The sequence below is a fragment of the Malania oleifera genome, chromosome 4, assembly GCF_029873635.1.
Source record: "Malania oleifera isolate guangnan ecotype guangnan chromosome 4, ASM2987363v1, whole genome shotgun sequence".
NCBI lineage: Eukaryota > Viridiplantae > Streptophyta > Magnoliopsida > Santalales > Ximeniaceae > Malania > Malania oleifera.
The window spans coordinates 22,525,181-22,669,359 of record NC_080420.1 but is presented as its reverse complement, the minus strand read 5'-3'; positions in this window follow the sequence as shown (position 1 = coordinate 22,669,359).

The following is a 144,179-nucleotide window of genomic DNA, read 5'->3' as shown; positions in this document are numbered from 1 at the left end:
GGGAGCGAGGACGGACTCTGGGTGAGCTTAAAGGAGAGAGAGCTACGTAAGAGAGTGAGAGTAGAGAGAGAGAGAGAGTCCCAAAAGTTAATTTAGATCAGAGAGAGAGAGAGAGAGAGAGAGAGAGAGAGAGAGAGAGAGAGAGAGAGAGAGAGAGAAATTTTAAGTTATAAAATAAAAGCTAGCTTAGCACTTAGAAAACCATTGACGGTTTGGCTATTTCCCTCTTTTTCTTTTCCTTTTCTTTATTTCTATTTTCTTTTATTTATTTTATTTTCTTTTCTGGGTTCAAGTCCCTATAATCTTCCCCCTTATAAAAATTTCGTCCTCGAAATTTTCTTACAATTATTGATCTCATCCCCTCGAACTTCCTTTAGATGATAACCTAGCTCTACTGAAGAGTCGGTAGCCACCCACATAGCGGTTCCACCTCAAATTTTTTAACTACCCTCACATATGGTGGAAGAATACCGTGGTTACAATAACAGTCCTTGGGAGAGTACAAGTAGTCAAGAAAAATCTTCCTAAGGCACTCAGAACACAACTTTGAATGTAAAGACTTTCTTCCATTAATACTTACCTAGACCACCTAAAGAAAACACATTATATTCACAACCGAACCCTTACCTGATAGTTTACTTACCTGTTTAACGTCTGACCTCATCGAATAACTGTGTCTACTTTCGGTGTATTTCTTCTTTCAGTTCCCAAGAAGCTTCCTCAATTTCATGATTCTGCCACAACACTTTCACTGATGATATTTTTTTAGTACGCAGTTCCTGCACCTTTCGATCTAGAGTCTATATTGGCACTTCCTAATATGATAAGGTATCTCCAACTTTCAAGAATTCATAGCTTATTACGTGCAAAGGATCTAGAATGTCCTTTCTCAACATCGACACGTGAAAGACACCACTTTGTATGCAACTGGGGGGGTAACACCACTTCGTATGCAACTGGACCTATTCTCTCCAGAATTTTGAACAACCTAATGTACCTAGGGCTCAGCTTACCCTTCTTCCAAAACCTCATAAGTCCTTTCATCGGAGCAATCCTTGGAACTATTCTATCCCCTACCTCAAACTCTAGCTCCTGTTGGTGAGTATCAGCATAACTCTTCTCCAACTCTGAGCTATCCTAATCCTATCCCTGATGAGTTTGATTTTCTCGGAAGTTCGCTATATGAGTTCTAGCCTTAAGACCTATCGTTCACCAACCTCATCCCGATACAGTGGAGATCGGCACCTGCGACCATACAATGCTTCATATGATGCCATCTCGATACTAGCTTGATAGCTGTTATTGTTGGTGAATTCCACCAGTGGAAAAAACTGGATCCAACTCCCTCTGAAATCTAGCACATAAGCCTGTAGCATATCCTTTAAAATATGAATCGTTCGCTTCGACTGCCCATTAGTCTGTGGGTGAAATGTCATACTGAAATTTAGTTGACATCCCAAGGATTCCTGCAAACTCTTCCAAAACTGAGAAGTGAACTGTGGATCTTGATCTGAAACAATGGACACAGGTACGCCGTGAAGTTGAACTATCTCCTGCACATAAAGTTTTTCTAGCTTATTCACAGAGTAACTAACTCTGATTAGAACAAAATGCGTAGTTTTTGTCAGATGATCCAAAACTACCCAGATGGCATTTTGTCAAGGTAATGCTGACGGTAACCTTGTTACGAAGTCCATAGAGATATGTAACAACCTGCTAAATTAATTAAGATTTTTTTATACTAAATACTACGAAAATTTACACTGCTCTGATACCTTCTAATTTAAATCTAACACTCAACCTAAGCAGTAGGAAGCTGAATATGTAGAATATAACCTCACCAAAATATACATATACTACTATTCCCAACCCCATAATACTCACTCTACTGACAAGGCAACACTATAGCCCCTCTACTTGCGAGCCTGATTTGCTTGCCTAATTGGATCACCTGAAAAGTATCAATTTATTGGGATGAGACGACGCTCAGTAAGACGAAATATGCTATTTCTAGTGTGTGGCAAGTGAGTTAAATGCTAGTAGAGTCTGACTTAGAAAATACCATAAATAACAAAGCTGAGTCAAACCTGTAAACCTGTTGCAATATAAACCATACCTATGTTGCTTAACATAAACAAATTTTCCTGTATATATATTCATAATACTTCTAATATCTATAGATATGACTATTTTTGAAAATCTAATCATACACATATATAATAACTGAAAAGATTCCATGGATGGATAACTGAAAGTCATGATTTAACCCCTCATGACAGGGTTGTGCGGCCCGTAGGCGAGACCGAACCTAGCTGGCCGACCAAGGTAAGTCAACTGAACTCCGACAGTTAAATCGACCCCCTCAACCCACGATCAACTTCTGAATACCACAATCTGAGTAGTAGTTGCACTCTGAACTAAATATAGCTACGGTGTCGTGCTTCTGTAACTGAACTAAACTAATATTCGGGTTTTGATAACATATAATACATGATAATATACTGTTTAACGTAAATAGATTGATAGCATTTTCTGTAATAACATAAATACAAACGTACATACGGCCTTGCACAGATTTCTTTGGTATCTACGACCTTGCGCCAGACATTTCATAAATACGGTCTTACACCGAAATCATGCATAATACACGGCTTTGCGCCGACTATCAATCACGGCCTTGCGCTGAATATTTCATGCATATCATTCTGAATAAATAATTCATTTATCATGTATTTCAAAAACCATAATGTACTGCATTATTTCATAATCTCTAAAATCATGCTTTATTCGTAAAATTGCCATAGCACAACACTTTTTCATGTAAAATAATATTCATGCCACATGATGCTGAATACACCATACATTCCATTCTAAAATCATATTTTATGACATTTCATACTAATATATATACATTTCAACATAATAACAGTATTTTCCCAAATATGCATTTTTACCAATCTTCTTATATATATATTATACATGCTTCCTGAAAATAAATTTGCTGCTAAATAATAATATAATTTGCATAGAAAATAACTGCTTTAGTTTATTCTTTTACCCGATTCCTACTACAATCCCTTACTATGACGGGTCCTACACCCGTAGGGTTCCCCACTCAACACCCTGAAAACATCATTTACCAAAACAAAATGTCATTATTTCTTCGACTACTACATTCTCTATAACTGTTGGAAAGCCAAATATTAAATAACGAGCCTTACCCTGAATTTGGGATGAAATCCAACTTTGTCCCACCAACGATCCACTATGGAAGACTTGGAGAGAACTTTCCTAGAAGTGCTCTGGTGGCCTCAGATTGTCGATCCGGCAAAAAACGGGGCCAGAATCAAAGAGAGAAAAGGGAAGAACCGTGGAGGAGAGAGAGAGAGAAAGAGAGAGAAGGTTTCGCTGATAATTCTGCATAAAATCCGAGTTTAAGACTATTTGTATTTGGGGCTTCGTCGACAAGCCACGTCACCTCGTCGACGAGGTCAGAAAGGAGGTTCATTGACGAATACCTTCTCCTTGTCGATGAAATTCAGAACCTGAAAAAGTAGTCTCTCGGTATTTTCTCATCGACGAAACGTGCCTTCGTCAACGAAATCCTCTATACCCTGGTTGACAAGTCCCTTGTATTTGTCGACGAGGCCCAAATTAAATTCCTTGGGTTATTACATTCTCCCTCCCCCCCCCCTTATAAAAATTTTGTCCTCGAAATTTACTTATCCATATGTTTCCTCATCCTGTAAGATAAACGGTTTACTTATTTTATTACCTACCCTCACTTATAGCGGAGGAACACTGTGGTTACATTTAAAATCTAAGAGATTACATATATAAAATAAAATAAAATAAAATTCTCTCAAAACTAAAAGACCATTCATAACTAAACTATTACATGTACCTGCAAAAGAAATACTACATATTTACTTATATTTTCCTAGTTACATCTGAATTTCTTGGAACAATTGTGAGTATTTCTATTTGATCTGTTCCTCGAGCTCCCAAGAAGCCTCTTCTACTGCGTGATTCCTCCATTGAACCTTTACCAGAGGAATCTTCTTATTACGCAATTCCTGTTCTTTTCTATCTAGGATTTGTACTGGAGCTTCCTCGTATGCTAAAGCATCACTGAGTTCCAATTCTGTGTAGCTGATATTATGGGAAGGATATGGGACGTATTTCCTTAACATAGAAACATGAAATAAGTCGTGAATCCTGAATACAGATGGTGGTATAGCTAACCGATAGGCAACTGACCCAATTTTCTCGAGTATCTCAAATGGGCCAATGAACCTAGGGCTAAACTTACCCTTCTTTCCAAACCTTATGATTCCTTTCAGTGGTGCTATCTTTAGAAATACATGGTTTCCCACCTCAAATTTCAATTCCCGATGGCAAATGTCTGCGTAGCTTTTCTGTCAACTCTGTGCTGCACTGATTCTATCTTGAATAAGTCAAACTTTATCATATAATTGCTATACTATCTCTGGCCCCAAAACTCGCCTCTCACCTAGCTCACTCCAGTATAAAAGAGAGCGACACCTCCTACCATAAAGCACTTCATAAGGTGTCATGCCTATACTAGCCTGATAGCTGTTATTGTAGGCAAATTCAACTAATGACAAATATTGAGTCCAGCTACCCCCAAAATACAACACACACACTCGCAACATATCCTCAAGCACCTGGATTGTTCTCTCTATCTGACCATCTTTATGAGGATGGAAAGCGGTGCTGAATGCCAACTGAGTCCCCAAAGCCTTCAGCAAGCTCCTCCAGAACTGCAACGTAAAACGTGGATCACAGTCTGAGACTATGGATATTGACACTCTATGGGGTTGAACAATCTCCTATATATAAATTTATGCTAATCTGTTCATAGGGTAGCTAACCTTAATGGGTAGAAAATGTGTCGTCTTTGTCAGCCTGTCAATAATCACCTAAATGACATTCTGACTATGCGGCGTCGGCGGTAGCCCAGTAACAAAATTCATGGATACGTGGTCCCACTTCCATTCAAGAATGAAAAGTGGCTACAACTGTCTTGCTAGCCTCTACTGTTCAGCCTTAACCTACTGGCACGTCAAGCACTGCTATACAAATTTTGCAATCTCCCTCTTCATGCCACTCTACCAGAAATACTCCCACAGATCCCTACATATTTTCATACTGCCAGGAAGAACAGTGTATAGAGATCTGTGAGCCTCTTCTAGAATTATTATTCTAATGCTATCATCTCTAGGTACGTACAATCTAGTGCGAAATCTCAAAGCCCTAACATAAAAAATGCTGAATTCCTCTCCTTGACCATCCTATATTCTGGCTATCACTTCTGTTAATTTTGGATCATCCCCCTAAGTAGCTTTAATCCTTTCATATAATATAGGCTGTACAACCAGACTAACAATATATGCCTGAGGATTATCTTCTACAAATTCCACACTAGGCCTTTCCAAGTCCATATGAAGCGGGTGCTAAATTTCTACTGCTAATTGCACTGTATCCTCTGATTTACGGCTCAATGCATCAACCACCACATTTGCTTTACCTGGGTGGTAACTAATAGTGTAATCGTAATCGTGAGTAGGGTAGTTCTTTTCATATTATTTCAACTTCCTAGAAGCATATGACACCACCCTACCATGATGCATCAGTACACAACCAAGCCCTTTCAAAGATGCGTCGCTGTAAATTACATAACCATCACCTCCTAATGGAATCGTCAGCACTGGTGTAGTGACGAGCTGTTGCTTTAATTCCTAAAAACTCTACTCGCATTCTTCATCCCACACAAATCTAGCATTCTTCCTGGCAAACGTATAAGAGGTCCTGATAAGGTTGAAAACCCCTCAATGAATCGACGATAATAACCTGCCAAACCCAAGAAACTTTTGACTTCCTGTACATTTCTCGGCCTGGCCTAATTTACTACTGCGTCAATCTTGCTGGGATCCACTAAAATATCATCTTTTGAAATCACATGGCCCGAAAATGCAACATTCTCAAGCCAGAACTCACACTTACTAAACTTGGCATAGAGCTCTTTCTCCCTGAGCATCTACAGCACCTGCAAGAACCCGAACCGTGAAATAAAGGTTTAATTAAATAAGAAAGGGGTAAAAAGGTAATTAAATAGGCTTCGTCAACAAAGCCAAAGTTCATCAACGAAGGCCTCACATTTCTCGTCGAAGAGGAGCAGGTGTTGGCCAACGAGGAGAAGCCGAGAAGTATTGTGAAGTGCGATGAATTTCAGGGCTCGTCGATGAGGAGAAGTCGAGGGATTTCGGAAAACCAAAAATCCCAGTCTCGTCTACGAGGCCATGGTCTCATTGATGAGAAAACTATAAGGTCTCGTCAACGAGGACGCAATTCGTCGATGAGAAGTGGCCAGGTCAAAGGGCTATAAATAGATATTTTCATTACTTCTCAGCTAAGAAATCTCATTTTCTCTCTCTATGTCTTTAGAAACTCTTTCTACTCTCCATCTCTCTAGATTTCTTCACTATTCATCATCTGATTTGATGATCCGAAGTTACCACGAGGATCGTCGAAGGATTCTTTACAAGTTCTACGGATCGGATTTTCGGTTTAGCCATTTTCGGGTTTTGGTGCAAAATTAAGGTAAGACTCAGTTTTCAATTCTGATCTGATAGTTTTGTAGAGAACAATGTTGTAAGTAATTTCTGTACTAGGATTTGTAGGTTTTGGAACTCGGTTCGCTGTTTAGGAACCTTAGAGTTCAGGATTTGCCATTTGGGGGAAAGGTAAGGGGAATTATGTTTATATCGGTTATTTTTGAAATTGAACTCGGTGGAACTGTGGTCCACAGTCCTGTATGTGTTTTGGATACTCATTTGGGGGGATTTAACAAGGAAAACTATGGGTTTTTCATAATTACAATTTTAGGAAAAGGGGGTGACGGGTTGCATCCCTGGTTTTGTTGAAAACCAAATGTATATGTCGATTTATACTGTGTTATAGGGATGGTCAAGCCTTGACTTGTTTTAAACTGTATATGTTTGGAAAACCATGATTTTAGATTACCAAATGGGTGTGGTTTGTTTGGTTATATGAGCATGCATGTTTATGTTGTGTTTGGTTGAAATGTGAGTAGAAACGTGGTTCCAAATTTGTTCCAGCTACTGAGAGTGTCCGACTCTATATCCGAGGGCGTGAGCCTATCTTGGCTGATCACTGAAGGGTGTGGATCTACCAATTAGCACTGATACAATGCCATGGGAGTCCAGGATTAGCCATGTGCTAGTGGCACCGTGTTCGCGGGTTGGCTACAGGCCAACGCCGTATGTTGCGGATCGGTTTCAGGCTGAAGGGTACGACAACACCAGGATTTTTGATCATGTGTGTGTGCGCGTATGCACTATTGTGAAATTAGTACTGGAGCTACATTTAACTGCATGTATGTTGAATCATGATAACACTCAAATGTCACACACCGATATAACCTATATTCTTCCTTACTAAGAGGTGTCTCACCCCTGTTGTACGTACATTTTTTTTAGGTCCTTCGAGTAACCGAAATTAGCATCCTTGTGTTGGGAGCATAGTCGTTGGGGTATTGCGGGTAGCCCTTGGGTAAGTGCCAGGACTTGTGTTTTGTGGATTGTCATTTTGAGACATGTTGGGCACCCGGTTGTACGTTGTATGATGGAGCCTTGTTTCTGCTCTTGTATATACTTTGGTATAGTATCATGCTTGTACAGAAAGACCTTTTTTCGCTTATTCTGTTGTGTTTGGATGTGTATAAGGTGCCTAGGAACCCCACGGGGTCGGACCCTCATCCTTTGTACTGTATCTTTGGATGTTTTATTTGATACAAGGATAGGTTAGGTTACATTTTCACCTCTGGGTCCCATTTCTGGCTTTGGGGCATGAAAGCTTGGTATCAGAGCTAACCACGTTGTTAGGTCTTGTAGACTTGGTTAGGCTTAGCTATAAGTACATACCAGAGTATAGGATGTTGGATGTGGGTAGTGTTGGTTGAGGGTTGTTCTGTTGCTAGACGGGGATTTGTCAGTGGTATTCTGTGTTTTTCCTAGAATGACGATTCCAGTAAAAGCAGGGTAGACCATTGATGACTTTCGTGTCAGTGTGGTAGGATAGACCTGAACCTGGTAGGGAGTAGTTAACATGATTGGGGATAGATAATTATGTTAACTGTATATGTTGTAGGGATACTAATAAATTCCTATTGTGTTTCAGAATGGAGCCCAAGGATAATGACCTGGGAAGTGGCTCTGAGGAGACTGCGAGTGATGAGTCTCCATCTATGCCTTAAGGTTTGATGAGGCAGGTTTTGCGAAAGATTGGGTGGAGTGTGAGGAGATGCAAACTGTAATAACCCGAAAAATAATGGTATTTAAATAATAAAGAGAATGGGAAATGGAAATAGAAAGAGAAAGAGGCAGTAGGCTTCATCAATGAACGCCAATGAATGCTTCGCGTTCGTTGACGAAATTGCATTTTGAAGGCAATAACTCGAAAGATTTTTACACAGGGCCTCGTTAATGAAGCCATGCCTCGTCGATGAGAAGATACCATAAGGGGTTTTTGGGACAGTCTGAAATTTGTTGAAGAGGGAGGAAGTTCTTCAATGAAATTATTAAAGGACTCGTCGATGAGGTGACGTGTCTCATCGAAGAATCCGGCTTTATAAATAGTGAAAACCTAGATTTTTCAGCATAATTCTGGCGCAAAAGGGGCTTTCTCTCTCTAAACACGCCACTCCCTCCTTCTCTCTTCGATTTCGGGTCCGTTTTATGCCGGATCGACGATCTGAAGCCACCACGACGCTCCTGGCAAAGTTCTCTGCAAGTCTGCTAGAGCTAATCGTTGGTGGAGTTGCTTTGGATTTCATCCCAATCTCAAGGTAAGAAATTTTATTATATATTTGTCCTTCCCTCAGTCATAAAAAATACAATACATGAAGAAAGACTAATGTTTTGTTTTGAGGGATGTGGTTTTCAGGGTGTTGAGTGGAGAATCCTGTGGGTATAGGGCTAGAGTACAGTAGGGACTTTTCAAGGATAAGGTAAGGGAAATATGCTATGTTAGGAATTTTTATAATGTTTTCAAAGATTTTTCACATATGTATATACCATCTTATTACCTAATTTTACAGAATGTGAGCTTTAAATGCTTGTGTGGCCTGAGCAAATATTTACGTGATAAAGAACTGATATAGTTTTTATAGTATATCATATTATACTGATTACACACATATAGACAGTATATTACAGATATTTATCCAGAGTAGTATATTACAGTTTTACTCAGATCAGTATGTTATAGTTTTATACAGATCAATATATCATATATATTTATCCAGCATAGTATATTACAACTTAATACGGAACAGTATATATAGTGTTTATAGTATGCCATGTTTCCTATTACCATAACATAAAGAGTATATAGACAGAGTATATAGACAGATATACAGAGATACCATCAAGATGCTACATATACAGTATACAGAGATTACAGTATTTGCAGTACAGAAAGATATCATTATGGTAATTTTGGAAATATGATGAAAACAATAAAAGAGTATATATATATAGTATTAGATCCCTGAGGAATGATTATAGACAGATACAGATAAAGAATATAGAGCACGGTACCGTTGCTAGATACAGATAGAGTGCAACCACATATCTCAAATAGTGTGTGGGTACCATCAATCGTGCTCGGAGAGTATGCAGCTCCCCAGTTCGCTAGGTGGAGGGGGCCGGTTTGACAAGGTAGTAGCCAGTCCCGAGCCTAGGAGTGGATGCAGTTTGGCCGGGCTAAGGTAGTGTAGAGTATAGTGACTTATTTGGAGGGCCGACCAGATTAAATCCCGTCTATGGGCCGTACAACCATGTCATGAGGGGTCAAATCATGACATACAAAGTTCCAGGGATAAAGCACAGTTATGTATATGTATACAGTTTTATAGTATATGATGAGTATAGTATGATATTGCAGTATGAAAAGTAGAAAATACAGATGAAACAGTTATATTTTAAATTGCGAAAAGAAATATATGCTCTACAGATTTACTATTGTATTATAGTTCAGTTTTTATTTAAACAATATTCCTAACTTAGTTGTCACACACTAGTAATAGCATATTTCCACTTACTGAGCGTCGACTCACCCCATGACTTTAACATTTTTCAGGTGAACCAGCTAGGCGAGCAGATCAAGCTCCTAGATAGAGAGTTTATTGATTACCTTGGTTTAGAGGGTAAGTTTGTGCAGAGTTTTTTATTTTGGGACAGATATTTTTGGACAGAGATGTATTATGTAGTTATGGTTTAGAAATACAGATTCCTGGTATTGTATGATGTGTATGGATGTATGGATTATGTTTCCACTGCATAGGTATGATTTTATATTTAGATTTTCCCCGGTGCCTTCCGAGGCTCGAGTTTCATAGCAGGGGGTATCGGAGTAGTTCATATATATATATATACACATACATATATAAAGAGGTCATTACACGAAAGCTCTCCTATAGCTGTGGGGTGCACATTAAGAGATTCACACGCATGCATCCTCCGACGTTCTTTGGGGGAGATGACCCAACGATAGCAGAGGACTGGGTGGAAAAGACTGAGAGGATCTTGGAGGTCCTGCACTAAATGAATAGGCAGTGAGTCCTCTATGCTACCTTCCAGTTATCTAGGGAGGCGGGTCGATGGTGGACTTGTAGTAACCCGAAGAATAATAGTATTTAATAATAATAATAATAATAATAATAATAATAATAAGAGGGAAGAAAATAGATACATAAATAGAAGGAGGCCGTAGACTTCGTTGACGACATCGCATTTTGGGGATAATTTTAATTTTAGGAAACTGCTAGGATTCGTTGATGACGTTGCATTTTGGGGATAATTTTAATTTTAGGAAATTGCTAGGACTCGTTGACGAATACAGGGGTTCGTCGACGAGTGTAGAAGAAAATTCATCTTTGAATACAGGGCTTCGTTGATGAGAAAATACCGAGAGACGGTTTTTGGCTGCTCTGAATTTCGTCGACGAATACAGGGTCTCATCGAGGAATTTAATGAAGGACTCGTGGACAAATCTGGCCCTATAAATAGCTAAAAATTGGATTTTTGAGCATATTTCTATCCTCTCTCTCCCTACGTCACTCTCTCCCTTCTCTCTTCGTTCCCAGCCTAGCCAGTCGCTGGATCAACGATCTGAAGCTGCCACGATGCTCCTGGCAAAGTTCTCTACAAGTTTGCCAGAGCAAATTGTTGGGAAATTGAAGTTGGATTTCATCCCAAATTCAGGGTAAGACCTTTTAGCCCATTTTTGGCCTTATGGTAGTTATAAGAAATGATGTAGGCGATGAAATACTGAAATTAAGTTCTGGCAAATATTGTTTTCAGGGTGTTTTGTAGGAGGCCCTGCGGGTGTTAGGCTAGTATTTCATAGGGGCTTTCTAATAGTCAAGTAAGGAAAATATGCTATGTTAGGTATTTTTTTTAAGATGTTATACAGTTTATTTAATGATAAAAATTATGTATTACAGTATCGTGTGACTTTTGAATATGAATATAGTACGAATATAAGCTTTACGATATTTCAGTATCCTGATTTTACGATATTTTAGTACCATGATTTTATGGATTTTAATACCATGATTTTATGGATCTCAGTACCATGATTACATGAATATCAGTATTATGATTATGCAGTTTCAGTGTTATGATTATACAGTTCTCAGTATTATGACATATGAATTACAGTACAATTATGCAGCATCATAATTATTTCAGTACTTCAGAATCATGGTAAATCAGATATATATATATATATATATATATATAGAAATATATTATATGATATCAGACCCTGTTGGACTTGCAGCTACAGAGCACGGTACCTTTGCTATAGTTACTATGTTATTTTATGAGTGCAACCACCTATTTAGATAATACGTGGTAAGGTCATTCACCTAGGCCCTTGAAGAGGTTAAGCTCCCCATCTAGATATGGGCTGAGGTGAGCAGATCAACTTATAGAGTATAGTGATTTATTCCTAGTTGGCCTGCCAGGATAAATCCAGCCTACGGGCCGCACAACCCTATCATGAGGGGGTAAGTCATGACACACAGATAGCCACAGAGAACATTTTCAGTTATTAGTACGTATGCATAGATTTGCAAAAACAGGGAACATACTTATACTAGAAGTATTTTAAATAATAAACTCCAATACTGTCATGTTAAGCAATATGGACAGGGGTGGTGAATTTTATTACTTATACCGTACTTACATATTCAGTTATACATATTTACATGAAAACAGATTCCATGATATATAGTAGCTCATTTGCCATCACTAGTAATAGCATATTTCTTACTGGGCGTTGGCTCATCCCAGTGTTGAATTATTCTTTCAGGTGATCCAAGTAGGCGAGCAGATCATGCTCGCAGGTAGAGGGGCTTTAGTGGTGCCCTATCAGAGAGTGAGTGCATTTTTTGGAATGATTTTGTATACCCTAGCTAGTTGAGGGTGCTTTGGGAACAGAGATATGTGTGTATTTTTTAGAAACATGTAACACTCTGGTATTGTGTGGTATGTTGTTGTATATATATTTACATATGGATATGTTTATTCAGTTTTTGCTTCTTGCTACTTAGGTATATGATTGGGTTTTCCCCGATATCGTATCAGAGCATGTAGAATGTTATAGTATAAAAATAAAAATAAAAAACCCAATTTATTAAGCAAGTCGTTACAAGATTGCAGTGAATCTGCTGGAGGAGTAGAGGGGTGGTCCTGAGGAGATGTCGTGGAGCCGTTTCAAGGAGGTTTTCTTTGATAGATACTTTTAGGCTTCAGTACGTGATGCGAAGGTGGATGAGACTTAGGAAAGTATGACGGTGTAGGGGTATGCGGCTCGGTATATAGAGCTATCCCAGTTTACGCCGTGTTTGATCTCAACCGAGTATAAGAAGACTCAGAGATTCGAGAAGGGCTTGAGGAAAGATATCGACAGATTGGTGGGTATGCTTCAAATCCGTGAGTTCTCAGTTTTGGTGGATAAAGCCATGGTGATTTAGACTGGTATCCGAGAGGATGAGGTGGATTAGGAATCGAGGAAGAGGACAGTACCTTCTGGTTCTCGGTTAGGATCTCGTCAGGGATCGCGGAAGAAGAGGAACAAGGGTTTGGGTAACCTTCAGAATACCGAGTGCCAGGGTTCTCAGGGGAGCCAGACTAGTGGTCGTTGTACCAAATGCCACAGATGGCACGAGGGTGAGTGCCGGTCATTTGGGGGTAACTTCTACAACTGTGGCCTGTTAGGTCACATGTTTCGCGATTGTCACGTACTGAAGCGAGATGTGCCTGCATCCAATGTGAACCGAGGGAGCAATCAAATACCTCAAGGAACCGTTTAGGCGAATATAGCTCCGGCCAGAGTATACTCTTTTACTCCAGCGGACGCTAAGCATGCGGGGAACGTAGTGACAAGTACCTTATTATTGCTTTCAAATAAAGCTTCTGTTTTGTTTAATTCGGGTGCAACCCATTCGTTTATATCTGTGAGTTTTGTTGGACGGTGTGGGGTTAATACCCAAGTCATGAATGAGGTGTTATCTGTTACTACACCATCTAGGAGTATATCATTATGTAGGAAGATGTTGGAAGACTACCCAGTGGTAATTCAGGGGAAGTCACTAATGACGAATCTTGTAGTATATGACATGTCGGGGTTCGATGTCATTCTGGGGATGGATTGATTGTTCTCTAGTTATGTTGTAATTGACTTTCGTAGGAAGGTAGTAGTGTTCAGACCTCCTGGGGACCAGGAGTATGAGTTTATAGGATCGTGTGTGCATTTGACGCCACAGATTCTATCGGCATTACAAGCAAGGAGGTTACTTTTGGATGGGTGTTAGGGGTACCTAGCTCGTGTAAAGGAACCACCACGGGATGAGTTGAGACTCAACGAAATTCAAGTAGTCAGTAAGTTCCCGAATGTGTTTCCAGATGATTTAACCGGTTTACCTTTGGATCGTGAGGTGGAGTTTGCGGTAGAATTGCTGCCTGGTAAGGCGTTGATCTCTAAAGCTCCGTACCGGATGGGTCTAACAAAACTTTGAGAGTTGAAGGAGTAGTTGCATGAATTACTGGACAGGGGATTCATTCGACCTAGTGTTACGCCCTGGGGAACTCCAGTATTGTTTTTGAAGAAGAAGGATAGGTCGATGTGGATGTGCATTGATTACCGTGAGATTAATAAGGTAACTATGAAGAATCGCTATCCTTTACCTCGTATAGATGATCTCTTTGACCAATTGTAGGGGATGCGGGTCCTTTTGAAGATTGACTGCGGTCAGAATATCATGAGGTGAGGGTCAGATCTGAGGATGTTGTGAAGATGGCTTTTTGAACCAGATATGGCAACTACGAGTTCTTAGTTATGCCTTTTGGGTTGAAGAATGCTCCGGCAGTATTTATGGATCTTATGAATAGGTTTTCCATGAGTACCTAGACCGGTTCGTGGTGGTATTCATTGACGATATTTTGCTATACTCGAGGAGTTCAAAAGAGCACGATAATCATCTGAGGTTAGTATTACAGATTCTATGGGAGAAGAAGCTGTATGCTAAACTGAAGAAGTGTGAATTCTAGTTGGATCAGGTGGCGTTCTTAAGCCATGTGGTGACTGGTGATGGTTGAAATTAGGAATAGCTTCCCAAGAGGGGGGATGAATTGGATTCTAAAAATTTCTTTTGATTCCTTTTAAAATACCTTAAACTTCTTTTATTTATTTTAACCAATTCTTGACTTGTTTTTTAATTCCTTAATCAATCAAGAACTTAGTTCTTTTATCCAATCAATTAAACACAATCTTCAAACCAAACAATCAATTTAGTTCTTTTATTCAATCAATTAAACACAATCTTCAAACCAAACAATCAATTTATTTGCTAAGTACAAGTTAAACAACAAACAACCAAACCAAGATATAAAGTATTCAGCAATTTGGTAATACAAGATCTGGAGATAGTTTGTTTGTTTATATAAGCCCTGTGATTATGAATTATAATTTATGCTTATTGAAGTAAATTCCTGTATAAATAAATCCAATCACTCTTTCCAAATATTTAGAATTCAAATAAACTCTTGGTAAATTTATCTTTGGGGTGTTAACCAAGTAACGTACTCCCGTATGGTTTCCGCAAGATATGGTGTAACCAACGTACTCCCTTTTGGTTTCCGCAACCCAAATCAAAATTAATCTTTAAGTTTACTTGATTTCCAAATATGCGTAGTATGTATAATTTAGATATTTAGATCATCCACACAGTTGTATATGAATTGAAAATAAAGAATACGGAAAGAGAGAGTGAGATGGAGATTTTTACGAGGTTCGGCTTATACCCAGCCTACGTCCTCTCCTTTGGAAAACCACCAAATAATTCACTAAACTTGTTCTGTTGACGGGTGGAACAAAACCAATTACAACATTCCTTGGTTAAGGCTAGAGCCTGCCTTCTCCAAACGATATTCCCTCGTTCGGTCACTCCTTACATAGGCTAGAGTCCGCCTCTCTAAGCAATATCCCCTTGCTTAGCCAATGATCCAAACACCTTGGAACGTCAATGAACTACAAGAAACACAAGATAAAATCTGCGTACAAGTATACTCTCTCAAAGAGCAAGTTAATTTAATTTTAGCACTATATACTTCAATGTAAAATATCAATAGGAAATAGAATGAAGCTCAAGTATAGAATTCACCAATATCCTTCTTAGAAGAGGATTAGTAGTAGGAATTCAAAGGAAGAAGGATCAGCACTTCAGAGTTCTCAGCAAAAGAATTTTTCAATGAGTGAGCAAGAGAACTTAGAAAGAACAAGAGTACTTTCAGCTTCTCAAAACAGATTTTTCAATTCTTGGGTTTATTTTGTTTTGCAAAACCATGTATTTATAGGCTTTCAAACTTGCAAAAGTTTCCTTAAATAATTTCCCTATTTATTAGAATATTTAAGGTTCAAACGGCTATAATTTAAAACATTAGAATTTTAAAAATTTGCCTGTTGAATAGTGTTTAAATGTCTGATAGCAGTGACCCCATTTCAGTATTGTAGCCATAATGTTTTCTGTATAACTCCAAATTAAGTGTTCTTGGTGTCAAAAGAAATCTAAGAGAAAAGCCTACAACTTTCATGTTTACTACTCTTTAAAATAATGAGTGTTCGATAGAGAAAAATTCACCTCAATGCAGCTATATAAAAACTGACAGCATTTGGGAAAAACTCTTTTTGGTGCTCTTTATTCCAAAAATGATTCTAACCTTTTTAAAATAATTTTTGACCTTATAAAAATATTATTCAGGTATTTTAAAAAGTATCTAGGTCTAAGAAATTAACCTAAGAGTTTCAATATATTTCAAACGATATTTTAAACATTAAAGCACTTACATAAGACTTCTAAAATATTAACATTCTAAGTTCTTGAGTCTTCATGCTTTGTCCTTAGATTGAATCCATATTTTCTTCAAGCTTCCATATTCTTTAAGCTTTCTTACTTTGCCTTTCTTTGGATCTTTTGACTTTAATATGCCTTGACTTTCAACAACTTATTCATGTCCTCATGTTCTTTAACAAGTAATTCATGTCTTGGCTCATTTAAGCTTCATTTGATCCTTGTGAGAACTTTGACCTTGCTTCCATCATATTTGATCCTTATGGGCACTTTGACCTTACTTTTACATATATGAACCCTGAAATATCATTACTCACACAAATACATTAAATTTCACTTATTTGTTAGCATCAAAACAAGATAATAAGATTTTAAGCCTTGTATGGCCAACAATGGTATCTCAGTTGATCCTAGCATGATCGAAGCCATGGTCGACTGGGTGAGGTCAAAGAATGTGTAAAAGGTTTAGAGTTTTCTTAGACTAGCGGGTTACTATCGTCGGTTTGTGGAAGGTTTCTTTAAATTGTCTAGGTCTCTGACTCAAATGACCAAGAAGGGAGTGCAGTTTGAATGGACCAATGATTACAAGCAGTGCTTTCAAAATTTGAAGCACTGGCTGGTTACTGCTCCATTTTTTACCATTCTTTCAAAGGTTGGCAGGTTTGTGATTTATAGCTACGCGCCTTTGAAAGGTCTGGGATGTGTTCTTGTGCAACAGGGTAAGGTAGTAGCATAGACTTCTCGACAATTGAAAGAATATGAGAAGAATTACCCTACGCATGATCTAGAGCTGGTTGTTGTTGTATATGCATTGAAGATCTGGCGACACTACTTGTATGGTGTGTAATTTGAGATCTTTACTAACCACAAAAGCCTGAGGTATTTCTTCACGCCGAAGGTGGCTTGAGTTTAACAAAGATTACGATTGCCCCATCAGTTATCTCCCCGGGAAAAACTAATGTAGTGGCTGATGCGTTGAGTCGTAAGTCGGAACCTATGGCTGTATCTGCAATTGTAGCTCAGCATCACATTAGACAAGATTTGGAGAGCTCAGGTATAGAGTTGGTGTGTGGTGATCATTAGACTTTCCTTGCTAGTTTGGTGGTCCAGCCGACTTTGTTTGAGCGTATAAAAGCCGTGCAGGCTAACGATGTAGAGTTGGCAAAGGTTATGGAAAAGGTACATCAGGGACTGACTATAGAGTTTAACAACTCTGAAGGAGGTGTATTGAGGTTTGGGACCAGGCTATGTGTTCCGAACAATGATGAGATCAAAAGGATGATTCTGGAGGAAGTGCATTGTTCATTATATATGGTACATCCTGGTAGTACGGAGATGTATCGTGACTTGCATGAAACCTTCTGGTGGTATGGTATGAAGAGGTAGATTGCTCAGTTTGTGTAGCAGTGTTTGACATGTCAACAGGTGAAAGCTGAACATCAGAGGCTGGCGGGGCTATTGCAGCCTTTGCCTATTCCGGTGTGAAAATAGGAGCATATTTCCATGGACTTTGTGACCGGATTGCCACCAGCACTTCACGAGCAGAATGCTATCTAGGTGATCATGGATAAGTTGACAAAATTTGCTCATTTCATACCGATGAAGGTTGGCTACCCTTTGAGTAGGCTAGCGGACCTGTACGTGTAGGAGATAGTTCGAATGCACGAAGTACCGGTATCCATTGTGTCAGATTGAGACCCAAGGTTTACTTCTTGATTCTAGACGAGCTTGCAGGAAACGTTGGGGACGAAGCTTACTTTCAGTACAGCGTTCCACCCCCAGACTGATGGACAGTCGGAAAGGATGATACAGATCTTGGAAGATATGTTGTGAGCTTATGTGTTAAACTTTGGTGGTAGCTGGATACAGTTTATGCCACTAGTAGAGTTCGCTTATAATAACAGCTTCCAGGCTAGTATCGGGATGGCACTGTTTGAGGCTTTGTATGGTCAGAGGTGTCGATCTCCTTTATGTTGGGATGAGGTTGGTGAACATCGGATGTTAGGACCTGAACTTGTGCAGCAGGTGTCTGAGAAGGTGGGTTTGATCCGGAAGAGGATTAAATTAGCTCAAAGTCAACAGAAGAGTTACGCAAATGTTCGCCGCTGTGAGTTAGAGTTCGAGGTGGGGGGTAGGGTATTTCTGCGTATCGCTTCGATGAAAGGGGTGATGAGATTTGAGAGGAAGGGCAAGTTGAGCCTAAGGTACATTGGACCATTCGAGATTCTTGAGCGAGTGGGTTCGGTAGCCTACAGGATTGCACTACCCCCAACACACTCGAGGGTCCATGATGTGTTTCACGCGTCTATGTTGAGGAGATACATGCTGGATCCATCACATGTTTTCAGTTATGATAATTTGGAAATTGGGGATAATTTAGCGTATGAAGAGATACCTATTCAGGTTCTAGACCATAAAGTTTAGAAGCTTCGTACTAAAGAGATACTGTTAGTGAAGGTATTGTGGCAAAACCACGAGGTTGAGGAAGCTTCTTGCGAACAGGAAACGGAAATACGCCAGAAGTATCCACAGTTGTTTTGAGTACGTGTATGTCATCCTGCTTTGGGTTGGGATAACTAATTTGTCTTGGGATTCTATGTACTTGTGAACTCCTATGACATGATGTGTATGTAACCACGGTATTCCTCTGCCATAAGTGAGGGTATGTATGTATATATGTGTTATGATGCGGCTACGTTGTAGTAGTCACCAGTTTCTTTCTAGAATTGTGTGTATGCATTCAGTTGTATGAATGAGTTCATGAATGAGAGATCGCAAATTTCGAGAACAAAATTTTTGTAAGGAGGGGAGATTGTAAGAACCCGAATCGTGAAATAGGGGTATAATTAAATAAGAGAGGGGTAAGATAATTAAACAAGCTTCGTCGACGAAGTCAGAGTTCATCAACGAAGGCCTCACATTTCTCGTTGACGAGGAGCAGGAGTTCGTTGACGTGGAGAAGCCGAGAAGTATTGTGAAGTGGGACGACTTTCAGGGCTCGTCCACGAGGAGAAGCCGAGGGATTTCGAAAAATCAGAAATCCCAGGTTCGTCAACAAGGTCATGGTCTTGTCGATGAGGACGCAATTCTTCAATGAGAAGTGGCGGGGTCAAAGGGCTATAAATAGATATTTTCATTACTTTTTAGTTAAGAAATCTCATTTTCTATCTCTATCTCTCTAGAAACTCTTCCTACTCTCCATCTCTCTAGATTTCTTCACCGTTCATAATATGATTTGACGATTCGAAGTTACCACGAGAATCGTGGAAGGATTCTCTACAAGTTCTACGGATCGGATTTTCGGCTCGGCCATTTTTGGGTTGGTGTAAAATTGAGGTAAGACTCGGTTTTCAATTCTGATATGGTAGTTTTGTAGAGAATAGTGTTGTAAGTACTTTCGATACTTGGATTTGTAGGTTTTGGAACTTGGTTCGTTGTTTAGGAGCCTTAGAGTTTGGGATTTTCCATTCGGGGGAAAGGTAAGGGGAATTATGTTTATATCGGTTATTTTTGAAATCGGACTCAGTGGAACTATGGTCCATGGTTCTGTGTGTGTTTTGGCTACTCATTTGGAGGGATCTAAAGGGGAAAACTATGGGTTTTTCATGATTACAGTTTTGGGAAAAGAGGGCAACGAACTACATCCCTAGTTTTGTTAAAATCCAAATGTATATGTTGATTTATACTTTGTTATAGGGATGGTCGTGCCTTGGCTTGTTTTAAACTATATATGTTTGGAAAACCATGATTTTAGATTACCAAATGGGTGTGGTTTGTTTGGTTATATGAGCATGCATGTTTATGTTGTGTTTGGTTGAAATGCGAGTAGGAATGTAGTTCCGAATTTGTTCCAGGTACTGAGAGTGTCCGGCTCTATATCCGAGGTCATACAAAATCACTTGCCATAGGTTGGCAAAGTGTGTGACTCTATATCCGAAGGCGTGAGCCTATCCCGACTAATCACCGAAGGGTGTGGATCCACCATTTAGCGCCGGTATGATGCCATGGGAGTCTGGGACTAGCCAAGTGCCGGTGGCACCATGTTCGTGGGTTGGCTACGGGCCAACACCATATGTCGCGGGTCGAAGAGCGTGACGACACCGGGATTGCTGATCATGTGTGTGTGCGTGTATGCACTGTTGTGAAATTAGTACTGGTACTGCATGCATGTTGCATCATGATAACACTCAAATACCACACACCGATATAACATGTATTCTTCTTTACTGAGAGGTGTCTCACCCCTATTGTACGTACATATATTTCAGGTCCTTCGAGTAACCGAAACTAGCATCCTTGTGTCGGGAGCGTAGTGGCTAGGATACTACGGGTAGCGCTTGGGTAAGGGCTAGGATTTGTGTTCTGTGGGTTGCTGTTTTGAGACATGTTGGGAACTCGGTTGTACGTTGTATGATAGTGCCTTGTTTCTACTTTTGTATGGACTATGGTATGGTACCATGCTTGTATAGGGCTTGGGAGCTGGGACCTGATCTGGTAGACCTGGGCATACACATGCCATGTGTTCGGGTCTCCCACAATGACAACAAGTATCTCACCCTGCCCGGCCCTCCCCCAAGTGACGTCTCCCGCATGTCTAGCATACCGAGAAGGTCTGCACCCCCTGATTCTCATGAGGTCCTGTCGTCTGCCTCTGATCTCCCCTATCACGGCCACCTCTCCATGGTCCTCTGCTGGAGCCAACCTGAAAACCCTGAGGCGCAAGCCTCTTCCTTTAACTCTGAGCTGCTATACCTCTCTATATACCACTCTCGATAATCACAGCTCTGTTTACAACCTCCATAAATGTCTGAGCCCTGAAACCAATCACCTGCTTAAACAAATTCTACATCAGACCCTCTTTAAACTTCCTTCCCTTTTTCTCTTCATCTGGTGCTAAATGAGGAGCAAAACGTGACAACTCAATAAATCGAGCTGTATACTGAGATACAGTCATCTGCCCCTGTATGCATAAACTCTGTTGCCTTTGCTCTTCGAACGATAGCGGGAAAATATCGCTCGCAGAACAGCTCCTTGAATAGATCCCATGTCACCAGCATTGGAACTGGCCTGTACTCCTCAATCAATCGCGCTGACCTCCACCAGTGCTTCACTTCCCTTGTCATTTTAAACGTTGCCAATACGACCTTCTGTTCATCCATACATAGAAGCACAACCAACATCTCTTCAATGTCCTTGAACCAATTTTCAACTATAATCGGGTCTTCACCTCTAGAAAAAAATGGAGGTTTCATCCGCATAAACTGCTCAATCATGCAGCTATGCTCCCCTGAGCCTTTAGCCATTTCAACCATCACCTGCTGGGTGACGCTACGCAGTACGACATCAGTATCTCCACCTCCTATGCTAGAAGGTCCTGGCCTATCTTCCCCAGCATTCGTGCCACTGCTTACTAGATCCATCCTGAAAAAACAAGGAACACACTTTAAGAATCTTATCTCCTATACAAACCTAATCTATCCCATTTAAATTGAATCTTATATTCATAATTAACTACCTTCCCTGATCTTAATTCAAAATCCAACTCTGCAACATAGAAACATGACTCGATGATTGTTTACTATGGTTTTCCTGAAATCATCACCCCAGAAAAAACACAGAAACCACCAGGAAAATCCTGTACCGAGATTACAAAATAAACCTCAAATTCTTTCCTATACTCTGGTATTGTTTTCGCTGCACTCTAAAGTCTATAGAACCTAGCAACCTAGGCTCTAATATCAAACTGTAATAACCTACTAAATTAATTAAAACTTTTTTTATACTAAATACTATGAAAATTTACACTACTCTGATACCTTCTGATTTAAATCTAACCATCAACCTAAGCAGTAAGAAGTTGAATATGTAGAACATAACCACACCAAAATATACATATACTACTATTCCCAACCCCATAATACTCACTTTATTGATAGGGTAGCACTGTAGCCCCTCTACCTGCTCACTGATTTGCTCACCTAACTAGATCACTTGAAAATTTTCAATTTATTGGGATGAGACGACGCTTAGTAAGATGAAATATGCTACTGCTAGTGTGTGGCAAGTGAGCTAAATGCTAGTAGAGTTTGACTTAGAAAATACCATAAATAACAAAGTTGAGTCAAACTTGTAAACCTGTTGCAATATAAACTATACCTATGTTGCTTAACATAAACTAATTTTCCTGTATATATATTCATAATACTGTAATATCTATAGATATGACTATTTTATAAAAATCTGATCATACACATATATAATAACTGAAAAGATTCACTGGATGGATAACTACAAGTCATGATTTAACCCCTCATGACAGGGTTATGCGGCCCGTAGGCGGGACCTAATCTGGCTGGCCGATCAGGATAAGTCAATTGAACTTCGACAGTTAGATCGGCCCCCTCAACCCATATATGATGGGGAGCCTATCCACAACATAGGCACGATCGATTTTTGAATACCACATACTATCGGAGTAGTGGTTGCACTCTGAACTAAATATAGCTACGGTACTGTCCTCCTGTAACTGAACTAAGCTAATATCCGAGTTCTGATAACATATAATACATGATAATATACTGTTTAACATAAATAGATCGATAGCATTTTCTGTAATAACATAAATACATACGTACATATGTCCTTGCACCTATTTCTTTGGTATCTACGGCCTTGTGCCGAACATTTCATAAATACAGCCTTGTGCTGAAATCATACATAATACACGGTCTTGCGCCGGCTATCAATCATGGCTTTGCGCCGAATATTTCAAACATATCATTCTGAATAAATAATTCATTAATCATGTATTTCAAAAACCATAACGTACTGCATTATTTCATAATCTCTAAAATCATACTTTGTTCGTAAAATTGCCATAACACAACACTTTTTCATGTAAAATAATATTCATGCCACACGATGCTGAATAAACCATACACTCCATTCTAAAATCATATTTTCTGGCATTTCATACTAATATATATACATTTCAACATAATAATAGTATTTTCCCAAATATGCATTTTTACTAACCTTCTCATATATATTATACATGCTTCCTGAAAATAAATTTGCTGATAAATAATAATATAATTTGCATAGAAAATAACTACTTTAATTTATTCCCTTACCTAATTCCTGCTACAATCCCCTACTGTGACGGGTCCTACATCCACGGGGTTCCCCACTTAACACCCTAAAAATATCATTTACCAAAACAAAATATCATTATTTCTTTGACTATTACATTTCCTACAACTGCTGGAAAGTCAAATATTAAATAATAGGCCTTACTCTAAATTTGGGATGAAATCCAACTTTGTCCCACCAATGATCCACTCTGGCAAACTTGGAGAGAATTTTCCCAGGAGCGTCGTGATGGCCTCAGATCATCGATCTAGCAAAAAACAGGGCCGAAATTTAAGTGAGAAGAGGGAAGAATCGTGGAGGATAGAGAGAGAGAGAGAGAGAGAGAGAGAGAAGGTTTCATTGATAATGCTGCATAAATTTTGAGTTTAATACTATTTATACTTTGGGTTTCGTCGACGAGCCACGTCACCTCATTGACGAGGTCAAGAAGGAGGTTCATCGATGAATACCTTCTCTTCGTCGACAAAATTCAGAACCTGGAAAAGCAGTCTCTTGGTATTTCCTTGTCAACAAAATGTGCCTTCGTCGACAAGATCCTCTGTACCCTCATTGATGAGTCCCCTGTATTTGTCAAAGAGGCCCTGATTAAATTCCTTGGGTTATTACAAGATATGCTCCCACTTCCACTCGGGAATGTGAAGTGGTTGCACTAGTCCTTCTAGTCTTTGATATTCTGCTTTCACTTGCGAACATATCAGACACTGTTCCACAAATAGAGCAATCTCTCTCTTCGTGTTGCTCCACCAGAAGGATTCTCGTAAATATCTATACATCTTTGTGCTCCCTGTATGTATGATATAAAGGGAGCGATGAGCCTCTTCCCCAATTTCCCTTTTTATCTCTGCATCATTAGGTACACATAGTCTAGCGTGAAATCTTAGAACTCCTACATCGGAAATATTAAACTCTATTTATTGCCCACCCCGTACTTTCTCTACAATTTTTACCAACTCTGCATCTCTCATCTAAGCGACTTTAATCCTTCCCTACAAGGTTGGCTAGACTACCAAACTTGAAATAAACACCAGATGGTTCCCTGCTACCAATTCCACACCAACCCTCTTCAGGTCCATCCTGATATGATGTATTTAAAAAATCAGTCCAATCATTGTAAAAATTCGCCACAACTTCCCTATTTTGTACATGGTCATTCCAAATGTATCAACTTCAAAATGTTTAAACTAAGAGAATCTTGGAAAAATACTTGGAAACTAACCTAGCTGATGAGTCGGACCTCTTAAACTCCAAAGTGGAATGATCTATGTCTGGCCAATTCGGAACCAGGATTGTTCTTAACATAGTAGATGAAAAAGAGGGAAGAGCTATCATTGATATAATAGTGAATATTAGTTCAAAAGATTCTCTAAATTTAAACTTTTTGAAGTTCATACCTTTTGGAAAGACCGTGTACAGACTAGGGAAGATGTGGTGAAATTCTGCAATGATTGGACTAGTTTTTGAAATTCAATAGAGTTTGAGAGATCTTTTGAAGTTGTTCATCACAGTAAAAAGGGATGGGATGCACAAAATTAAGAAATAGCTTCGTTCAAATATTTATGGGTGGGTTGCTCGTGAAGATGATTACAAATTCGGAAGGGCCAATAGGAGACTATCTTTGTAGTAGTCCACAAATAAGAACAGTTGATGATATTGTCCAAGAAGCAAAACAGTGTATATAGAAATTGATTACGCGCTTAAACTGCATAATTAGGTGTTTTAATTTGTGCATTGAGACCTATATTTTTAATTAAATACCTAATTACTCTCAATATTTTAACAAGATGTCCTATTTATAATAATTGGGTTTCATTGAGCAATTTATGAATTTTTGGCATTTTTTTTTACTGTAGGGAAATTATTGGAAGCTAAAACTGGCATCGTTTCGTAATTTGCATCTAAAGTTTTTGTCTAAGCTCTGACCGAGACGATTAAAATTCAGGAGAACGCTTAGGGGGTAATTTACGAGTTTCATGTTTCGAACTTCAAGAGATACGTGCTCTACGATTATCAAAAGTGGGCATACTCTTTGGGAAAGAAAAACAAGAAACAAGAAGAAAAAAAAAAGAGAAAAAAAATTAAAAAAAAAAAAGTTTTGATTTGACCCGGCCATGCAGCTGGGTCTTTGTGGGTGTACGCAAGTAGGGGTCACTCCCTTTTCCTATAAATCTCTTTTCTTTTCTTCAATCAAGTAGCCCGCACCTCCTCTCCTTCTCTCTTACTTTCATCTCCTTCTTTCCCTTCTCCTTCCCTTCTCCTTTGTTCTTCCTTCTCTCAGACACAGCCCCCAACTCCCCTTCTTCCTTTCCCTTCTCTTCCCTTTCTCCTTCCCTTCCTACTGTTAACCGAAGCTTCTCCTTCTCTTTTCCCTCTTTCTCCAGCTCTCACTTTCTCCCTTACTCCCCATACTCCCCTGCTGCTCCTCCTTCTTCTCTATTTGCTACTGCCGTGGAAGCTCCCAGCCATGTGCCACTGCTACTGCTTCATACTCCTGGCTCCCTACAACCGTGTTCCACCACTACTGCAACTGCTGCTATGCTAAAGGAGGACGCCCACTCGCTGCTCCATCCTCATTGCTTTGCTGTGTGCTACTCCTGAAGTCATGAATATCCTCACAACTTGCTCCCCTCCTCTCAACTGCTGTTGCCTATGGCCGAGAGTACTACTCCAGCAAAGAAGAACTGTTGGTGCTGCTCCAGCCACTGTCCATCGCCGACTAGTCTCCATGGCCAGCCACCTGCTACCCGATAATTCTCTCTCTCTCTCTCTCTCTCTCTCTCTCTCTCTCTCTCTCTCTCTCTCTCTCTCTCTCTCTCTCTCCTTCTCTTTCTCCTTCTCTTTCTCTTCCTTTATTTCTTCTTTCTTCTCTTTTTTTTAGTTTTTTTTTTCTTGCTTTTAATTGATTGAATAATTTTATTTTTTGGGTGGAATTTTATTTAAAGTTTTAATTTTTGAAGCTTGCTTGGGTGTTATGTTTATTTAAAGTTTTAATTTCTAAAGTTTGTTTGGGTGCTATTATTTAAATTAGTTATTTTTTTCTTCTTATAAATTAATATTAGCATTAGATTTAAATTTGTTTACTTGTGTTAATTTTTAATCGATTAGAGTTCGGTTTAGTTTATTAAAAAAAAATTTTAAAAAGAAAAAAATCTTCTTAAGATTTAAATTTTGTTTGAGTTTGATTTAGTTTAAAATTATTAAAGTCCGATTTTTTTCATGTTCCATTTATGGTTTAGTTCTTGAAGTCTCAGATTTCTGTTTCAGTTCTTGATTGCATTTAAATTAGTGTTATTCAAAATTGTGATTAGTTGCATTCTCACTTTTGCATGCTTTAATTAAGTAGGAAAGTTCGCACGTCTAGTTTTTATTCCGAAGGTCACCCGTGTTTCAATTCTTGTTTGGTTCAGAATATTAGATGTAAGATTTTCATTTTTTGTTATTAAATTTAGTGCATGTTGGGGTTTAGAGTTTATATTGCATATTTATTTAATTTGTCAAAAGAAAATCCCAAACAATCCAAAAAACCCGAATCTGAACTGTGTTCAGTGTCTTTTTGTTTCTTATTTTCTGATTGGAATTACGCAAAATTTGAGATTAAACTGCATTTCCTGAGGAGACGATTTAGCCTTTGGGCTGAATACTGCACGACAGAACTCCTATACTTGGGATATCTTCTGAACTGCTCTTTTTTAGAGTGAGTCAAGTTTTTGGTACCGTTGCTAGGGAGTGCTAGTTTTAATTTCAAATTTTGTGTTTTTCTAATTATTTTTTATTTTTCATTAATTAAAAAACATTAAAAACATTAAAAAATTTTGAAAATTTTGAAAAAATCTAATCATGCTTGTTTGTTTCTATGTTAGTCGATTTCTGCTACATTGATGTTTGATGCCCTAGGTCCAAGATAACTCAAATAGACTGTCTAAAATTTCACCTAGCACCAGTAGAGATACACAAAGCACGTAATCTGACTGTTCTCATGTTAATTTTACGAGTGATTCTGAAATTGATTTGATCAATCTGTTTTAACAATTTTTTGAGGAAGTTATGGCTGCCCCTACACCACGTACACTTCAGGATTTTCTACAACCTACACGCATATCTACACCTTATATTGTGTTACCACAACATGCACCGAACTTCAATATTAAGCATGGTATGTTATCTGTGATACCCCAATTTCACGGGATGGATTCTGAGAGTCCATACCAACACTTGATAGATTTTGAGTTGGTCTTCACCACTTTCATTAATAGGGTTGGAATTGATGAATATATCAAACTTCGCTTGTTTCCCTTTCCTTTGAAAGGTAAGGAAAAAATCTGGTTTAATTCTCTACGACCTAACTTCATTACTAGCTAGGCTGAAATGCAACGTGAGTTCTTATATAAGTTTTTTCCTTTTCAGAGAACTTAATACCTATAGGAGCAGATCAGTTAGTTAATGTAAAAAGGTGATGAGACATTCTAGACTTGCTGGAAAAGATTTAAGGACCTGATGAACATATGTCCACATCATAGATTCGAATCTTGGAGGATAGTGAATTATTTTTATACTGCTTTAACCCCTATGTGTAAACAATTTTTCCAAACTATGTGCAACGAAGAGTTCTTCCACAAGGAACCATATAAGGCTCTATCATTCTTCGATTATTTAGCTGAGAGTGCCCAACAATGGAACACACATTATGAACGGGCACCAATAGCAGCACAACCTCTCAAGGCGATCAGTGGTGGAGGAAGATACGAGGTCAAAGAGGAAACTAGCTTACAAGCTCTTGTTACTGCATTGTCTAAGAAACTGGAGGTTATGGAATCAAAAAAAATAAAAGCTAAGGATCGCTTTATCTATGAGACTTCAGACCACAGACTTCAGGACTATCATTTACTACTAGTATGGCAGGAGAGTAGATCTGATCAGGTGCCATTGGCAAATTAGGTCAACAAAATTCAGAATCAGTCATTCTTGAACACTTATAATCCAGGATGGAGGAATCATCTAAACCTCTAATGGAGGAATGATCAGCCCGGTCCATCATCCTCGCGATATCAGCAAGTTCCTCAACCTTATGCACCGCCTCCGCAACCAACATATCACCCAGTTGCAACTCCTCAACTGCAGTATCAGCCATAATAGATTTCTTAGAGCTACACACCACCGGGATTCCAACCAACTCTAGCTCCTATTCCAATAAAGAAATCTCCTGATGATATCATGATGCAGATGGCGAATACATTCCAGCAATTCATACAGCTTCATGCCACGACCACCCGAGAATTGAGAGATGTCGTGAATAAGTTAAGTACACAGCTAAATACCCTAGAAAAAGGGAAATTTCCTGCACAATCTCAACCTAATCCTCAGGTATATAGAAAGCAACAGCAACCGGTGCACAATGTTTCAGGGAATGCTTTTGAGTCAACTAAGGCAGTTATTACCTTAAGAAGCGGAAAAAAAGTTGCTCGTCCTAAAATGCCCACTGATCAACAAACAGTTGCTCTAGCACCTGAAGTGATAGCTGAGATAGATGAGGGAAAATAAAAATCAGATGAAGCTAGCTTAAGTTTAACAAAGTCAGATAATAAGGAGGATGAACCGGTTAAGAAGTACCAACCTATGGTACCCTATCCACAATGGTTGACATCTGGTCAAAAGAATAAGTATCATACTGAGATCCAAGAAATATTCAAACAGGTGGAGATCAACATTCCACTTCTAGAGGCCATACAAAAAATCCTTACATATGCAAAATTTCTGAAAGACCTATGCATAGTAAAAAAGAAATTGAACGTGAAGAAAAAGACTTTCTTGACTAAGCAAGTTAGCACGTTAATATTGAGACAGACTCCATAGAAGCTTAGAGACCCTGGTTCTCCCACTATTTTGATCATGATTGGTTAATCTCGTATCAAGAGAGCTCTACTTGATTTGGGGAGTAGTGTGAACTTGCTCCCATTTTCGATATATGAACAAATGGATTTAGGTGAGTTGAGGAAAACGACGATGATGCTACAATTGGTAGATAGATCTGTCAAAGATTTGCGAGGCATTGTTGAGGATGTATTATTTTAGGTTGACAAATTTTACTACCCCATGGACTTCGTTGTTCCGGACATGCAACACCCTGTTTCCACTATATATCAAACCCCGGTCATTCTTGGGTGACCATTCCTTACTACCTCTAACGCCATGATTAATTGTTGAAGCGGAGTACTTAAACTCACGTTTGGGAACATGACATTGGAAATGAACGTATTCAATGCTCACAAGATGTCAAGTGGGTGCGATGACGTAGAAACACATGTAGTTGATGTAATAGATAATTTGGATATTTCAAAGCTACTATCAGTACTTGATGTTGATGGTGCGTTTGAAAATGACTCTTCTGAACAGGTTAAGGTATTTGATGAAAAATTTCTAGGATCAAAGGGGCAAATTCCAGAGATAGATGGTACCCCTCACGTGTTGGATGCAAGTTACACAAGTAGTTGGTGTAAGCCACCATTTAAGGTCATTGATCTTCCTGAAATTATGAAGTCATCAGAAGAAGAAATTCCAACACTCAAACTGAAACCATTGCCTGAAGAGTTGAAATATGTTTTCTTAGGTCCAGCAGATGACACATTCCCTATGGTAATTTCTTCTCACCTTACTCTTAAACAAGAAACTGAGCTATTGCAGGTACTAAGGAAGCATCGCGGAGCGATAGGATAGACCATTGCAGACATAAAGGGTACGACTCTCGATTTGCACTCACAACATCTTCCTTGAAGAAGATGCTAAACCAATTTGAGATGCACAATGAAGGCTGAATCCAACCATGTGGGAGGTGGTAAAGAACAAAGTGCTGAAAATTATTAGCTGCTGACATCATTTATCTGATCTCCGATAGCAAATAGGTAAGCTCGACACAGGTAGTTCCAAAAAATCTGGTTTAACTGTCATTGAAAATGCTAATGGAGAGTTGATCCCATATAAGAAAGTAACGGGTTGGAGAATATGCATTGACTATCGTAAATTGAATTCGGTTAGTCGAAAAGATCACTTCCCATTACCTTTCCTAGATCAGATACTCAAAAAAGTAGTTGGTAATTCCTTTTATTATTTCTTGGATGTATTTTCTTGTTATTATCAAATTGTTGTAGCACCTGAGGATCAAGAGAAGACTACCTTCACTTGTCCCTTCAGTATTTTCACCTTTCGTAGAATGTCATTTGGTCTATGCAATGCACCTACCACTTTCTAGCGCTGCATGATGAGTATTTTCTCTAATATGTTAGATGATATGTGTGAAATTTTTATGGATGATTTTTTTGTGTTTGGTAAGACTTTTGATATTTGTTTGAAAAATTTGACTGCTATTTTGAAAAGATGTGAAGAAAAGAGTTTGCTTTTGAATTCGAAAAAATGTCAATTTATGGTAAGTAGTGGTTTAGTGCTTGGTCATTTGGTTTTTTAGCGTGGTATAGAGGTTGAAAGAGCCAAGGTAGAGCTGATTTCCCAGTTACCTGTCCCTAAGACAGCTAGGGGTATCCATTCTTTCCTTGGTCATGCCAGCTTCTATAAGCGTTTTATTCAAGGTTTTAGTAGTATTGCCAAACCATTATTGCAGAATGAGACTGGATTTTTGTGGACTGATGAATGTCAACAGGCTTTTGAAACGCTAAAGAAACATTTTACTATTGCACCTATCATGCAACCTCCTCGGTGGGACTTGCCATTTGAAATCATGACTGATGCTAGTGACTACGCCCTTGGTGTCGTTTTGGGTCAAAGAATTGATAACAAGTCGTCTGTCATTTATTATGTGAGTCGAACTTTGAAAGATGCTCAGAAAAATTATACCACCACTGAGAAGGAATTGTTAGCTTTTGTATTTGCCTTAGAAAAATTTCATTCTTATGTCATTGGATCACCTGTTATTATTTTTACTGATCACTCTACTCTAAAATATTTGCTAGCAAAGAAGGATGTTAAACCCAGGTTGATCATATGGATTCTACTTCTCTAGGAATTTGACATCACTATTCGAGATAAAAAGGACGTGGAAAATGTTGTAGCCAACCATCTCTCTCGTTTGCAACTACCTAAGGTGTCTGTATCTCCCTCTCCCTTAAATGATGTTTTTCCTGATAAGCGTATTTTTGCAGTGTCACTTGCTTTGTGGTTTGCCGATATTGTGAACTACCTTGTCACCGAATGAATGCCAGAAGATTGGTTAACTTAGGATAAGCGTAAGTTCCTTGCCGAGGTAAGACATTATTATTTTGATAATCCATACCTATTTAAATACTGCTCTGATTAGTTGGTGCGTAGATGTGTTCCTGATGATGAATTTACTTCTATGATGCATTTTTGTCATAGTGGGGCATGTGAAGGCCACTTTACTGTAAAGAAAACCATTTCAAAAATTTTGCAAAGTGGACTATACTGGCCTACTATGTTTAAAGATGTTGAGAATTATTGTAAAACTTGTGAGACTTGTCAGAAATTAAGGAAAATTACAGTAAAGAATGAAATGCCTTTGCCTCCCATTTTGACTCTTGAAATTTTTGACTATTGGGGCATTGACTTTATGGGACCATTCCCAAACTCTTTTGGGCATTCTTACATTTTGGGTGTTGTGGACTATGTTTCAAAATGGGTGGAAGTTATACCTTGTAGAACTAGTGACCACAGGATTGTCATCCGTTTTCTCAAGGAATTATTTACACGCTTTGGCATGCCCAAAGCGATCATTAGTGATGGGGGTTGCATTTTTGTAACAAACCTTTTGAAAAACTCACAAAAGTATAGAGTGACCCATAAAGTCTCTGCTCCCTACCACCCTCAGACTAATGGTTTAGCTGAGTTAGCCAATAAAGAGATCAAAATTATGCTTGAGAAAACCGTGCGTCCTAATTGAAAGAACTAATCAAAAAAACTTGTTAATACACTCTAAGCCTTCTAAACAGCTTTCAATACAAACTTAGGGATGTCTCCCTACAAGTTAGTTTATGGTAAGACATGTCATTTACTTGTTGAAATTCAGCATCGTGCTTTATAGGCTATAAAATAGATTAACTTTTCACTTGATGATGCCAAGGGTTTAAGGAAATTGTAGGTATGTGAGCTTGAAGAGTCTAGGAGGGAAGCTTATGATAATACTCGCTTAGCCATGGAGTGGATGAAGTTATTACATGACAAGAAAATCAAATACAAACAACTTTTCCCTTCTCAGCAAGTGCTTCTTTATGACTCCAGATTGCATGTGTTTCTTGGGAAACTGAAGTACCGATGGGGTGACCCGTACGTCGTTGAAAAAGTTCATTCTCATGGCATGGTAGATATTATAGATCCAAAGAGTGGCAACCGCTTCATAGTCAATGGACAAAATCTAAAGCCCTTCATGACTCCATTCGATCCAAATAAAGAGGTCTTGCTTCTACAAGACCCTAGGGGAGCCCTCTAACTTTTCTATTTTACTATTTTTCTTTTTCATTTTTCCTCTTTTCGTTTTATTTGTTTTTATTTGCATCTTTCTTTTCTTTTTCTGTCACATTAGTTGTTAGTGATTTTTGATTAGTTTGTTCACCCATGCACAATTTTTCTATTCCCCATATGCTTTCACATTAAGGACAATCTTCCACTTTAGTCGCGCGGAGGGGGGGGGGGGGGAGGTGAACATTTGCATGTGACACTATGCACATATACTTGTTGGGTTTTATTTTAATAAAAAAAAAAAAAAGACAGAAAGAAAGAGCATTGAGGATAAACAATTATGGCATGATTAACACAAACTTATACCCTTCACATACTTGCATATAACCTAAGAATTAAACACTTGAGTCATTTATGTGTAGTTACTCTTTATATGACTTTGTAACTCCATGAAGAATTGATTGGTGGTACACTCATGTTAATATGACTATATAAACTCTTGTATTTACATGACATCTCATGAGGCTGAATAGACACATTCATGTGATTCATTGCACCTAGGGTTCCTTATGAGCACTGGGAGAACACCCGTGGCGACTATGACACCTTGTGAGATATCCTTGAGCTATTTATCATCCTTTTGAGTGTTAACATCGAATCAAAGTTCATGAAACTCAGTTCTCTTTTCTTTTGGATGATTCTTTGTACACTAGTCTCTGTTTTTGACTTACTAGCCTAGAGGTGACACCTAGTGGGGAGATAGAAACCTAGGTCTTGTAGCCTACTCAAGATGTGAAGCCTAAACCCCCCTAGAGATAGACTTATTTCATGGACTATTGTTTGAGCTTAATTTCCATTGGTGGTATAAAGACAATAAAATAAGTGTAATGATTGTCCTAATTGACCAAGAAAAGACAAAAATTGAAGAATAAGTAGAAGAAAGAATAAGACAAATAGAAATGCACATGAAATGAAACGCCAATGCCTGCTCCGCACAAATACCAAAAATGTTATGGACATGACACATATTCTCCACGTATGAAGATTCTTCAACCATTTAATACCTAAGATGTATTCACTCCAAGTTTGTGAAAAAGTTGATCTAGGGTGGTCTCGGTTGAATATGGCGAGTAGTTGAGAAGATGCTAGGGTGAAGGACTCGACACCTCACAAATAGGTTGGATCCTTTTCAGACTAGTGCACTCCATATAGTTAGCATTTGTTCATTACAATATATGGGATGTTTGATCGTGACACTTCTCCTCACATATGATGAGTGAACCAATTCTTTTTGAGTGTTTTTGAGGGTATACCAATTAGACCAAATCAAAACAACTGTTATATAGGTGTCCACTGATATCTTAGGTGTAATGAATCACACACATCACACATTCCTTAAAATTTTACCTATTTATACTCGAACTTATATGATCGCATTAACTCTGAATTGTACCGCTGGTTAAATTCATGTGAGTATATTTTTCTTTATTGCTATATATTGATGAAACTTGCATGAGTGACGTGCTTCGGAGTTGTGTGCATTGAATATGAATGAAGTTGTTTGAAATTCAGTTATATTCCTGTGTGTGAAACGGTATGGTTATGCTGCATGGACATTAATTTTATGTTTGCCAGAGTTAGTAATTGTGGATACCGCCCTGAAATTCATTCACGTTATTTTCTAAAGACTAGCAAAACGTTAACTAGGGAGTGTGATTACGTGCTTAAACTGCGTAATTAAGTGTTTTAATTCGTGCATTGGGGCCTACATTTTTAATTAAATACCTAATTACTCTCAATATTTTAACACGGTGTCCTATTTATAATAATTGGGTTTCATTAAGTAATTTATGAATTTTAAGCATTTTTTTTTTATTATAGGGAAATTATTTGAAGCTAAAATCAGCATCATTTCGTAATTTGCGCATAAAGTTTTCGTCCGAGCTCCGATCAAGACGATTCAAAATTTAGGAGAATGCTAAAGGGGTGCTCTACGACTTTCGTGTTTCAAACTTCAAGAGATACATGCTCTAGGATTATCAAAAGTTGGCATACTCTATGGGAAAGAAAAAGAAGAAACAAGAAGAAAAAAAAAAGAAAAAAATTTAAAATAAAAAAAGAGTTTTGATTTGACCTGGCCATGCAGTCGGGTCTTTGTGGACGTACGCGGGTAGGGCTCCCTCCCTTTTCCTATAAACCCCTTTTCTTTTCTTCAATCAAGCAGCCCACACCTCCTCTCCTTCTCCCTTACTGTCATCTCCTTCTTTCCTTTCTCCTTCCCTTCTCCATTGTTCTTCCTTCTCTCAGACACAGCCCCTAACTCCCCTTCTTCCTTTCCCTTCTCTTCCCTTTCTCCTTCCCTTTCCGTTGTCAACCAAAGCTTCTCCTTCTCTTCTCCCTCTTCCTCCAACTCTCTCTTTCTCCCTACTCCCCATACTCCCCTGCTGCTCCTCCTTTTTCTTTGTCTGCTGCTACCATGGAAGCTCACAGCAGTGTGCCACTGCTGCTACTTCGTCCTCCCGACTCCCCACATCCGTGTGACGCCATTGCTGCAATTGCTGCTATGCTAAAGGTGGATGCCCACCCACTGCTCCATCCTCATTGCTTTGCTGTGTGTTGCTCCTGAAGCCGTGAAGATCCTCACGACCTGCTCCTCTCGTCTTGGCTACTGCTGCCCCTGACCGAGAGTACTACTCCAGCCGAGAAGAACTGCTGGTGCTACTCGAGCCACTACCCACAGCCAACTAGTCTCCACGACCAGCCACCTACTGGCCAATAATTCTCTCTCTCTCTCTCTCTCTCTCTCTCTCTCTCTCTCTCTCTCTCTCTCTCTCTCTCTCTCCTTCTCTTTCTCTTCCTTCCTTTCTTATTTCTTCTCTTTTCTTTTTGTTTTATTTGTTCTTACTTTTAATTGATTGAATAATTGTGTTTTTTGGGTGGAATTTTATTTAAAGTTTTAATTTTTGAAGCTTGCCTGGGTGTTATGTTTATTTAAAGTTTTAATTTCTAAAGTTTGTTTGGGTGCTATTATTTAAATTAGTTATTTTTTTCTTTTTATGAATTAATATTAGCATTAGATTTAAATTTGTTTACTTGCGTTAATTTTTAATCGATTGGAGTTCACTTTAGTTTATTGAAAAAAAAAGAAAAATAAAAAAAAGAAAAAAAAAATCTTCTTAGGATTTAAATTTTGCTTGAGTTCGATTTAGTTTAATATTATTAAAGTCCGACTTTTTTTGTGTTCCATTTATGGTTTAGTTCTAGAAGTCTTAGATTTCTATTTCAGTTCTTGATTGCACTTAAATTAGAGTTATTCAAAATTGTGATTAGTTTTGTTCTCAGTCTTACATGCTTTAATTAAGTAGGAAAGTTCTCGCCTTTAGTTTTTATCCCGATGTTCACGCATGTTTCAATTCTTGTTTGGTTTGGAATATTAGACGTAAGATTTCCGTTTCTCGTTATTAAATTCAGTGCATATTGGGGTTTAGAGGTTAAATTACATGTTTATTTAATTTTTCAAAAGAAAATTTCAAACAATCTAGAAAACCCAAATCTGAACTGTGTTCAGTGTCTTTTTGTTTCTTATTTTCTAATTGGAATTACACAAAATTTGAGATTAAACCGCATTCCCTAAGGAGACGATCTGACCTTTGGGCTAAATATTACACAACATAACTCTTATACTTGGGATAACTTCCGAACTGCTCATTTTTAGAGTGGGTCAGAAATAATGTTGTGTCTAGCCTTGCCAGTGTGCTTGACACCCCAAATAAGAATTTGGATGAGTTGAAGATAAAATATAATGAGAAGAGCATGTCATTAAGTAGAATGCTTGAAAAGAAAGACTATCACTAATAGTCTTTATATTAGTGACGATTTTTAGAACCATCACTAATCAAGCATTTGTTGACAGGGGAAAAGGTAAAGAGGTTATCAAGTACAGAGGACTCATCTCTGCGTAGTCTCACCGAGAAGAAATTATCCTCTTGACCTTTACAAGTCGATTCAAGATCCCCAAAGGGGTGTCATTCTTGGTGGTATGATTTGGTAAGAATATAAAAGGTTTATCTCAATTCAATTACTTAGTATTGGTTTTTAAATCCCCCCTTTGCCTCAATTGTACTTCATTTTTTTACCTAGGGAATTATTAATATATGATCATAGGATTTAGGAGATCAATTGGGCACAAACCTTATAGAATAATATTGTATAGGTAAATTTACTTGTGACATGTTTGTTGATATCTTTTTTAGAAGTTTTATGGTGTTTTACCATTTGATTCATGCTCCTTGGACATTACTTTGTTATGTTTGAAATTTTTCTTACTCAATTTTTTAGCTCTTAAGCCGGTGGAGCTTGGATGATGTAGTTATTGTCAAGGCTACATTGTGGTAGTATTTTTTTTGCAAGTCTGGTCATCAGTACAACATTTTTATGTTTGATTTTAAATGATCGAGTATTAGTGACGGTTTAAAAAAACCATCACTAATACTCGTTATTAGTGACGAATTAGAAAAACAGTCAATAATAGTTTGTTTTTAGTGACAATTTTTCTAAACCAGCACTAATATTATTTTTTATTTAAAAAAAATATAAAAATTATTTATTCAACTATTAGTGGTGGTTTTTAAGAGTATTAATGACGGTATTGAAACTGTCACTAATACTCTAGCTGATTCAAACCCTCTCATCTACACAGATTTCCCCTTTTTCCCAATCTCCCACCTTGATCCCCCATCCTTTCCCTCCTCCCTCCTTTCCTCCTCCATCCTTTCTTCTTTCTGGCTGGCGCACGTCCTCTCCGGCCATCCCTGCTGCCACCGTTGCTTGCGTGAGCTCCTCACAGCACCGTTGCCACCGCCGCTCGCCTTAGCTCATTCCACTACCATTTCCGATGGCGCTTGCGTGAGCTCTTCTGGCTGCCATTCCCACTGTTCACTAGAAAGCTCCTTTCTTTGTAAACTGTGGGTTCATCGTATGTGCGTGTGTCCGTGTGTGTGTGTGTGTTTGTGTCTGTGTGGGTGTGTGACTATATGTGTGTGTGACTGTGTGTGTGTGTGTATGTGTGTGTGTGTGTGTGTTGAATACTGCAAGGATTTGAGGCCAGCATAGCTTATCATTGACAGTTTTTTTGCTTTTAATTATTGTATATTAATTATCATTTATTGTACATATGTTTAAATAAATTTAATTTTTTAATATTAATTGTGAATTTTATTAGTATTTTTGTACTCTCACTCAACTCAATAAAAATTTGTTGAGTTTGTCCACAAACACAAACAAATGATTTTCAATTCTAGTTTTTAAACTCATTTAAAGTTTGTTTGAAGCTTATTGATGCCAAAAATTGAATATGTCCTCCTCATTGTAATCACTTCCAACCAAATAAAAAATAATAATATTAAAGATTTTATTGCCCTATGGAAGCTTTCTCTAGCACTCAAGTTAGTATCTTGACAGTGTATAAGACATGTAATTATAGTCTTCTTTTATAAAATATCCTACAATATTTTGAAATACCCTCAAGAATCCTTGGAGTATCTCCTTACCTTCTCCTAATTTGTTTTTTTTATAGGCTCCCCTAAGACCCAAGGGGTTAAATGCTCTATCAAAATATTCCTGTTTAATACCCCCCCCCCCCCAAAATCTCTGGTCTACATTAATTAATGTCCTTTGAGCCACCTGCATCTTAAGATATTCAAATATATTAAAATAATATATATATATATATATATATATATATATTGTAACAACCCGAAGAATAATGACATTTAAATAATAAAAAGATAGGGAAATGGAAATCAAAAATAGAAGGAGGCAGTCGACGACATTGCATTTTGGAAAGGATAAATCCCGAGAAATTTTCCAGCTCCTCGTTGACGAACAAGGGGACTCATCGGCGAGGGTATAATAGGAGCTCGTCGATGAGGGTTGGTGTTCGTCGACGAAAATATAATTGCTCTCTTTGACGAGGTGACGTGGCTTGTCGACGAGGAAATACCGAGAGAGATTTTGGGTAGTCTGAATTTCGTCGACGAGGAGTGGGTTTCGTCGACGAAATTATTAAAGGACTCGTCGACGAGATGACGTGGCTCGTCGATGAATCCAGTCCTATAAATAGGGAAGAACTCAGATTTTGATGGAAATTTCGTGCATAAACCTTTTCTCTCTCCTACCCTTCGGTTCTTCTTCCTTCTCTCTTCGATTTCGGGCCGGATTTCCGCCGATTCGAGGATCTAAAGCCACCACAATGCTCCTGGGAAAGTTCTCGACAAATCTGCCGGACGGATTGTCGGTGGGGCAGAGGTGGAAACCATCCCAATCCAGGGTAAGGCTTTCTACTCAATATTTGGATTTTTAACAGTTGTAGGAATTGTTATACGCATAGAAATGCTGAACTTTAATTCTAGGGAATGTTGTTTTTAGGGTGTTGAGTTGGGAACCCTGCGGGTGCAAGAAAGATTTTCTTAGGGGCTTTTCAAGAATCAGGTAAGGGGATAAACTAGACTAGTTCTTTAAAGAAAATGTATGTATTTATAGCATTTAATTTTAGGAAAGTAAATATGTTTATATATATATATATGATTTATATTTGAGAAAACACTGTTGAAAATAATGGTATGTTGAATATATGAAAAAACTATTAGTCTGGCATGAGTAGAAATTGTTATAAAATACTGTTTTCTGGGAATGTGTTAATGATACATATTTTTATAATGGAAAAATCGGCGTATGAGCCAAGATTTTGATATATTTGCCGACGTACGGGCTGAGCTATGTGTATGATTTGCCAGCGTACGGGTCGAGCTATGTGTATGATTTTTCGGTGTACGGGCTGAGCTATGGAAATGATTTACCAGCATACGGGCTGTGCTATGACTTGTTGGCGTACGAGCCGAGCTATGGTAAATGTGTAATACCAGCGTATGGGCCGATGATTTTCATGATATACGTATATATGCAAAATGATATGATTGATTTGATAATTAATGATATGAAATATCCATGTATCACAGTTTCAGTATACGTTATATGATATCAGAACATGGTTGGCTTGGTCTAGGCTAGCACTTGCACGATACCGTTGCTATGTGTTCATGGTCATCATGATCATGATATCTGTGTTAACGCCATTGTATGGAGTGGTGTGAGATTGGATGGTCGATGTGGTTTTTAAGAGGTGTGTGAGCACCCCTAGTGTACGGACCAGGTCTGGCAGACCCATCAGACTTAGAGATTGTACTTTTGACTTGGTAGTAGTCGGCCAACAATTGTCAGGTCCCGCCTTCGGGCCACACAACCCAGTCATGTGGGGGTTTAGCTAACCTACCAGGAATGTTTTTGTGTTATTATTATTATTATTATATGAGATAAAATATGTTTATGAAAATGCAGTATGTTCTGCCATATTTTGATGATATATATGTTTTCCTATATTTGACAAAACAGTTACTAAATATGTTCTGTATGGTACATGTATAACACGGAATACTCATGTTGCCACACACTGGTATTAATTTATTTCCCTTACTAAGAAGTGTTTGACCCCAAAATTTTATAAACTTTTCAGGAGCCCCTGATAGGACAGCGGGAAAAGCTCCGCTGATCTAAAGCTGTCATCTGCCCTTTTTGAAGGGTAAGTTTTAGTAGGGACAGTTGGATTTTTGTGGGAAATGTCCCTAGATTTTGTTTTTGAGATGTATATACTGAAATAAAGTTGATATAATGACTCTAGTATTTATAGTATGTGATGGATGTTTTGTATTTATAATATTGTGATTATATGTTTCCTGCTGCTTAGGCTTCCGTTATGTGTTCTGATGGATCCCTGGTATCCACGGGTCCAGGTGGATTATGATCTGCTAAGTTGAGATTGGTGATATTGATTTTATAGTATTTATTAAAAAAAAAAGTGAAAATTAAGCAGGTCGTCACATATATATTTATACATTTATATATATATATATATATATATATATATGTTAAGGAAAAGAAAGGAAAATATAAATGAATTTACTCTTTCATGTTTGGCTATTAAGGAAAGTAAGAAAAAGAATAAAAAATAAGTCAGTTAATAATTTTTTTTAATTTTTCTTTAATTTTAATCATACTAAAGCAAAAAGGAATTTTAATAGTTTTTAAAATAAAAAGAAAACATACATGAAAACAATTTTTTTTCTTAATTATGTTATTTTTGTTTCATTTTCTCATACAAATCCTTAATCAAAAAGTCTTAATAAACGGATAAAACTTAAATTAGGTTGAACTCAACTTCTCTACACTTGTTTTTGAGCAAATCGTTCAACTTATTTATATTCGTTTGTTGGTTGCTCTCTAATCTTGTTTATAATTTAGTCAGCATATAACATTTTCTATTTATTTTCTCTGTTTTTTTTTTAAATGTCAAAAACTTAGATATGCACTTGGCTGATAAGAGTTCATCAAGCTTATAGATGTTGGCCTTATAAGGGTTAAAATCTTGTTTTGATGATAACAAATAAAATGAACTTAACGTATTTGGTTAAGTGATGATATTTCAGGACTCAAGTATGTGAATACAAAGTCAAATGCTCATAAGGATCATTCAAAGCTTATGTACCAAAGAAAGATGATCAAATGAAGTTTAAAGAGTCAAAGCATGGATTTAAAGATGATCTAGTAAAGCTTGAAGATTATGAGAGCATGGATGTTAAAGAAGACTTGCAAAAAAGCTTAAAGAATATTGAAACTTGAAGAAAAGATAGAGCCATAGAAATACAAAGCAAGAGAGCCTAAAGAAAAGCATGAAGACTTAAGAGTTTAGAATGTCAAAAGTCCTAAGAAGTCTTTATGTAAGTACTTCATATTTAAATATCTCATGGAAATATGATGAAAGCTCTTCTAGGGTAAATTATGGACTTAAAGACTTTATTTTAAACCTCGGGAAAAGTTTTATAAGAAATAAATACAAGAGAGCAAAAAGGATTTTTGAAACCTAAAATGAAAACTCTGAAGTTGGTCTGCCTAGACGACTGAGGTGTACCCTCTTAAGACTGAAGATGTACCTCATACGACTGAAGTTTTACTTCAGACGTCTAAATAATTTCTTCAGAAGACTGAAGAATTAGTTCAGTCTACTGAAGATTTATTTGTTGAAACACAAAATAGGCAGAACACCCTTAGAAGACTAAACTCTCAATTCAGTAATCTGAGCCGGGACTTCAAAAGTTTGAACCCTCAATTCAGTCGTCTGACCCTGTGTCCAGACTATAATTTTCAATACTTTAAGGAACATCAGAAGACTGAACCCAATGTTCAGTTGTCTAAATACTGTTAACGGTTAGAAATTTTAAATGTTTTAAATTTCAAATAAAGGTTTCTTGAGTCCCAAAATTAATGAAAACTTGGAAGACACTCCAAAATGAACTTGGGCAACACGAAATCACTTTTAGAAGCCTATAAATACATGGTTTTGCAAATCAAATTAAACACCAAGAACAAAAGAATTGAAAAATCTGTTTGTTAGCTGAAAGCTATCTTGCTGCTCTCTCTTGCTCAACACTTTGCACAACTGAATTGTTGAATTTCTAAAGTGTTGATCCATCCTACTTCTGAGTTCTGAGCTGCTAATTCTCATCTTGAAAGAAGTCAGTGATAAATTCTCTTAAGCTTCATTGTATTTCATATTGATATTTAATTATTGAAGTACATAGTGATTGAATTTGTACTAATATGCTCTTTGAGAGAGTGTCATTGTATGAAGCTATTGTTTCTTGTTTCTTGACGATTCCAGGTTGTTGGATCATTGACCAAGTGTGGGGTATCACTTGATTCACTACTCTAGCCTATTGAAAGAGTAAACGAGTGTGGGGTATTACTTGGAGAGGCGTTGCTTTAGCCTACTTAAAGAGTGTTTAAGCGTGGCGTATCGCTTGTAAAAGGTTTGTTTAGCCCAGAAAGGAATGACATAGTGGAATCCTTTGGTGGTATTAGCTAAAGGCGAGGATGAAGGCTGGGGATAAGCCGAACCTCATAAAGACGTGGTGTCACTCTCTTTCCCTATTCTCTTTAATTTCCTACAAATATTAGCTGCGTGGTTGTGTTTTAATTTCTGATCATATGCACAAGGTGGATTAGATATTAAATAAACTAAAGCTTAATTTGTGTTTGGGAATTTGCAAAAATCGAAAGGAAGTACGTTAGTTGATCAATATAAATTGCGAAAACTATAAGGGAGTACATTGATTGGTTCAACACCCAAGACTTATTAACTGAAAGTTTATTTAAGGTCCAAGTTTTTGGAAAGAGTGTGGATGTTATATTGGTTATCATCTTGAAAGACCTGTGGATGTTATATTGGTTATCATCTTGAAAGACCAATTTCATTCTCTGTAGGGCTTGAATCAAATTCATATATACAGGACTACAAAAGCTGAAACTTGTATAAGAGCTGGATTTCATATCTTGATTGAATATATTGTGGTTGATTGGTTCGATTGAATAATGTTTTGAGAATTGTATGTTCACTTAAAATTTTGCTGTGTATTTAATAAATTAACAAAAGGTCAAAGAATTCATAAAAAGAGTTAAAAGAAAATTTAATAATCCAATTCACCCCCCTCTTGGGACAACTCCTTAACTTTCAATATATATATATATATATATATATATATATGTATGTATGTATAAATTAATGAGTTAATTTTAAAGATGATATAATAAATGAGATAGGCTTGAATAAACTCGATCTTACTTCATCCTAAACCTTCTTAACAAACAAGCTAAATTTGGAAAAGAGTGAACTTGACTTCTACAACTGAGCATCTGTATGCTTGATGCAGAAATTGAGAATTGCATGCTGAATAGATGACTAAGATATTGCTTGTTGGTTGAGTTGAAAGCATCTACATACTTGATGCAGAAATTGTGAAATGCATGTTGCTTAGTTGACTAGGATGTTGCATGCTAGCTAATTGAACAAATTGAGAACTGCATGTTGATTAGTTGACATTAGGTTGTTGCATGATAATTAAAGCGTTGTTATGTTGAATTCAAAACATTGAATACATAAATGGAATTCATCCATTGTATGAACTGAAACCATGCACACATACTAACACTCACCAATAGATAAACCTTATTTTAGATCCCGAATATCTTAATAGGTCTTATGTAAAATCAGTCGAGTGTCCTAATGTGTAAAAGACCAGTGAAAGGCTGAGAACTGAATCCCATATGAAGTAAAATGTCAAATTAATTACTTGTTTATTATTTTGCAGACATGATACCAGGAGGTCATCGTCACTTAGTTCAATCTAGGCTGTCCACGACATCATCCCAAGAGGATGATGGGTCATCCTCGAGACCGAAAAAGGACATTGGTGCTGATGCGACATCATCTAAGCCCTCAGGACCCCAGCCCAACATGGATCCATCAGCTGGCGATCAGACCTAGGGTTGGTAAGGTTACGAGTGTTTGATTTAGAATAGCATATTGATGGTTGTATACATGTATCATCACAGTGAATCCCGTCACTCTTCTTTCAGCATCAACCTATACAACACAAACGACAAGGTCAGGCCATGGTGCGGCAAAGAACAAGGTGCTCCACAAGCTCGTAGAGAGAACTGGGCAGCAGATTTGAATCAACATTGCTCCAAGCTTCACGACACCACGGGGCGATTGGTGCGCAGCCTGAACATATTCTCCAGTCACCTGCTTCACCTGGCCAAAGGTGAAAAAGGCTCGGAGCTTGGTTCTCTACGAGCGCATCTTAATAAGTGACCCTAAACCATTTCTTTTACTTTTAATACACTACACAATTAACTGTCTAACATTCTTGCTCATGTATTTCATATGCAGGAAACATTTTATATGGACATTTTCACCGTAGACCATGTAAAAAAGGTGGTGAATGTGTAGCTATGCGCTCTATTTAAGAGCTATCGCAGCAAAATGCACGACCATTTTAAGAAGATGGGAGATCAGGCTGAAGCACACCCATACGATACAATCTTTCTGGCGGATTAGGAGGTGGTGTGTCGCTATTTTCGCGACCCTAGTTAGCAGGTGATGTGTTTGTATTATAATAACTAATTTTTCGTATTTATGTGGCTAATGAAAAGTCATTACATCTTTTTTGTAGGCTATCTGTACGAAAAAATGCTAAAAAATTATATACGACGCATTGCAGTGGGTCGAAGTTATTCGTCAATCATCGAAAGGTAATTGCTATAAAACTATCTAAGCATTACATGACAAGTGTTATTTATGTTTACACTTTCGAATTAATATTAATGTCATTTTATATGATAATGTAACGTGATCCTGTCACTAGCGAACTGGAGTCGAGGCCGGATCTTTATCAGAGAACACATCGGAGCCCATTAGGGGAGTGGTGCCAGGGTGCGCAGAGCAAACATGTAAGTCAAATATATTATTTAGGTCATTATTTTAGTCAAAATTTCAAATTTGTATTCTTATTTCTTCATTTTCTACATTTCCATGACTAATAATAGGCGAAAATGGTCGAGCTGAGGAATGCACCCATTCTAAAGGGGAGTTAGCCAATGACAGATGACAAGATCTGCACTCAAGTGCTTGGGGAACCAGCGGGGGGCTGGCTAAATGGTCTTAAGAGTGGATACATTGCCCCAACATCATCATATTCATTGAGTGTGGCATCTCATGCTGAGATTGACTGAGTGCGTCAAGCCACCGAGTCTCGAGCGAAGGAGATGGGTCTCCGGATGCAAACGATGGAAATGGAGAACTAGCAACTGAAAGAACAGGTGTCCACCTAGGGAACGAAGAACCAGTAATTAAAAGAATAGATGTCCAACTAGGCAGTGGAGATGGAAGCCATGAAGAACTGGAAGGCGCAAATCGAACAAATGATGCGTCAATCTCGTCAAGATGATGCGGGTGGCTCCTCCTCTCATTAGAAGGTATGTAAAAGGTAGTTTGCCTTGGGGGTATAGGATTGTTGGTGTTTAATTAAACTAAATTCAAACCATCACTGATTGTAATACTATTGTTGCTATAGTCTTATATATTTGTTTTTCAATTTTACTTTACTTTATTATACCTTTTTGATGATGGAGTCTTAAGAAATATTTTGTTTAATGTTCACGATGTGTTTTTCATTCAAATTTTTGGTTTCTATTTAGAAGGGATTATGCATTATTAACTAATTGTAACTTTATTTGTTTTTGCATTGTAAATTAAGAGTGCATAGATATGAAGATTATTAAGCATTCAAACATGTGCACTCATTTGTTGGAGTATGCTGCAATTTTGATACATCAACAAAAAAGCTAAGGTTGGAGGATATCCCGATAGTAAAGGATTTTCTTGATGTGTTTTCAGAGGATTTTCCTAAGTTACCTCCCAAGTGTGAGGTGGAGTTTACTATCAACCTATCTCCGGGAACGTCGTCGATCTCTAAGGCTCCGTATAGAATGGCTTTAGAGGAGTTGAAAGAATTAAATGAACAACTACAAGAGTTGTTGGATAAGGGGTTCATCAGGCCCAATGTATCCCCATGGGGAGCACTCATGTTATTTGTTAAAAGGAAGGATGGGTCAATGAGGATGTGCATTGACTATCGGGAGATCAATAAAGTGATGATCAAGAACAAGTACCCATTACCCCGTATCGACAATCTATTCAACCAACTCCAAGGAACGCAAGTTTTCTTAAAAATTAATCTCTGGTTCGGGTACCATTAGGTGAGAGTTAAATCAGAGGATGTACTGAAGACTACTTTACGAATCCAATATGGTCATTATGAATTTTCGGTTATGCCATTCGAAATGACAAATGCGCTTGCTGCATTTATGGACCTGATGAATAGGGTTTTCCATTAGTACTTGGATTAGTTTGTAGAAATTTTTATTGATGACATATTGGTGTGTTCAAAGAGTACTGAAGATCATGAAGATTATTTGAGGATCGTGCTTCAGGTGTTGAGGGAAAAGAGGTTGTATGTCAAATTCAAGAAATGTGAGTTCTAGCTAGAATAGGTTGCATTCCTAGGGCACGTGATATTTTGGGATGGCATCTCTATGGATCCAAGCAAGATAGAGGTTGTAGTAGATTAGGAGAGATCGAAGAATGTCCACAAAGTTAGGAGTTTCTTGCGACTGGCAGGATATTATTGCCGGTTTTTGGAAGGATTTTCTAAGTTATTAGGTCCTCTGACGAAGTTGACTAGGAAGGGTATAAGGTATGAATGGATCAAAGAATGTGAATAGAGCTTTCAGGGGTTAAAGTAGCGACTAATCACTACGTGAATGCTGACAATCCCTTCAAGGGAAGGAGTTTTTTAATTTATAGCGATGCATCCTAGAAAGAGCTTGGGTGCGTATTGATGCAACAGGGAAAAGTTATTGCATATGCTTCTCGGTAACTCAAGGAGTACAAGAAGAATTACCCTACATATGACTTGGAGTTAGCAATAGTGGATTGAAAATCTGGAGACACTACCTTAGGTGTGAGATCTTCACCGATCAAAAAAGTCTTAATACATTTTCACATAGAAGGAGCTAAATATGAGGCAGAGGAGGTGGCTAGAACTATTTAAGGACTATGTCTATACAATAGAGTATGAGATATCTTTTGAAGTTGTTCATTATCATGATACTAAAAAGGAATGGGATGCATGAAGGAAACAACTTGGTTCAAATATCTATGCATGGGTGGGTTACTCGTGAAGATGATTACAATTCAGATGGCCCAGTAGGAGACTAGCTTCATAGCAGTGGACAGATAGGAACAGTTGCCGATATTATCCAGGAAGCAAAACAGGATAGAAATAATGTTGTGGCTAACCTAGATAGTGTGCGTACACCACAAATGAGAATCTTGATGAGTTAAATATAAAATACAACAAGAAGAGCATGTCCTTAAGTAGAATGCTTAAAGAGAAATACCATCACTAGTAGTCTTATATTAGTGATGGTTTTAGAGTATTCTTTGATGCGACTTGGTCATGACAACTGCTGTCACCCTTTTTTGGTGGAACCATTGGTGCCACTTTTGATTTTAAATTAGTTTCACTTGCATTATTGGGTTGAACCTCCATATCCGGAGGGAAATATTCCTTCTCATTGCCCCAGTCACTTTCCGGCTCTACCTTGATCTTGGAAGGTCCTTCACTAGGATTGCTAGGATTTCTTGATGCAGAAGCATTGCAACCTTCCCTGTGCATTCTTGCTTGATCAAATGGTGAAGTTTTTGGATTACTCATCTTCATAAACACATACTTCATTACATTTGCTCGAGTCAACATATGACTCTTCCACCAGTTGTAGTACCTAATGGAAACCCCAGCTTGGAATGATCTTGGCGGGATATACAAAAATTCAACCATCTCCCAGCTAAATTCAAGCTAGAAAAATTGCCCAAAAGTTCTTGATCCATTTTCAATTGCATAGCCACCTGATGTGGCAGATACTTCGCTACACAACCTATTCCAACTAGCTCAAAAGCACACAAGCACCTAATGAAAGACCGTAACTCCTCGTCTAAACTCAACCAATCAAACATAAATTGTTTTTCAATTAACATTGCATTATTTGTGACAATTTTAAAAATCGTCACTAATAATACACCCTGTCACGACGTCCCGGAGCACGTGTGTCCTAGGCGACGAAATTAAAATGTTTTAAATTTTTAAGAAAAACGTGGAATATCGGAGTCGCCACTAACCTTTAGTGTGTTTAGAACACATGACTACTACCCCGTTAGGGGTAGAATGGGTCTACGTTACCAGAACTGGGGTCGGGAGTTCGGTTACGCGAGGGGAAGGTACGAGCACCCCCTATGCGCCCGTTCTTACTAACGGTACCTAATTAATTTAGAATTATCCCTAAGTTAATCTAAAAAGTCTTTAAAATTACTCCTCTAGTAAATTTATTAATACACGTGCAAAGTGAATGAATAAATAAATAAATAAATAAGTAATAAATAATACAAAAATATATGTAAAATCTAAATATTTATATATTCCCTCAAAACTAAATGTACGTGAAGCCCGAAGGCTCATACCCTAACATTAAAATCATAGGGATATACCCACATAAAAATACTTACTAAAATAATACCAAAATACTAGAAATAATGGATACCGCAATACAAAATATAAACATAGGATATAGTTGAAAATTCCAGAAATATGTGATAATAATAGCCCTAATATATTATAATGATAATACATTACCTGTAATAATAATACTACTATAATAATAACACATAAATACCAATACAATATTATAATGCCACTTTAATATTTATATATATCATAACACGTAAATATTAATATTATACTATAATAATACTACTAGACTAATAATACATATATGTCATAATTTTAATAATTATACAATATGATAATAATATATCCTAACAAATACAGGCAAAAGACCTAATTATAAATAATCAAAATTTTGACATAACACTAACAAAACCCTAATATTAACAATAAAGGAAACATGACAATAAATCAAACCCTAAAAGTTAAATATAAACAAATATGGAAACAAATAAGACGAAATTATGGCATTTAGACAAACCTAAAAATAAATATACAATGATATGGAAATAATCAAACCCTAAAAAATTCAACGTGCAATAAAATGGAAATAAATCAAAAATCCTAAAAAATATGTATTAATAATTTGGAAACATAACAAATCCTAAAGTTAAAATGTGATAATAATATGGAAACACTCATATCCCTAAAATTAATAAACAATCTATATCGAGGCAATCAAACCCTAAATATATCAATAACATGCTAATTATAATAATGATAATAATAATAATAATGTTTTAGCAATAATAAACAATATGCTTGTATTTATACATAAACAATGTACTTAACACTACCAATAATGTACAAATAATATAACATTTATACTAACACAATTCATCTAATAGTAATACTTAATAAATCAACAATGATATAACCAATAATAGTAACATGCTAATTATATAATAATCTTACCAATAATGCTATATAAACAATATAGTAATAATACTAATATATTTAATATAATAATAATGCTAATGATAATGAGCCAACTACATAACAATATGACTAATAATAATATATAAATCATACAGTATTAATACAAATACAATCAACATAATAACAATACCCTTATAATCAATATAATGACAATATTAAAATTAATATACAAACCATATAATAATATTATTGATGGTAATATACAAATAATATAACAACATTATTAATAATGATATTCACATGATGATAATATTATTATTTATAATATACAAATAATAATATTATTAACAATAATATATAACAATAATACTAGTATGGTATATATATATATATATACATATAAGCATAAATATACATGTGTTTACAGAGGGACTTACAGAGGGTATATCGCCGGAGAATTGAGGCTGGAAGCGGCGACAACAGCAAGGGCTGCCGGAGACGACGACGGCAGTGGAGGACAGCAAGGAAAGGTGACCGGAGCTAGGCTCGGCGACGGCGAAAGGCGGTGGGGCAGAGAGCTTGTGGCGGCGATGGAGAAACGGCGATGGCTGCTGGTGCTGGGAAGCTTCTCTCGGTTTCCAGCAGGACCAGTAGCTGGAGAAGTGCTCGGGGCCCTGGTGGTGTCGTCGTGGAGAGTTGCAGGGGCTGGACTGCTGCAGAGGTTCGTTTGGAGCAGAGGAGGCCGTCTGGAGCAGAGGAGGTTGTGGACTCGTCTGGAGCAGAGGAGGCCGTCTGGAGCAGAGGAGGTTGGGAACTTCTCGGCTGGAGCAAAGGAGGTTGCCGGAGGTATTACTGCTGGCGAGTGGGAAGACAGCCGGTGATGGGGTCGTGGCCGTGAGCAACGAAGACGCAGTGGCCTGGAGCAGGCCGCGGCTGGCAGCCACCTGGTGTTCTGGTGGTCTGAAACAGGACCCGCAGGGAGCAGGGGTGTGGCCGTGGTGCTGGTGCGGTTGTGGGAGGCTGGGCACTTGCTGGAAATTAATGTGTGGCTGAGGGTGGCCAAGGCTGTGTGCGAAGGGCTCCACCTGTACTGGAGGCAGGGGATGATGGAGAGGACGAGCGGCTGTGTATAGGATTGAGGGGGAGATTGGAGAGACAGAGGGGTTGTGCGGAGCAGCAGGGGAAGAGAAGGAAAACTGCGAAAAAGAGCGGAGAGGCAGAGAATGAGAGCAAGGGGGGAGCTGTAGCAAAATGGGTTTTTTATTTTTCTGTGCGCCTCGGCTCTGTCTGTGTGTGTGAGTTTCCTCTCCTTTTATAAAAAGATTTGGAAAACCTAGCCTCTCTCCTCTCCTTTTCTTTTTTAGTTCTTTTTTATTTTTCTTCTTTGTCTCCTTTTTTATACCTTTACGGTAATAAAATATATGAGAATAATAATAATACTGATATGGTAATAATAATAATAATATATCAATAATAATAATAATAATAATGAAATAATAATAATCAGGTTTGAAAATAATAATAATACTAATAAAGATGGAAATAGAAAAAATAATTATAGTAAGGTAATAATAAGAATGATACAAATAATGAAAATAGTAATAATAAAGTAATAATAATAAAATAATAACAATAACAATAACGATAACAAAAATACTAAAAATAATAATGACAATAATAGTAAAATAATAATAATAATAATAATAATGGTGGTAATAATAAGAATAATAATGAAAATAATAATAGTAAAATAGTAATAATAATAATTATTATATTTATAGGTAAAGATAATAATAATAATAATAATAATAATAATAATAATAATAATAAAGTAAGATAATAAAAATAATTATAATAATAGTAAAAATAATAATAAAGATAATAGAAATAATAATAATAATAACAACAACTTTTGTTATATTGGGTTTAGGAAAAAATGGGGTGTCTACACACACCTTTGGGGATCTTGGAACGACTTATAAAGGTCAAGTTAGAAGATAATTTCTTCTTGATGAGACTGCACAGAGAGAAGTCCTTTGTACCGTCACTAGTATAAGACTACTAGTGACGATCTTCCTCTTCAAGCATTCTACTTAAAAAGACATGCTCTTCTTGTTATATTTTATCTTCAATTCATCCAGATTCTCATTTATGGTGTCAAGCAAACTGGTTAGGTTAGGCACAACATTGCAAAACTTCGCCACAGATACAAAACTAATACAACACTATTAGTGACGGTTTAAAAAAAAATCGTCACTAATAATAGACTATTCGTAATGGTTCAGAAAAACTGTCGCTAATAATAGGCTATTAATAATGGTTCTCATAAAACATCACAAATACTGTTGACTTTTTCTTGGTAAAAAAAAATACATTATTAGTGACGGTTCCATAAATTGTTAGTAATACAAGACTATTAGTGACCATTTTTCTAAGCCATCACTAATATAGTTAAATAAATGATTTATATATTTTTTAAACAAAAAATACTATTAGTGACAGTTTACAAAAACTATCGCTATTAATAGGCTATTAATAACAATTCTCATAAATCGTCACTAATATTGTTGACTTTTTCTTAGTCAACAAATGCATTATTAGTGACAGTTCCATAACTCGTTACTAATATAAGACTATTAGTGACGGTTTTCATAAATCGTCACTAATAATAGACTATTAGTGACAGTTTTTCTAAACTGTCACTAATATAATTAAATAAATTATTTTTATATTTTTTAAATAAAAAACACTATTAGTAACGGTTTACAAAAACCGTTGTTAATAATAGACTATTAGTAATGGTTTTCATAAACTGTCACTCATATTGTTGACTTTTTTTCGATAAAAAAAATGCATTATTAGTGACGGCTCCATAAACCGTTACTAATACAAGAACCTCTATTAGTGATGATTTTCATATACCGTCACTAATATTGTTGACTTTTTTCCCGGTCAACAAATGTAATATTAGTGGCAGTTAATTAACTATCACTAATAAGTGCCTTTTAGTAACACCTTGAAATCGTTACTAATACCCCAAGAAACATCACTAATATTTTCGTAGGATAGTTTCCATGCAAAAAGTGGTTTCTCGTGATAGTTTGAGCGGGAAAACTAGTTTTTTGTGATGAAAATATTAGAAACCATCACTGATATGCACTTGTAGTGACGAAATTGAAACAGTAACTAATACTTTCATCACTAAAAATTAGTTGTTTTTGTAGTGAACATGCATGCACCTTCTCCATGTAAGCCTTTTGAGAGACCCAAAGCTTTCGATCTTTCTTGTCTCTCTATATTGCCATCCCAAGGATATTTTTTCGTAGCACCAAGATCCTTCATCTCAAATTTCTTACTCAATAAGGATTTTAAATCATTGACATCACGAATATTCTTTGCAGCAATCAACATATCATCAACATATAATAGTACGAAGATAAATGAACCATTAGATAGGCTTTTAAAATAAACACAACAATCATACTCAAAATAGACATATCTGATACTCATTATAGAGTGTACCATTTCCTTAATTGGTGATTGCTTAAGATCATACAATGGTTTCCTCAATTTGAAAATGTAATTCTCCTTCCCAAGTCATCTGAAACCATGCAGCTACTCAATCCATATAAGTTCGCTCCTCTAAGTCACCATGAAGAAATGTTGTTTTAACATCCAACTTTTTTAAATCCAAACCAAACTACACTGGCATGCATGGCTAGTAAAAGAAGGTATGTCAGACAATCGAAGAAAATACCTGATCATAATCTATCCCTTCCCTCTAAGATTATCCTTTTGCCACTAGTATGGCCTTAAATTGTTTACCATCTCTATCTCAAGTATCATCTTTCTTCTTGAACACCCATTTGCATCCTGCTATTGTCCTTCCTTTAAGAAGTTCCACAAACTTCCAAGTCTAATTTTAATGCAAAGATTCCACCTATTCCATCATATGTAGATTCCATCCACCTATATCTCTTTAGATCGAAAACTATATCCTAAAAATAAAATGGATCTTCAATACCACTAGCTAGAGCAAAGGAGACCATATCCTCAAAACCATATCTCTACAGTGCACGAGTAATGCATTTAGGTATGTCTGTAGCTACACTGTGGTCATTTGATTGCCACTGATCATGCTACTCAAATGAAGGCTCCTTTAGTTGCTAGTTTTGTAGTTTACCAAGCTCCACATGTGTCTCTGGCTCCTTCCTATCAACTTTACTTCCTTATCCATCTTCTTACACCTCAGCATAGATGCCTTATTGAACACCACATCTTTGCTCATAAATACCTTCTTATCCTCTGGATCTTACAACTTGAATCCTTTAACCCCCTTTCCAATAAAAATGCACCTCTTCGATTTAGAGTCTAGTTTTGATTGAAGTTCATTAGGAATGTGAGTATATGCTAGATAACCAATTATCCTCATTGAGTAGTCAACATCTTGATTTGTCCAAACTTCCTCAGTCACTTTACCATCCAACTTTGTAGAAGATGAACTATTAATAATATAACAAGTTGTGCCGACTACATTTACCTAGAAAGACTTGAGTAATTCTATATGTAATCTCATGCTCCTAACTTTCTCAGGCAGGGTCTTGTTGATCCTTTTAGCCACTCTATTCTATTATGAAGTCTTAAAAACTATAAAATCTTTGACGATTCTCTCATACCTGCATAATTTTAGAAACTCATCAAACTTGTACTCCAACACATTATCTAACCTAAAGCACTTCATTGGCTTTCCCATTTGTTTCATAACCTCTGCCCATAACTACTTGAGTTTGGAGAATACCTTTGACTTTTCCTTTATGAAGTAAAACTAAAATGAAGTGACTCAACACTACCCACAATTGTATTGTGTATTAGTCTATACAAATTGTTATCAACTCGGTTACCTTTCATAAAAAAACATAGAACCTGGTGACACTTTTAGGATTCCACTTCCTGGAGTTGCTGAAAATCCATGTAAAATCTTTTCTAGGTAACCAAGAGAAAATATGTTCTTGTTCAATTCTAAAACATGTCTAACATTTTTTTATGTTCTAACAATGCCACCAACATATTAACTTTGATAGTACCAATGACAATTATAGGACAACGATGATCAATCCTAAGAACTACTAATGCACATCACATTCCATGTAACTATCAAACTACTTCCTATATAGAAAATTGTAAAAGGAGCAACCAACATCCATATTCCTAGTATCTTGAAAATAATATTTCCTAAAGCAACTAGCTAGCAAAAACTCTTAATTGTCTGAACTATATGCCACCACATTTGCAGAGCTTAATGGTTGGTCTTTCTTATCTTCTTTTTTCTTCCAAAGAGGGAAATCCACTTGTAATGCCCTTATTGTTTGCACTTAAATCACTCAACGTTCTTAGCTCTTGATTTAGACTTTGATATACTCCTCTACTTATGCTTCTCCTTGAATCTCCCTTTCCTATGCTCAGCCTTGACAACCAAGCCTTCTAGTTCATGGTCCTCATTGTTGAGTCTCCTTCTAGCCTTGTTTAAATTGAAAACGCCATAAACCTATTCATAGCTTAGTGTAGATTTCCTATATAGTAGTGTCATAACTGAGTGTTCAAATGAACAAAAGAAGATAACAACAACACTTTATCTTTATCTTCAATCCTCACATCCACTTTGAGAAAATTATTTAAAATATGATTGAATTGATTCAAATATTGATTTAGATCTCCACCTCAAGCATACTAAGAAACAACAATGACTTCTTTAAAATGAATTTGTTAGTATTGCTTTTTGACATATACAAGCTCTCCAATTTCGCCCACAAAACCTTAGAAGTTTTCTCCTCTATTAATTAAAATATGACAAAATCTACTAAACAAGATCGGATAGTATTGAAAGTGAGATTTTACATGGTTCAGTATTATAGTTATGAAATTAGAATAGCTTTCCCAAGAGGGGGGTGAATTGGATTATTTAAAAATTTAACCTCTTTTCAACTTCTTACTTGTTTTAATGCAACAACAAGAAAGTAAATCAATCAACTTATGATCACACCACAAAGTACTAAAAAATTAAAAACACAATCCAACCAACCAAAGTATTAAAATAAGTTAATCATTCAAGAATTTTATGCTTTTTGGTAGCAGCCCTGTAGTTGTTTGCAAACCCTACTTTGGATGGAATTTTATTACGTTTCTCTTAATCAAGATTTCTGCAAATTAACCAACATACTCCCTTGTGGATTTTTGCAAACGGTTAATTAAAACGTACTTTCTAAAATCAAGAGTCTTCTTTGAATTTTGATTTTAAGCCTTGTAACCTGTACTTAGCATACAAAAGAATATATGGTGCAAAAAATAAAAAGAGTAAGGATGAGAAGAACATCGAGATTTACGAGGTTCGGCTTATCCCCGGCCTATGTCCTCGCCTTTGGTCAATTCCACCAAAGGATTCCACTAAGTATGTTCTTTTCCGAGCGAAGCAAGCCTTTTACAATATTCCCTCTTTTTTCAAGAAGAGAAACCTCCCCAAGCGATCAATCCCCGCTTGGTACAACGATCCAAATCAGCTTTGAGCTGTCAATAATACAATGAGAAGGCTACTATGATCTAACTATAAAGAAACTCTCAAAACATAGTAGAGTTGTACAAGTTACATCACAGATTATACTTCAATCAAATAATAATAAAGAAAGTATGAAGCTCAAGTATAGAGATCACCAAAGGTTTGTTGATTGAGAAAAATTAGTGTAAGAACCGTAGTTTGATGATTTAACAATGATTTCAGAAGTTGTCTCCCAGATAGAGTGTGAGCAATAGAGAGCTTTGAGAGTGATTGTTAGCTTTGAATGCAAGAGTGCTGAATAATTACTTGGGTGATTGAATTATTGGGATTAAAGGAGTATTTATAGGCATTTTAGGATTAGTTTCCTTATTCCCCGAGTGACTTAGAGTTTTTACCAAGTTTTTATAACGTTCATATTTGAAAAACCAAAATTTGAAATTTTCCCATTGGAGTTTAAAAAATCAAATCCTGTGGAGTCAGTTGGTTGACCAGGTGACTAGGTAGTGCATTTCCACAGGGCTAATCGGCTGGATAGGCGGCTGATACCCTTCTATCTGCCAGAAATTAAAATCAGAAATTGTCAGTCGGCTAGTGTGACACAGTTCAAAATGGGTGAGTCGGCTGGGCACTGTCAGTCAGCTGGGTTTTTTCTGTTAATTGAGTCAGTCGACTAGACAGTTAATTTAGCTGTTGTTTTTCTATCAGTCGGCTGAGTGAACCCAGAGTATTTTTGGTCAGTTGGCTGACTAGTCCTTTTTCTGATTTTTCATTTTTTGTTTTCAATTTTAATTTTGCTCTCTTGCTTTGGTCTTTGATATAACATTTTCCAAGGTTTTAAAATTGGTCTCTAAGCCTATGTATTTCCCCTAAAGATCTTCATATTTCTAAATTATTTTTTATATGAAGTACTTACAAACTCTTTACTGAATATGACATTTAAGTACTAAATCTTCAATTCTCTTGATGTTCATCTTGACCTCGAGTCCCTCTAGGTCTTTAAGCTTCTTCATTTGTCTTTAAATGCTTAAATACTTGGTGAAGCTTTCTCTTGATTTGGCTTTGATTTCCGGCTTGCATCCATGAAAAATGTGAGTGTTTAGTTATGTATTCCTGAAATAAAATCACTCAACAACACATGTTAAAATATCTTCATTTGTTATCATCAAAACAAGATTGAAAAACCTAGTTAGACCAACAATCTCCCCCTTTTTTGATGATGACAAATGTGAAATAAAGATGAGGATAAAACAAACTCCCCCTTACTATATGCATTCTTTAACATGGATATCGAATATGTATAGCAATATGCTCAAAGTCAAAGATATCAATATGCTCCATATTCCATACACATCATTCCATACATCATAAATATTCCATACATAGTATATCATAAATATTCCATATTCCATACATACACATCCATCTAACACACACTTCCATCTTTGCTTTTCACGACCTCTCCCCCTTTGGACATTAAAAAAAAAAAACAAGGGGAAATAAATAAGTAAAGCTACCAAGCTTAAGTGTTTTATCATAAAATGTACCAAAAGTACAACCAAAAAGTTACAAATATCAAGTTTTTAAGAAACACATCAGTTTTCATCATCAGAATGATGTTCTTCTTTAACTTCATCTTCTTTTTCTCCTGATTCATCATCTTTGCCTTCTTCAGAACCATGCTCCGCTTCTGTGTCTTCCTCACCATCAGCGCCATTTTTGGAGTCCTCTTTATCACTTCCATCATCACTAGTGGGAGCAGAACTAATATACATAGGATCAGTTGGACGAGAGGAATTGGCTAAGTGTTTCTCGATGTGACCCAAGCGGTCATTGAGGGAGGATTAATTAGCTTGAAGAGCTAAGAAGTTGGTTTGAAGGGATTGGAGCCCCGTTTGCATGTTTTGGCTAAAGTTGGTGAATTGCTGGTAAAATGGATTAAACCATGCATGAGGACCGATAACAGGAGAAGGTGGATGTACTTGACCTCTGCTACCTTTAAGAATTCATCCATCATCATACTTTTCATACCCCATTAATTTAAGAGTTGTAGAATTGAAAATGTCATAATGGGTATGTTTTACAAAGAAATCGAAGGAGGAGAATATTTGAAGTTTTTCAAAAACCATATTTAGGATACCTCCATAAGGAAGGGTAACTCTCCGTGCCTCTACACTTGATAGCATCCATTTGAGCCTAAGGCTTGGTAGATCTAGTTTCTTGCCCTTGAGCAAGTACTAGAGGACGAAGTAATCGGCATAAGAGATATATGCATGGGATCCAGCTTGAGGGAGTATATTATACGTAATAATTTTTTGCAAAATTTGAGCTTGAAGATTCAAGTGCTTATATAATGGAGGATTATCAAAAGAAATGGGTTCGTGGTCTAATATCAAAGGAAGAAATTCTTTCGGAGTGAAGTCCTATGAATCCAAGACATGCCAAAAGTAGGACATTCAAAATCGCCATTGGGAATTTTAAAAATTTTGGCAATGGATTCAGGAGTGAGAGAGATAGATTTTCCCATCACTTTGGTCGAAAGCCCATGTTCTTCTCTAATAAGATTAGCATATAAAATTTTGATAAGGTTCAGGAAGTGTCCCTTAGCTTGATATAGTACAAAATTTTTCCATCCTAGGGTTTCGACTAAAGAGATAATATGTGGAAAATCAAATGTGAAAAAGGAAGTGTCAAGAACTTTATCTAGGAGTGGTTTCGTCATACTTAGATGATTGCGATAGAAACTTTTGGTGTGTGGGGCCACAAGCCATTGCTCAATTGACGGATCTTCAATGGTTTGAGAAGAGGTGGAAGGTTTCTTACTTCCAACATATTTAATCCTAGGCATTTTGAAGTTTTTCTATGGAAAAATGAAGGTGGTAGTGATGGATTTCAGAAATGGAAGATAGGATTTGGAGGAGAACGAGCTAAGGAAAGGAAGAGGACGAAAGCAAGGAAGAGTAGAAACCCTAGGTTAGTGGGTTGACAACTCAAATGACTCATGTTTTTATAAACAAAGTTAAGGTTTTCCTATCAATCAGTCGGCTGATTGCAGGGTCGGTCGGCTGACTGCTCTATTTTTTAGAAACCACAGCTTAGTTAGTCGGCTGGGTCTTGGTTCAGGCAGCTGACTACAATTCTTCTTTTTACTTGTTTGTTCAATTAGTCAGTTGGACCTATAGTCAGTCGGCTAACTGTGCAATCTTTCTTAATTTTGATTTTTAACTCAATTTCTCTATTGTGCAATAGGACAAGCTCTCTTCTAATTTTTATAAATCTATCTTCTAAGAGAGGTTTAGTGAAGATATCGACCCATTGATCATTTGTATTAATAAATTCAAGAGTTATGTCTTCTTTTTGAACATGGTCTCTTAGAAAATGATGTCTTATGTCAATATGCTTGGTTCTTGAGTGTGAAATGGGATTTTTAGATATATTTATCGCACTTGTGTTGTCACACTTAATTGGTATTGTTTGATAATCTAGGCTGAAGTCTTTTAATTGTTGTTTCATGTATAGTATTTGCGCACAACAACTCCCGGCCGCTACATATTCAACCTCGATGGTTGATAAGGCCATGAAGTTTCATTTCTTTGAGAACCAAGATACTAAGGATCGACCTAAGAAGTGACATGAGCCACTTGTACTCTTTCTATCAATTTTACATCCAGCATAATCAGCATCTGAGTAGCTTATCATTTCAAAATCAATGTCCTTTGGATACCACAAGCCTAGGTCAAGTGTGCCTAGCAAGTACCTAAGTATTCATTTAACTGCTATTTGATGTGATTCCTTAAGTGTTGATTGAAACCTAGCACACACGCATACACTAAACATGATATCGAGTCTACTAGCAGTTAAATATAGTAAACTACCTATCATTCCTCGATAATGTTTTGTGTCTACTTGTTTTCCCTTTTCATCTCTATCAAGGTTTGTTGAGGTACTCATAGGGATTCCTATGGGTTTACTTTGTTCCATATCAAACTTTTTAAGCATATCTTTAATATATTTAGTTTGATTTATGAATGTTCCATTCTTGGCTTGTTTGATTTGTAACCCTAAGAAATAATTTAACTCCCCCATCATACTCATTTCAAACTCTTTTTGCATATATGTGGCAAATTCTTTACACAGTTCTTCATTTGTAGCACTGAATATGATATCATCCACATATATTTGAACAATTAGTATTTCTTTGTTTTTAGTCTTAATGAATAGAGTGTTGTCTACCATTCCTCTTGAAAAGTCATTTTTGAGTAGGAATTTACTTAGTCTCTCATTGTTTTAATCCATATAAGGCTTTGGTTAATCTAAATATGTGATCAGGATGTTTTAGATCTTCAAAACCTAGTGGTAGTTTGACATAAACCTCTTCATTTATATACCCATTTAAGAATGCACTTTTTACATCCATTTGATATAACTTGAATTCCTTATGGGCTGCATAGGCTAGGAGCTTTCTAATTGCTTCCATTCTTGCTATGGGGGCGAAGGTTTCATCGTAGTCAATGTCTTCTTCTTGATTGTAACCTTGTGCTACGAACCTAGCTTTATTTCTTACAACTACCCCATTTTCATCTTTCTTATTTCTAAAGACCCATTTGGTTCCTATGATTGAATGTTCTTTGGGTTTAGGTACTAGTTGTCATACTTGACTTCTTTCAAACTGATTTAGTTCTTCTTGCATAGCCATAATCTAAGAATTTTCATTTAACACTTCTTCAATATTCTTGGGTTCATCTTGAGATAAAAATGCATAATGGTTGCATATATTTTTCAGTGATTCTCTAGTGGTTACTCCTTTTGATGGTTCTCCAAGAATTCGATCTTTTGGATGACTTTTAACATATTTCCACTATTTTGGTAGTTCTTGGTTTTCTATGGAGTTTTCATTTGAAGTTTCATCATTGTTTTCCTCTTTTATTTCAAGATTTTCTTCTTTTTGTGAGATATATTCTCTTTCATCATTCTTGATTTCTTTGACATAGTGATTTGATTCATGAAAAGTTATATGTATGGATTCAACGATAGTAAGTGTTCTTTTATTATAAACCCTATAGGCTTTACTATTTGTGAAATATCCGAAGAAGATACCTTCATCAGATTTTGCATCAAATTTACCTAAATCATCTTTATTATTGAGAATAAAACATTTACATCTAAATACGTGGAAGTAAGCTATATTGGGTCTTCTACCTTTCCATAGTTCATAAGGTGTTTTATCTAGACTTGATTTAATAGATACCCTATTTATAATATAACAAGTTGTATTTACAGCTTCAGCCCAAAAGTACTTAGGTAAATCATTTTCATTTAACATGGTTCTTGCCATCTCTTGAAGGGGTTCTATTTTTTCTTTCAACTACTACATTTTGTTGTGGAGTCCTAGGTGATGAAAAGTTATGGTTTATACCATGATCATCAAAAAATTTATCAACATCTTTGTTTTTGAACTCTCTGCCTTGATCACTTCTAAAGTTAGTTACGTTATAGCTTTTTTCATTTTGTAGTTTCTTGCATAGTGTTATTAACATGTTACAAGCTTCATCTTTATTTGCTAAGAACAATACCCAAGTATATCTTGAATAATCATCTACAATCACAAAGACATATTTTTTGCCTCCTAAGCTTTGGGTTATAGTAGGACCAAATAAGTCTAGGTGCAAGAGTTCTCAAGTTCTACTAGTTGATATGTACTTCTTCTTTTTGAAACTTGTTTTGACTTGTTTTCCTTTTCGCTTGAGCTTGAATCATCCCATGTAACTTTCATGGCTTCCTTCTTCTTCTTTTTATCCTTCTTGAGTAAAGGGCATTCCGGCTTGATGTGTCCTAGTTTCTTGCAATGATAACATATAGGAGGGTCATTTTTACTTTTTTTTTCATCCCTACTTGTTTCCCTTTTTTCATATTTCTTTTTACTAAACTTTATAGGGAACCTTTTATTTCTCCTATAGAACTTGCCATGTCTTTTGGTGATGAATGCTAATTCATCTTGGTCTAGGTCACTTGATTCACTTTCATCTTCACTTGAGCTTTTACTAGATGCTTTTAAGGTAATGGACTTCTTATGCTTAGGTTCAGGGTTTCTTTCTTTTCATGTCATTTCATAAGTAGTGAACCTATAAGTTCATCTAGTGAGGTAGTCTTAAGGTTCCTACCTTCTATAATTGCAGTGGCCTTTGGTTCCCATATGGAGGGAAGGCCTCTTAACATTTTCCGAATCATTTAATAGGTAGTGTAGGTCTTTCCTAAGGCACTTAGAGAATTTATTCTGTGAGTAAATCTAGTATACATACTAGTGCTTGTTTCATCTGAATTCATTTTGAACGCTTCATACTCACTGGTTAGCATGTCAATCCTATTGTCTCTAACATGTACTATTCCTTCATATGTTACTTCTAACTTGTCCTAAATTTCTTTGGCCATTTTGCAGGCCATGACTCTATTGAATTCATTAGCGTATAAAGCACAATACAAGGCATTTATGAGACTTGAATTTATTTGAAGCATTTTGTAGTCTATATCGGTCATATCCTTTTTCTCTTTAGGAATTTGTTTTCCATCCATTATTTTAGTTGGAATTAAATCTCAATCCATGACTACTCCCCAAGGTTTCCAATCCATATGTTGAAGATAGATTTGCATTCGTTTTTTTCCAAAAAGTATAGTTATGTCCACAAAAAATTAGTGGACGGGTTGAGGATTGGCCATCTCTGAAGGGAGCTACTCCTATATGTGCCATTAGAGCTTTTTATAGCTTCTTTTTAAGATTTACTATAACTAGGCTCTGACGAAATTAGAATAGCTTTCCCAAGAGGGGGGGGGTGAATTGGATTATTTAAAAATTTAACCTCTTTTCAACTTCTTACTTGTTTTAATGCAACAACAAGTAAGTAAATCAATCAGCTTATGATCACACCACAAAGTACTAAAAAATTAAAAACACAATTCAACCAACTAAAGTATGAAAATCAATCAATCATTCAAGAATTTTATGCTTTTTGGTAGTAGCCCTGTAGTTGTTTGCAAACCCTGCTTTGGATGGAATTTTATTGCGTTTCTCTTAATCAAGAATTCCGTAAATTAGCCAACGTACTCCCTTGTGGGTTTCCGTAAACGGTTAATTAAAACGTACTTTCTAAAATCAAGTGTCTTCTTTGAATTTTGATTTTAAGCCTTGCAACCTACACTTAGCATACACAAGAATATATGGTGTAGAAAATAAAAAGAGTAGGGATGAGAAGAACATCGAGATTTACGAGGTTCGGCTTATCCCCAGCCTACGTCCTCACCTTTGGTCAATTTCACCAAAGGATTCAACTAAGTATGCTCCTTTCTGGGCGAAGCAAACCTTTTACAATATTCCCTCTTTTTTCAGGAAGAGAAACCTCTCCAAGCAATCAATCCCCGCTTGGTACAACGATCCAAATTAGCTTTGAACCATCAATAATACAATGAGAAGGCTACTATGATCTGACTACAAAGAAACTCTCAAAACATAGTAGAGTTGACAAGTTAGAGCACATATTATACTTCAATCAAATAATAATAAAGAAAGTATGAAGCTCAAGTATAGAGATCACCAAAGGTTTTTTGATTGAGAAAACTTAGTGTAAGAACCGTAGTTTGATGATTCAACAAAGATTTAAAAAGTTGTCTCCCGGATGGAGTGTGAGCAATAGAGAGCTTTGAGAGTGATTGTTAGCTTTGAATGCAAGAGTGCTGAGTAATTGCTTGGGTGATTGAATTCTTTGGATTAAAGGAGTATTTATAGGCATTTTAGGATTAGTTTCCTTGTTCCCCAAGTGACTTGAAGTGTCCACCAACTTTTTATAACGTTCATATTTGAAAAACCAAAATTTGAAATTTTCTTGTTGGAGTTTAAAAAATCAAATCCCATGGAGTAAGTCGGCTGACCAGGCGACTGAGTAGTGTATTTCCACAGGGTGAGTCGACTGGACAAGCGGCTGATACCCTTCTATCTACCAAAAATTAAAATCAGGAAATTGTCAGTCAATTGGTGTGACATAGTTCAAAATGGGTCAGTCGGCTGGACACTGTCAGTCGGCTAGGTGTTTTCAGTTCATTGAGTATGTCGACTGAGTGAACCTAAAGTATTTCTGTTCAGCTGGCTGACCATTCCTTTTTCTGATTTTTCATTTTTGGTTTTCAAATTTAATTTTTCTCTCTTGCTTTGGTCTTTTATAAAACATTTTTCGGGATTTTAAAATAGGTCTCTAAGTCCATGTATTTCCTCTAAAGAGCTTCATATTTCTAAATTATTTTTTATCTGAAGTACTTACAAACTCTTTACTGAATATGACATTTAAGTACTAAATCTTCAATTCTCTTGATATTCATTTTGACTTCGAGTACCTCTAGGTCTTTAAGCTTCTTCATTTATGTTTAACTGCTTAAATACTTGGTGAAGCTTTCGCTTGATTTGGTTTTGATTTCCGGCTTGCATCCATGACAAATGTGAGTGTTTAGTTATGTATTCCTGAAATAAAATCACTCAACAACACATGTTAAAACATATTCATTTGTTATCATCAAAATAAGATTGAAAAGCCTAGTTAGGCCAACAAGTTATTCCCACAAAGCTCCTGTGTAATTTTCACTATATTATCAAATGAAAACTACCTTAGGGTTTCAACTCTTGGCTACAATATGTATACAACTCCATATGAAAATCCCAAAATACCCTTATACGATAATACAATTACACTACACCTTGGCTCAGCCATACCATATCATACTGTAGGAGGCTTTGCCCCTTCCCTCGAACCCTCATTGGGTTTGGTTTAAGTAGATAGGAACATTCACACATGGAGGGCTTATGGGCCCTCTAGAACCACTTGCCCTCTGTGTAAAACCTCCCACTTGCAACAAGCTTTAAGTGAGTAACCCCTTTAAATATAAGTCATAACTCAATAAAGATGAAATAAGGTATCGATACTGTTGACCTTAGTGGTCATGCCCGGTTTTGATTATGACAAATACTCATTGTATCTAATGAGTGTTTGAGGTTTTGTGCAGGAACCAAGACTGTTAAGATCAAGATGTACACAACGCAAGCAAAGCCTGAAGACCAATTTATAATTCAGCATTGTAATATATTTAATTGGTCTGTAATATTAATTAGGGCTATTGGGTTTGTAATAAGCTCACACACATCACATGTATAATTTTTACGTAAGCTCAAACAAACCATGAATGAGAAAGGGCTTTAGAAAGACCTTAGGGTTTTCCTTTCGGTCGACCGACACCGAACTTTTTGGTGTCTCCAAATTGGACCCCAAGTGACCCTAGAACACACACATATACACATTTGTTTGTTAGGCACTTGAATAGGATTTATATGCTTCAAGATTGGACCGAAATGCACATGTGGTGCACTTTCAGTCGACCAGCACATTCAGTTCATTTTGGCCTGGTCGACCGAAACTAGGCCTGGGTCAACAGTTGACCAAGGCCCTGGTCGACCGAACCATAATAGTTCAAAAAGCTGCAGTCGACCGAAACCCTTTTTGGTCAACATTTTGACCACCTGGTCGACCGAACCAGGTAGTTCAAAAGGCCCTGGTCGACTGAAACCTCCCTGGGTAAAAAATTTGACCATCTGGTCGACCAACCCTTTTTGTACTCCAACTACCTGGTCGACCGGAGGGTCTTCAAGAGAATTCCCAGCAGTCTGGTCGATCGGACCAGCCAGTTCAAAATGGCCTGGTTGACCAAACCATGAAAAATTGAGAAATCTTCTTCTCTTGGTTGACCAAGACCTTAGTTCAAAAGTCCCCTGGTCGACCGAACCATATGAGACTTGGTCGACCGGACCTCTCGAGTTGTTCTGATTTTTTTACCGCAGTTAATATTTTTTAAATAGGGTTAAAATACTTTAAACATCATTAAACTTTTCTAATAATACCCAATAAGTTTCCAACGGTCATATTTTCTCCCATGTCTATATATATGAGTTCATTTGAGAAAATTAACAAGGGATTAGCCACTTTGATTAGGGAACAATTCTCTGAAAAATAAAAACCCTATGCTACTCATTTTCTTACTCAAAACACTCATACTTGCTTTCTATTATTGCCTACATCATTTATAAGTGGATTGAGTATGTGTTTGAAAAGGTTTGCTCTCTTTGTTCTATTTGCTTGGCACGATTTTATTTGAGAGCAAAACCTAAGGATTCTTAGGGGACTTTGTTGATAAGTCTATCCTAAGAAGACTTTGTTAGATCTTCTAAGCTTGCACCTTTATTGCAAGATCTTGAGAAGATTGTATTTGTTTTTGGTTGCAAAAACTTTTCAAACACTTCCGAATATCTATAGCGCTTTTATCTTGCAAAATATTTGAAAAGATATTTGTTTGTGTGATTATGATCTTTGTTGCCATATTCTTTCACTCATATATTATTTGCTGAATACAAAGATTACACATCTTTTGCAAACCAAGCATATACATCATTTGGTACTTACATGCTTGAGATATCTTACTGATTGATATACTTGAGACTTGACATCTTTGTGTGAACTTATTTTCTAAAAATCTTGTGATACAAAGATTGTTTGTTTGTCACTCTCACGTACGCATTACACTGATAGAAAATACCTTCGAGAGTTGAACCATTTAGACCACATTGAGCTTACATATTGAATCATATTGTGGTGTATGTTATTGTGCACATTTGGATACATATCTGCTTTACACAAAAGCACAATCACTGTACCATCTGATTATATACACATTTGTTGTATATCCAGGCATGGGCCTGAAGAGGGAGACTAGCCCTGGAATAGTCCCGGATTGGCTTAGACCCAGTTAGAAAAGTTAGGTGCGTCGTCCTGTTAAGGCGTGTAGGTTGAGGTCAACCCCGTTAATTGACCTGATTAAGGTTGAGGTCAGCCCTGTGTTAATTTGACTTGGTTGAAAACGGTGCCGCTCCACCCTTAAGTGAGCTATTAGTGGAATCCTCCGGCTTGCGAGCTAGAGGCAGGGACGTAGGCATAGTTGGACGAACCCCAATAACATATCGTGTGTTCATTTACATTTCTGCACTTTATATTTACCGCACGTATATGTTATTGTGTTAATGATGCATTTGATTTAATTTCCACATCACTGTTATCTATGCATTCGGAAATTGCACAGACAAGACCCTAGGTTGTGTAAATACTGTTGTTGAATAAATTAACCTAGGAGAAAAAGCTTTAAATTCCAATTCACCCCCACCCCCTCTTGGGAATACATCTTATCTAACAGATACTATATTTGTCTTCTTTTCAAACTACGTTTCATTTTCACTTAATTGTTATCATTGCTTTATTATAAGTCCACCTTATTCAATTAATAATATTTCATGCTATGTTTGGGAGCATTGATTTCGGGTCTTGAATTTGAATTTGTATACATTTGGAATACAATTTTGTATTACATTTTATCTAAGTTTGCACATATTTAAATCCAACACCTCTTCTAAACATAGGGTCAAGGTTTTAAATTGATTAAGGCAAGCTAAAAGGAAGTTCAATAAGGAAGATCAAGACTATTATTTTATTTTATTTATTATTATTGAAAATTTTAAAATATGGTATTTTATTTATTATTTTTAAAAATTTTAGAATATGGATTTAATTTGGTACATATTTTTTTCATGTTGAAAATATAATTATTCTTCTTATATTTTTGTACACATGTTAACGACATAGCGCTTATCTTTTTAAAATATTTGATAGAATTCCTATGCTAAACCAAATAATGATATGGTCAAGCATCGCTTTGCACCCTAATTCCTACAAATCTTATAGCGCGAACCAGAAAAAATATTCTCATGATGGAAGCATCCCATTTTAGGAAATTAGATTTTAGGAATGCTATTTCATGAGACTATTTTTTATGTCATGAATTAAACTACCCCTTAGTTGCGTTTGGGAATATAAATTTTTCATGTTTAAATTTAATATTGAATGAAATTCAATATAAATTTAAACTTTATTTTATATAAGTTTACAAAAATCTAAATAAAATTATAAGTTCCAAACTCCCAAACCCTCAAGCCAAAGTCATCAAATCTTGAATATTCTTCAAGTTCTGGCAACTTTTAGCTTTGTAATCAGCAAGGCCCTGAATTTTAATTTTGATTAAATATTTAAAGCTTCACAAAGTATGAAAAAACTTTTATGGGAATTTTGACATTATTGTCAATTTTAATTTAAATTTTAAAATAAAGAAAATCTAGAGTGAAACACATAATTCTTCTATGGAATTTTAGAAAGTATTAAAAGCATAATTATATAATATTTGGAACTGAAACACTATAAATAAAACACATCTAGAACAAGTATGCGGTGTGTATGGTGCCATAACTATAATATAATAAACATGTTAAATATATTCAATTAATACAAATAAATTTATAAATCAATTCAATGTTATTCATTATACAAATACATGAGATTTAGAAGTCAAATCAATAGTTGTAGTTGCTGTTCGAAGTTGATTTTTCATATGATTTCAAAAGTCTAAAAGCAATTAATATCTTTCTCGCAATAATCTTTAGATCAACTAAAAACTTTAGATCAAAACTTGAGATTGTTCCACCTAACTTTACCACAGTTACAATTATACAGGTAAATAGAGAGTGAATAATTGTGCAAAATTACACCAGGTAAATTCCCAGGGAAGTGGGGGGTCACAACGGACCGCTTAAATCTCTCTTTCCTAGACAGAATTTTCCTTAGATATGTAATTAACACAATATATTACTACAACTATACCGGACAAAAGTTAACAACTGAATAGATAAACGGAAGAACACCAAAATTAACGAGGTTCGGCTAATTGTGCCTACGTCCTCGGACACTATCAATCAATATTTCTCTATTGTAGAAATATTACAAAATGAGAGAGAGAAGAGAGAATGTGCCTAAGAGAGAAGTAGGCAATTTTGGGGATGAGAATACAAATGGAGGTGATGGGTTTATATAGGTTAGGAAAAACCACTATTACAACCACTAATCACCTACCTTTGAAAAATTAGCCCACCATTGAAGACTTCAATGGCAATGGTAGGCTTCTAGAATAAGCCATATTTCAACAAATGTCCACCTTGGCGAAATTCCATCTCTGAACATCTCTCATAGATTCCATAATGTCTTCAAACACGCTTGTAGCGCAAATCTTTCAATTTTTGACAATGTTGATCAAGTTCAAGCAATGTTGAAACTTGACCACAGTTACCACTTTTGTCATCATATCAGCAGGATTCTCAGTGGTTCGAATCTTCTGGATTACTACTCCACCTTCTTCCAAAATTTCTCGAACAAAGTGATATCGAACGTTGATATGCTTTGTCCTTGAATGGTAGACTTGGTTCTTTGCTAGATGGATAGCACTTTGGCTATCACAATGCACCTTGATGTGCTTCTGTTCAATTCCCAAATCTTTCATCAATCCTTGAAGCCAAATTGCCTCCTTCACAGCCTCTGAGACTGCCATATACTCTGCCTCTGTAGTGGACAAAGCAACTGTTGACTGTAAGGTAGACCTCCAACTAACTGGCGCTTTTGCAAGAGTAAAAACATAGCCAGTAGTTGACCGACGCTTATCCAAATCACCAGCGTAGTCAGAATCACAGTATCCAACAATACTATGATCATCTAGCTTATCCTGCTCAAATATTAGTCCAACATCTACCGTATACAAAATGTATCGTAGAATCCATTTCACAGCTTGCTAATGTTCATTTCCAGGATCATGCATATACCTGCTCATAACTCCAACGGCTTGTGAAATATCGGGCCTTGTACACACCATGGCATACATCAAGCTACCAACAGCACTTGAATACGGTACTTTTGACATGTATTCTCGTTCTGCTTCAGTTTTTGGAGACATAGATGCATTCAGCTTGAAATGAGGAGCAAGCGGAGTACTAACAGGTTTTGACTTCTCATCCATACCAAAACGCTTCAGTACTTTCCTCAAATATTGTTTTTGAGTCAAACAAAGCCTCCCCAATTTCCTTTCTCTACTTATCTCCATACCGAGAATTTTCTTTGCTTCGCCTAGATCTTTCATCTCAAACTCCCTATTCAATCGAGCCTTTAGTTTGTCAATTTCTGTCTAACTCTTGGAGGCTATCAATATATCATCAACATAAAGAAGAAGATATATGAAGGATCTATCTTGTAGCTTGCAAAAATACACACAGTGATCATATTTGCTTCTTCTGTACTTTTGCCCCATCATAAACTTGTCAAATCGTTTGTACCACTGCCTTGGGGATTGCTTTAATCCATACAACGACTTTTCAAGTTTGCACACCATATTTTCTTTTCCAGCAACTTTGAAACCTCCTGGCTGAGTCATGTAGATTTCCTCTTCCAAGTCTCCATGTAAAAATGCAGTTTTTACATCTAATTGAACTAGTTCCATATCCAATTTTGCTACCAAAGCCAATAAGATTCTTATGGAGGAATGTTTTACTACTGGAGAAAATACCTCATTGTAATCAATTCCCTCCGTTTGTGCATAGCCTTTAGCCACCAACCTTGCTTTGTAGCGAACACTATTCTTGTCAGGAAATCCATCTTTCTTTGTATATACCCATTTACACCCAATTGCCTTCTTTCCCTTCGGAAGACTAACAAGCTTCCATGTTCGATTCTTATGAAGGGACTGCATTTCATCATTCATGGCTTCCCTCCACTTTTCTTTTTCCGAACTTTGGATTGCTTCATTGTAAGTAACAGGAGTATCATCGTTTGCAATTGGAGATGCGTAAGCCACCATGTCAACAAAGCGAGCAGGCTTTCTAATTTTTCTCTTTGGCTTACTCAATGCAATAGATTCATGTTGCTGTTGAGGTTCTTCGGTTGAAACCTCTTCTACAGGCGACTCTTCTTCTACCGTAGGAGAGTCTTCATTTTCTGGGTAAACAATTCTTCTATCAAACTCCACTTGTTTTGGAGCACCATCCTTTTGCTCAACACTTTCTGTTGTCACCTTTCTTAAAAAAATAGATTCATTAAAGGTAACATCCCTGCTGAAGATTATTTTCTTTGTTTCTGGACACCAAAGACGATATCCCTTTACTCCAGAGGTGATTCCCATAAAGATTGCTTTCTTAGCTCTCAGATCTAGCTTTGATTCCTTGACATGATAGTAGGCAGCGGAACCAAATACATGTAAGGAATCATAATCTGTAGCAGGCTTTCCAAACCATTTCTCCAATGGTGTTTTACCACAAATAGCAGTAGATGGTAGGCGGTTGATGAGGTGGCAGGCATATGTCACAGCCTCAGCCCAAAATTCTCTACCCAACCCAGCATTGGATAACATACACCGAACCTTCTCCAACAATGTTCGATTCATACGTTCTGCCACTCCATTCTGTTGTGGTGTATTTCTCACTGTGAAGTGTCGTATAATACCTTCATCTTCGCAAACTTTAAGAAATGGATCACTTCTATATTCTCCACCATTATCTGTACGGAGGCACTTGATCCTTCTGCTTGTTTGAGTTTCCACCATATTTTTCCATTTGAGGAAGACTCCTAACACTTCATCCTTAGTTTTCATAGTATACACCCATACTCTTCGAGAAAAATCATCAACAAAGGTCACATAGTAGTGTTTTCCTCCCAGTGACGTTGTCTTGGAAGGTCCCCACACATCAGAGTGAACATAATCCATAATACCAAGGGTATTTTGGATTGCAGTACCAAATTTCACTCTTGTTTGCTTCCCTTTGATGCAATGTTCACAGAAATCTAGCTTGCAGGTCTTTGCTCCCTTTAATAATCCTTGATTTGTAAGAAGTCCCAAGGATTTTTCACCTGCATGCCCCAAGCGTATATGCCATAACCTAGTTGCTTCTATGGCTTTATCATCAGAAGAAACTGTTGCTGCCGTCCCAATAACTGTACGACCTTGATAGTGATACAAGTTATTGTTCTTCCGAATTCCCTTGATTACCACGAGTGCACCAGAGATGATCTTCATGACTCCGTTTTCTGCTGTTACTTTGAATCCCTTTGATTCTAGGGTTCCCACAGAAATAAGATTCTTCATCAAACTTGGTACATATCTAACGTCCGTCAATATTTTGATTGATCCATCTTGATTCCTCAAGCGGACTGAACCAATCCCATGTGTGGTAAGAGGGACATCATTTGCTGTGTAGACGACTCCACCTTCTAGTTCTTTAAAATCAAAGAACCAATCCCGATTGGGACACATATGATGGCTACACCCAGAATCTAGTAGCCATATACTCGAAGAACTAGTTGATGGCGTAGCAGCAAGCGAAAGATCTGAGCTCCCATCTTCGTACTCAGCCACATTTGAGATAGCCTTTCCTTTATCAGGTTTGCCTTTATTCTTTAGCTTTGGACAGTCTTTCTTCCAGTGCCCCTTTTCCCGACAAAAGGCACATTCATCTTTGTTTGGTCTGGACCTTGACTTGGATCTCTCCTTCTTTCTTCTATTCTGGCTTTGTGAACGGCCTCGAACTACTAGAGCCTCGTTGGCTCCACTTGTGCTTTCAAGCTTGTCCTTCTTCCTTAATTCATAGCTGTACAAAGCAGCACAAACCTCGCCAAGAGACACTTTATCCTTTCCATGGAGCAGAGTAGTTTCAAGAAACTCAAACTCCTCAGGAAGGGATCCCAACAACATCAAAGCCAGGTCTTCATCTTTAAAAGTCTCATCCAGATTAACTAGATCAGTAACCAACCTATTAAAGTTGGTGATATGATCATTCATAGTGGTACCCGAGACATAGGTAAAGCGAAATAGTCTCTTCTTCATATGGAGTTTGTTCTGAGAGCTTTTCTTCAAAAACTTCTCCTCCAGTGCCTTCCACAACTTGTTTGCAGAAGTTTCCTTATAGAATGCATACTTCTGCTCTCTTGAAAGACACGATCGAATTGTACCACATGCTAACCGATTGATGGTCCCCCATTCTTTCTTCTCAATATCTTCTGGTTTCTCTTCTTCAATGGCAATGTCTAGACCTTGCTGAAAGAGAGCGTCTAGAACCTCACTTTGCCACATACCAAAATGACCGGTGCCGTCAAAAATCTCCACTGCAAATCTGGCATTTGTCACAGTAGTTCTTGCCAAAATAGACGAGTTTGATGTGGATGCTTTTGCACTATCTGCCATCTCTGCCATAAATGCTATTCAATAGCTGCTGATGCGGAATGCCAATAGCCCAAGGAAAACTTTTCTGATGTGGAAGATCAGACTAAGCTGCAACCACAGAGCATACTAAGAATAACCTTGTCTCTGATACCAATTGTTGTGAAACTTGAGATTGTTCCACCTAACTTTACCACAGTTACAATTGTACAGGTAAATAGAGAGTGAATAATTGTGCAAAATTACACCAGGTAAATTCCCAGGGAAGTGGGGGGTCACAACGGACCGCTTAAATCCCTCTTTCCTAGACAGAATTTTCCTTAGATATGTAATTAACACAATATATTACTACAACTATACCAGACAAAAGTTAACTACTGAATAGATAAACGGAAGAACACCAGAATTAACGAGGTTCGGCTAATTGTGCCTACGTCCTCGGACACTATCAATCAATATTTCTCTATTGTAGAAATATTACAAAATGAGAGAGAGAAGAGAGAATGTGCCTAAGAGAGAAGTAGACAATTTTGGGGATGAGAATACAAATGGAGGTGATGGGTTTATATAGGTTAGGAAAAACCACTATTACAACCACTAATCACCTACCTTTGAAAAATTAGCCCACCATTGAAGACTTCAATGGCAATGGTAGGCTTCTAGAATAAGCCATATTTCAACAAAAAGCAATTAATATCTTTCTCGCAATAATCTTTAGATCAACTAAAAAAAAAAGAAGATAAATTAAGTGAAAATTTTCAATTTTCTTGTTGTATCTCAAATATAAATTTTAAGGAAATTTTATTTTATAGTTAAAATTTTAACAAAATTCGCTCAAATTTTGAATGATTCATGAAAATCTTGAAAAATATTTGTAAAATGTAAATTAACTAACATTTTAATTTCAAGAATGATAAAAACATAAATTCCATAAAAATTTCCATAAAAATTTTGATAATTTAACTACTTCTTAAAGGTTAAATTCAAATTCATGGTAGTTGTTACTATGACAACTTTCGTATTGCCGACATTACCCTTCAACATACATTCATTAAGATAGTGTTTGGGAGCATGAATTTTGAATTTTAGATTTGGATTTTGGTGGATTTAGAAAAATTTCAATACAATTTGTACTACATATTGTCTAAATCCAATTCAACTCCAAATCTAAGATCTCTCCAAACACAGGATAAGAGTAAAATTACACGTAAAATATTGATAATAATAAAAGGTTCTTCATATTCACTTGGGAGAAAAATCATTTGTTTGTCCGTTTCGCGAGCCTCTTAGTTTTTCTCCTTCAAATAATCTCCCTCTACATTTCCCAACCTTTTCAATTATATATTCTTCTACTATATGTCTTTTATTTCAAAAGGTCCAGCCTACACACATCTACATTGATGATTTACGGGAAAGCCTTTTGAATTGATCAGCGCTCTAATTAATCGTTCTATAGTTGTGTTATGGATTATAAGTATTTGTTAAATGATTGAATTTGTGATTTGTTTATGTATTAAACTCTAAAGATGTAAGGAAGACATATCGGTAAATGGCAAAGACAATAATGGTACCATCTCAAAAAAGTGTTGCGGTCAAAGTTTGGGCACTTCAAAGGCGATGTGGAATTTGTGGGAAGTTAATTTGATTTGATTTTGGGAAGGTTCGTAATAAGCAAGTCATTTCACTTTTTTGATTTATTTCTCTCTTGAAACTAAAGATGTAGAAAGATTATTTTGTAAAGTCGCTTAGAATGGCTAATAATTACACAAGTGACAAGAGATTTGTATATAGTGTTTCTTTAATTGAATCATATGATTGGCAATGTTGGGGAGGGCTGCCCAAATAAGGAGATTTGATATAAGTTCGGTGAGGAATTGTAGACATTATAAGTTCATTAACTTAAACTTACTTGTATCAACAACTATGAAAGCATGCCACTGACAATTTTTACTTACTGCTTTGTCATTTTTCTTATTATCTTTTCATAATGGGCTATTGCATATGAAGAATAACTTCCAATAAAAGAAGGCATTATATATACATATATAATCTAGGTCTACTTGTTAAAAAAGAAGAAAAATTGAAAGATAAAAATTAATTTGGATGATTTTCAATATGTTGATTATAGTTTAAAAAAAACATTATATTTTTCCCTCTCATCATTTTTTGATGAGCTTGGCCTGTTCCCAAAGTATAGTTATACAATATTTGTCTAATAACATGGCTAAGGACTTGTAATAATTATAATAAGAAATTCTTCACAAGTAGAATGTGAAATAAAATCATGCATCTAATCTCGTGGTATTACTTACTTGTAGGTTTCTTTTATGAAAGAATTCACTCTCTAAACTTTGGTTTTAATTTGACATAATTGATATGTGACTTATATAGTAGTTATAATGTAGTACATATTTCTTTTCAAGTTTATGTTTTGTTAACTGTTGTCTTTTTTTTTTTTTTTTTTTGGGTGATATCTCGAGTATGCATCTACTTACTCAAATAGGTAGTGACGATAACCCTCAAAACTATAATCTGTTGATATACAACGTAGATCAAGATGATTGACGGAAGAAAGACTAAACATATTCAAAACTTCTCGTTCTAGGCAAGTCACATTAATCATTGCTTACCCGGTGGCAAAAGAGATCGGGTCGAGCCGGGCGAGTGTTCGTCAGTCTTCTTCCCTCCCTGGCTGGTTGACTTCTTTTATTTTATAATTATCTAACATAACATGTACAGCTCACTAGCTTTATAAAAGTTTAAGAACATTAGTGTGAACCCCCTCTTAGAATGCTGTGATACTTTGTGCTGTTTTGGTCCCTGTCCGCACAAGCCCAAGGGAAAATTCTCTCTTCCCAAATGTTCTTTGTGCGATATCACAGGGCTTCCTCAAACGGTTAACACCTGAAGGCTAAAATATAAGCCCTTAGCGGGCCTAGCCCAAAACTCCGAACTGTCATTGCTTAAACTCCACCACGGTCCACAAACAACACCTTCTCAGTTACGAGCACTGGTCCAAACTAATATCCAACTTCTTATAACTCTTCTTCTTTTAATAAAGTCTCGGTGAGATCTGAAAAGTAATTAAGGCATTTTCTAGAGGCACTTGATCTCTCGAACAATTTAGGAAGAACTTTTTTTCATTTCAAATGTAGAATTCGAAATCTATCAATTACAAAATGTTATACTAGTATTTGAATGCAACTAAATGGTATGAAATTTGCGCTATTGGGATCTACATCAAAGGATGACTTTCATTTGTTGAGGTTTGAGTACTAATATGGTTTTCAATAATTTGATAGGTTCAAAATCTTATGTGGGGAGATGATTACTCTTACGACGCACTATTTGTTCAAGGGCCTTACTATTCCCCAACTTGGGAGGCATATGAATTTCTCCTTGAAACTTAGTGTGTCAAGAATATAGAGTTATGCATAGACGCTTGTGCTGAAAAATAAAGACTATTATGCATTAATTTGTCAATATCGTAGATCTTCAATGGTTTAAAGAATTCGTTTTAAGTACGAATTTATAAAAGAATAAGAATTTTTTTGAAATAACTAGGGAAAATATAGTTGTAAATTGCTTATACATTCTTTTATTAACAGTTGAGACTTATGCAAATGTGTGCATATGCATACATTTTTTTAAAGAAAAAAAGTAACACCTAGTGCAGAAAGCTCCCACACCATCAGAGACTTGAAGGGAGCTAAACATACACAATCTCCCCTCGCGTTTGAATAGACAATTTTTGTATTTTGAGACTTTAACTATAGTATTTTAGCTATTTTTTTTTTCTATTTTTAAAATTTTAAATAGATTACTTCAATGAGTATTTTCTAACTCAACGCAAAGATAGCATGAACCAAGCATCACCCAACTCTTGTAATCCTTAGGCATAATACAGAGAAGTTCCACGTCCTTATGTTCACACAAGTGGACATCTAGACAATTTTTCACGTGTATATAAATGCATATGTATGTATATATACGTTAATTTGCAAATAAGTAATGTGCTCATGTACGAAAATAAATTACAAAATAGCACTTTTAAGTTTAAAACTATAAATTTATATCAAATGTGAAGAAAAGAGTAAAAGAGATATTTAGATTAGAATAATTCAATGAACTTAAAGGTTAACTAATGAAATTCAATTTTGTGATTACTGTGCAAATAGTGGGTGTTTTGATATTTTTAAAATTATGGAGGGTGATATAAGATTAATTTCAAAAAATATAAGGGACTATGAATGGACTTTATCCTTATATTTTAATACCCAAAACCTTTCACATAAACACAACTTTAAACATCGAAACATAGTGGCTTCATACTTTCTAATTGAGAGATTATTAGGTTAGGCAAGTCCTTCGCCAACAATGAGATCTTCAAGATCAAGAAAGAGGTCATGAGATCCAAAGGCATTTTGTACCTCAACTCCAAAAACCAAGGGTTCCTCCTCTACCTCGCCTGCACCGAGAACTTGGGAGATCTCGATTTCACTGCAGTTTCCATTGCTTGATTAGGCGAGAAATACTCCGATTTCAAGCTAGTCAATTCCATCTGGTCTACAGTGATCGCAAAATGGGAATCATCAATCTTTTGAAGCTAAAGTTCGCTTCCAAGATGTCGATAATGAGTCTATTTTCTACTTTGGAATCTCTATCCAAGATGGAAATTCCAAAGAAGAAATTGCAGGTGTAGAAGAAGAACATAAATCAGAAGATGAATTTTGACATATTCAATGAGAAAATTGCCTATAAAAGAAAACAAGTTAATTTGGATGTTCAGAGACCTCTTTTTGCGGAGCCAAACCTTCAACAAGACTGTCAACCTCATGTCTCATGTCCTTTGCTTCCTTTACACTTAAGTCTCCTACTACCAAAAAAAAGCCAAAAGTGCTAGGGAGAGAAGTCGAGATTAGTGTCGGGGATGGCATTTGCTGCAACTCGTGGACAATTCCCACTTTCATGCGAAATGGACATTCCTTTTGCATTTGGAAGGATTGTTCATTCCCACTCCAAGAGTTAGAATGGGCATTCTATTCTAAAGGAATGGACATTCTCACTTCTACAAACATTCTCAAACATAAGAATGAAATTAAAATGTTGGAGTAGGCATTTTGTTCCATTCCATTCCAATATACCAAACATCGCATAAGACTAAGGTTATTAGAAAAAAAAAAAAAACATATCTAATCCCTCCTCATTTTAGAGATAAAGTTTCTATACCAATAGAACAACTAAGCTCTCCTTTGGAACATCCTATACTTTTCTCAAAAAAAATATTTTTTATAATTATTTATGTGTTAATAAGTAGTATTTGGTTTACACTTAAATAAGTATTTGTTTCAAAAAGTACTTTTCCAAACTATCTTTTTTTCAAAAGAAGCACTTAAAGTGCTTACTTGAAAAAGTAATAATAGTAAGTAATCTCAAAATTACTTTTAGATGAATAATTTTCAAATAAGTACTTTTTACAGAAAAAATACTTTTCTATATTTAATTTCAAATATTTCTAAAAATGGATTAGAAAAGTTATAGAATCTCAATCAAAAACGAAAGGTGAAGATCAATGGGCAATAACTGTTTTTCTTGTTGGTTCTTTTGAGGCCCAATGGGTCTAAACCACATAATGAGAAGTAGGCCATCTCACGTGCCATACTCTTTCCAACACCCTCTTGATGTAAAAACCCTAATGATTTGTTTGTGTTGCTACCAAAATTTGAATGACCTTCGAAAATCATTCCTTCATCAGGATCACCCGAAAAGAAACAAAAAGGAAGCCCATGTGCTTGAAGCACATTTGGGCAATTAAAAGGAGGCGGCGGTGTGGAGTGCTACTATAGGGAAAAGAAAAAAAAATATTGGAGCGCCGAAATGGTGAAAAAGAAGTATGTGTTGCAGTGTGTGAGGCAACAGTAGTGTGTTGTGCAGTCTTTATCAAATCGACCATTAGAAGGTCTTTTGTGATCCGATTTTACTAAAATTTGGAGAGCATATTCAGGATTTGTCGACCTTCGATTTGGATAGTGGAGATCTATTTTAGAGCTTTGGAGGACTTGATTTTGTAGTACTGACAATAACTGTGTTCGGGTGACTCCTTTTCACTCATTCTTATTTTATCATGATTCTTTTGGGAATCTTTTTTACTCTAAGTTTATGAGCATTTTTGGTGATTGTACTACTGTAATTTTTGCCTCTATTATAGTGAAAATTTTATTAGGTCTTATAGGCCATTTGCCTTTTACCCTTCACATTGTAGGGGATTTCCACGTTAAAAATTGTGGTGTTCCTATTGTGGTGTGTGATTTATTATTATTGTTGGTTGGTTATTTTTGCTCGTCACGAATTTAATTTTTGGGAAAGATTTATCCGTTGTACTTGTTGTCTTGTTACTTTTCCAACTAGTGGTATCAAAGTTTAGTTCATATAAAATATGGAAGACAACGTAGGTACTATGTGCAAGCTCACAGCTTCAAATTATTCAATTTGGAAACCAAAGATGGAAGATATTCTTTATTGTAAGGATTTATTTGATCCGATTGAGTTGGGTAGCGATAAGCCAGAAAAACAAACTAAAACTGACTAAAAGAAAATGCATAGGAAAGCAGTTGGCAAAGTCAGATAGTGGGTAGATAATAGTGTTTTTCATCATATGACTCATGAGATAGATGCCCAAATAATTTGGAATAAGTTGGTTAGTCTTTATGAGAGAAAGACAGCTCACAGTAGAGCTTTTGTAATTAGAAAGCTTGTAAATTTGAAGCTTAGAGAAGGAAAATTTGTTACTAAGCATTTGAGCAATTTTCAAAGTTTGGTAAACCAGTTAACCAACATGAAGATAATTTTAGATGATGAACTACAAGTTTTGTTACTATTAAGTTCTTTTCCAGATAGTTGGGAGACTTTTTGTAGTATCTCTTAGCAACTTAGCCCCAAATAGTGTGTTGACTCTATCGTTTGTTAAAGACAACTTGTTTAATGAAGAGACCAAAAGAAAATAAATGGGTACAGATAATACCTAGATACTTGTTGCAGAAGATAGGGGAGAAGTCGATACAAAAATGAAAGGAGTAGAAGTAAAAGTAGAAGCAAGTCAAGGTCAACATTTAAAAATCTTGAGTGTTTTTATTGTGGTAAAAAAAATGGTCATATCAAGAAGTACTATTACAAATAGAAGAGAGAAAATAAAAGTAACAGTGACAAGCAAGAAAAGAAGGATCAAAATAATAATGATCGTGTTGCCACTACTGTTGGAGATGATTTGGTTCTTGCTTATGATGATGATGTAATTAGTGTTACCTGTAATGAAATTAGTTGGGTGGTTGACAGCAATGCCTCTATTCATGTGGCATCAATGAAGGATTTCTTCAGTTCATATACTTCTAGTGACTTTGGAGTTTTGAAGATGGGAAACAATGATGTGGTACCGATAGTTGGCACTAGAACTGTTTGCTTAAAGACCAACAATGGAACAAAATTGGTACTCAATAATGTCAAGCATGCTCCTAGTGTTCGTTTGCATTTGATCTCTGCTAGAAGACTTGATGATGATGGATATTGCAACTTCTTTGGTAATGGACATTAGAGACTTACCAAAGGAAATTTAATTGTGGCCCAAGGTAACAAATTTTATAATTTATATTTTATGAATGTTTCTATTTTCTTGAATTCTGTGAATACAGTTGATAGCGATATCACATCAAAGTTATAGCACAAGCAACTCAGTCACAAAAGTGAGAAAGGACTCGATTGCTTGGCCAAGAAGAATTTGCTGTCAAGCTTAAATGGTGCAAAACTAAAAAGATGTCTTCACTATTTGGCCGGGAAGTAGAAATGGTTTCATTTAAGAGTTATCCTCCTTCCAGAAAAATAGAAATACTTGAGTTGATTCATTCTGATGTTTATGGCCCAATGAAGGTAAGGACACTTCGTGGTGCACTTTGTTTTGCTACTTTTATTGATGTTCATTCAAGAAAGCTCTGGGTTTATGATTTGAAATCCAAAGATTAGGTGCTTGATATATTTGAAGATCTTTAGGCTTTAGTTGAGGTGCTTGATATATTTGAAGATCTTTAGGCTTTAGTTGAGAGAGAAACAAGAAATAAGATAAAATTTATTCGCACTGATAATGGTAGAGAGTATTGTGGTCCATTTGATGTAACTGTAGACAACAAAGCATCTGACATCAGAAGATACCTCCTAAGACTCCTCAATTGAATGGTTTGGCAGAAAGGATGAACAACACACTAGTAGAGAGAGTCAGATGTTTGCTTTCAGAAGCAAAACTACCTAGATCATTTTGGGGTAAGGCATTATATATTGTTGTTCATGTAATTAACTTGTGTCCTACTATTGCGCTGCAGACTGATGTCCTTGACAGAATCTAGTATGGGAAGGATGTTTCCTATAACCATCTACATGTGTTTGGCTGCAAAGCCTTTTTTTCATGTGCCTAAAGATGAAAGGTTCAAGTTGGATGTCAAGGCAAGGCAGTGCATTTTTATTGGGTATGATTAGGATGAGTTTGGTTACAGGTTTTATAATCTAGTGGAAAAGAACTTGGGAGAAGTTGTGATGTAGTCTTCATGGAGGATCAAACCATTAAAGACATTGGCAAGACAGGAAATTCTCAATTTTAGGATAGTGATGACTCAATTGACTTGGATTCGATTCCTTCTAAAAATTTTTGTGATACAGTTAAGATTGGCAATCAGTATGATTTAGAGGTAGATGTGCAAAATGATCAAATGGTGGAAGAGCATGAAACTTTTAATAAGGAAGGTACTTCGACTATTGAACCACCTACAACTTCACTTAGGAGGTCTGCTAGAGACTGACAGCTAGCCCTCCACGAGATATCCTATAGATGAGTTTTTTCTTCTAACTGATGAGGGAGAACTAGAGTGTTATGAAGAAGTCATTGAAACTGAGTAGAAAGCAACAATGGTTTAGTGCAATGGAAGATGAAATGAAATCTCTGCATGATAACCACACTTTTGAGCTACTAAAATTAACTAAAGGTAAGAGAGCTTTGACAAATCAATAGGACTAAAGATTAAAAAAGGAAGAGGATTCTTCACTCCCACGATACAAAGTTAGATTAGTTGTCAAAGGCTTTAGTCAGAAAACAGGGGATTGATTTTGGGGAGATTTTCTCACTGGTAGTGAAAATGTTGTCAATTCGTGTTGTTTTAGGCTTGGCTACTAGTCTTTATTTGGAGGTTGAGCAGATGGATGTGAAAACTACTTTCCTCCATGGCGATCTCAAGGAAGAAATTTATATGAACCAACCTGAGGGTTTTGTGGTGAAAGTAAGGAGAATTATGTTTGCAGATTGAAGAAGAGCTTATATGGCCTGAAACAAGCTTCTAGACAATGTTATAAGAAGTTCGAGTTTGTCATGGTTCAATAAGGTTACAGGAAGACAACTTCAGACCATTGTGTATTTGTTTAAAAATTCTCCAATGATGATTCCATTATTTTGGTTCTTTATGTTGATGACATGCTCATTATTGGTCACAATGCTTCTAGAATTGACGGGTCAAAGCACGTGTTGAGCAAGTCTTTTTGCCATGAAAGACTTGGGACCAGCGAAACAGATTCTTGGCATGAGAATCTCATGTGATAGAAGTGCTAAGAAGTTATAGCTATCTTAGGAAAAGTATATTGAGAAGGTACTTCTACGGTTTCACATGGAGAATGCCAAAGTGATAAGTACTCCTTTTGTTACACATTTCAAGTTAAGTAGTGAACAATCTCCTTCTAATGATGAAAAAAAGAGAGACATCGAAAGTGTTCCATATGAATCTGTAGTTGGCAGCTTAATGTATGTCATGGTTTGCGTAAGGCCAGATTTAGCCCATGCAGTTGGTGTAGTTAGTAGATTTCTCTCTAATCCAGGTATAGAGCATTGGAATGCTGTGAAATGGATTATGAGGTATCTTCGTGGTACATCTTATTTGAAACTTTGTTTTGGTTCTAAAAAACTTGTTCTAATTAGCTATAAAGATTCAGACATGGTTGGAGATTTGGACTCGAGGAAATCTATTTCAAGTTATTTGATTACCTTTGCAGGGGGGATGTAACGACCTGCCTATTTTTTCATATTTATATATTTTTTTTTTTCATATATAAAAACATACATAATAACCCTATAAACTTGCTTATAAACTGGACTAATCATGATCAACCCGGACCCGTGGGTTCCGAGGAAATACCTGTTAAACATCTCCGATACCTATGCAGCGGAAAACATAAATTACATACATACCATCCAACTAGTCACAATGCTGGAGTTTTACAAAATATGTTATATATATATATACAAACACACATCCCAAAAAGACCAAAAAGTATCCTAGGGTCATAACCCAAAATCCATCAGACCCTAACTCACCCACTTATCCTATAAACAGGGTAGCTTGGCCAATCTCTAATACCGCGGAACTCAGTTTGCCCTTCTACCTGGATTTATCGAAATGTTTGTATGGCTGGGGTGAGACACCTCTCAGTAAGGGAGATAAACTAATATCAATGTGTGGCAACATGAGTATTTTTCGTGATATACTTGTAAACAATACATAATTCATAACTGGTATAAACAGTTGTGTTATATAGGAATAAAACATGATTTATCATAATATAACTTAACATACTAAATTTCTATACTTGAAAAATCATCTTGTATAACCATATCATACTTGAATTATTACCCAGGATAGATAAATAGTTAGCTATCTTCATGTCTTAACCCCCACATGACAGGGTTGTGCAGCTTGAAGGCTGGACCTAACAATGGTTGGCCGACCATGCTAAGTCAAACAAAGGTGTGTAAGTATGATGGATTTGTTCCACCTGTGCCGAACTACCAGGGGAACTACAACACTCCCATGAAGTCACATCGATTGCCATCTCCCACACTCTACATAAGATGTGTGGTAGCACTAACGTAAACGTGAACATACAGCTACTTCGTGAAACTAAACTAAACTATCCAGGTTGTGATAACATATAATACATTTCATGATATTAAACATAACAGTTTCATATTTCAGAGTAAAACATGACATGGTAATATTTTTTTGAATCTTGACATAACATGCATAATTACGACGTTTCATACCGTCATATCATAATGTAAAAATCATGACACCGGTGCCGGCATAACATGACATACTTGTACATGAAATTCTTGCACTCGTTAGCATAATATTCTTAAAATCATAGATCTTGTACTATTTTTATGGTTTTCCTGAAAACTGCTATAACATGCTTATCTTGGAAAAATCATAATATTTCAAAATAACATAATTTTCATGGAAATATTATACTCCTGCCACACAAATTTAAGTAGCCTCATAAACTCATAATTTGTTTTGAAATCATATTTTCTTATAAAAGGTGTTAAAATCATTTCCCTGTTCAATAACAGTATTCTCAAACATAGTTCTATAACATACATATTTTTATGAAAAATAAATATTGCATAATAATAAATAATTTCATAAAAAAGGCTAACTTAATTTTTCCCATTATCTGACTTACTAAGAAGCCTACGAACTTAACCAAACCTACTCCTATGGTGTTCCCAATTCAATAGCCTGAAATTACATTTTCCTCAGTCTAGAAACACCAAATACTTTATAAAACTTAAAATATCCAACTTACCCAAATTTTGGGATGGTGCCCAAGTTGGCCTAGCCAACGAACTACTCTAGCATACTTGAAGAAAATCTTCCCAAGAGTAGCATGACAGCTTCCAATCGTCGAACCGGATAGAATCGAAGTCAAAAATGAAGAGAGAAGGTATAGGAGTCAAGGTTTAAAGAGAGAGAGAGAGAGAGAGAGAGAGAGAGAGAGAGAGAGAGAGTGTGTGAGAGAGAGAGAGAGAGAGAGAAAGGATTTCATGCAAAATTTCACGCTGAAATCCCGAAGTTAGTGTGTTTATAAAGTGACTCGTCGACGAGACATGTCACCTCGTCGATGAGATATATTACCTCGTCGACGAATCCATAAAGGCAGTTCATCGACGAACTAGTAACCCTCATCGATGAACTTCAGGCTCCGTCAAACCCCCTCTCGGTAAGTTTTTGTCGACGAGATACGAGTCCACGTCAACGAGCCCAAGAAGCATGTTTGTTGACGAGCACTCTACACTCATCAACGAGACCCTGCTGAATCCCCTATTTGAAAAATCCTTTTCTCTGCTTTATTTTATTATTTAATTACTATGATTCTTCAGGTCTCTATATTCCCCCCTCCTTATAAAATTTCATCCTCGAAATTTACTATCTGTATTGAATACTAACTTTGAGGAAAATGGGCTACTTATTTTATTATTTACCCTCACTTGTGGTGAAGGAATACCATGGTTACATCAGGGTTTTGAGAGATTAAAAATACATAAAAGAAAAATTCTCCCAAAACCAAAACACTACCTAGCCTATAACCTACAATAACACTTATACATACATTATCCTACTTAGCATAAAATAACTCAAACCTTATCTACTTTACTTGAATTATTACTACCTTTTCCCTCTATCTACTGTTGGTCCCCACTGAACAAATGTGGGTACTTCTGATGTATTTCTTCCTCAAGTTCCCATGAAACTTCTTCCACTGCATGATTCCTCCACAGGACTTTTACTAATGAAATTCTCTTATTACGCAATTTATGTTCTTTCATGTTTAAGATCTACACTAGTATCTCCTCATAAGCCAGTGAATCTTTGAGTTCTATCCCTGCATAACTGACCACGTGGGAGGGATCTAGGACGTATTTTCTTCGCATAGAAACATGAAATATGTCATGTATTCTAGATACCATGTTTCGTTCCATCAGTTGAGCGAATAAGTCTGAATATGTCATTGAAATGGGGTCCATCTTCCTGAAATTTCTTTGGATGCCCCTTTCTTGTGCTTGGTTAATCGGCTGAGCGAGCCTAGGCTCAGGAGAAACCATTTGAGGCCATGCCTATTTGCGCAATCTGGTTGAAGGTGGGTCTAAAACCGAAATTCTTTTTAGGCCAATGATTTCAACTTCCCTAGTAATGATGTCCCTAAACCATATGAGCTTCCTTATCCTTTTTCCTACCTATCCATTTTTTGCCTAGACTGGCCTCGTTTCCACCATCTCTGACTAGACCCGCTTTGATGTTGGCTTCAATTCTCCCCCCCCCCCCTGCAACCACAATATCTATGAAATCATGGGGAGTTGCTCTCCGAAGGTGCGTGTGGTAAGGTTCTTTTAGTGTGCTCACGAATAAAGAAATGACTTCTCGTTCACTTACTGAGGGATCCACCTAGATTGCCATATCCCTCCACCTATAAGCATACTCTCTAAATATTTCAGTGACTTTCTTCTCCATTTCTTACAAAGTCATTTGGTCAGGTGCTATCTTTGTCATGTGGCGATAGTGAGTGACAAAGGCATTGGCCATGTCCTTCCAAGTGCAGACCCAAGCCTTATCTTGTTGAATGTACCAACGAATAGAAAACCCGATCAAACTACTTTGAAAGCAGTGCATCATTAGCTTTTCGTCATCTAAGTATGCTGTCATCGCTTGACAGTACATCAATTAGTGGGCTCGAGGACACCGGGTTCCGTTGTACTTTTCAAAGTCCAGCATCTTGAATTTTGGTGGCAAAGTGATCTTCGGCACCAAACAGAGGTATGTTGGATCAACGGGACTGAATGAATTGGACCCTTCGATGGCCCTTAACCGTTCTTCAAGTACGTCACAACGACGCTCAATTATGATTCTATTTGCTCCTGCATCTGTCATCAATATCGGGGGTATTTCGACTACTAGGACCCCTAGTGTTGGTGCGGTAGGAATGAATGAACCATTGTTTGGTGGGAGATTTTATGCGGCAACTGGAGGTTGCGTCGAGGTCTGCCCATGTAACAGGGTGAATCCTAGAGGATAGGCGAGGTCTGACTCCTCCTTAACAATTTGTGGTTGCACAGTCTTACCCTTGATCATCATTAGGTCCAAAAGCTTATTCATCTCTTCTTGCCACTGTTCTATTCCCAGGACTCTGCCTTCCAATTGTTCTAGCATGATCTTTGCTTTACTCCTGGTGTTGTAGTGGTGAGTAATGGTGGGCTCAATGCTGGAATTATGGATTTTAATTTAGCCTAATAGGAAGTTGGAAAGTGATTACCGGCCCATTGGAAAAGAAAATGCATGCATGCATGCATGTAATGCAACCAAAATAATCATGTAATGCAACCAAAATACATGCATGTAATGCATGTTGTGTGTTGACTCTGCCTTAGTACGTTATGCAGCTAATGCCACATCTGAAGCTACTAGTGCACTCGCCTTACTCAGCAAGCCCTTAGGCGAAGAGTGCGCACCGCCCAAACGTAACATGATCTACATACATAAATACTTCTAATATCATAATACATTATTCTTTTCTATCATTATTCAATCATACACATTCATTCATGTTCATAGCTTAAACATTGCATTTCATTTCACTTTAAGTGACTCTTTCCCATTTTACATTATTCACATTTCCCATTTCATTTCCATTCCATTCATTTCCCTTTTCATTTCATTTCATTTCGTACTCAGCATCTTTCAGTTGTTTTACCCAACATATTTTAGCTATTTTACCCAATATTTTTCAGCTGTCATACATTTACCCAACATCTTTCAGTTGTTACACATTTACCTAACATCTTTCAACTGTTTTACCCAACATTTTATAGCTGTTTACCTAATATTTTTCAGTTGTTTACATGGTTGCATTAACACATACAAGCAGCATAGTTCATATCATGTTTTATTCACAATGCATTACTTACTTAACCTGCATCTCATACATTTAACATATATTTGCACAGAATCTCATGTCACATAGTTTAGCAATAAAATTCATACATTGCCTGTAAAATAAGTCAACCAACATTTAATGCTTATATACTGAAAAAACTTTTCATTTCTTACATAATTATCTTGAAAATATTTCTCATTTTCATCAGTTCATTTTCGCATGTACATATCTAATAAACAACCCTAAACTCGAAAAAATATAATTTAAACAGTTGACATTTTACCCATACCGAAACATATATACGTATATATAACACAATTTATTTTTCTATTAAATTCATAAAAATTCTGGTTTAATATATATTTTTTCCCTTGCCTAGTTTCTTGAACTACGCCAATAGAGACCCCAAAAAGATGTCTACGACGCTCACCCAAACCCTGAAATTAAAAATTCTAGTTTCATGTAATTAATCCTAAATAAAATATTATTTTAATATTTTCTAAACCCATAAATTTTAAATAAATAAATATACCCTTAAATATAGTCAAATTACTAAATTTCTAAAATTTCACTCTCGCTTTGAAGTAGGGCCTAAAAAACCCCAATTGAAAGATTACCTATGTCAAAATGATGACGATGACGATGACGACTAGGACCCTATGGTGGTACCTGATTGTCGATTCAACGACAAATTTAATAAGAAATTGAGAAATTAGGGGAAATATACCTTTCCCCAGAAATGATGTCTATGCCGTTCTCACGATAAATCCGCTCCAATAGAAATGTCGGTGGCGGAGTTAGGAATCCAACGGCACCTTCCGTTTCTTTATCGGTCGAATATCTGTCGAGAAATAAGGGGAAAGAGAGAGAGGTGGAGACGAAAAGTCTACAGAGCTTTCAGGGTGGTCACTCTCCTCTGCGCTCTGGATAGATCTAGAGTTCTTCTTCTTCTTCTTCCCTTTTTTTTAATACTTACTTTACATATAATATAATAATAATATATTTTATTATTATTATTATTATTATTATTATATATACATATATATACTTTAACCATTATATATATATATATATGTATATCATATTATTTATTTAATATATCAAATTTAATAATACTTAATTAATTAATTAATCTATAATAATAATATTTTTAAAATTTTTATTTATTTATTTAATTCAATAATGATTAATTAATTAATTAATTAATAATTAGTCTTAATTTTTTTCATACTATTTATTTTTATTTTTATTTAATACATTAATTTAATAATGTTTAACTAAATAATTGATTAATAATTTTAATTTATTAATTTTTTAAATTTAAAATTTTTTTTTTCACGTGTTATTACACTAGAAGTGAGCGAGAGACTATGGGGAGAGTGAAAGAGAGTGAGCCATGCTTGATGAGAGAGCTGCCCCGGTGTCCCTTGAATAGTGGCGAACAGGTGCATTTATAGGGAGCTCAGGTGGAGAGATTTGGCGCGTAAAAGCACGTGGGAGGCCAAAAATATCGCAACAGAAATTATTCTCTCCCCCTGCTACGTGAACAGTGCATACCAGTGAGCAATTTTTCTCTACTGCGTGAATAGTGCACACCTATGAGCAATTTTTTGCTTGTACCCCCGAGTTGCATTGGGTGACCCATTGTAGGAAGTGTACAAATTTTTTCAAAAATAACAACATACATTCCTATCATCAGGGCCGACTCTTGACAATATGGGGCCTTAGGCGAATAATTTATTCAAGGACCCTTAATATTTTGTTTAATTTTTATTTTTATTTAAAATTAATTTTTTTAATTTTTTGAGATACAAAATCACTAATTAAAGTTTTATATTCAAGATTTTCAAGTATTAGCTAGTTGTTGGTTATTTAATTTTTGGCAAAATAACTTACAACAAAAATAAAATACTCTATCTAAATCTTTAGAATATATAAGCCATTTTCTATCATGTTTCTCTCCATTTTATTATTATTATTATTATTATTATTATTATTATTATTATTAGATTCTAATTTCATCTCTGAAATTGATTGCTCGTTTTTTGGAGGATTTTCATCTTACTCATTTATATTTTGTTTAGAACTAAAAATAAATTTATCAAGAACTCCCTTTTGAGATGACACTAATTCTTTTTTTTTTTTTTTTTCTTTCTTCGTTTTTCATATCCGGAGTCATATTTTCTCATTGACATAATTAAATTTCAAAATTAACACTAACTATAAATTGACAAATTATGTAAACAAATAAAAATAAATTTAATAAATTTATAGAAATAGTAGATTGAAACAATATAACCTGATTATTATTATTATTGTAAATCGATTGACGAGTAAACTTTAGAGATATCGGATTCTTGCCGGATACAACGCTATAATCTCAAAGCTTCCAAAATCTAAGAAAAAATAGAAAAAAAAAAATTCAAAGTGAAAATAATAGAAAAATAATATACAAACATTGAAATAAAAATTAGAATTGATGAAAATTACATAGAATTGGAGGTCCGAAGATGATGAACACAATAGTTGGAACAATAATCATAGTGAAACCAAGAGATGAGAGTGTGAGAGATGAAAAATTTTTTTTAGAGAGACTAAGAGAGAGAGATGGGAGTAATAGATAATTTGAAATACAATAAAGTTGTTAGTTGAGAAATATAAGACTTGAAAAAAAAGAATTAAATTGTATTTATTTTATATTTTAAAATATAATTTTATTATTTATTAATTAGTTGGTAAGTCAATTATGGGAATAGAGCATAATAAATAATATTAATATTATTTAATTAAAAAAAATTTTAAAACTCAAAAATAATATTATTATATTAAAAAAATTGAGGGGCCCCAAAATTTTGGGGGCCCTAGGCGCCTGCCTCAATTGCCTAAAGGCAGGGCCGCCCATGCCTATCATATATGCCCTATTATTTTATTTTATTATTATTGTTATTTTTTTGTTTTTTACTTTTTGTTTGTTCCAATTTTATTCCCCCTAAAATAAAAATTAAAACTTAATCCCCAGACATTGAAGGACTCAAACTTGACGACTTAAAAAAATACGGGATTCAATTAAAATTCAACGGGATTTAAAAAAAACAAAAATGTCGAAACTCAACCTAAGATACCGGGACTCAATTAAAAATACTAGGACTCGAATAAAAATATTGGGACCCAATTTAAAATACCAGGACTCAAATAAAAATACCAGGACTTGATTAAAGACACCGAGACTCAATTTAAAATACTTGGACTCGAATAAAAAGTGCAGGACTCAATTTAAAACATCGGACTTTTCAAAAAGGGTCCTCCAATTTTCGAGATTCGACGTCAAAATTTATTACACCGGGTCTCCTTAGGAAGGGCCAGTAAAAATTAGAGTGTTTACAGAGGAAAATGAGGGAAAAAGGGACATTGGAAAAAGAGAGAGATTGGGGTAATTGTGCGTGCGGAGACAAATTTTTCTTAGGTTAAAGTATCAGTGACGACTATTAGTGACAAATTTTCTAAACTCTCACTAATAGTGTTAAATAAATTATTTTCATAATTTTTAAATAAAAAAACTATTAGTGATGGTTTAAAAAACCGTCACTAATAACCGACTATTAGTGACGAATTTTATAACCGTCACTAATGGTGTTAAATAAATTGTTTTCATAATTTTTAAATAAAAAAACTATTAGTGATGGTTTAAAAAACTGTCATTAATAACTGGCTATTAGTGACAAATTTTCTAAACCATCACTAATAGTGTTAAATAAATTATTTTCATAAGACGGTTTAAAAAATCGTCACTAATAACCGACCATAAGTGACAAATTTTCTAAACCGTCACTAATAGTGTTAAATAAATTATTTTCTTAATTTTTAAATAAAAAAATTATTAGTGACGGTCTAAAAAAATCGTCTCTAATAACCGACTATTAGTGACGAATTTTATAAATTGACACTAATAGTGTCAAATAAATTATTTTCGTATTTTTTAAGTAAAAAAGTTATTAGTGACAAATTTTCTAAACTGTCATTAATAGTGTTAAATAAATTATTTTCATATTTTTTAAATAAAAAATTATTTGGGACAGTTTAAAAAAATAAAGAAGTTAAGGATTCTTAAAAGAAGTTAAAAGAAAGTTTTAAAAGTCAATTCACCCCCCCTCTTAGGAAGCTATTCCTAATTTCAAAATCTATTTATGGAGCAACCACCGAACCTGCACTGGGACGAAAGCGATCTAATCGCACTTCACCGCCAATGAGGACAACAACTCATCGATTCTGGTTGACGAAATGGCAAAAGCTGTGGAGAATGTGGCTACAGTGATGGGCAGAGGTCTGGTAGAGGGGAGCAAAGTGTGGTAGATGGTTATGGACAAGGAGAAAGAGTGGGGACTCGAAGAGTAACTTCGACAACCTAGGTTGATGGCTAGAGATACTGGTGGTTTGATGGTAGTCGATTCGGGTGGTGGCTTTGACGGGAGAACGAGAGAGGATGAGAGGGAGAGCAAAGAGAGAATGAGGGTGAGGATGATGGAAGAGTGAAAAGATGGTGAGGGCAGTGGATCAAAAAGGAGATTGGATGTAACGCCCCGAACCCTTAAACCCGGGTCCGGCACGTTATACTTGATAAAATCTCTGATAATCCATAATCAACATATACGTAGCGAAAACATAAATATAATCTCTACAAATATAATACCAGAGTTTTCTAAAATCTATCTAGATACCGTAATAAACCATGCTTCCACCTGTACTCAACATATATACATATCCCCAAAAAAAACATCAAGTATTCACAATCATTTCTTTCTTACCATCCTTAAAACATAAGACATAAAATATAAAATATTTACATTCCCTAAAATTAACATAGAAATATACCATTTTCTTTTTCTATTTCCCAATAATGCTATAAAACCCTCGAGCTCTAGGAAATCCTGAAAAAAAAAAAGATAAATTCATACTCAGGTGAGACACATCTCAGTAAGGGAAGAGACCATATATTAAACACAATGTATGGCTAACATGAGGTATATAACAACATAATATTTAACATTTAAAAATTGTTAACACAATTTTTGAAATCATTCTTTGATCCTAATCAAACACATGCAAAAGATTTAACCACAAGATTACCTGATGATAGGGGTGATTACCCGCTCATACAAGTAGCACCCCTCTGCTATGATATTTAGGTAACTCTAAGGTCACTAATAAAGCATACCAAGGCACTCACCTTACTCAGTAAGCCCTCAAGTGCTAAATTGATCTTGTACTCACACCGTTCAATAATAGCTTACCGGCAAAGACCCTAAGGATAGGAAAATCTATCCACCCATACAAGTAGCTTCCCTTTGCCCTAGTATGTTATGCAGCTACTGCCACATCTGAAGCTACTAGTGCACTCGCCTTACTCAGCAAGCCCTCAGGCGAAGAGTGCGCCCCACCCAAACGTAACATGTTTTACATACAAAAATACATCTAATATCATAATACATTATTCTTTTTTGTCATTTTTCAATTATACACATTCGTTCATGTTCATAGCTTAAACATTGCATTTCATTTCACTTTAAGTGACTCTTTCCTATTTTACATTGTTCATATTTCACATTTCATTACCATTCCATTCATTTTTTTTTCATTTCATACCCAGTATCTTTCAATTGTTTTACCCAGCATTTTTCAACTGTCATACATTTACCCAACATCTTTCAACTGTTTTACCCAATATTTTTCAGTTGTTACACATTTACCTAACATCTTTCAACTATTTTACCCAACATTTTTCAGTTGTTTACCCAATATTTTTCAGCTGTTTACATGGTTGCATTAACACACACAAGCAGCATAGTTCATATAATGTTTTATTCACAATGCATTACTTACTTAACCTGCATCTCATACATTTAATATATATTTGTATAGAATCTCATGTCACACAGTTTAGTAATAAAATTCATACATTGCCTGTAAAATAAGTTAACCAACATTTAATATTTATATACTGAAAATACTTTTCATTTTTTACATAATCATCTTGAAAATATTTCTCACTTTCATCAGTTCATTTTCGCATATACATATCTAATAAACAACCCTAAATTCAAAAAAATATAATTTAAACAATTGGCATTTTACCCATACCTAAACATATACACGTATATATAATACAATTTATTTTTTCATTAAATTCATAAAAATTCTGGTTTAATATATATTTTTTCCCTTACTTGGTTTCTTGAACTACGCCAACAGGGACCCCAAAAAGATGCCTGCGGCGCTCATCTGGATCTTGAAATTAAAAATTCCAGTTCCATGTAATTAATCCTGAATAAATATTATTTTAATATTTTCTAGGCCCATAAATTCTTAATAAATAAATATACCCTTAAATATGGTCAAATTATCAAATTTCCAAAATCCTACTCTCGCTTTGGAGTAGGGCCTAAAAAATCTCAATTGAAAAATTATCTACGCCAAAATGACGACGACAACTAGGACCTTATGGCAGTACCTTATCGTTGATTCAACGACAAATTTAATAAGAAATTGAGAAATTAGAGGAAATATACTTTTTCCCAGGAATGGTGCCTACGCCACTCCCACGAAAAATTCGCTCCAGTAGAAATGTCGGTGGCGGAGTTAGGAATCCAACGAAACCTTCTGTTTCCTGATTGGTCAAATATCTGTCAAAAAATGAGGGAAGAGAGAGAGGCGGAGACGAAGAGTGTATGAAGCTTTCAAGGTGGTCACTCTCATCTACACTCTGGATAGATCCAGAGTTCTTCTTCTTCTTCTTCTTCTTTTTTATACTTACTTCACATATAATATAATAATAATATATTTTATTATATATATACACACATATATACTTTAACCATTATATATATATGCATATCATATTATTTATTTAATATATCAGATTTAATAATACTTAATTAATTAATTAATCCATAATAATATTTTTTAAATTATTTATTTATTTATTTAATAATCACTCTTAATTTTTTTTCATACTATTTCTTTGTATTTTTATTTTTATTTAATACATTAATTTAATAATGTTTAACTAATTAATTGATTAATAAATTTGATTTATTAATTTTAAAATTTTTTAAAAAAATTTTCATGGGTTATTACATTCTTTCCTCCTTTAAAAATTTTCGTCCTCGAAATTTTGCTAACTAATCAATCATTTCCTTAACCTTTGAAATCAACTAACGTAATGATCGAGTTCAAATCCTGAGTTCTAATTTCTCTGCTCGGAAACATCACCATCGATGGATTTACCATGATTTTCTGAAACTAACTACTTCTTCAGAAAAACACAGAAGACTATCAAGGGATTTCTGCCCCCAAACTGACGAAACACAACTCAGAATTTCTAACGGTATCTTAATCTACCAATTCCTATCCTTATCACAACTTAATCTTATACTCTGGTATAAATCATTCCTAACCTAATACTCTAATATTTTCATATCCAGACGATGTGAAATTAATCACACTTCCGGTTGGACATTACTCTGATACCACAATGTAACGCCTCGAACCCTTAAACCTGGGTCCGACGCGTTATACCTGATAAAATCTCTGATAATCCATAATCAACATATACGCAGCGGAAACATAAATATAATCTCCATAAATATAATACCAGAGTTTTCTAAAATCTATCTTCATACCATAATAAATCATGCTTCCACCTATATTCAACATATATACATATCCCCCAAAAAAAAAATTCAGTATTCACAATCATTTCTTTCTTACCATCCTTAAAACATAAGACATAAAATATAAAATATTTACATTCCCTAAAATTAACATAAAAATATACTATTTTCTTTTTCTATTTCCCAATAATGCTATAAAAATCTCGAGCTTTAGGAAATTTGGAAAAAAAAAAAAAAGAAAGATAAATTCATATTCGGGTAAGACATATCTCAGTAAAGGAAGAAATCATATATTAAACACAGCATGTGGCTAACATGAGGTATATAACAACATAATATTTAAAATTTAAAAATCGTTAACACAATTTTTGAAACCATTCTCTGATCCTAATCAAACACACGTAAAAGATTTAACCCACGAGATTACCTGAGGATAGGGATGATTATCCTCCCATACAAGTAGCACCCCTCTGCTATGATATTTAAGTAACCCTAAGGTCACTAATAAAGCATACCAAGGCACTCACCTTACTTAGTAAGCCTTCAAGTGTTAAATTGATTTCGTACTCACACCGTTCAATAATAGTTTACCGGCAAAGGCCCTAAGGATAGGAAAATCTACCCACCCATACAAGTAGGTTCCCTCTGCCCTAGTATGTTATGTAGCTACTGCCACATCTGAAACTACTAGTGCACTTGCCTTACTCAGCAAGCACTCAGGCGAAGAGTGCGCCCCGCCTAAACGTAACATGTTCTACATATATAAATACTTCTAATATCATAATACATTATTCTTTTCTGTCATTATTCAATCATACACATCCGTTCATGTTCATAACTTAAACATTGCATTTCATTTCACTTTAAGTGACTCTTTCATATTTTACATTATTCATATTTCACATTTCATTTCCATTCCATTCATTTCCCTTTTCATTTCATTTCATTTCATACCCAACATCTTTCAGTTGTATTACCTAATATCTTTCAACTGTTTTATCTAACATTTTTCAACTGTCATACATTTACCTAACATCTTTCAGCTGTTTTACCCAATATTTTTCAACTGTTACACATTTACCCAACATCTTTAAGTTGTTTTATCCAACATTTTTCAGCTGTTTAACTAACATTTTTCAGCTGTTTACATGGTTGCATTAATACACACAAGCAGCATAGTTCATATCATGTTTTATTCACAATGCATTACTTACTTAATCTGCATCTCATACATTTAACATATATTTGCACAGAATCTCATACCACACAGTTTAGCAATAAAATTCATACATTACCTATAAAATAAGCGAACCAACATTTAATGTTTATATATTGAAAATACTTTTCATTTCTTACATAATTATCCTGAAAATATTTCTCACTTTTATCAGTTCATTTTCGCATATATATATATATATATATATATATATATATCTAATAAACAACCCTAAACTCGAAAAAATATAATTTAAACAGTTGACATTTTACTCATACTGAAACATATACTATATAATACAATTTATTTTTCCAAAAAATTCGTAAAAATTCTAATTTAATATATATTTTTCTCCTTACCTGGTTTCTTTCACTATGCCAACAGAGACCCCAAAAAGATGCCTACGACACTCACCCGGACCCCAAAATTAAAAATTCTAATTCTATGTAATTAATCCTGAATAAAATATTATTTTAATATTTTCTTGACCCATAAATTCTAAATAAATAAATGTACCCTTAAATATAGTCAAATTACCAAATTCCCAAATCTTACTCTCGCTTTGGAATAAGGCCTAAAAAACCTCAATTGAAAAATTACTTACGACAAAATGACGACGACGACTAGGACCCTGTGGTGGTACCTGATCGTCAATTCAATGACAAATTTAACAAGAAATTGATAAATTAGGGGAAATATACCTTTCCCCATGAAAGGTGCCTACGCCACTATCACGACAAATCTGCTCCAATAGAAATGTCGGTGGCGAAGTTAGGAATTCAACAGTACCTTTCGTTTCCCGATCGATCGAATATCTATTAAGGAATGAGAGGAGAGAGAGGGGCAGAAACAGAGAGTGTACGGAGCTTTGAGGGTGGTCAGTCTCCTCTGCGCTCTGGATAAATCCAGAGTTCTTCTTCTTCTTCTTCTTTTTTTTAATACTTACTTTACATATAATATAATAATAATATAATTTATTATATATATATATATATATATATATATACTTTAACCATTGTATATATATATATATATATATATATATATAGATATGCATATCATATTATTTATTTAATATATCAGATTTAATAATACTTAATTAATTAATTAATCCATAATAATAATTTTTTAAAATTTTTCTTTATTTATTTATTTATTTAATTCAATAATGATTAATTAATTAATTCATAATTAGTCTTAATTTTTTTTTCATACTATTTATTTTTATTTAATACAAATTTTTTAAATTTTAAATTTTGTTTTCATGGGTTATTACACTGGAAGTGAGCGAGAGACTATGGGGAGAGTGAAAGAGAGTGAGCCATGCTTGATGAGAGGGCTGCCCCGATGTCCCTTGAATAGTGCCAAACAGGTGCATTTATAGGGAGCTCAGGTGGGGAGATTTGGCGTGCAAAAGCATGTGGGAGGCCAAAAATATCGCAACAGAAATTATTCTCTCCCCCCAACGGAAAATATTCTCTCCCCTTGCTACGTGAACAGTGCGTACCCATGAGCAATTTTTCTCCACTGCATGAATAGTACGCACCTGTGAGCAATTTTTCTCATTTTGCATGTACCCCCGGGTTGCATTGGGTGACCCGTTGTAGGAAGTATACAAATTTTTTCAAAAATAACAACATACATTCCTATCATATATGCCCTATTATTTTATTTTATTATTATTGTTGTTTTTTGTTTTTAACTTTTTGTTTGTCCAATATTATTCCCCCCAAAATAAAAATTAAAACTTAATCCCCAGACATTGAAGGACTCGAACTTAACGACTTAAAAAAATACGGGATTCAATTAAAATTCAATGGGATCTAATAAAAACAAAAAATGTCAGGACTCAACCTAAGACACTGGGACTCAATTAAAAATACTATGATTCGAATAAAAATATCGGGACTCAATTTAAAATATCGGGATTCAAATAAAAATACCGGGACTCGATTAAAGACACCGAGACTCAATTTAAAATACCGGGACTCGAATAAAAATCGTGGGACTCAATTAAAGACACCGGGACTTAATTTAAACATCGGGCTTTCCAAAAAGGGTCCTCCAATTTTCGAGATTCGAAGTCAACTTTTATTACACCGGGTCTCCTTAAGAAAGGTTGGTAAAAATTAGGGTGTCTACAAAGGGAAAGGAGGAAAAAATGGAGATTGGAAAAGGAGAGAGATTGTGGTAATCATGCGTGCAGAGACGAATTTTTCTTAGGTTAAAGTATCAGTGATGACTATTAGTAATGAATTTTCTAAACCGTCACAAATAGTGCTAAATAAATTATTTTTATAATTTTTAAATAAAAAAACTGTTAGTTATGGTTTAAAAGTTTTAAATAAATTATTTTTTCATGATTTTTAAATAAAAAACTATTAGTGGTAGTTTAAAAAACCGTCGCTAATAACCGACTATTAGTGACGAATTTTCTAAACCGTCACTAATAGTGTTAAATAAATTATTTTCATATTTTTTAAATAAAAAAATTATTAGTGACGATTTCTTAAACCGTCACTAATAACCAGCTATTAGTGACGAATTTTCTAAACTGTCACTAATAGTGTTAAATAAATTATTTTCATATTTTTTAAATAAAAAACAAAAATGGTCACTAATAATCGGCTATTAGTGATCAATACACTAAACCGTCACTAATAGTATAAAATAAATTATTTTTTATATTTTTTAAATAAAAAATAACTATTAGTGACGAATCCTTTGAACCGTCACTAATAATGTTAATTGAATTATTTTTATATATTTTAAATAAAAAACTATTAGTGACGGTTTTCATAAACCGCCACTAATAACTGACTATTAGTGATGAATTTTTTAAACCGTCACTAATAATATTAAATAAAATATTTTTTATTATTAATACAATACTAGTAGTAACGGTTACTTAATCGTCACTTTTAGTGATGCATTGAATTCATCACTAATACCCTAAGAAACATTACTAATATTTTTTCAGGATTATTTTTTGTACGAAAAATGGTTTCCCGCGATAGTTTGAGAGAGAAACCGGTTTTTAGTGACGGAAGTATTAGTGACGGTTTTAAAACTGTCACTAATACGGCACTAATAGTGACGGTTTTCACTAATACTCACTTTTAGTGACGAAATTGAATCCGTTATTAATATTTTTTTCGCTAAAAATCAGTTTTTTTGTAGTGTGTATGTCTTCTTCGTTACTTAATCGTCACTAATGAGACACTTTTAGTGATGCATTGAATTCGTCACTAATACCCTAAGAAACATTACTAATATTTTTTCGGAATAATTTTTTGCACGAAAAATGGTTTCCCGCGATAGTTTGAGTGATTTCCCAAGGAGCTGCAATTATTGATGAACAATAAATTGGTAGATATGAGAGCGTGCTCTTTAGTAGTGTCGGATGACCCCTTTGGATAGGTAGATTGCTTTCCATTGGCCAATTTTGATTTAAGTCTTTTAGCCACTGCAGCTAGTTATACTAAACATGTAAATCATACATTCAAAGTAGAACTAGTTGAATCATTGTTGGGCATATCATGTATATATTTTTTGAGATGAGAGATCTAGTTTAGTTGCCTATCGTTTGCACTTGTAATTGTGATTTAGTAAGTATAGATGTATAGCAAACAGTTTTGCAATGGCTAGTAATGGTTACCCCGTATATCCAAATTGAAGCTAACTTCTAGTAATAGTTAGTTTGTAAAATCCATTTTATGGGATCATGATACACTGGATTTTAAAATATATGCTTCATGAGTTAGTCAGTTGATGTGCTAATGTCATGCATGTACTTGGAAGTATGCATGCATGTGGCTTCCAAGTTGCAACTATGAGGGCGAATTGAAGCTACTTGGCTCAAAAATACCTTTCCTCCAGTTTGTTGACAGCTTTTATGGTATGGTACATAGATCCACCTCTAAAGTTTCTCTTCTTCTTCTTATATAACGACTGAGATTATAGTCTAGTTGCTAATGGGGAGGTATAAGTATATAGCTCGTATCGTTTTTTTTTTTTTGGAGTTGCCCAACTTCATTCCAGTAACGGTTTATTTTTATTTTCAAGTTTTCAAATTGCCATGCACATTCCATATATGTGCTGGCCTAAAAGTTGCAAAAGCCATCTTGCTTGACATAGAATTGATCTAAATTAAATTGCAGGGTGTCCAAGCACGAATGCAAGAGTGCAAAGGGAATGCAGGAAGAAGAATAGTAAGACAGGGTATCAAAAGACAACACGCAAGGAGAAAAGGCAGAAGATTACAAAAGGACACTGGAAGAGGATAAAAATGCTTGTGGTAGGGGAGAGAGAGAGAAGGGGGCTACTGAAAAAGGTTCAAAATCCAAGTAGAAGCTAAAAGGACTTCAGCTTTATTGTGTTCAAGGGATCCCATAGGCTTTTTGAGAAGGGGCCTAGCCTGCAGCCTGCAGCCTGCGCATGGGTGTGCCCTTTTCTGTGACCCTCTCCTACGCCTACACACCCCCAAACAAAATCACCTTTTCCCTTTTTTCCCCAACCATTCACATCCCATCCCAGCTTTTCCTTTACAATGGGCGTGTTGTTGTATGGGATACTGCCCTACGGTTATAAGTTCAAACTCTCACGTAGGGACACTTTCCCAACGTTTCCATAGTTCATGTTTTAATCCAAGAATTTCTTTACCCTGACATAAATTTACAGTTAAATTAAATTGATTAAGATGTAATATAAAATTATATTAAAATTTATTTAAATTTAAATTTAAAGTTTTAAATTTACGCTTCCAAATGCTATTTTAGATTTTAAGATATCTATATGCATCTCTTAAGATTTGCTAAAAAAATACAAACCTAACTTAAAAAATCAACATTTTGAGAGGTCCAAATATACCAAAAATTAAATGTTCTGAAAGGTCTATAAAATTTTTGAAATTTCAGAGAAGATTTTTCAAATTTTTGAAACCTCAAGAGGAGTGTTATTTTACTAAATTTCAAGGGAGGTTAGTATCATTTTGTTAAGATTAGGGGAGCCTAACAAAAGTTTCGAGTTAGAATTCATGAAAATCATGTGGTTGGGTATGTTAGATTTTATGTAAATGCAACATGCACTAAAACACGAGTATTCAATATTCAATTTCTTTCTAAAACTAGTGTGTATGCATGTGTACGTAATTTTTTTTGAAGTTTGACTAGGTAATACATATCCCGACTCTTCTTTAAGATTTTAAAATTTTCACAAATTTCCCCTAAAATTTGACCCCAAAAAAAAGAAAAGGAATGGACCTCTATTGACATTTTGAACCACGAACCTCCTCTTGAGGTTTTGTGAAAAGACGTCTTCTTATTTTCCTTCTATTTAACAAATAAATAAATAAACAACAAGTGACGGGAGGAGGTAGTATAAGTATTTCAAAAATAAAATGCTAAACAAGATCAATGAAAATTTTGAAATAGGAAATTTTGTGTCTTTTAATGTTTATAAAATTTTGAAGTCTCATAAAAGGTTAATTAATAACTTTTCGCCATATTTCAAGAGAGAATAGCAATTTATTGTTGTTCTTAGTACGTAATTGTTATCAATATTATTATTTATTTTATTTATTCATTATAATTATTGTCAAAAGATATATTAAAAAAAATATTATCATTATTATTATATATACATATTACAAAAATATACATCAAATTTTATTATTGTAATATTATTATCATTTATTGGTTAAGATCATTTCGACATCCTTAAGATAATGTTAAAATATCCATATTGGGCCAAAATCTGTAATCTTGTGCTTTCAGAAATTGTTATGGGTCAATTAAATAAACATATATTTATGTAAAAAGTAATCTTAGCCACAATATATTTTGTTTTATCCACGATATTTGATTCACACGATAAATAAATAAATAAAATTGTTGATAACCTCGCTCTACACTCCATAACATTGTTCCGATGAAGTATTATATTAATTTATATGCCTTACTTTTAGGGGTAAGCATTATTCGGCTAAAATCGAATTAATTGAATTAATCGAGTAAATTCAGTCAATTCAGTTTGGTTAAACATTTATTTGGTTCGTTTCTATTTTCATTTTCATTGAAATTTGATTTACGGTTCGATTTTTGGGTTTGGTTAATTAGGTTAACTGAATTAACCGAATAGTATAAATTAATAATAAATAATTATATATATTATATATTAAAATATTTTATATATTATATATATACATATTATTTCTATTTTATATATAAATTAAAAATCTATATTTTATAAATATATTAAAATATTATATTGGCTAACTGATTTAACCGAAATTCGGTTCGATCGATTTAGAGTTTGGTTATATATGGAATTTCGTTCGATTCAGTTAAGGAGATTTTTTAATCAAAAAATTTTAATTAATTCAATTAATTAACCGAATTAACCTTACTGATCGACCCTAGTTACTTTCACCATTTCTTTTCGGAAATACCACGGATTTGCTCCCTGATTTGGCCAAAAGGGGATAGGGGTACAATTGGGAGATGAAATTAAAAATTGTATTGCATTATTGTCCTAGGGTTAGTGCATGGAAATGACATGTCCATGGACAAGTGTCCTACCCTTCTTTTGTTATTTTATTGAGTGATGGGATATCCTGCGATGACTTTTGCTTTGGATCTCTCAAACTCGGGTGAGGCAAGTGAAAAGTCAGATTTGTCCCCTGCTGGTTGTTGAGGCACATGGTATGAACAACGTGTTGGAAATTTTCTACTCTGCCTTAGGCCGAAGAATTAATTGCTAGGGTTATGTCAAGTTGAAATGGACACTTCTTTTTTAATTTATTTAATAATCAATGATCAAATAGAGATAGTTGATGAGAGGAAAAAATTAGTTGTTTCCAATATCCTGATCTCTACACTTAATTTGTGTTATGTAATTTTGAAAATATCAAAGAGTCCAGAAAGATAAGATCATTCGTATTTGTTATTATTGTCATAAACATCAAAGCATGCCTACTAATTTCAATTCAAGGTACTTAGAAATACACTTTAAGGAGCACTTTGAACTAAATTCTCAAATTTACTTCTCAAAATCTTTGTAATGTTTAAGTCAAAAGAGTGGAGTAAGAGCAAAGAAATAAATATACGTCATCATATCATATACTCATATCAAAGATCCTTTCCACTAAGCTTTAATTAGGATACTTAATTAGTCATGAGCCAATTCCTCAAAGAAATTATTTTGTGTTGCTCTCAAGGAAACATAATGTAACTATTGTAATATGCGTTGTTGCTGCCAGAAATCGCACTACATCAACTATGCCGTCCTTCGACTATGGCCACTTGAGAAGAAACAAATGAAATGGCTTGGAGGACCCAACCAGGGTGTACTCTAGGGGATCACTCTGATCACTCTGATGTTTTTTATTATTTAAATCATTCTTTTGGGGCAAAATGTTTTAATCAAAACTCTCCAACTCTCATTCCGTTCACTTATTTCAAAATCATTGTGGAAAAGAGTATATTCATTTTGGGCATTTATTTTTATATATACATGCTTACACTCTCACATATTATTCATCTTTGAAAATCATTTTCTTGAGAGTATAGCTTTGGTTTCTCTCGGTTATTGTTTTTCTAGAAACATTTTTTTTTTTGGAGAAATTATTTATTGCACAAATCCTTTGAACTTAAACTCCAGATTCTCCAAATACTTTTATTTGCAAATATCTTTATTGGAGAACATATTAATCATCTTATATATTCATATATTTTATTAGTGCATTAATTATTTAGATATGCACCCTTTACTCTACTGAGTTCAAATCATATCATAAGAGAGTGCATACATCTCAGAGCTTTAATGTGTACATTTCTACTTGTATTTATAAGCATTGTATTATGTACAAAAAATATTTTTCATGCACCGATTGGGTTCATCCCATTAATTGAACTAGGGAGTCTCAGCCCCGTAAATGAGACCTGTTATGTTCAACTCGAAAATTGAACAAAGTCTTAGCCCCGTAAGTGAGACCGGTTCGGTTTAACCCAAAAATTAAATTAGAGTTTTCCTCGCCCCGTAAGGAAAGGATGTAAAAGACTTCTGCTCTGCCCGTTTAAGTGAGTAGGGTTAACGGAATCCCTTGAGGGTATGCCCAAGGCAAGGATGTAGGCAGTATTGGTCGAACCTCGTTAAAGAATCTGTCTGTCATTCTATCTCTATCTTATTTAAATTCCTGCACTTAAATTTCAGCATGTGTATGAATATTTGTTTAATGTCATAATTATTTGCATGCACACATTTGATTTAAATAAGATATACTACGCATGTGTATGTTTACTTTCACAGTTAATATTATTTTACATACTCGCGAGTACATTGAATGGGACATGATATGTGGTGAATTGACGTAAAATTTTAATTTAGTCGAAAAGTTTTTAAAACCCAATTCACCCCCCTCTTGGGATCACACCAATTCCAACAAAAACGAAGGGAGAAAAGGAGATAAAAGAGAGAAGAGAGTGAGTTTCAGTAGGGGATTAGGGTTTCGGTTTGAGTGTACTTTGCTTGAGGCAGAGGAGAGTAAGAGAGTTTTAGGTTAGAGAAGAGAGATTGAGATCTAGGGTTTCGAGTGAAGCATCAGAAAGGGTGAGAGAACTAGAGATTGAGAAGAACTTTAGAGAGAAAGAAGAGAGATTGTAGAGGAAACTAGGGTTTCAAGGAGTTTCAGAGAGGAAGAAGGGAGGTTGTAGAGAGAAGAGAGAGGAGAGAGCTTTGGGAGGCGGAGAAAAAATGGACGAAAACAAAAAAAAAAATTAGTTTTTATATGCTCAGTTTTGGAACCGTAGGATCATGACACGTGGAACCTCGTCTTCCACACACTTAAGGTACTACGCAACCTCAAACCGGCCGTTTGTTTTGTGTTTTCTAGCAACAGCAGAGATCGTGCCACGACACCAATCCGTGTGCACCCATTCCTCACCGTTCGATCTATGCCTCCCCATAACGGACAGGATGACGCCATGCCATTAATCCCTGCCTGTGTACACTCATCCCTCTAGCTACCAACACATGGATTGCCCATCCTCCACACATGCAGGGAGATACGTGGTCTCCTTTGAGCCATTGGTCCATGCTTTCCAGTGAACGTTCGTGATCGTGCCACCTCACCAATCTTCACCCACGTATGCCCCTGCATCCAATAGCGGACACGTGGCCTAGACCCCCTTCACCAGTTGACTCCCTGGTCAGTTCCCCCTTGAATCGCTTGACCACTTGAACCGGTTTCAAACCGGTTTATTTTTATTTTTATTTATTTATTTTTGTACTAAATTTTTTAATTTTTTATAAATTAAGGAAAAAATAGGAAAATTACAAAAAAAAAAATCAGAAAAATCATAGGAAAATTATAAATATCTTTTCGACTGGGTTCTCATTATGTTCCTTAATTAATTTTTTGTATTATATTATTTTAATTTTAAAATTCAAAAAATATGGAAAAATCATTCAAAAAATCAGAAAATGCATGAAAAAATTCTAAAAAAATACTTTTGAGGTTAGAAAGTTATTTTTGCACATTTTTCATCCCAAGAAAATAGAAGATGGTTCTTAAAAATATCCTTGGAAATTTTAAAAATATTCTTTCATACTTAGAAAAACCCTATAAATTTCAAAAATTCTGGGAGTCTACTTTTATAACTTATTTTCACAATTTTTCATTCCCTATGATTTCAGAAAGGGACATGAGCTTTTTTAAAGCTTCACGTGTCCTAATTCTGAGGGATGCTATATACTATGTAAATATGTGTGGTCTATTTATTCGCATGTGCATTATTAATATTTTGTAAATTCATGAAGAGAGTAAAATAAAAAATTATTAAATTTAATTTGGCATAATTTTCAATTAATTAGATGCCGTTCGTAGAACGGGTGTGTAGGGGGTGTTGATATCTTCACCTCGCATAACCGAACTCTCGATCCCGATCATGTTAACGCAGACCAATTCTATCCTTTATTGGGTGGTAATCATGCGTTCTAACCACACTCCAAAATGTTAGTAGTGACTCCATCACATCCCATTTTTCACGTAAATATCAAAATTCATTTTTCATTCGCCCACCCTAGGGCACCCTTGGGATTTGGCAACTCCGTTGGGGATTTTTGAGAGTTGAGTTAGTAGTTAATTAAAAAGTATCTCAAATGTAAATTTAATATGTCTTTCAATTACTCCTTATTTTGTAAATATTGTTGTGAATATTTGATTGCGTATGTTTACTTGTACATATATTTTGTGAATATTGTATTAAATATTTACTTGTATATGCAGATATGAATATCTTTGATTAATTGTGAATATTTGCTTCCACATTTGTTTAAATGAGCATGTGAATATTTTTGATTAAATTGTGAATATTTTTTTGAATAAACATGTGAATATCTTTGATTAATTGTGAATGTTTGTTTCTATATTTGTAGGAATAAGCATGTGAATATCTTTGTATAATTGTGAGTATTGTTTCCATATATGTTTGAAATAGCATGTGAATAAACAATGAATAAGGAGGTGTTTTAGACCCCCACTTATATTAGTTCTGAGAGAGGCTTATCTAATAAGATCCTCTTCGTTGGTGATCTTATTCGACATTCCTAAATTATATTTCATTTTATATTTTATTTTAAAATTTTAAAATTTATCTTTTTTTTGTTTGAGGAGTTAATTAAAAACAATTTGATTCAATTTAGGGATAATTCATGATTAATTAGGTACTGTTCATGGAACGAGTGTGTATAAGTTGCTAGTATCTTCCCCTTACATAGCTGAACTTACAATCCCAACTGTGGTAAAAATCAAATCAAAACTATTGGTTCCTTGATTTAAAATTAATTTAGAAACTAATCTGTTTAGGCACATGAGATTCATCTCACTCTAGGAACTCTTGGAAGGATGCAATTACAGTAATTTCAAACTTCGTCATCAAATTGATTATGAAACATCAACTACTTCAAACTTAAAATGTAGAAATCAAGTATTGAAAAACCAAAATGTTTAGTATAACTATCAAGGTGCTCTTAAGGCAATTGAATTAGATAAACACCTCCAAATTCATAGGAGAGAAGAAAGTTTTCCATCTCCTGTCTTCCATCCTAAGGGAAATATGCAGGCATGCTTTAGGTGAGAATATGAGAAAGAACATTCAATATCATTATAAGGGAAGAAGAATAGGAAGGGGCCTAGCCTGCTGCCTGCTCATGGGTGTACCCTTTTTTGTTACCCTCTCCTACGCCTACACACCCCCAAACAGAATCACCTTTTTCTCCTTTTTTCTTTTTTCCCCAACCAAACACGCCCCCTCCCACCTTTTGCTTTATGATGGGCGTATTGTTGTATAGGATACAACCCTAAGGTTGAAAGTTCAAACTCTCACGTAGGGACACTTTCCCAGATAAGGGCACGTACCTCAACGCATTATTAGATTAAGATGATAGATTGCTTGGTCCCATGCCACCAATCATGGAACTAATATATTTTTCATTAGAACAAAAGGATTTACCTTACCTACCTTAGATTTGGTTACAAGACATTTCCATAGTTCATATTTTAATCCCAAGAATTTCTTTATCTTATATTTGAAGAGAATTTAGATTTAGGGCTGTATTGAATTTGAATAAGATATAGTATAAAATGGTATTAAAATTTGTCCAAATTTATCCAAATTCAAATCTAAGGTTTGAAATTTATGCTTTTAAACACTGTCTTAGAGATTTTAAGATATTTATATACATCTCTTAAGATTTGTTAAAAAAGTAAAAACCTAACTTCTTTTATATTTTATATAAAACCAACATTTTAAGAGGTGCAAATGTACCAAAAATTAATTATCATGAGAGGTCTATAAGATTTTTGAAATTTCAAGAAAGGTTTTTAAGATTTTTGAAACCTCAATAGGAATGTTATTATACCAAATTTTAAAGGGGGTTAGTGTTTTCTTATTAGGATCAGGGGAGTCCTAATAAAAGTTTTGGGGTTAGAATTCATGAAAATCATATGTGGTGGGTATGTTAGATTTTATATAAATGCAACATGCAATAAAACGTGAGTATTCAATACTCATTTTTTTTTTTTTTGAAAATTAGTGTGTATTCATGTATATTTTTCTTTATTACTATTATTATTGTATCAACAAATGCATTTTTTTAAAAAAAGTTTGACAAGGTAATAAATATCCCGACCCTTTAAGATTTTAAAATTTTCACAAATTTTCCTTAAAATTTGAAAAAAAAAAGGTGTGGACTTCTATTGACATTTTGAACCACGAACCTCCTCTTGAGGTTTTTGCAAAAAAAAAAAAAAACATTTATTTATTTTCCTTGTATTTAACATATAGATAAAAGGACAAGTGAAGGGAAGAGGTAGTATAAGTATCTCAAAAATAAAATGCTAAAGAAAATCAATGAAAATTTTGAAACGAGAAAATTTGTATATTTTTGCTAAATTTTAATGATGTCGATAAAATTTTTGAAACCCTAAAAAGGTCGATATCTTCGTCATACCTCAAGAGAGAATAACATTTTATTTTTGCTATTATTGTTGTTTGTACGATACTATTATTTATTTTATTTATTCATTATAATTATTATCAAAAGATATACTGAACAATATTATCATTATTATATATACATATAAATATTACAAAAATATACATAAAATAATATTATTATAATATTATTTTCAATTATGGGTTAAGAATATGTGGATAACCTTATTAAAATAATGTTAAAATATCCATATTTTGCCAAAATCTGTAATCTTATGTTTTAAGAAATAAAAATATATTTCTATAAAAATAATCTTATCGATGATATTTGATCCACACAATAAAAAAATAAATAAAATCGCTGATAGCTCCATCATATTGTTACAGTAAAGTATTATATTAATTGATATGCCTTACTTTTACCGTTTCTTTCCGGAAATACCCTCCGATTTGCTTCCTGATTTGGCTAAGAGGATAGGGGTACTATTGGGCGTGGAAAAAAAAATTATTGCGTTATTGTCGTAGGGTTATTGCATGGAAATGACATGTCCATGGATAAGTGTCCTAACCTTCTTTTGTTATTTTATCGAGTGATGGGATATGATATCCTACGATGACTTTTGCCGTGGATCTCTTCAGATGAGGCAAATGAAAAGTCAAATTTGTCCCCTGTTGGTTGTTGAGGCACATGGTATGAACAACGTGTTGGGATTTTTCTACTCTGCCTCCAGCCCTTGCTTGACGAATTAGTTGCTAGGGTTTTGTCAACTTGAAATGGACACATCTTTCTTAACTTATTTAATAATCATCTATCAAATAGAGATAGTTGATGGGAGGAAAAAATTAGTTGTTTTGGGATACGGTGATCTCTACACTTAAATCTTGTTAGGTAATTTTAAAAATGAATAATTTTTTATTTTATTGAACCTATCAAAGAGCCCCAAATGGCAAATCGGATTAACGTATAGTTAGAAAGATAAGATTATTGGATTTGTTATTATTGTCATGAAGATCTAAACATGTTACTAACGATTCAATTCAAGATAATTAGAAAAACACTTTGAGCTAAATACTCCAATTTACTTCTTGGAATTTATGTAATGTTTAAGTTAAAGGAGTGGAGTAGGAGTATAGAAATAAATATATGTCACCATACCATCTACTCATATCAAAGATCCTTCCTACTAAGATTTAGGGGTAAGTATAATTCGAGGAAACCCGAATTAACCGACCAATTTCGGCCGGTTAGGTTTGGTCAAGAAACATGGTCGGTTCGATTCCGTTACGATTTTACCAATTTTCGGTTAATCGATTATCGGTTTGGTTAATAAGAATTCAATTCAGTTAACCAAATTAATAATTAATTAAAATTTAAATATAATTAAGATGGGGGAAAGGCGGAGGCCAGGGCAAGGGTTTTGTTTTAAGTCTTCAGTTGTTCGACTCATTCGTGTCCATTGTCTTCTCACTCCTCTACGCCGCAGCGAAGCCTCTGGGTCTCGAAGCCTCTGGTCAGTGTTCTCTACTTCTCCTTCAGTCCTTCTCCACTTCTTAGTTCTCCCTCTTCGCGGGTTCGCCTGAGCTCCTCTTCCCAGTTCGCATCCTAATCCCGAGTCCCTCTTCCCTGACCCTAACTTCCCTCTTGAATCTTGGCCTCTTGGCCCTCTTCGGCTCTTCCCTTCCCTTCCTAGTTCCCGTAAGATGTGAGTTCGTGACCTATCCTAGATCCCTCTTTGACTGTTCCCTCGCATGGGCGTGGCGACTGCTCTTCACTCAATGACTCAGGGTCCTTTGAGGCTTCGATCTTCCCCTCTTCCCTCGTTTGGTTCTTCTTGTTTTTATTTTTATTTTTTTTCTGTTTGTTCTTAGTTCTTATTCTGCGTGTAAATTTCAGTATTTCATGCTTCATGCCCAATCAGATTTTCTTGGTTAGATTGTATGGCATTCGTAAACTTTAGGTGGATAATGCCATAAATTATGGAAATGTGTTTAGCTTAGATGGTGCTCTTCTTTTGGCCCATTATGGCCCATAATGGTGCTCTTCTTTTTGAAATGTGTTTACTTAGATTATAGTAAATTGATAAGATATAACTTTCGTGGAAATTGGGTGGCTCAATTCTTAGTTTGCTAGTTCATTCCTGTGTTGTTGTGGTCTGCTATGATATTGTTAGTATGAAGGATTTGTATAATTATTGCATAATTATGTTGTGTTGGTGTTGTATGCTATGTACATTTAAAAAAGGAAAATAAAAATTAGGGCCTTGTTTTGATTTGATTTCTATTATTACCTATTTTCCAATATTTTAATATCGAATAAATGGCTAAGCTAGCTAGCAGCTTGTGTTTGATAACTGTTCATTCATATTGTGTTAATGTTTTCTTTGTTTTGGCTTTAATTATTGCTGTAACGACCTGAATAAAATGGAATTTAAATGATATAGAGGATGGGAAATGGAAACAGGAAACAAAAGGAGGCAGTCGGCTTCGTCGACGAAGGCTTAAGAAAATTCGTCGACAAGTACAGGGACTCGTCGACGAAGAAATACCGAGAGGGGGGTTTTGAGCCAATTGAATTTTGTCGATGAGGACAGAATTTCATCAACAAAATTAATGAAGGATTCGTCGACGAATGACGTGGTTCGTTGACGAAATCCCCTATTTTATAAATAGGGAAATCCAGATTTTTAAGCTTCTCTAAGAAGCTAACTCTCTCTCTCTCTCTCTCTCTCTCTCTCTCTCTCTCTCTCCTCTCTTTGATTTTTTTTTCTCTCTCTCTCTTCGATTTTGGGCTCGTTTCTCACCAGATCAAAAATTTGAGGCTACCATGATGCTCCTGGCGAAGTTCTCTCCAAATCTGTTGGAGTGGATCGTTGGTGAAAGTTAGGTGGAAACCAGACCAAAACTAGGGTAAGGCTTTTTACTCAATATTTGGATTTGTGACAGTTGAGAAAAATGTTATACGCTTAGAAATACTGAACTTTAACACTGGGAGTTTTCATTTCCAAGAGTGTTGAATTGGGAACGTTGGAAATCATCCCTAAGTTGAGGTAAGACTTTTTAAGCCAAATTTAACTTAATGGTAGTTATAAGAAATGTTATGCACGTAGAAATATTGAAGTTTAATACTGAGGGTTTGCATTTTCAGGGTGTTGAGTTGGGGATCCTGCGGGTGCAGGGTAGAATTTTCTTAGGGGCTTTTCAAGAAATAGGTAAGGGAATAAACTAAGCCAGTTCATTTTGAGAAAATATATATATATAGTAGCATTTGATTTCAGGAATATATATATATATATATATATATATATATATATTTCATGTGAATTATATTTGGGAAAAATACTGTTGAAAATATCGGTACGTTGAATATGTGGAAAATATGTTGTGTGACATGAGTATAAAATGGATGAGATACTGTTTCTAGAAATGCGTTTATGATATGGATTTTTATGATGGAAAACCGGCGTACGGGTCGAGATTTTCATATGTGATTGCCGGCGTACAGGCCATGCTATGTGGATGTGATTTGCCAGCGTACGGGCTGTGCTATGGTTTGCCAGCGTATGGGCCGTGTTATGAGATTGTGATTTGCCAGCGTATGGGCTGGACTATGATTTTCCGGCGTACGGGCCGTGCCATGTGACTGTGATTTGCTGGTGTATGGGCCGAGCTATGATAAAATGTGTAATATCGGCGTACGGGCCGATGATTTTTATGACACACATATATACATGCAAAATGATATGATTGATGTGGAAATTAATGATATGAGATATTCATGTATCACGGTTTTAGTATATATTATATGATATCAGAACCTGGTTGGCTTGGTCTAGGCTAGCACTTGCACGGTACCGTTGCTCTGTGTCCATGGTCTTTGTGATCATGATATTTGTGTTAACGCCGCTGTACGGAGTGGTGTGAGATTGGATGGTCGATGTGGTTATTTTCAAGAAATGTACTGTTATCGCCGCTGGTGTACGGACCACGTTTGGTAGACCCATCGGACCTACAGACTACTGTTTGACTTGGCAGTGGTTGGCCAACCATTGTCAGGTCTCGCCTTCGAGCCACACAACCCAGTCATGTGGGGGTAATACATGACAACAGCCAGCTAACCTACCAGGATTGTTTTTATGTTATTATTAGTATGATATGAGATGAGATATGCTTATGAAATGCAGTATGTTCTGTCATGTTTTGATATACATATGTTTTTCCAAATTTGATAAACAGTACTGAATATGTTATATATGATATATGTAGAACACAGAATACTCATGTTGCAACATACTGGTATTAGTTTATTTCCCTTACTGAGAGGTGTCTCACCCCTAAATCTTATAAACTTTTCAGGAGCCCCAGATAGGAGAGCGGGAAAAGCCCCGCTAAGCTAGTATTGTTTATCTGCCCTTTACAAAGGGTAAGTTTTTGTAGGGACAGTTAGATTTTGTGGGAAATGTCCCTAGATATGATTTTTGGGATGTGTATATATAGAAATACAGTGGTATAGTGACTTTGGTATATTGTAATGCATGTTATGGTGAGATGTATATGATTATATGCTTTCTGCTACTTAGGTTTCTGCTGTATGTTCTGATATATTCCTGGTACCCACGGGTCCAGGATTGTGACCTGCTGAACTGGAATATGGGAAATGTGCTATTGATATTATCATTATAAAAAAAAAAATGTGGAAAAATGAGTAGGTCGTGACAATTGCTACTAAAAATGGGGTTGATTAATGTGATTATATCACTTTATGATTGCGCTTTACCCTTTTTTTCCCCAAATATTAAAGGAAAAATGAGCAATGACTTGCCTATGGAGGTGGAGGTGCCAAACTTGGAGGATGCAACAATGATGCAAGCTAATTCCCAACATCAACCTTCAAATCCCAGCATGACACGTGAGAGTGCTACTAATCCTCTCACTTAATTTAATCAAAAAAATGAGAAAGAGAATGAGACCAAGATCTAAAGTGTGGGATCACTTATGTTAATCATCCAAACTGGGAGTATATAAAGTCAGAGGGGGGGAGGCGAATGGACTCTTTTCACGTAATCAAGATTTTCTCTTAAAAAAAAAAAAAAAGTCTTGGCAAGATGCAAGCAATTATAACACAATATATGAAATTTAAATCATGCACAAGACAAAAGTAAAGAGTATATGGAGAGAAAATTAACACTGGTATTTTTACGTGGTTCGGCACCAAGCCTACGTCCATGCCTTAGTACCAAGTTAAGGATTCCAAAATCCACTAAAATACTCCTTCACCGCCAGAGCAAGCCTTACAACTCGGGAAAAAATCCCTACACTCGGGAACAGATCGCTACACTCGGGAACAAAGTTCACAAAGAACCTTACAAGAAGAAGATGATTACAATGAAAATGCTTCTTAATTGAGAAAATATCAAATACAAAATAAACCTCACACTTAATCTCTCAAGGAAAGAATCATACAAGATAAGTGAGCAAGAGAGATGAGCACTTGTGAATATGAACTAAATGCAAAGTTCTAGGTTTTGGATTCAAAGATGTTTGTCACTAAATGCTTGTAATAATAATCAAAACTATGTCTAAACAAGCCTAATAGATTGTATTTATAGCCAAAACATCCAATTAGCCGTTATTGGATTGTTGGGAGCAATTCCCAAACAAAAGTAGCTGTTTTTGCCCATTAGCGCCATTATTCTCATTGGGCTCATCGAATAGTCCCCTGCACTCGTTGACTAGTGATACATTGCGACTCATCGACGAGTGTCCTGAATCAGAAAATGTCATCATCATAAACATTGTGGAACAATTTCTTAGCTTTCCAGGGACACCAAGATCGTCCTTTTTGGGCTTTTTTAGCAAACGTTGTGCCCCAAATACCGAAGGGTGTTTAAAACTCAAGGCTGCACTATGTTAATCGACAGTTCCTCTGTTTTTCTTTGTCAGAAAGCCTTTTAAAGACTTAAACCATTCCTGGAAAAAAAGTATATAAAATATATTAAGTTTATTAAAGATTAAAACTTGTCCAAGTGAGTTTCCCCTTGAATATAAGATATCTTATTTGATAAAACACATTTGAAAGCTTGTTTTGATATCTTATATGTCAATATGTCCTTTAATGAAAATATGTTTGACTTCTTGAAGCTTTTGGACATAAGACTCATTTTGATAAAACCGGGACTAAGTATGAAGATGTTTAAAATATAAGATTCTTTTGACAAACTCTTTAATTTAACTTTGAAAACCATGCATGCTGAGTTTGTGACTTTAGGTGAAATCCTATAAACTCATGTGTTCTAGTATGCATGCATTTGATCAACTTTTACCCAGAAATCATGTAAGAAACAAAACCACAATAGTTACAAAATAGACTACGTCAAACAGTCCCTAATTACATATAAGACTACATTTAAGCTTCCCTGGGTCGTGCTTGGGTTCTTCCGAGTATGTGTCCATTTGATCTTCCTACTTGACGTCAACTTGGTTCAATCTTTGCCTTTGATCCAGTACTTCGTGAATGCGTCACTTGTACCTACACTAAACATGATCTGCAAATATAGGAAAACACTAGGAACAACAAATAGGTTCATATCATCAAAACACATTAAACCATGATAGTGTAGTCACCAAGGCTAACAACTTCACTAAATTTGTGACCGAGTTTGGTGAAATTAAGGGTTAGTGTCATTATTATCATATTGATTACTATTCTGATCCTAAAAAGAATGGTAAGGGCACACTTAGATATCATATGGTTAGATGTCCAAAAAATCCATATGTTGAAGAAACAAAACAAGCACAACTAAATTATCAACCAGCCTAAAAAAATGTAGAGGGCTTAGAGGCAACTCTTACAAATTGGAAATTTGAACAAGAAACAACTTGAAAGGCATTATCCTACGTGCTTACTGTGTTAAGAATTCAACTTGTGAGTTTGTCCCACATTAGATAAAGTGAGTGGATGATAGGTGCTTATATACATGGTGTAGCCCAAGACCTAATAGACTTAAGCTTTTGGGTCAAGTTTGTGCTCACCCATGTGTATCAAACACACCTATGGACTCCTCCAGTGCTAACAAGTGGTATCAGAGGCGATGGTTCATAACTTTGGGTGTGGGAGTGTGTGACCAAGGCTGAGAAGGATCATCTAAACTGCCAAGATGGATCCAAATAGGGTCAAGACGTGAGAGGTAGGATTGGTTTGGAAGCCCACTTGGAATACAATCTGAGACACATAAGACACAATAGTAAGGCCACCTTAAGCAAACTATTGGAGAATTATTCCCATAAGGGAGAATTTGGTTTCTATTCAAAGGGGAGCAGTTGGAACTCACAAGTGGTAGAGCTTCCGCCATTCAAAGGGGAGCAGTTGGAACTCACAAATGAGGGGAAGATTGTTGAGAATTCCACTTGTGAGTTTGTCCCACATTGGAAAAAGTGAGCGGATGATGGGTGCTTATATACATAGTGTAGCACAAAACTCAATAAGTTTAAGCTTTTGGGTCAAGTTGGTGCTCACCCATGTATATCAAGCACACCTATGGACCCCTCTGGTGCTAACAAGTATTTGTTGATTTTTTTTATCCCACATTGGTGGGAAAGTTGTTTTGAAGTGTTTTGTTTGTCCCAAATTGGTGGAAAATATTTTTTATACTTGAGGTCAAGGCTACATAAAGAGCTCACCTCTCCATTTGTAAATCAAACCTCAAAGTTGTACTTTGTTTGGAAGTAGTGGATTGATCGTCAGCGCCCGAGAACGTAGGTAATTCTGTATCAAACCTCATTAAATTCTTATGTTGTTCTATATTGCTGTCTTTTATTATTAGTTTTTATATATTCAATAGCATTAGTTGTAGTATTGATGTTTGACACAAGTGGGGTGCCCGACACAACAATTGGTATCAGAGCCATGTTGAATAGTGTTGATACGTAGGTGTTTCTCTATTAGAATCCTTGATTCCAAGTTTGATGCCTCAAAAAGACCTTATCTTAGCGAGTGCTCAGAGACCATTGCAGCTCAGTTGCTCCTTAGAGGTTGGCCTCGTCAAAATGGAATTTCATAGGATAAGCAAAGTAGACACAATTGGTGCATACTATTCATCCTAGGCCTTTTGATTTGTTGGTTTCCATTGAATATATAGAAGATGGTAGAAACTAATGCAGCAGTAGAAGAAAATCTGTCCACACGACTTTGAGAACGTCCCCTAATTGTTAGTGCTTTTGCTGTTTCCCTATGGGCCCTATGATCCTTCTTTCTGCATTCAGTGCCAATTAATGCAATATAAACAACATCAAAAGTAACTTTATATTTCCTATACAATAAATATGTGGTCAGATGTTAATAGTCATAAGGGATAGAAATCAGTAACTATATGGCTTTATCCTCATCTTTCACCTTTCAATCCAAATTTAACAAATCACCCAAAATTTTATTGAAAGCATTTATGTGGTCATTTATCGAAATATCTGGTTGATACAGGAAGCAAAACAATTTCTTTTTCAAATAGAGCAAATTTTCCAAACTCTTGGTCATAAATGTATTTTCCAATGTCTTCAACAATTTCTTTGCATATGTCTCCCTCATAACATAATATTCCTGATTTTTAGCGAGATATAGACGAATTGTACCACATGCTTGACGATTGATCTTTTCTTAATTTCTATCACCCATATCCACTAGTTTATCATACAAAGCATTATCCAAATCTTGCTGATATAGGATGTCCTTCACCTCACATTGCCACATACCAAAATTATTGGTACCACCAATGTAAGAAGCCGAACCGTGATAAGGGGTTTAAATATATAAAGAGAGGGACATTTTGGTAAATAAGCAAGATTCGTTGACGAAGCCAGATTTCGTCGATGAAGCCAGATTTCGTCGATGAAGCCAGAATTCGTCGACAAAGCCTTTGTTCTTCTTGTCGACAAAATTTAGGGACTCGTCAACGAGGAGAAGCCGAGGAGTCTCGAAAAAACGGGTGAAGCCAGATTTGTCGACGAGGCCACTCATTCGTCGATGAAATCACTGAAAGATTCGTCAACGAAGGCACCATTTCATCAACGAATTAGGCCGGGTTAAAGGGGTATAAATAGGATTTTTCATTACTTCTTCACTAAGTAACTTCAAAGATATCTCTTTCTCTCTCTAAGACTCTCCCTACTCTCTCTCTAGATTTCTTCGCCAATCGTTGCTAGAATTGAAAAATGGAAGTTACCACGAGGACCATAGAAGGATTCTCTACAACTTCTACGGATCAGAATCTCGATTCGAAGATTTTTAGGTTTCAGCGAAAAATTGAGGTAAGGCTCAGTTTTCAATTTTGATCCGGTAGTTTTGTAGATAATTGTCTTGTGAGCATATTCTATAGTGTGATTTGTAGGTTTTGGAACTCGGTTCGCTGTTTAGGGGCCTTGGAGTTTAGGATTTGCTTCAGGGGAAAAGGTAAGGGGAACTATGTTTATATTGGTTATTTTTGAAATCGGACTTGGTGGAACTGTGGTCCACTATCCTGTGTATGTTTTGGCTACTCATTTGGGAGGATCTAACAGGGAAAACTATGGGTTTTTCATTATTATAGTTTTGGGAAAAGGGGGCGACGAGCTGTATCCCTGATTTTGTTAAAAACCGAGTATATGTGTGATTTATGCTGTGATATTGGGATGGCCGTGCCTTGACTTGTTTAAACTATGTTTGTTTGAAAAACCATGATTTAGATTACCAAATGAGTGTGATTTTTTTGGTTATATGAGCATACATGTGTGTGTGATATGTTGAATTGCTAGTAGGAACTGGGTTCCGAAATTATTCTAGGTACTAAGAGTGTCCGACTCTATATCTGAGAGTGTGTATTTATCGCCTGTCACATAGGCAAAAGTGTCCAGCTCTATATTCAAGGGCGTGAGCCTATACCAGAAGATCAGGGTGAAGGGTGTGGATCCACCAGTTAGCGCTAGTACGATGCCATGGGATTCTGGGACTAGCCATGTGTCGGTGGCGCTGTGCTTCGCAAGTTGGCTAGGCCAATGCCAGATGTCGCGGACTGGCTTCGTGCCGAAGGGTGTGATGACACCAGGATTGCTAATCATATGTTGTGTGTGCATGTATGCACTGTGTATATTAGTATTGGATTGCATTCAACTACGTGTATGTTGCATCATGATAACACTTAAATGCCACACACCTATATAACCTACATTCTTCCTTACTGAGAGGTGTCTCACCCCTGCTATACGTACATTTTTTATAGGTCCTTCAGGTAATTGGAACTAGCGTCTTGGTGTAGGGAGCATAGTGGCTGGTGTACCGTGTTTAACGCTAGATAAGTGCTAGGACTATAATTTTGGTGGGTTGCCATTTTGGGATGTGTTGGGCACCCATTTGTACGTTTTGATAGAGCATTGTGTCTGCTCTTGTATAGACTTTGGTATGGTACTGCATATGTATGTATGGTATTTACACTGCTTATATGATTATGTTTAGATGTGTTTAGGGTTCCTGGAAACCCCACGGGGTTAGACCCTCATCCTTTGTACTGCATCTGTGATGATTTGTATGATACAGGGACATGTTAGGTTACATTCTCACCCCTGGGTCCCATTTCGGGGTTCGGGGCGTGACAACCAAATTTCTCCACCTCAGAGTTGTAAGCCTGGAAGGAGGAGTAAATCTAGTGGGAGACCTGCTGAAGATGAATGTGCCTTTTGTCATGAGAAAGGACATAGGAAGAAAGATTGCCCTAAATTACAACAGAAGAATAAGGGCAAAGCACATTCTAATACGAATATAGCCAAGAATTATGGAAGTGGGTCAGATTTTTCTCTTTTTGGAGCATCTTCATCATTATTTTTGGTGAGTGGATTTTGGATTTTGGATTTTGGTTGTTCCTATAACATGTGTCCCAATAGGGAATGGTTTTCTATTTTTGAATAGCTAGATGGTGGGGTTGTTTTTATGGGCAATGATAACACCTGCAAAACAACTAGAATAGGATCAATACAATTGAAATGTCAAGATGGAAATATTAAAACCTTGACTAAAGTTAGGTATGTTGCAGGCCTAAATAAAAATATGATTTCATTGGGTGCCTTATAATCTAAAGGGTTCACTATCACTTTGAAAGATGGAACCTTAAAGATTAAATCAGGTGCGCTAGTGGTCATGAAAGAAATAAGGAAAAATAACTTGTATTATTTACAAGGTAGTATAGTTATTGGCTCAGCAGCTGTTGTTTCTGAGAAAAGTGCATGTTTAGATATAACCAGGTTATGGCATATGTTGTTGTCTCATATAGGAGAAAAATCTTTGTGATAATTGGCTAAGCGATGCTTGTTAAAGGGTGCAAAGGTATGCAAATTAGAATTTTATGAGCATTGCATTTTGAGAAAACAGACTAGAGTGAAATTTAGCATTGCAATCCACCTGACTGAAGATATTTTAGACTATGTCCGTAGATGTATGGAGACCTACTAAAACTATTTCATTGGGTGGTATGCATTATTTTGTCACTTTTGTTGATGAATTTTCTAGAAGAGTTTGGGTGTATTTAATTAAGCATAAAAATGAAGTGTGTGATATTTTCCTTAAGTGAAAAAAATTAGTTGAAACTTAAACTGACAAAAAGATTAAATGGCTCAGATCAGGTAATGGTGGTGAATACACGAGTGACCCGTTTATAAAGATATGTCAAGATGAAGGTATTGCTCGACATTTCACAGTTAGAGATATACTATAGCAAAAGGGGGTGGCTGAGCGCATGAATCGAGCTTTGCTAGAAAAAGTTCGATATATGTTGTCTAATGCTGGGTTGGACAAAAGGTTTTGGGCTGAGGCTATTAGATATGCTTGTCATCTCATCAACCGTCAACCGTCATCTACAATAGGGGAAAAAACACCGTATAAGGTATGATCAGGAAAGCCTACTAATGATTATGATTCTTTAGATATATTTGGTACTATGCCTTATTATCATGTTAAAGAATCAAAGTTAGATCCAAGTGCCAAGAAAACAATATTGTTGGGGATTAGTGCAAGAGTCAAAGGATACCATCTTTCGTGTGTAGAGACAAAAAAAAAAAATGATTTTAAGTAGGGATATGATTTTTGATGAACCGAGAAGCTTCACAGCAAAAAGAATTAATTGTTTCTCAGAGGCCAAGATGAGAAATTCAAAAACCTGCTCGGTATACTAATATGGTGGCCTATGCACTTCTAGCTGTAGATGATGACGTTCCTTGCATGATTACGCGTCAAAACTGCGTAATTGGGCATCTTAACCCGGGCTTTATGGTTTATATTTTTAATTAAATATCTAAAATTGTCCAATATTTTAATAAAGTACCAAAATTATCATTCTTGAGTTTTATTGCATTATTTATAAAATTTTGGTAATTTTTTGTCGTAGGAAAAATCTCAGAAACCAAAACCAACACCTGTTCGTATTTCATGCAAGGCGTTTCTGTATGAGCTCCGATCAAGACGATTCAAATTTCTAGAGAAAGAGGAAAGGATTATCTACAACTTTGATGTTTTGAGTTTTGCAAGAAACAGGCTCCAGAAGAGTTAGATTTGCGATGAACAGAGAACAAATAAAATGAGAAAATAAAATATATATATATATATATATATATATATATATATATATATATGAATGGGTATTTGATGTGATGGTCGGGTCGGGTTGGTTAAACCGGGTAGGGTTCAATTTTTCCTCTTTATAATCGTCTTCCCCGCATAGCTGCAAAATCCCTTTTTTCTTTTTGCTCCCATTCACTCTTCTTCTTCTTCTTCTTCTCTTCTCCTTATTATTCTACTTCTTCTTTAGTTTGCTTTGCTTCATTTCATCTTTCTCTTTTCTCTTCCCTTTATTTTCTCTCCCTCAAACTCTCTTCTCTCTTCCCCTGCTCTTCTTTCTTCCCCTGTTTTTCCTTAGCTTTGCGTTTCCCTGTCTCCCGAGTCCCCTTCCATAGCAGCCACGACAGCCCCTGCTGTCCACTTTGCTCCGACCAACAGAGAAGTCCCTCCTTGCAGCAACACAGTAGCAGCTTGCTGCTAGTAGACGCCACAGACAGCAGCAAGCCCCTCCAGAAGCATCCTCCACGAACAGAGCACCAACAGCCGAGGTTACTGCTGCAACACTGGCCAACTAGCAAACCAGCCGTGGGCTTCTTCCTGCTCCAGCACAGCCACGCCTCAGCCTACACTCGATGTTCATCAAGCCTCCATCCCCACATCAGATTGCCAAGCTGCTGTCTGCAGCAACCCGAGGCCAGCTGCTGCAGGAACTTTTCCAACACAGCCATGCCCCAGCCTCCACGGCTCTATTCTTCACTCTCTCTTCTTTCTCTCCTTTCCTTGTCTTTTTAAATTGCAATTGAATAATTTTTATTTTATTTCATTTATTAAAGTTAATCTACATTTAGGATTTGGATATTTGTTACGTAATTTTTCCTTGAAAGTTTAGTTTTTATTCATTTATCTTGCCCTTGATTAATGTTAGTGTTAGCTTTGAAGAATTTAAGTTAATTGCTTTCTATTTATTGTTCTTTGGTCTATCTCTTAAAAAAATAAAAAATAAAAAGAAAAAAAAGAAAAATTCCAAAAAAAATAAAAAATGTTATTGTTTTAAAGAATTTAAACTAGTTTTTTTTTTTCTTCCAAAAATTTAATCTTTTTATCGAAGCTCGGTTTAATTAGGGTCGGGTTGATTAAATTTTGTATTTTTTTTGGTTGTGTTTCGTTATCGTTCAAGCTTAGATTTTTTTTTATGTGCTTGCATTTTGGTTCAAAATTGTGATTTGATTAAAAACTTTTTTTTTTTTAGTGTGTGTGTGTGTTTGATTAAGTTTTCATTGCGTGTGTTAATTCTGTGTTCAAAGTTGACATTTTTAATTAGTGTGTTTGATGTCCCTTAGGTAGATTAGAGTTTCTATTTTTATTGGTTACTTTAATGCCAGCTAGGTCTAGGGTTTTAATTCATGTGTGTTTGTCTAATTTATCAAAAGAAATCCCAACAATCTTGAAAAACCCCAAATCTGAACCGAGTTCAGTGCATTTTTAATTTCAATTGGAAGAACGTAAATTTTGAGATTAAAATGCATTCCCTGAGGAGACGATCTAGCCCTTGGGCTTAATATTACACGACGTAACTCCTATACTTGGGATAACTTTCGAGTTGATCATTTTTCGAGTGAGTCAAGTTTTTGGCGCCGTTGCCGGGGATTTGCCAGTTTTAATTTCGAATTATGCGTTTTTCCCAATTGTTTTTTGTTTTTTTTTTCAAATAAACAGAAAAAAAAAATGAAAAATTGAAAAAATTTGTTTGTTGCCGTGTTAGTGGATTTCTGCTGGCTATTGTGATGTTTGATGCCCTGGGTTCGAGATAATTCGAATCGATTGTGTAGACTTTCACCTAGCACCAGTAGGGATACACATAGCACCGAGTCTGACTGTTCACCTGTTAGTCTTACGAGTGATTCTAAATTTGAGCTAAATAATCTGTTTGACCATTATTTTGAAGAAGCTATGGCTGCACATGCACCACATACACTTGAAGATTTTCTACAACCTGCACGCACATCTACACCTTCATGCATTGTGTTACCACAAGATGCACCGAATTTCACTCTTAAGCATGACATGTTATCTGTAATTCCCCAGTTTCACGGGATGGACTTTGAGAGTCCGTACCAACACTCGACAGACTTTGAGATGGTTTGCACCACTTTCATTAATAGGGCTGGGACTGATGAATACATTAAATTGCGTTTGTTTCCATTTTCTTTGAAAGACAGGGCAAAAATCTGGTTTAATACTTTGCGCCCTAACTCTATTACTAGCTGGGCTGAAATGCAGCGTGAGTTCTTATATAAGTTCTTTCCTCTTCAAAGAACTCAGAACCTGTAGGAGCAGATCAGTCAGTTCATGCAAAAAGATGGCGAGACATTCTAGGCATGCTGGGAGAGATTCAAGGACCTGATGAACATATGCCCGCACCATGGTTTCGAATCGTGGAGGTTAGTGAACTATTTTTTTACTGCTTTAACCCCTATGTGTACAAACAATTTGTCCATTTTTATGTGCAATGGGATGTTCTTCCGTAAGGAACCAGACGAGGGCTTATCATTTTTAGACTATCTTGCTGAGAGTGTCCAGCAGTGGAACGCACGACCTGAATGCGTGCCGATAGTTGCCTAACCTATCCGAGCAATCAGTGGCGGGGGCAGATATGAGGTCAAAGAGGACACTAGCTTACAGGCCCTTGTAGCTGCGTTATCTAAGAAATTGGAAGTCATGGAATCCGAAAAGTCGAAAGCTGAGATTTGCACGATTTGTGAGACTTCAGACCACAGACCTCAGGATTGTCAATTCTTACCTGTGTTGCAAGAGAGCAGATCTGATCAAGTGTCATCAGCAAATTGGGTTAACAAGACGCAGAATCAGCCGCTCTCAAACACTTACAACCCGGGGTGGCGGAATCATCCAAACCTTCAATGGAGAAATGATCAGCCTGGTCCATCATCTTCACGGTATCAGGAGGCACCGCAATCATATGCACCACCTCCGCAACCGATATACAATCCAGTTGTAGCTCCTCAACCACAGTATTAACCGCAACAGTTTTCTCGGAGTTACGCACCACCAGGATCCCAACCAGCATTAGTCCCCATTCCAGTAAAGAAAGCTTCTGATGATAGTGTAGCGCAGGTGGCAACCATGCTCTAGGAATTCATGCAATTGCAAGTTACGACCAATAGAGAACTGAAAGATGCCGTAAGCAAGATGAGCACACAACTTAATACCTTGGAAAAAGGAAAATTCCCCGCACAGCCTCAGCCAAATCCCCAGGTATACAGACAGCAACAACAGTCAGTGCACAATTTTTCAGGGGATGTGTATGAGTCATCAAAAGCAGTTATTACTTTGCGAAGTGGAAAAGAAGTTTCCCGTCCTGAATTACCTACTGATCAACAGCCAGCCGCGCCGACACTTGAGGCGGTAGATGAGACAGATAAAGGAAAGAAAAAATCAGATGAGGCTAGCTCGAGTTCTACAACGCCCGATAAGAAGGAAGATGAGCCAGTTAAGGAATACTAGCCGGTGGTCCCATATCCTCAGCGTTTGACATCTAGACAAAAGAACAAGTATCATACGGAGATTCAAGAGATATTCAAGCAGGTAAAAATCAATATTCCACTCTTAGATGCCATACAGCAGATCCCTGCATATACAAAATTTCTGAAAGACCTATGCACCGTAAAAAGGAAACTGAACGTGAAGAAAAAGACTTTCTTAACTGAGCAGGTTAGTGCATTGATTCTTAGTCAGACTCCACAGAAACTTAGAGATCCTGGTTCCCCCACGATATCCATTATGATTGGTGAATCTCGTATTGGGAGAGCTCTACTTGACCTTGGGAGTAGTGTGAATCCGCTTCCGTCTTCGTTATATGACCAGCTAGGTTTAGGTGAATTGAAGAGAACTACTATGATGCTACAGTTGGCAGACAGATCTGTAAAGGCTCCACGAGGTATTGTTGAGGATGTCTTGGTTCAGGTTGACAAATTTTACTATCCTGTGGATTTCGTTGTTTTGGATATGCAGCAGCCTGTTTCCACCATATACCAGGCTCCTGTCATTTTGGGGCGACCATTCCTTGCTACTTCAAACGCCCTGATTAACTGTCGGAGCGGAGTCCTCAAGCTCACATTTGGGAACATGTCACTGGAAATGAATGCTTTTAATGCTAATGGGATGTCAAGTGGGTGTGATGACACAGATACTCATGCAGTCGATGTGATAGATGACTTAGACACTTCAGAGTTACTTTCGGTACTCGATGTCGATGCCGCGCTTGAAAATGACTCTTTTGCGCAGTTTGAAGGGATTGATGAATTATTGCTAGAATCATAGGAGCAAATCCCATATAGTGTTCCTCGTATGTTTGATGCGAGTTATACAAGTAGTTGGTGTAAGCCTACATTTGAGGCCATTGACCTACTAGAAATTCTAAAGTCATCCGCAGAAGAAATTCCAACACTTGAGTTGAAACCATTGCCTGCCGAGCTGAAGTATGCCTTCTTGGGTCCAGTAGATGGCACATTCCCTGTGGTAATTTCTTCACACCTTACTCATGAACAGGAAACTAAATTATTGCAGGTACTTCGAGAGCATCGAGGAGCGATTGGATGGACTATTGCTGACATCAAGGGTATTGACCCTTCCATTTGCACTCATAACATCTTCCTCGAAGGAGACGCTAAACCAATTCGAGATGCACAAAGGAGGATGAATCCAGCCATGAAAGAGGATGTAAAAAATGAAGTGCTGAAATTGTTAGCTGCTGACATCATCTATCCGATCTCCAACAGCAAATGGGTAAGCCCAACATAGGTAGTTCCAAAAAAATCTGGTTTGACTGTCATTGAAAATGCTAATGGAGAATTGATCCCATCTAGGAAAGTAACGGGTTGGATAATGTGCATTGATTATTGTAAGTTTAATTCGGCTAGTCGAAAAGATAATTTCCCGTTACCTTTCCTAGATCAGATATTAGAGAAAGTAGCGGGTAATTCTTTTTATTATTTCTTGGATGGATTTTCTGGTTACTATCAAATTGCCGTAGCACCTGAGGACCAAGAGAAGACTACCTTCACTTGTCCCTTTGGTACCTTTACTTTCCGTAGAATGCCATTCAGTCTATGCAATGCCCTTGCTACTTTCCAACGCTGTATGATGAGTATTTTCTCTAATATGTTAGATGATATGTGCGAAATTTTTATGGATGACTTTTCTGTGTTTGGTAAGTATTTTAATCATTGTTTGACACATTTAATTGTGATTTTGAAAAGATGTGAGGAAAAGAATTTACTTCTAAACTGGGAAAAATGTCAATTTATGGTACGTAGTGGTTTAGTACTTGGACATTTGGTTTCTGAGCGTGGTATAGAAGTTGACAGGGCCAAGGTAGAGCTGATTTCTCAGTTACCTGTCCCAAAGACAGTCTGTGATATTCGCTCCTTCCTTGGTCATGCCGATTTCTATAGACGTTTTATTGAGGGTTTCAGTAGTATTGCTAAACCATTATGTACCTTGTTGCAAAATGAAATTGAATTTTTGTGGACTAATGATTGTCAACAGGCCTTTGAAACACTAAAGCGACATTTGACTATTGCGCCCATCATGCAACCTCCTCGGTTGGACTTGTCATTTGAGATCTTGACCGACGCTAGCGACTATGCACTTGGTGCTGTTCTAGGTCAACGAATTGATAACAAGCCATCCGTTATTTATTATGCCAGTCGAACTTTGAATGATGCTCAGAGAAATTATACTACCACTGAGAAGGAATTGCTAGCTGTTGTTTTTTCTTTAGAAAAATTTCGCTCTTATGTCATTGGGGCACCTGTCATTATTTTTACTAACCACTCTGCTTTGAAATATTTATTAGCAAAGAAGGACGCCAAGCCCAGGTTGATCAAGTGGATTCTACTCCTCCAGGAATTCGATATCACCATACGCAATAAGAAGGGCGTGGAAAACGTTGTAGCTGACCATCTTTCTCAGTTGCAGCTACCCGAGGTACCGGTGTCCCCTCCCTTGAATGATGACTTTCCTGATGAACGTCTCTTTGCTATGTCACGCGCTCCATGGTTCGCCGACATTGTGAATTATCTCGTCATCGACCAAATGCCAGACCATTGGCTCACCCAGGACAAGCGTAAGTTCCTAGCTGAGATAAGACATTATTATTTCGATAATCCATACCTTTTCAAATATTGTTCCGACCAGTTGGTGCGTAGATGTGTTCCAGATGATGAATTCAGTTCCGTGATGCATTTTTGCCATGGTGGGACATGTGGAGGCCACTTTGCTGCTAAGAAAACTGTTTCAAAAATATTACAAAGTGGACTCTACTGGCCTACCATGTTTAAAGATGTTGAAAATTTTTGTAAAGCATGTGAGACCTGTCAAAAATTAGGAAAAATTACTGCCAAGAATAAAATGCCTATGTCCCCCATATTGACTCTTGAGATTTTTGATTGTTGGGGTATTGATTTTATGGGACCTTTCCCCATTTTTTTCAGGCATTCTTACATTTTGGTCGCTGTGGACTATGTTTCTAAATGGGTGGAGGCAATACCTTGTCGAACCAATGACCACAAGGTTGTCATACGTTTTCTCAAAGAGTTATTTGCACGCTTTGGCATGCCCAAGGCAATCTTTAGTGATGGAGGGTCCCATTTCTGTAACAAACCTTTTGAAAAACTCATGCAAAAATATGGTGTAACCCACAAAGTCTCTGCCCCTTACCACCCTCAGACCAATGGTCAAGCTGAATTGGCCAATAGAGAGATCAAAACGATACTTGAGAAAACTGTGCATCCTAATCGTAAGGACTGGTCAGAAAAACTCGTTGATGCACTTTGGGCCTACCGAACAGCTTTCAAGACAAACTTAGGGATGTCTCCCTACAGGTTAGTATACGGTAAGGCATGTCATTTACCTGTTGAAATTCAGCATCGTGCTTTATGGGCTATCAAACAGATTAACCTTTCACTTGATGATGTCACAGGTTTAAGAAAATTGCAGGTATGCGAGCTTGAAGAATCTCGAAGGGACGCTTATGATAATGCTTGTTTGGCTAAGGAGCGGATGAAGTTGCTACATGATAGGAACATCAAAGAAAAATAACTTTTCCCTTCTCAACAAGTGCTACTCTATGATTCCCAACTGCATGTGTTTCCTGGGAAGTTGAAATCCTGGTGGGGTGGTCCGTATATTGTTGAAAAAGTTCATTCTCATGGTGCGGTAGAGATTGTAGATCCGAAGAATGGCAACCGCTTCGCAGTCAATGGACAGCGCCTAAAGCCTTTCATGACCCCTTTCGATGTCGACAAAGAGGTCTTGCTTTTGCAAGACCCTAGGGGAGTCCTCTGACCTTTCTATGCTACTGTTTTATTTTTATTTTTATTTTTATTTTTATTTTTTCATTTATTTGTTTTAGTTGTGTTTTTCTCTTTTCTTTCTTGTTACATTAGTCAGTAGTACTTTTCCATTAGTTGTTTACCGTGCACAATTTTATTTTCCCTGCGCTTTCACATTGAGGACAATGTTCCACTTTAGTTGGGGGGGGAGGGGGCGGGGGTGAGCATTCGCATATGACACTGTGCACATACACGTACTGGGTTTTATATTTCAAAAAAAAAAAGAAAAAAAAAAGAGAGAAATAAAAGAGGAGTACTGAAGGAATTACATTGCACTATGTTATGCTTAACACTATGTATACCCTTCACATACTTGCGTATAACTTAAGAATGACACACTTGAGTCAATCATGCGTAGTTTTCTCTTTATATGATCTTATGACTCCATGAAGAATCGATTGGTAGTATATTCGTATTAATTTGACTATATAATTTCCTGTATTTACACGGCATCTCACGAGGCTGAATAAACACATTCACGTGATTCATTACACTTAGGGTTTCCTGTGAGCACCCGTGGCGACTATGACACCTTATGAGATATCCTTGAGCTATTTATCGTCCTTTTGAGTGTTAATATCAAATCAGAGTTCATGGAACTCAATTCTCTTTTTTCTGGATGATTCCTTGTACACTAGTCTTTGTTTTTGATTTGCTGCCTAGAGGTGACACCTAGTGGGGAGATAGAAACCTAGGTCTTGTAGCCTACTCAAAATGTGAAGGCTGAGCTACCCCTAGAGATAGACTTAATTCATGAACTCCTATTTGAGCTCAATTCCCATTGATGGTATGAAGATTACAAAAGAAGTGTTATGATTATCCTAATTAATCAAGAAAAGACAGAAAATAAAGAATGAGCAGAGAAAAAGAATAAGCAATACACATGCGCATGAAATGAAATGTCAATGCCGGCCCAAATACATATCACAAAAAGTCAAGGACGACACATGTTTTCCACATATGAAGATGCTTCAACCGGTTAATGCCTCAGATGTATTCACGATAAGTTTGTGAATAAGTTGATCTAGGGTGGTCTCAGTTGGATATAGCGAGTAGGTGAGAAGATCCTAGGGTGAAGGACCCAACACCTCATAGATAGGCTAGATCCTTTCCAAACTAGTCCACTCTATATACTTAGCGTTGTTCCTTTTAATATGTGGGATGTTTGATCGCGACACTCCTCCTCACATATGATAAGTGAACCCATTTTCTTTGAGTGTTCTTGAGGGTATACCAATTAGGCCAAGTCAAAGCGACCATTTTGTAGGTGTCCACTAGTATCCTAGGTGTACTGAGTCACACACATCACACACACCTCGAGAGTTTACTTGTTTATACTCGAATTTATATGATTGCATTAACTCTGAATGTGCCACTGATTAACTTCATGTGAGTATACTACTCTCAAATCACATATAAACGATGAAACTTGCATGAGTGACATGCTTTGGAGTCGTGTGCACTGAATATGAACGAGCTTGTGTGAAATTCAGTTATGTTCTTGTATGTGAAGTGGTATAGTTATGTCGCATATGCATTGATTTCATGATCACCGGAGTATGCAGTTGTAGACACCACCCTGAAATTCATTCACGTCATTTACTAGAGACTAGCAAAACGTTAGTTTGGAGGTGTGATTACTCGTCAAAACTGCGTAATTGGGTAACTTAACCCGGGCTTTACGGTTTATATTTTTAATTAAATATCTAAAATTGTCCAATATTTTAATAAAGTGCCAAAATTATCATTCTTGAGTTTTATTGCATTATTTATGAAGTTTTGGTAATTTTTTGTCGCAGGAAAAATCTCGGAAACCAAAACCGATACCTATTCGTATTTCATGTATAACTTTTCTGTTTGAGTTCCAATCGAGACGATTCAAACTTTTAAAGAAAGAGGAAAGGATTAGCTACAACTTTTGTGTTTTGAGTTTTATGAGACACGAGCTCCAGAAGAGTCAGATTTGCGATGAACAGAGAACAAATAAAATGAGAAAATAATATATATATATATATATATATATGAATGGGTATTTGATGTGACCCGGCCATGCATGGCCAGGTCGGGTTGGCTAAATCGGGTAGGGTTCAATTTTTCCTCTTTATAATCGTCTTCCCCGCACAGCTGCAAAATCCCTTTTTTCTTTTTGCTCCCATTCACTCTTCTTCTTCTTCTTCTTCTTCTTCTTCTTCTTCTCTTCTCCTTATTATTCTACTTCTTCTTTAGTTTGCTTTGCTTCATTCCATCTTGCTCTTTTCTCTTTCCTTTATTTTCTCTCCCTCAAACTCTCTTCTCTCTTCCCCTGCTCTTCTTTCTTCCCTTGTTTTTCCTTAGCTTTGCCTTTCCCTGTCTCCCGAGTCCCCTTCCATAGTAGCCACGACAGCCCTTGCTGTCCACTTTGCTCCGGCTAGCAAAGAAGTCCCTCCTTGCAGCAACACAGCAGCAGCGTGCTGCCAGCAGATGCCATAGACAGCAGCAAGCCCCTCCAGAAGCATCCTCCACGAACAGAGCACCAGCAGCCGAGGTTACTGCTGTAACTCCGGCCAACTAGCAAACCAGTCGTGGGCTTCTTCCTGCTCCAGCACAGCCACACCTCAGCCTACACTCGACGTTCATCAAGCCTCCATCCCCACATCAGATTGCCAAGCTGCTGTCTGCAGCAACCCGAGGCCAGCTGCTGCAGGAACTTCTCCAGCACAGCCACGCCCTAGCCTCCACGACTCTATTCTTCACTCTCTCTTCTTTCTCTCCTTTCCTTGTCTTTTTAAATTGCAATTGAATAATTTTTATTTTATTTCATTTATTAAAGTTAATCTGCATTTAGGATTTGGATATTTGTTACGTAATTTTTCCTTGAAAGTTTAGTTTTTATTCATTTATCTTGCCCTTGATTAATGTTAGTGTTAGCTTTGAAGAATTTAAGTTAATTGCTTTCTATTTATTGTTCTTTGGTCTATCTCTTAAAAAAAGAAAAAAAAGAAAAATTCCAAAAAAAAGAAAAAATGTTTTTGTTTTAAAGAATTTAAACTAGTTTTTTTTTTTTTTTACAAAAATTTAATCTTTTTATCGAAGCTCGGTTTAATTAGGGTCGGGTTGATTAAAGTTTGTATTTTTTTTGGCTGTGTTTCATTATCGTTCAAGCTTAGATTTTTTTTTTTTTTTTATGTGCTTGCATTTTGGTTCAAAATTGTGATTTGATTAAAAGTTTGTTTTTTTTTTAGTGTGTGTGATTGATGAAGTTTTCATTGCGTGTTTTAATTCTGTGTTCAAAGTTGACATTTTTAATTAGTGTGTGTTTGATGTCCCTTAGGTAGATTAGAGTTTCTATTTTTATTGTTTACTTTAATGCCAGCTAGGTCTAGGGTTTTAATTCGTTTGTGTTTGTCTAATTTATCAAAAGAAATCCCAACAATCTTGAAAAACGCTGAATCTGAACCGAGTTCAGTGCATTTTTAATTTTGATTGGAAGAACGTAAATTTTGAGATTAAAATGCATTCCCTGAGGAGACGATCTAGCCCTTGGGCTTAATATTACACGACGTAACTCCTATACTTAGGATAGCTTTTGAGCTACTCATTTTTCAAGTGAGTCATTGCACTTTCAAAGAAGCAATGAGGAACTCTAAATCAGACAAGTGGAAAAGAGCGATGAATGAAGAAATGCAGTCTCTTCATCAGAATCAGACTTGGGAACTAGCTTAGCTGCCCAAGGATAAGAAAGTAATTGGTTGCAAATGGGTTTATGTAAAGAAAGAAGGATTTCTAGATGCAAGTAATGTTCGCTTGATAGCTAGATTGGTAGCTAAGGGCTATGCACAAAAGGAAGGTACTGATTATAATGAGGTATTTTCTTCAGTTATTAAACATTCTTCCATTTGGATTTTGTTGGCTTTGGTGGCACAATTTGATCTTGAACTAGTTTAACTCGATGTAAAAACTGTATTTTTTACTTGGTGATTTGAAAGAGGAAATCTATATGACTCAGCCAGACAGAATTCAAGTTACTGGAAAAGAAAATCGGGTATGTCAACTGGGTAAATTGCTGTATGGTCTAAAATAGTCTCCAAGATAGTTGTACAAACGATTTCATCAGTTTATGATGGGTAACAAGTACATTAGAAATAAACATGATCATTGTGTTTATTTTTGCAAACTACAAAATGGATCTTTTATATCTTTATTCTTGTACGTTGATGATATGTTGATAGCTTCAAAGAACAGCGAAGGAATCAACAAATTGAAAAGTAAGTTAAATCAAGAGTTTGAGATGAAAGATCTTGGAGAAGCAAAGAAGATACTTGGCATGGAGATATGCAAATACAGAATGAAACGAAGAGTCGGTTTGACTAAAAAACAAAAGTTGAGGAAGGTAATTCAAAGTTTTGGCATATCTGAGCAGTCAAAACCAGTCAGTACTCCTTCTACTCCTTATTTCAAACTTAGTGCAGCTTTATCTCCTAAATCAGATGAGGAACGTAAGTATATGTCATAGGTTCTTTATGTAAGTGCTATTGGTAGTCTAATGTATGCAATGACTTGTACAAGACCTAATATTTCATAAGCTATTAGTATGGTGAGCATGTATATGCATGATCCGAGTAAAGAACATTGGCAAGCTAAAAATGGATTTTTAGATATATTATGAATACGATTGATGTTGGTATAGTATTTGAGAAAAATAATGCTATTGATCAACGGGTTGTTGGATATGTAGATTATGATTTTGCAGGTGATCTAGATAAACGTCGATTAACTACTGGATATCTTTTTACATTTGGTAGTGGTCCAGTGAGTTAGAGGTGTACCTTACAGTCTACCATTGCCTTGTCTACAACAGAAGTAGAGTACCTGGTAGCTTTAGAGGTTGTTAAGGAAGCTATTTGTTTGCAAGGTTCACTTGAAAATTTGGGAGTTGTTCAAAAGCACATTGTTGTATTCTGTGATAGTCAAAGTGCTATTCATTTGGCAAAGAACCGAGTCTACCATGCATGAATGAAGCACATTGACGTTTGGTTTCACTTTATATGGGATAAGATTGATGAAGGCAAAATACTCCTTTAGAAGATTGCTACAGCTAAAAATCCCGCAGATATTTTAACCAAGATTGTAGCAAAAATCAAGTTCAAACATTGTTTGCTTGATCAATATCCCGCAAGTCTGAATATTTTTGAAGGTGCTGATGATGTGGAACTCCAGAGAATGTTGGTAACTGAAAAATCTGTTGAATTTATCGTCAAGGTGGAGATTTGTTGGTTTTTGTTTATCCCACATTGGTGGGAAGTTGTTTTGAAGTATTTTGTTTGTCCCACATTGGTGGGAAATGTTTTTTGGACTTAAGGTTGATGCAATATAAAGAGCTCACATCTCCAATTGTAAATCACACCTCAAAGTTGTACTTTGTCTGGAAATACTGGATTGATTGTCGGCGCCCGAGGACGTAGGTAATTTTGTACTGAATCTTATTAAATTCTTGTGTTGTTCTTTAATGTTGTCTTTTATTATTACTTTCTACATTGCTTTAGTTTTTATATATTCAATAACATTAGTTGTAGTATTGATGTTTGGCACAAGTGGGGTGCCCGATACAACATAGTGTTGATGAATTGCCTTTTAAATTTGTAGAGAATATGGAGTTCAAACATCTTATAAAAGTTGCATGCCCTTGTTTTCGAATTCCATCTAGATGGACAATTTCTAAGGAATGTTATGACATTTACATGGAAGAGAGGTTAAAGTTGAAAAAGTTTTTGAAAACCTCCTCTCAAAGGGTTAATTTCACAACTAATACATGAACTTCCTTGCAAAAGGTCAATTATATGTACGACTGCACACTTTATAGATAATGATTGGAAATTGAACAAAAGGATCCTTAACTTTTTTCCAATTTATAGTCATAAAGGCCAAGAGATAGGTATGGCCATTGAGAGGTGTTTCCTTAACTGGGGAGTTGAAAATGTGTTTACAGTGACTATAGATAATGCAAGTTCTAATGACGTTGCAATTGCCTACGTAAACCGAAAAGTCTCAAATTGGAGAAAAGACATTTTAGGGGGTAAATTCATTCACATGAGATGCATTGCATATATAATTAACCTAGTTGTGCAAGATGGTTTGAAAGAAATGGGGGATTCAATTGCTCGTATTAAATATGTAGTCAGATATGTTAGGCATTCACCAGCTAGGTTGACAATTTTCAAGCGTTGTGCAAAAGTAGAAAAAGTAGAATGCAAAAAGATATCATGCCTAGATGTTAGCACTCAATGGAATTCTACTTAACTAATTCTAGACACAGCTCAAAGATATGAATTGGTTTTTGATAGGTTTAAGGATGAAGATCCTTTATTTAGAATTGAGCTTGAGACTGAGGATGGCATACCAAGTAAATTTGATTGGGAAAAAGTCAAAAATCTTTTGATATTTTTGGAACACTTCTATGAGCTCACAATACGAGTTCCAGGTTCTTTCTATGTTACAACTAATATCTTTTTTGATGAAATTAGTGGGATTGATTGTCTTCTAAAAGAGTGCAAAAGTAGTGATGACTTGGAGTTGAGTTTAATAAGCATGAAAATGAAGGATAAATACAACAAGTACTGGGGAAATATTGAAAAAAATGAATATGTTGATTTTTGTTGCATCTGTTCTTGACCCTAGATGTAAGTTGGGATTTGTCCAATATGCTCTTTCTACGACGTATGAAGGTGACAAGGGTTTATTGATGGGGAGAAAGGTTCAGGATAGAACATTTGAACTGTTTGCTGAGTATAAGAGGTTGTCACAATCTAAAAATGGAGAATCAAACAGAAGTGAAACTTCAAGGTCCACTAGCTCCACTGGTCAAAAGGAAGCAGCACAATGAAAGTTCAAAGTTTCATATCAAAAGTGCAAGACTCAAATTGGAGGTGGAGATAGTAAATCAGAGTTGGATAGGTATTTGGGGGAGGATTGTGAAAAGGGCGTGGAGGGCTTTGATATTTTGGAGTGGTGGAGGTTAAATAATCCAAGGTTTCCTATCCTTTCACATATGGTTCGTGATGTTTTAGCAGTACCCATCTCTACAGTTGCTTCAGAGTCTGCTTTTAGCACTGATGGGCGTGTTCTCGAGCCTTTAGGAGTTATTTGACTCCTAAAATTGTACAAGCTCTTATATATATGCAAGTTGGATTCGGGGTTCATATACTCCAATTGAGGTTGAAGAAGACATAGATGACCTTGAAAATCTAGAAAAAGGTAATATTATATTTATATATTTTCAAAAATTGTGATACCCCATGGAAGAAAGGCTTAAAAAGGATTTGATGTTACTATCCATATCAACAAGGTGCACCTTTCTTTTCGGGAGTCTTCTTATAAGAACTCCATGGTTAAGTGTGCTTGGCTTGGAGTAATCTTGGGATGGGTGACCTTCTGGAAAGTTTTCTCAGGAAGTGTGTAAGTGAGGACAAAACACACTGAAAATGACACATGTTGGTCTGTGGGGCCAATCATTAGTTTGATAAGGTTCGCCCCCTATTGTTTGGTATAGGTGGAGGAGAGACGCGGTGCTCCTTGGAAGACCCAGGTTAGGGTATTACCAAATGGTATCAGAGCAATTACCCAACCAGAAGTGTGATGAGATTCACATCGCCTGGGTTTGGAAATGTGGGTTCGCAACTTGCGTTCTGTAAGTGGGGGAGAATGTGATACCCCATGGAAGAAAGGCTTAAAAGGGATTTGATGTTACTACCCATATCAACAAGGTGCACATTTCTTTTCGAGAGTCTTTCCATAAGAACTCCACTATTAAGCATGCTTGTCTTGGAGTAATCTTGGGATGGGTGACGTTCTGGGAAGTTTTCTCAGGAAGTGTGTGACTGAGGAAAAAACACACTAAAAAAGACACATGTTGGTCTATAGGCTCAATCATTAGTTCAATAAGGCCCACCCATTGTTGTTTGGTCCAGGTGGAGGATGAGAGACACAGTGCTACCTAGCAGACCCAGGTTAGGGCATTACAAAAATTTTCATTTTTTCATTGAATGATTAATTATTACAACTTACAAATGCTTCTATACAATTTTTTAGAGTTGTCAAAGGTTGCATTGGAGTCCACAATTGGTGAATAAGCTAATCAAAGAAAGACAAAGAGTTAGTTTCATATTGAGATTATGCTTAATTGTTTTTTCATAGAAATTACATGCTATCAATTATCATTATTGACAATATATAATTTATTATTTTGGCTTTGTTGGAATTGGTGTGTTCCCAAGAGGGGAGGTGAATTGGGTATTTAAAAATTTCTCCTCCTAGGTTTATCCAAATCAGTAATATTATGCAACCTATGGTCTGTCTATGCAATTATAAACCCAATCATTCACAATACTAAATCACAAACTTTTAAGAACTAAAATTTAAATTGCGGAAATTAAAAGCAAGCACAAGAAATGTTATTGGCGTTCAACCAATACTGCCTACGTCCCTGCCTCTAGCTCACAAGCTTGAGGATTCCATTACGATTCACTTAACGGGTGGAGCGGCACCAATTACAACCAAGTCAAATTACCAAGGTTGACCTCAACCTTTACACACTCTCTTTACGGGGTAGAGAAGGCCCTAACAACTGATCCTTACGGGCCATATCAAACCCCTTTAGGCCACACCTAGAATACAACAGACAATTTAAATTTGTGTATAATTTTAATGCTTCTAAACACAAGAAGATTTGTACCGATACAACACAGTATAATCAATGCACATCAATAAGATAAAAACTATAAGTTTAGTGCCAATGAAGTGTAATCACACTCAATCAAATGTCAATAGACAATCAAGAGCAAGCGTGTATTCTCAATCTAACTTTGAAACACTTTATCAATATATATATATATATATATATATATATATATATATATATATATATATATCAATCAAGAGTAGAGTTTCAAAGATTTCCAAATAGTGTAATCAAAATCTCTCAAAATGATTTTCTCAAAATTCTAGCTCAAAGGATATTTGTAATAAAAGCTTTTAAAAAAATATTTTCCTTTACAAATCATAATGCAGGCTTAGGAGTCTTGCAATACGAATGCAAAGACTTACAAGTTATAAAGTTTCCCTAACCAATGGATTTATTAATTAAATCAGGGGTGAAAACTTTTGGCTAAAACTCTCAATAAAAAAAAAAAAATCAAACAATCAAACACAATGAGAGTTATAGCGATAGTGAGCTATGTAGAATGATGTAGGATACTCACACAAGATTATTTTTTCAAGAGAATGCTCAACGGAAAAGTATATGGGTTGTGTATAAAGAAAGGGCTCTCAAAATTCAGAGAAAAATTTCTTAATCAAAATCCCTAATCTTGGCTTAATTTGTGCAAATGAAAATATATATAGGCACATTCAAAAATATTACTGTTGGGACACAAAGGTAATTATTAAAAAAAGTTTAATCAAGTTTAACTCAAATAACTCTAATTTACCCTTAATTATCTGCGGTAAATTTTGGCCAACCCGAGAGTTTCGGTTGATTGGACCATAGGTTCGGTCGCTCGAACAGATACATGAAGAAAAGTAATTTTTGAAGTTCGGGTGCCTGCAAAATGATTTGGGTGGCTAAGTCTAAGGTGATTTCCAATCTGTCCGAGGTTCGGTCGCCCGGACTTAAGTTCGGTCTGCCAAACTTACACTTTCAGTCGCTTGAGCACAAAATGAACTTGAAGTGTCAAGACTCGGGTTCAGTCAACCAAGGAAATTTAGTTTAAAAAAGTTTGGTCACCTGAGCCATAGTCAATATTTTGACTTATCTCCTGTTTGGTCGACCGAGGCGTTTTCAACGCACAAATTCAGTCGCCTGAAGTCCTTTCAAACTTGAGATTTGGTCTAGTTTTTGGCCCTAAGTTACCCCGGTTTGCATATATATTATTTGTAAGAATATGGGGATTTTTCCTAAGTGATTGTGCAAGGACCTAGGGTCTATCTAAGGACTTTTTTAGCTAACCCTAAAAATCTAGCATTGGGCGCCCGAAGATCCCTAGGGTCCATCTATGGTCTTGAGCTTATAGTCCCTATATGCATGATATGCATCAATTATTACAGACCGTTGGAATTTAAATAATATGACAGACCTAAATTAAAAATAAAAATAAATTAAACACTTTGGGTTTCTTTTTCTTCAAGTCAATATGTGCTGCCATATGGTTTTTCTAATTTGATCTTGCACACAAACTCGACAAACATTAAATATCTTGTATTTGTCATTATAAAAAACGAGATAGAACTCAAAAAGTCAACAGACTTATTGTTGAAAACATAGAATTTTAATGGTTTTTCATTTTCATATATTTACAAGTTACAACACAAGAGCTGAAAAGTGGGAGTTTGTGATATAAGAAGCCATGAAGTGGTAGTTGATGTATGGAGCCCTAGTTTTTGTTTTAATTTTTCAGAAACAATTTGTATTTCATGTTTTTTTTTTTTTGTTTTTATTTTGCATAAATTGTTTAAATTGGTCTATAATATAATATTAGGGACTTTGAACTCTTGAACTCAAAGCCAAGCAGACGCTGCAAATGATTAAATTTCATGTTTGGTATGTGATTATGTTTTTTTAGGAAGAATTTTAGGATTGTTTTAGGAAGAATTTTAGGATTAGAGTGATTTGAATTTCACGTTTGATCTACAAACAATTCTATTTTTACATTGATTAGATTTTATCTAAACAGAAATAAGGCACCTTGATGGCTAGCTCTGAGCCTCTGATGGTTTCAATATGGATTTTTTTTTTGAGAATTAGGAGTTGCTTAATTTAGCTGAAATGGGACATACTAAGCATATTTTTAAGAGTTGGTGAGAATTAGGAGCTGCTTTGAATTTTTTTTTTTCTGAGCCCAACTAAACTAATAATTGAACTGATCCAAACTATTTATTAATTCAAAGTGAAATAATCAAAACCGTTGGACTAATATGTATGTCAACTCAACCAAACTAGAATGAACCATGTTAAAATTGTTATCTCGTTTTGACAATAACAAATAAAGGATAATTTAACTTGTGTTGTTCAAGTGATGATATTTCAGGTTTGATTATTGCACAAAGTTCAAAAGCATAAAAAAGGGTTCAAAACTCACCAAAGACATATTCATAGTTCAAAAAGATCCTAAAAAAGCTCAAGAAACACCGAAATATACAAAGGATGATGAAAGTAAAGCTAATTCAAGCTAAAGTCCAGGGAAACACAAAGTGAACATGACATGAAGGACTTCAAGCTTAGAATATAGGGCTTTAGGACACGAAATGTAAGTACTTCATAAATGAAATATCGTGAGAAAATATTTTGAAGCTTATTAGGGGTATTATGGACTTAGAGACCTTATTTTTAAAACCTTGGAAAATGTTTTATAAAGTAATTAAAGTATGAGAGCATGTTATGTTTGAAAACGAATATGAAAATCATATTTTTTTTCTGTCCATATGACTAAAGGTTCACTTCAGACGTCTGAACAGGATCTTCAGACGGTTGACCCTGTGTCAATTCAAATTCTTTAGAGTTTTTGAACTGTTCAGATGACTAAACCCGAAGGCTAAGAAGACTGAACACGGTTAACGGTTAGAAATTTTAAAAGTTTTAAAATTCTAATTTAATTTCTTGCATCCCAAATTTTATGAAAACTTAGGAAATACTCCAAGTAATCTTGGGCAACACGAAAACACTTTTCTTAGCCTATAAATACATGTGTTTAGACGATCAAACTTACCAAGAAATTGTAAACTCTTAAAGCTCTCTAAATTCTCTCTAGCTCTCACTCTTGCTGATCTGAATTACTGAGAATCTCAGACGTACTGATTATTCATCACCTGTATTCTGAGTGCTAATCTCTCATCTTGAGGAGATATCAGTGATATCAATTCTAAGCTTCAATCTATACTCTTTTGATATTTGAATTTGAAGTATATAGTGCTGAACTTGTACTAACCTACTATTGTTTAAGAGTGTTTCTTGTGTAGAAAAATTCTTTTTGATTTTTTATAAATTGTGACAAGTCTAAGCTATTTGGATCGTTGAACCAAGCGAGGGGATATCGCTTTGAGAGGTGACTACTCTAGCCTATTGAAGGAGTGTTGAGCATGGGGTATCGCTTGTAATGGTGTTGTTTCACCCATAAAGGAACTAATTTAGTGGAATCCTTTAGTGGTTTGCTAAAGGAGAGGACGTAGGTTGGGGATAAGACGAATCTCGTAAAAATCGTGGTGTCACTCTCTTTCCTTACTCTCTTTAATTTTCAGTAAACATATAAACTGCATGGATGTTTTAATTTTCGTGATCATATAAACTACGAAATTTGGAAATTAAATAAACTGAAGTTTAATTTTTTTTAGGCTTGCGAAAACTGAAAGGGAATACGTTGGTTGATCAATAAATTTATGAAAACCATAAAGGAGTACATTGATTGGTCAACACCCCAAAACCTATTAACTGAAGGTTTATTTGAAATATGAATTTTGGAAGGAGTGTGGATGATATATTGATTAATATATTGAGAAAGCTAATACATTCACTACAGGGCTTCAATCAAAATTCATATATGCATAGGGCTGCATACAACCAAGTTGAGAATTGCCAAAAGAATTGCATAACATATCTTGATGAATATTGAGTGGTTGTTTGATTGGTTACTTATTTTTGCTTGATTGATTTGATTGGTTGATTAAGTTCTGTGGTTGTGGATTGAATAAGAATTAAGCATTTATTGTGTGATTGCTAAATCAACAAGAAGTAAAAGAAATCATAAAAAGAATTTAAAAGAAATTTTAATAAACCAATTCACCCCCCTCTTGGGACTACACCTTTGTTTTCAAAAATTCATAAACATTTTGAAGTTGGAAATGGAATCTTAAAGTATAAACTCAAAGGAATGGTCCCAATAGAGAAAATTTTAGAGGCAATGTTAACATCCTTCCCTTCTTCAGCCAAACTTTGTTGAAAAGATTCTACAAGATTAAAGTAGATTATTAAGTTAATAGTAATATTAACCCTTGATTTCCGAAGCCAAAACTGGAATCAGTGTAAAATAAAGTTTCTTAACAAGAAACACAATTCTATTTCTCCTGCACAACATGCATATATAAACACACCTTTTTTGTGAAATTCACTTTCAAGTTAAGAATATGCAGTTGAAGGCCCAACAATCAAACTGTCCATGTTTCCTAGATGGGTAGTATCACACATAGCTCAGGAGTATGACCCAATCAATACTTAACCAGAGGCTCTTTGACAATAACTGTAATGGAGGGAATACAGTTAGAATTAGGTAACATTGTAAAATGTAATTTCTACTCTTACAATTCAATAGCAAAATATATGTTGACCTGATTGGTTTTATCCCGTTTTGATAATGACAATTATCTTGGTACTAATGTTTACCCTGAGCTTGCATGCAGGTTCACTCTATGTATTGAATTGAAAAGAACATTATATCATATGGCATATGGTGACCCCAAGCAAGAATGAAGATTATTATGTTTCATTTGTAATTGTATTTTTATATTCTTCATTCTAGATTGTAATTCAATATGGTATGTAATAACTACATCATGAATGATAGGACTATATGCTCAGGGTGCCTTAGATTGACCTTTAGGTTCCTACACACTTAGTGCACAGAACCCCTCTAAGCTCACATATCATCAGGGGTAAATTTAAATTAAAATATGGACCTTAGGCTTAAAATCATAAAGGCTTCGGGTGAATGAGCCAGACAAGTCAAATTGCCTCGATCGACCGAACTGTTGATTGGTCAAATAGTTGACTTGACTTCAGGCGACTGAACTCAAATGACTTAAGTGTCCACAATCGACCGAACTCATACCCTTGCTTTGTTCAACAACTCGGGTGCCCGAATGTTCATGTTCAAATCACTCTCAAACGACTGAACATGCAAATTCGGTAAACCGAACTTGAGACCAGGTGACTGAACCTCAGACAGATTGGAAAATCACCTTGGTTAGTAGACCGAACCTTTGATCAGGCACCCGAACATGAAAAAGTTACTTTTTCTTATGTGTCTTTTCGGGCAACCAAACCTATGGCTCGATCAACCGAAACTCTTGGGCTGGCCAAATTTTTACCATGGTTAATTGGGGTTAAACAAGGTTAATTTTTTAAACACATTTAAAAAAATTCTAATAATTCCTTGAGTGTCCCCAACGTTTATAATTTTGGCCTTCTCTATATATATGAGTTCATTTGCTCTGATTAGGGGTGATTAGAATTTTGGATTAGCATAAAAATCCTCTGAATTTTTGAGTGCATATTTTTTCATACAAAGTCAAATACACTTTTCCTTTGCTATTCCTTTGAGAAATCA